This window comes from Brassica rapa, chromosome A02 (assembly GCF_000309985.2).
Source record: "Brassica rapa cultivar Chiifu-401-42 chromosome A02, CAAS_Brap_v3.01, whole genome shotgun sequence".
NCBI lineage: Eukaryota > Viridiplantae > Streptophyta > Magnoliopsida > Brassicales > Brassicaceae > Brassica > Brassica rapa.
Window position 1 is genome coordinate 21,156,479 of NC_024796.2, and position 144,179 is coordinate 21,300,657.

Consider the following 144,179-nt stretch of genomic DNA (forward strand, 5'->3'; position numbering starts at 1 on the left):
TAAAAGGTAACTCCCGTCGTGTTTCATTAATTAAATGAATCCACCAACTAAAGCCAGGATTAAAAGGTGGTGGGGTCCTCCATCAGATTGCGAATTTCGAAATGTCAAACGAAATAAGAAACCTAACCGGCGCCATAATTTTCAGTTAGGAGAGAGTTACAACTTCATGGGAAAATTAAGACATTTCACCTAAAAAACTACCCTTATAGCATTAACTGCCTTTCTGTGTAAAAAAAAACATAAAACTGCCCTGCAGTGTTAATAACTCTTATTTTGGAGGGGGGAGAAGTATGAGTCGGATGACAGAAATCATGAAAATAGGAAAAAGTGCGTCATACTCTAAATAGAAAGATTGACTTCATGGATGAATTATCTCGACACTACTTAAGACTTAATATAACTTAGAAACTATAAATTATTTCATATTTGACAATAACGATATAAACACATAAATTTTTTTATATCACTATTGCCAAATATCAAATAATTTAATATTTCAAAGTTATAATAAGTTGTTAGTAGTGTTGAAAATTATTAATTTAAGATGTATAAATTAATATACAAATATACAAATATATTGATGTATTAAAATTTATAAATTAGTTTTAAAGGCTTATAAATTTTAAAACAATGTATAAATGATAATAAATAATTTAATAACATTTAATGACTTTTAGTGATAAAACTCCTCAACTAAAGATGAATCGTAAAAAAAAACCTCAACTAAAAATCTAGTGAAATAAACCCTCAACTTATAAACCGTTAACATATGTTACCCTCCGTCACGGTTTTTTAGACGGAGGGTAACTTATGTTAACGGAACTAAAGTTGAGGGTTTATTTCACAGGATTTTTAGTTGAGAGTTTTTTTTACGATTCATCTTTAGTTGAGGGGTTTAATTAGTAAAAACCCTATATAATGTTATGTTAAAAATGTGAAAATTTAAGTTACTATTTTTTAGATAATATTATAAATTTTGAATTTTTTTTTTAATGGTAAGACTCCTTAATTATGTTTACTTAATATAAAAACTCTTAAATTAAAGATTTAGCCGTTAGGACCTGTTAAGATTTAATTCATTAAATAAAACTAGAATTCTTGTCCGCGCTACGCGCGGATTGTACCTTATAAACTTAATTTTACATCTTTATTATTATTATTTTTGAAACTCATTTTACATCTTTATATATTTGAATATTTTATACCATTTTACTTTTCAAAAAATTAAAATGTCTAAGGTAATGTGTAACATATGGTGATCGATTTGAGTTTTCGTTGTGATTTTTTTGAACTGATAAATTTCACTTTGTTTTTTATTTTACATTTATGTAAATTCTCAGCTGTTATTTTTTTGATCTGGTGTTAATTATAAATATATTGAATATTTTAAAATAGGAGAAATAGTATATAATAGTGTTTGGTAAATGTTTCATCCAAAAAATTGTATATCCATCAAATATAAAATATTTAAATTTTTGTTTTAATCCAAATTTTTAATGCTCTTATACTTTGAAAAATAAACTGTTTTAAATTAATAGTTTGATTTGTTTTTTTTAATTTATTCATATCACCATACTACTGAAAACAAATATATAAGTTTACTTTTATTATATATTTTAAGTTATCTCTTCGCTAAGATTTTACTATTTATTTTATAACATTTTTGGAATAAATTATTTGTATATTATACATTATTTGATTTTTAAAAACTATTTGTTTCATCATTGTTTTGTGCCAATTTGAATAAATGATTCATTAAACTTTTTTAATTATATAAGATTTATGAGGACTATTGATTTTTCTTTAAACTGTAGAGAAAGGATTCATGAGGACTATTGATTTTTCTTTAAACTGTAGAGAAAGGATAGAGAAAAGGTATGGGAAGGTGAGGAAAAATATTGGCTGAATAAATGTGGATCATATTTAATCTCTTGAAAATTTGTTGTTTAAAGAAAATAGATTTCGTTGTAATATGATTAGAGAACGGATTTCGACTAAGGTTAGATTTTATTTAAGCTTGTTAAATGTGTAATTTTGATTGGATACAAATATTTTTGCTGATGTGGCATAGCTTAGGAGTCTTTAAATTAGTTTCTTTTATATAGTAGAGATTAGTTTGAGATTTTTTTCATTAAATACTTAGTTTATTCGGTTGAAAGTTATATATAGGTTTCTATACTTAATTATATATATTTGTGTATCTCCTCCTTCGTCAAAAGAAGGTGAGCCGCCTCCATTAATTTATTTATCTCTCACTCTGTACCTTCTTCTTACGTTCTCATTCTTCCTCTTCTATTATCATTCTCTTCTTTTCCATTGCTTCATTCCTTCATGCTTTCTATGACCGTGTGTGAAGAGAAGAGGCATTCTCTTTATCTTCCTGTTCTTTACCAATCAATCACCACCGTATCCATCATAGCTGATGTCCATGGAGCCATCGTTGCTCTTGTTGCTGTTTTCAGTAAATAATCTCATTATCCTTAATTAATGAAATGTACATGTGAGGGTTTATATACAGACTCGACTAAAGGCATAAACCAAGCCTTAACCAGAGATGAGATGACTTATATACCGGTTTATACTATACCAATATGTACAGAGTGACTCAGTTACACTATATACAATAATAGTCCCCCTCAAGATGGGACGAAGATATTAAGAAGACCCATCTTGACAAACAAACGCTGAAAGGGAGCAGGGTATAGTGGTTTGGTAAACGGATCAACAAGTTGGAGGTCTGTCCTGACATAAAGAAGCTTGAAAAGACCTGCAACCAGTTTTTCTCGCACACTATAGCAGTCAATTTCAACATTCTTTGTACGTTCATGGAAAACAGTGTTGTGAGCGATATGAATAGCGGCAGTGTTATCACAGAACAGCAAAGTCGGTTTGCTCAAAGTGAAGCACATCTCTTTGAGAAAGTTCGAGACCCATAACAGATCATCAGTGACAACTGAAAGGCTGCGATATTCAGCCTCAGCTGAACTCTTAGAGACGACCTGTTGTTTCTTTGATTTCCAAGCAACCAAAGAAGTACCAAGGAAGATACAAAACCCAGATGTTGAACGGCGAGTGTCCTGACATGCACCCCAATCTGAATCTGCAAAAGCTTGAATTTGCATCTCGGCCTTGGATGAATAGAACAGTCCTTGTCCAACGGTACCTTTGATATAATGAAGAACCTTAAGAACGCCACGCAAATGACTCTCTCGAGGTGCAGATGAGAATTGACTAAGCTTATTGACGGCAAAGGTGATGTCTGGTCTTGTGATCTGAAGATACATCAGGCGACCAATGAGACGTCTATAAGCTTCAGCATCAACTAGTTCACCACCAGTTTCTTTGGATAACTTTATAGAAGGATCCATAGGTATACTGGATGGTTTACAGCCAAGTAAGCCAGTTTCATCAAGCAAATCTAACGCATACTTGCGTTGACAGAGATGAATACCCGCAGAAGAACGAGCGATCTCGAGACCAAGGAAGTACTTCATAGGACCAAGGTCACGGAGTTTGAATGAAGCCTTCAGTTGCGCTTTTAAGAGGTCCACTTCAGAATCTGTATTGCTGATGATGATAATATCATCAACATATACGATGACACACAAGAACAGAGAGTCATTAATCTTGAGAAAACATGTGTGATCAGAGTATGTCTGAGTGAAGCCCAAGCGAGTCAATGTAGTGGAGAATTTTAAGAACCATTGACGTGAAGCTTGTTTGAGACCATAGAGAGATTTCTGAAGTTTACAGACTGCATTAGGAGGCAGACTGTCCCCCTTTTGCTCAGCGTATCCTGGAGGAAGCTTCATGTATATCTCCTCATCCAAATCACCATTAAGAAACACGTTCGAAATATCAAGTTGATGAAGAGAAAAACCATGAATAGCCGACAGAGCCAGAAGGAGTTTAACCGTGTTAAGTTTGACCACGGGTGAAAACGTTTCATGATAATCGATTCCTTCTTGCTGAGTGTAGCCTTTAGCTACAAGGCGGGCTTTGTAACGCTCAACACTTCCATCTGCGTTAAACTTGACTTTAAACACCCACTTACAGCCAATAGGAGTCTTGTCTGCAGGTAGAGTACATATCGTCCATGTCTCTGTTCCTTCCAAAGCATCAATTTCCGTGTCCATTGGATCATCCCAAACCAGGAGTTTCTTTGCTTCAGCATAGGTTTTGGGTTCTTTGACTTTATCAATGGCAACAAGGAAAGAGAGATGAAGTGATGAAAGTTTGCCATAAGATAGAACAGAAGAGATTTCATGAATGGTTGAGGATCCTATTGAGTTACAATAGTAATCCTGAAGATAAGCTGGCTTCTTTGATTTCCTGTGTGATGGTTGAACGAAAGGTTCAGCATCATCCATGAGAGGATTTGCAGGAGGCAAATTCTCTGTAGAAGATGATGGAGAAGAAGTCTCAACATCATCAGAAGGTTTGGATATCACAGGAGAAGCAGGAACATCAGGAAAGAAGTTATGAATATCATGAGAAGGATTTGATGTAATGAAAGGGAATAAATCCTCATGAAAAACGACATGGCGAGAGATGGAAATAGAATTGTTTTCAAGATCAAGAAGTTTATAGCCTTTAAAACACGAAGGGTAGCCAAGAAAGGCACAAGCACGAGAACGAGGATTGAATTTATGTCTGCCATTGGGTGATGTTGAAGCGTAACAGAGACAACCAAATGATTTAAGAAGTTGATAGTCAGGAGGTTTCTTTGTTAGGACTTCAAAAGGTGTTTTGTTATCAAGAATAGGGGCAGGAATACGATTGATAAGGTGAACTGCGGTTAGAATGCAGTCACCCCTGTATGGAAGAGTGATATGAGATTGAAAAAGAAGTGAGCGAGCCACATTGAGAATGTGTTGGTGTTTGCGTTCTACGACAGAGTTCTGTTGGGGGGTTTCAGGACAAGAGTGGAAAGGAATGATGCCTTTTGATTTGTAAAAGGATGTGAAGTTGAGTTCTGGTGCATTGTCGGATCTAACCCCCTTAACCTTCCTATTAAACTGAGTTTCTACCATAGTAACAAAGTTAGGAATGACACTAAGGACATCTGATTTGATTTTCATATGGTATACCCAAGTGGCTCGGGAAGCATCATCAACTATGGTTAGAAAATATTTGAAACCATCATGGGTGGGAGTGGAAAAAGGACCCATGTGTCTATATGAATGAGATCGAAAGGTTCAGAACTGATGTTGTTTTTAGAAATGAATGCGAGATGTTTTTGTTTTGACAAATGACATATATGACAATGATCGAGATTTTTATTTGATGTTTTGGAATGAGGTAAAACAGACTGCATAGAGGTGAGTTTAGACAATGATGGATGACCTAACCTCTTATGCCAAATATCAAGACTAACAACAGACGCAATGATAGACTTAGAATTGTAAACGATGTTACCTGGGTATGAAACTGTCTCGATGTCGAGGAAGTAAAGATTTGCAATAGCTCTACCCATCCCAATCATTAATCCCTGTGTATGAGCCTGAATGCCACAAGAAGTTTCATCAAACCAAACACGACAATGTAACTGTTTAGTTAGACAACTAACACTAAGGAGATTGAACTTAAACTGGGGAATATAAAGGACATCGTGTAAAATAAGGTCTCTACCCAAGTGAATATCCCCTAAACCGACAATGTTAACCAGAACTCCATTAGGGAGAGTAACATTTGTGTGGGGTAAGGTTTTAAAGTTTTGAAAAGAAGAGAGTTGATGAGAAATATGGTTGCTCGCTCCTGAATCAATCACCCAAGCATTGATAGCATTGATGTTGCTATTCAATGTGCAGACATAAGGTTTATTGGTTCCAGTAAATGAACAGAAGATCGAGGGAAGAGATTTACCGGAAATGGGACAAGTGTTTGATGAAGAAGGAATGGAAACTGAAACAGAGTGAACTTCTGGAATGGGTTTTTCTGCTGGACTTTGGAGTTTGCTGCTGAGGAAGGATACCAGTTGCTGTATCTGCTCAGGAGAAAGATCAGTTGCAGACGCTTCAGTGATTGCTGCATTCGCAGATATAGGAGCAGATCCAGCTTTATCATTCCTCTGATTGGGCTTGAAACTGGTAGGATAGCCATACTTCTTGTAACACTTATCAATCACATGACCCACGCGATGACAATGAGTACAGTAAGGACGATCCTTGCGAATATAGCCACCAGAATGACCATTACCAGCGGATTGATGACCACTCTGAGTGCTGCTTGAGTAAGTACCACCAGACTGATTGTCAATCTGATGTTGAGAGATCTGAAATGCAGCAGCAGTGAGCTCTGTTGAAGTAGAGTGAGCATCTCTTTGGCTGTCTTCTTGATCTAGGATATTGTAAACCTCAGAGAGAGAAGGAAGACTCTTCTTCATGAGAATGCGACTGCAAATGTTCTCATAACTCTCATTGAGTCCCATAAGGAAATCAATGACGCGATTTGTTTCCTTCTCAGCCAAGAGTTCTTCAACAGATGTACCAGGCGGTTGAACATTGATGAGCTCTTCCCAAAGTGCCTGAGTCTTAGTGTGATACGAGGATAGATCGAGACTGCCTTGACAAAGGGAATGAATCTGATGACGCAGCTTGTAGAGACGAGGAAGGTTGGATTTGTGAAATCGAGTGTGAAGATCCTTCCAAATGTCAGAATCATGCTTGATGTAAAGAATACTCGTATAGATCTTCTTAGAAACGCTATTCAACAACCAAGACTTGATCATACTGTTACATCGGCACCAGATTTTGAAATACTGATCTTCCTCAGGCGGTTTCACGATAGATCCATCCAAGAAACCTAGCTTATTCTTCGCTTCTAAGCTAGTAGTCATAGCAACAAGCCAAATTCCATAGTTATCTCCATCTAATGGTTCCGATACCAAAACTAGTCTTGGATGATCCGAGTTATGGAGATAAAACGGAGAGTGAACGTTATCAGGACTGTTTGATACCTCGAAGCGATCAGATGAATGACTGGAACCAGATCGACGAGCTCCGAGTGAAGCTCCTCCACTAGTGACATGATTCGGCGAATCGTTGAGATTTGGAGTTCGATTAGCCTGAGAAGTGTCACCATGAAGAGGAGGAGACGTAGGAGAACCTGAATCTGGTGATTGAGGAGGGACGGAACGATACTTTGACTTGCAACCGCGTTTTCCCATTGATAATCGATCCACGGAGTAATCGCACAGGAAAACTGATAATCGGAGCAACGAAGATGATGATGAATGATGAGATGATAGGCGGAAGAGATAGAATGATGAGAGGCGGAAGCGATAAGATGATGAATGCGATGATCCGAGAAAACGAAGATGAATTTTCTCGAGAATGTGTTTTCTCGGGAAAGTTTGTTAGAAGAAAGAGATATTTTGCTCTGATACCATTTCAGTAAATAATCTCATTCTCCTTAATTAATGAAATGTACATGTGAGGGTTTATATACAGACTCGACTAAAGGCATAAACCAAGCCTTAACCAAAGATGAGATGACTTATATACCGGTTTATACTATACCAATATGTACAGAGTGACTCAGTTACACTATATACAATAATAGCTGTTGTGTAGCGGAGTTGAGCTGAGACGTGGAGTAGAGACGAGTGACGGAGCTACCGCATCTCATCACCACCGACGCCGTCTCACCATCACTGATCCACATGACCATAAGTTGTGGCCCACCAGTGGTGCATCCCATGTCACCGGAGACATTGCCGTGTTGTCGGAGATTGCGTCGTTTGGTTAACCAAGGAGAAGCGTGAGATCTAGGGTAAGATTTACCTCTTTCTTGCGTTCCAAGGTTCCTCTCTTCCTTTTGATTAATCGCCTGTGAACTTACATTATGTTTATCCGTTATATATTAATTAAGAAACATTATAATATTATTTTGTAAACACGTGTCACCATAGATTGAAATTCAGAAATATTATACAAAAGAATATTCTCACACTTTCCTAAAATAAAAGCTACATAATTACCTAATATGAATAACGTATATATGACATTAATAATTATGAATAATATATATTTGATAACAATTTTTGTATCTTAGTTTTTTTGTTTAATTTTATGTTATTAAAATATATTAAACAATCACATTAACTATATAATAAAAAAAAATTAATTTAATATTTTTTTACATATTATATTTTGAATTTTTAAAATGACTATAAATTACTAAAAATTAAAAACGTTAAATGTTTCATACTAAAATTTTGTGATCAATGATTTCTTTTTTTTTGTAATAACAAGATACAAATGATCATAAATCGTATGAATATAAAATCTCATATTATAAATTAATATAGTTTAGAATTAAACTATATAACATATAAAATACATAAATATGTTAAATTTATAAATTTGTATTGAAAAAGTATTGAAATCTTAGTATTTTAATTTTGAAATTTTCATTGAAAAAATCGCACATTAGAAATTTTGTGTTTATCATATGAGTATGAATTCTCAATAATAAATATTTATAATCAAATATATGATGTATATATCGTCCATATCATTGAAACTTAGTTATATACTGTATTAAATAAATAAAATAATTATATTAATTTATTTACCAAAAAATATCGTAAATAAAAAAGATGTATTGTTTTGATTTATGTGCTTAATCAAATTTAATTATATATATATAATACCTAAATGAACACAAATAAATAATAATAGATAAAAATTATTTTTATATATAACTTTCATTCCGCACAATTGTGCAGGTCTTAATCTAGTGTTTATTATTATGCATGCACATTTTTATTATGTTCCTCACGTGTTGATGCTGAGAAGCCGAGACCGGTTGTTTTATTCTCTAATCCCTTTCCGGTTCCCGTAGCAAAGGTGAGAGTCTATTCAGTAAAACCTGTATCAGTGTAGAATTTTTTCTATGTTAGTTTAGATTTCGCATCATGATCCGTTTGTTTGAGTCTTGATTGTTAGCTAGTTCATTCTTTGTAAACTGAAACTAGGGGTCTAGAAAATTCACCTATTGATTGAGTTGTGTGATGTTAAGAGATGCTATACATTATATATATGTATACATAGTTATGAGTAGAGACCATGTGCGAGGGCGGGGGTTCAGAGATGTCTGACCTAGCGATGCTACTATAGAGTGTGGGGGCTCAAAGACATATGGGCTATCGATGCATATTATGTGGGGCGTGGTGCAGAGACGTTTGCATTCGATGCAGCTTTGGAGGCCAGAGGTACAGAGACAGACTGTACTAGCGATGCCATGTATATATATCCGTATGAGGAGATGTAGGATATGTGGTTTAGCTATGCACTATCAGCTCACTGGTTGTTCTGTGTGATGCTTTATGAGTCTTGTTTGTTCATGTTAGAACTAAACTTCCATAGTAGGAGTTCTATTCACTCAAGTCAGTGGTTTGCGTGTTTAGCATCTCATACCTCACTGAAAGACACCTTTGTTACTCACCCCTCTTATTTCCTTGCAGGTGAGCATGACGAGTAGTTGGATATCTGGACGGTTTAGTGTCTTGGGATCATCGTATTTTATTTCGATTTTTATTGATGTTTACATGACTTTTCGATTCAATGTATTTGATTTTAAATGATAAACTCGTTTTATTTTGGATTTATTTTTTTAAAAGGGTTGATATTTTATTAGGTTTCAAATAACTGGTTTAATTCGATATTTTAGTGGTAGTAATACATCGTTCTCGAGAGAGGAGGAGACTGGTGTTACAATTTGGTATCAAAGCGTGGTTCCGTCTAGGCTCTGACCCGGGACGGCGATTTATGGGATTCGGATTACAATGATTTTCAATGTTTCGCGATTGGGAGTTAAAAAAAATGATACCCTTATGTCCAGTATCTTTGATAGTGTCTCTAACTCTTTTATTTTTGTAGGAGAAGACCATGTTTCAATTTGTTTCCATTGTTTGATTTATCTTGTGTTCTTCTTTCTTTCGTAGTCGTTGAAGTTCTTTGCGGGTACTTTTTAGAATTCAGGACGAATTCCAGTTAAGTGGGGAAGAATTGTAATGACAGTGACTCGGCTTTTCTTTAAACCGGTATTGGTTTAATATAAATTATAATTAATTATCTATAAAACCAAGCCGAGTTATGTTTATTTTTATTATTAATCATGTATATAGGTTTCTATACCTAATTATATATATATATATATATGTGTATCTCCTCGTTCGTCAAAAGAACGATAGCCGCCTCCATTAATTTATTTATCTCTCACGCCATACCTTCTTACGTTCTCATTCTTCCTCCTCTATTATCATTATCTTGTTTTCCATTTCTTCATTCCTTCATGCTTTCTATGACCGTGTGTGAAGGGAAGAGGCATTCTCTTCATCTTCTATGTTCATTACCAACCGATCACCACCGTATCCATCGTAGCTGATGTCCATGGAGCCATCGTTGCTCTTGCTGCTGTTGTGTAGGTTATTGGTTGTGTAGCTTATTGGTTGGTTGTATGGATTTTGTTTCATGTGATTTGGTTTCATGTTTTTTGGTCATGCTCAACAACGATCTTGACATTACTATTATAATCGGAATTGTAGAGTGAAAGTGTGAATCGGGAGAAAGAAGGAAGTATGAACAATGTACGTAATGACAACACAGATCCGAGTTTTATTAAAGAACCAATTGTTGTCATCATGGACAAACAAAAATCAACCATATCAGATTTAGTGAAGCATGATGGGAGACGCCAGACAAAGAAAGATGTTGTTATGGCACTGTGCTAGGCAAATAATGATTGAGAAATGAAGCTTGTTGCATCACATCAATCTCCTTTTCATGGAAACAACACAGCCAAACTGATCATTCTAACCAAGAAGATTGGTCATGGATATGATCCATTTGCCACCGTTGAGAAGCAGAAGGTTAAGGTGCTTGTTGATTATTTGAAAAAGACCCATAAGTAATTTTCTCACACATGCATATTTGTCCAAACTGATTGTCAAGTTTTTCTGATCGAGTTTTGCTGACCGAGTTTTGCTTTTTGCAGGGATTATAAACTAGCCTTTGTTAAAAAAAGACCTCCAGGAAGTGAGAGTTTGTGGTATGCCATCCTCCAAACTCCCACGAAATGGCTCGTCCACTCCGTAAGTCCCGTAAACACTACCCTTCGGAAGAATGCGGGAAGACTTCCCAAAGACTTTGGGAAGACTTACATAAGACTTCCAATGCAGTCTTCCCGTAGTCTTATGGAAGTCTTTCCAATTTCTTTTGAAGAATCTGTCTGACTTGTTATGTTTTCAATGCAACATGTTGATTTGTTTAATCAATTTACTGAGGCTTCGGTTTTCCAAAAATCCAAAGCATTTTATGATCGATAGGCTTTTCTTTCTTGATCATCATTTTGGACAGATGTGGGTCAACAAGTATGGGGAATTTAAGAGCTCAGAGCCTGGTTACAACGGTTTAGGAAGAAGGCTCCCTGCCGGGTCGTATAATCTTTATGCATGCCTAGCTCCAAAATATGTACGAACTACAATGATGCTTTTTCCGCTTTTGTAGTTTGTACAAGAACCTTTATGCTTTTGTCTGCTTTTATAACCTTGAAGTACGTTAAAAGGGTAGAGAATATGATTGACCTTTTTGTAACCTATCCTCGTACCAAACTAGCCTTGTACAACTGGTTTGGTAGGATAAACTTTTTTTTTCTAATGTCTGAGACTAATTCATAAATCATAACATAGTAGATAATTCATAACACAATAGATCATTCATAACACATAGAGAAGTCATAACACAATAGATAATTCATAAGACAATATAGAAGTCATAAGACAATAGATAATTCATAACACAATAGAGAAGTCATAACACAATATATATAGATAGGTGGAAGACTTCCTAGAGAAGTAGACTTTCACAAGACGTACAGGAGACTCCAGAAGACTCACAAAGAAGAAGACTTAGAAGACGTATAGAAGACCTCCAGAAGACTTACTGAAGACTTACAAAGAGAAGTCGACTTGCAGAAGACTTAGAAGACGTATAGAAGACCTTTGGAAGACTTACAGAAGACCTACAGAAGTCTTACTGAAGACTTACATATCAGGTTGGTTGCAGTTTGGACGTGTTTGACCAGGCTGTCTGCAGTTTGAGCAGCTATAATCCGTGTGTAGCTTCCGCGGTTTGTGTCCTCTCATCCTGGACAGCTCCAACCAAGATTGCCATCTTGACTTCTTTTGTCGCCCCGGACCATGCTTTTCTTCTGGAGGCATTTGTGTGGCTCAACTACTCCAACAGAAGGATATATATTCTCTGGGTACCCTGCATACAAATATGCCGTCGAGTATAGCAGGCACACAAGTGTGGCGATATTCAAATTAGCAAATGATCCAGGTGCTATAGCATGTGAGCAAGATATTTTCTCGATTCCATAGACACCACAAGCACACTTGACATGTTCCAAATCAACAACACAGTCATGTCTGCCACTTGTTACAAAGAATCGACATCCATCAATTGGTTGGACACTCATCGTATCTGCTATCTCTATCTGCTATCTCTGAACGGATCGCCAATAAGTATTCAACTCCCCGACTATGTTCAGTTGTGAGATTCATATCATCTTCTCGCCTTTTCCAATACCATCTTCCCAGCTTCTCCTTTATGAACTCCAAAAGGAATGTTATGGGAAATCCTCTTGCTGGCTTCAGTGCGGAGTTAATAGATTCAGATATATTTTTCAGATTGTACATTTCTCCATGACAATAAACCCGTGACCATAGTCTCATGCCTGCTTCCTCTAAATATGTTGCAAGCTCCGGGTTAGCACTTTGAATCTCGTCCATGTACTGGTCAAAGTTGTAATCTGTATGAGCATAAGCAGCGCTTTTAACCAAGCGTTTTTAACCAAGTACAAGAGATGTTTTCCTTTATACTTTTGGACAATGTTCTGTTGTAGGTGATAATAGCATATAGCTAAGGTTGCCTAAGGAAACATTTTATCACATGCACTTTTAATGGATGTGTGCCGGTCGGAAACTATAACCAAAGCATGCTGATCAGAGACACATCTTCTCAATTTTTTGAAAAACCATTCCTAAGAATGATCATTTTCACCATATACAATTCAAAAGCCAATGGAAATATCTAAAAATTACCATCTTGTGCAACTGCAACTAATATAACACCTCCATACTTCCTGCTTAGGTGAGTCTCATCCACCATGATGACCCTTCTCTAATACTGAAAACCAGCAATAGAAGCTCCAAATGATAGAAATAGATACGTAAATCTATCCTTATCATCAAGTTCTATACTAGTGACAGAACCCGGATTTGCCAACTTGATTTGCTCCAAATATGAAGGCAGCCTTTCATACCTATGTTCTGTTGTTCCTCTTACAAATTCTTGTGCATATAACAATTCTATGTATGAAGTGGTGTAATCTAGCTTCATACCAAACATGTTCTTCGTTGCATCTTGGATATGCTTCAGATTTAACCCATCAATGATTCCAATGCGATCTATGAAAAGCTTACCAACATACTTCGGAGTACAATGTTTCTGTTGTGCCAGTCGGTCAAATCCAAAACATGTATGAGTTTTCAGATACTTGGTTACCCAAAATGTGTTTTTTTTCATGTTTCACACTCGCTCTAACCTTCCATCCACACCTTGTAACACGACATCTTGCCACAAGTAGAGTTTTAGTAGCCTTGTATATTTTGAAGGAGAATTTCTGCTTCACAGCTGACAACCGCAGCTCTGAAACCAGTGCATCTCTATTTACAAAAATCTGGTTGACATATATATTGTCAAAAGATGTCCCATTTGAGCTTCCTCCTTCACTAGCATATGTCTCTTTGAAACCCTCAAAATAAATATCATCTGCCTCTTCCTCATCCTCATCCTCATCCTCATCCTCATCTTTAACTTTTCCACACACATTGTAATATGCAAACTCATCATCTACTTCAGCAGCATCGAAGAAATTTGCATCCTCCTCCCCTTCATTTTTAACTTCATTAATATCTTCATAATCTTCTTCTTCCTCTTCATATGAAACTTCATCAACATCTTCACCATCTTGGTTTCCATCAATGTTGGCATCACCAACAATCCTCGTCCTGCCTCGGCTTGATACACAAAGACGTACAACATGCGTTTTACTTATTATCTCGATCAAGTTCTGAACTTGTCTATCACTTGTAACATGAATATAAGGACTATTATGAGCCATCTATTGCATCATTTCGTCTGGTAACAAGTAAGTTAAATTCATAACCACTCTGTTCATGTCAAGGTTGTAAGCTTCTTGAGCCATTTCAACAAGTTCGGCATGTGTAGAACCATCACTCAAAAAGAACATTTTCGCTCCCTTGATATTATCTACCACAAAATCTCAAGAATTATCTATGAACAACCATTCTAAATAGACTACAGGTAACTGACAAATCATATGCAAAAACATCAGATTAAAACACATTAGCAAACATAAAACATCAGACAAATAAAAAAAAACAATCGCAGAAGACTTTCTTCTGAAAGTCTTCCCATGGAAGACTTCTTAAGAACAATATTAAACATAAATATTTGTAACCTCATAATTACTACCAATTAAGTTATGAATTCCACTCGGAAGTCACAATATTGATTAATTAACAAGAAATATTAAAAATTCATTTTAAGTTAGGGAAAATTGAAGTTTAATAAATATTTACGTAGAAGACTGCTTAAGAAGTCTTCCATTTAGGTCATTTTTGCAATTGCAAATTTACGAAAGAAAACTTCTAAATAATCTACTTTACAAAAGACATCTTGAGAAGTCTTCCTTTGAAAATATTGGCTTGCTTTTGAATTTGAAATTTTTTTCGAAAATGTCAAGGATGACTTCCAAGGAAGTCTTCTCGGATAAACATGTTAGTTTTGCAATTGACCGAAGTTTGTCAGAAATTTGACTTTTTATATAAGTCTTCTCAAAGTCTTCCCGAAGTCTTCTCAGTGTTGCACAAAGTCTACTGAGTTACTTTTGCAATTGACTATATTTGACTTTTTCCAGAGAAGACTTCAAAAGTATCTCAGTGTCAGAAGTCTTCAAAAGAAGTCTTCTCTCCCAGCCAAAGGTTTGACCAAAACGCGGATTAAAATTTGAGAAAACTTCTAAAGAACGTTCAGAAGTAGCTCACGCAGACTTCTTTCGACAGCGAGAAGACTTCGAGAAGACGTTCAAAAGACTTCTTTAAAAGTTTCTCCAAGAAGACTTCGAGAAATCTTCTATAAAAAGTCAATTTCTGACGAACTTCGGTCAATTGCAAAACTAACCTGTGTATCCGAGAAGACTTCTCGAGAAGTCTTCTCTAGAATTTTCAAAAAAAAATTGTTAACAAAGGAAAGTTAGAAGACTTCTAGGGAATACTTCTAGGGAAAGTCTTCTTTTTTGAAAAATACACAAAAGGTAAATTGTAAAACTCACCTAAGCATTGACAAGTCTTCTTGACAAAGAAGACTTCTAGATGATCTGAAAAAAATAACGATTTCATACCTTCAACCCGTGAGATGACTTACTTGGTTTCTCCAATCACCCAAACTTCACCACAATAGCTACCAACTCGTTAATAACCAAGATTCATGATCTTCAATGTCTCTATGAACCTTGCACAATTTGGAATCAAAATCTTCAGTTTCTTGGACAAATTTGGAGAGATAGAGAAAGAGATGTGATTTGTGTGCATAAAAAATGAGACCGAATGAGAAAAGTTTAAAACTTTAGTGCATTAACACTTTCAAAATGGTTATTCATGGTGGTTGGTGTATTGATGACAATGACAATATTGTAAATATTTGGAGAAGATGATAATAATGTAAGACATTTTCAAAAAAAAAAATGGTAATGACATTTTTGTGAATAAATCGAACTTCTAGGATGAATAGGGAAAGAAAAAGTTTCAAAAAAATATAGGTCATTTTTGTGTTTGACTACAAATTTTTGGTCATTTTTGAAGAAAACCCTTTAATCTTTACAATAAGAGTATTGAAAAAATGACATGACATTTAGCTAGTTGAATGTATTAACATGTTAAAACCAAAATAAATGGGTCTCACAAAATTAGGTGTCTATTTTGTATTGAATGTTTGAGAATTTTAATTTTCTTATTTCACCCTAATTTTTTTAACATAAATTATTTATAATAAATTAATTTCTTATTTTAAGATTTTTAGATCAAAATTCATAAATTTTTGTACTCTATAAATAGACATTTGTTTCATTTGATTTGGATATAGTTTTTTTTTTTATCAAAATAATTTTCCAAAAATCATACCAGTTAACTTTTACTTAAACTTTTAAACATTTAAAATTCTTATTTAAAATTCTTTTAAAAAGTACTTAATTTTTAGTGATTTAAATTTATTTAATTGTGAGTTGAGACTATTGTACTAATTAAGTTATTTGTTTTTTATTTGTTTTTTTTCTGCGTTGCATCATTTATTTAAAGTTTCTTAATTTTGTAGCAATATTAGTTTTGTATCATATAAAAATAGTTAAGAATATAAATACGAAATTAAAAAAATATTTAAAGCTATGTAATGTTTTTTATAAATTTAATCATAATCGAAAATATTATTTTAAGTTATTTTTAAATTGTATTTATTTTTCTAAAATACAAAATATTCAAATATTTTAAAATTTTAAGTTTAAGATATTAAATTTTAAATATATTTTAATATGTTGTTGTTAACAATAAAAAGAAGATAAAAATATGTAATAAAATAGTGGGGTAGAGTGTTGAATTTTAATAAATAAAACCAATCTAGGTAAAAAAAAATTAGATAGTTGTTGAATTATTATACGGAAAAAATAGATGAAGTGGAATATGAAAAGTGTAATTTAGGGTGTTGAAAAATTCTGACAATTGTACATGGTTTTTATATACTATCATGTACAATGATTCAACATTCATTTCATTATCAATATCCTCGTTTTCTCTTATTAACATTTCACACCATCTTCTTTTTCTTTCACCTCGTTTATTCAACTTCTATATCACGTTAACCCTTTACAATGGTTTGTTTAAGAATTTCAACACCCTACCCCATTATTTTTAACTTACATATTTATTTTTTTACAACATAATCATTATATATTAATAATTTAATTGTAATTAACTTGAAAACTAAAATAACATATAAGGATTATTATTGGGATTTATTTAACAAAAAAAATTTCTTTTTGTCATCAACTAAACAGATTCATACTGATTCCGTAAACCAAACTGGGAGCTCCACATCCATGTGAACGACGAAAGACGAACTGACATTGCGTGCTAGACTGTATGCCTTTGAATTTTGCGTCAGTGATAAATGAATGATCTCCGAGCTGAGGAAACTTTTTTCAGGATCTTGTGATCTTCTAAATAACTTGTAAAAGCTGGTTATTCTTATAGTTCTGAAACCATCTTCACCAATTGAGAACAATCTTTTACAAAAAAAAATTTAAAATATTAAAATAGTTGATTATAATGAAAAATAAAACATAAAACGAGTGTAGTCTCTATTTACAGATTAAAAAATCTTAATTTTTGATATAATTTTGATATTTTTTATAAAAAATTATTATATAATAAATTCTTTCGAATTATTGGATTAAAATTAAAACCAAATGAAATATATGCCTAGTAATGTAATTTTTTTTGTACAATCATGAAATGACACTATGGCAGTGCTGGGCCACAAAAATTGTTTTTCAACCGTTGAAACCTTACTACGGTTATTGAATCCACGTAGAAATGATACAATATTTCAATATTTTCATTCAAGGATTTTTAAAAGTTGAAATTCACTTTCAATATCGTATACCACGGGTCCACGGTCTATGCAGGAGCTGCACTGCACCGGTGACCTGTCAGAGGGACCCAAGTGGTTTGAATATCACGCCAACTTTGACCAAAGACTAACGGTGTCCACACGACGTCAGTTCCGTTTATTCATCCCAATTCTTAACCGTAACAGAACCATATTTGTAGTAAAACAAATCGAAGACGAACCGGGCCGGATGTAATTAACGGCGTTTCGTCGTGGTCTACACGTTTGACTTGAGCGAGGAAGAGAGAGAGATAAAGAGAAAAAGAGAGAGCGTTGACCTGTGAGAGTCTCTACTATAATACATATCGCCTTCACATATTCAAATCTCATCACGCCCAAAGTTGAAAGTTTACTTATACGAATCCCTTGTAAGAAAGAAACCTGTGGTAATGGCTACGGCGGGTCTCTACCGGAGATCTCTTCCTTCTCCTCCGGCCATTGACTTTTCTTCTGCCGAAGGCAAGGTACGGTCGTACGGATCAAGTTTTTCATCCATGGATTCCAATGAAAAATTAGGTCTTCTAGGTTTATGAGCAGTGAGATGTTACTGTTTGTTCAGAAGTAGTCGCCTTGTTGGTTTTATACTTTTATTACAGAGGGATATAGTCTTTGTTCTTGCTATATGTGTTGCTTTAGTTACTAAAAACATATGTTCTGTGCAGAAAATATTCAGTGAAGCGCTGCAGAAAGGCACAATGGAAGGATTTTTCAGGTTGATTTCTTATTTCCAGACGCAGTCCGAACCTGCGTATTGTGGCTTGGCTAGCCTTTCAGTTGTCTTGAACGCTCTTTCTATTGATCCTGGACGTAAATGGAAAGGTATACTATTTTTAGTATCATAAGATAAGAGAAGCAAATACGTCCTAGTCTACATGGGAGTTTTTTGAGGTTTGTTTCTTCCAATAGGGCCTTGGAGGTGGTTTGATGAATCGATGCTGGACTGCTGCGAGCCACTGGAAGTGGTCAAGGCCAAGGGCATTTCCTTTGGAAAAGTTGTCTGTTTGGCTCATTGTACTGGAGCCAAAGTGGAAGCTTTCCGCACAAATCAGACCACCATTGCCGATTTCCGCAACTTCGTTATCAAATGCTCTTCTTCTGAGAATTGCCATTTGATCTCATCATATGACAGAGGAGTATTTAAGCAGGTAACTTCTGAAGCATAGCTTGTGAAACGTTGGTTTCTTTAGCGATCCTGCCGTGTTGATCAGGATTGTAACAAACTCTTATTGCAGACTGGCTCTGGTCACTTTTCACCTATTGGTGGCTATAACGCTGAAAGAGACATGGCTTTGATTCTTGACGTTGCCCGTTTCAAGTATCCTCCTCATTGGGTTCCTCTTAAACTTCTTTGGGAAGCCATGGACAGCATTGATCAGTCAACAGGGAAACGCAGAGGGTAACATACTCATTTTTCATCTTTTTTCTATTCTACTGTATCATGAAGTAACTGTTTATAAGGTCTGATGGTGTTCTCTGTTGTTCTGTTCTCAGGTTCATGCTCATATCTAGACCCCATAGAGAACCCGGATTGCTTTATACTCTGGTATGTTTGGTTGCAATATAGATTCTCTAGATGTTTGCTAATATTCATTGTTGCATTTTATTTTAAAGCAATTTATCAGTCACCGCCATTACTGGTTTGATGTAAATGTGAATTTGATTCGCCTTTCTCGAAACCTTTGGAAAACAGCTCTTACAAATGTATTGAATGAAATTCAGATCCTTGTTACATTTCATTGGTAATAGAAAAAACTTGTCTATACAACAGTGCTGTAAGGATGAAAGCTGGATCAACATAGCCAAGTATCTGAAGGAAGATGTTCCTCGTCTTGTAAGCTCACAACATGTAGATAGTGTGGAAAAAATCATATCAGTTGTATTCAAGTCACTTCCGTCAAATTTCAACACATTCATCAGATGGGTGGCTGAGATCAGAATAACAGAGGATGCAAAAGAAAATCTCAGCGCAGAGGAGAAATCGAGGCTCAACTTAAAGGCATACATTCCTTTTCCTTGTTTTGGCTTATCTGTTCTGTTCCTTTGGACAATCTTTGACTCTTACATGTCTGGTCTCTTGTTAATCTACTGCAGCAAGTGGTGCTGAAAGAAGTGCATGAAACTGAACTGTTCAAACACATCAGTAAGTTCTTATCATCAGTTGGTTACGAAGACAGTATGACATTTGCTGCAGCAAAGGCTTGTTGCCAAGGAGCTGAAATCTTATCCGGATGCTCATCAATAGAGTTCTGTTGTCGGGAGGTGAAATGTGTCAACGGTATGTCATATGCTGGTACTTATAGTAAGTTGACTGTTTACATTTTGTTCAATATTGCTAAAACGATTTTACTACATGAAGGTGCTGTCGAGGTGGAAGGCACGGTGGTGACTGGAGTTGTTGTGCGTGACGGGAGTGAACAAAATGTTGATCTATTGGTGCCATCGACCCAAACTGACTGTGAGTATGGTCCGGAAGCAACTTATCCAGCAGGAAACGATTTGTTTACTGTACTTCTGCTGGCCTTACCTCCACAGACATGGTCAGGGATCAAAGACCAAGCTCTTATGAATGAAATGAAGCAGCTCATTTCTATGGCTTTCCTCCCAACTATGCTTCAAGAAGAGGTAATTTTTTTATACTAGTTCTATTTAGAGTCACTGTTCTATCTCTTGTGGAAAAGGGTTAAGGTCTCTTTACTTGTTAGGCAGAAGCCTTTTGGGGAAGAGACAATAACTAAACCTAAGCTGAGCCTGAGAGTTTAGATCTTACAAAGTAACATGGTGATTGGTTAATTATCAATATGTGAACCAGATGAAGTAACATGGTGTTATTACAGGTGTTGCATCTTCGACGCCAACTTCAGCTGCTAAAACGATGCCAAGAGAACAAGGAGGAGGAGGATCTCGCTGCTCCTGCCTACTGATTCGTCTGCCCAAATTCACAAATCTTAATCGTCTCTCTTGCCCATGTGAATCCCAGTTACTCAAATTTAAAACCCTTATTGTTATAGTATCTTTATTATGTGTATGATTCAAACTCTACTTGCCTTTTTTTTTTACAACGGAAAACTATTTTATTATTCAAACTTAAGATGATCTGGGTAACCATATTTCAAACTCTACTTACCATGAGAGAGATTTGTAGCATATATATGCGTCCTCTCTTTACTATTAAGCTTTTTTTTTTTAACTATTAAGTTATTAAACCTTTTGCATCATAAATTCTACGGCTGATTATAAATTACTTTCTTACACACACACATTTGGGTTGTTCCTTTCTAAAAAGCTTAACCATTTACCCAAAAATATTCAACATTTTTTTTTTTGCTGAGAATAGTGTTGTGCTCTAGTTGGAGAGAGTGAAGGATTAGTGAAGCCAATTTCATGAGAAAATAATCTATGTCTTGCGTGTTGAGATTCAAGAGTTGAGTAAAAATACAACAAGGAAGAGGAAGACCTCGCTGTTCATCTCTCTTAATCCAATCTTAATTACCAATAAAATGCTAAATTACTCAATATAATTAATGTTTTTATACATGATCAATTAATGAAATTTAAAAAAATCTATTAAATTTTAATAGTTATGAACTAAACTAGTATTTACATTTGCAATATTAACGAAATATAAAGTTTATAAGGACTAAAATGATAGATATTAAAGTTAACAATATTATTTAGAAGACAAATAATTTTGAGGAAGTCAAAAATATGAAACCTCAAATATAAGGTTTTGTACACTGAAAATATTTGAGGTTTCACTGTACAAAACATTATAATTTGATGTTTTGAGGTTGCTCTTGGAGAACATATCTATATTATTAAAACTGAAGTACCTTTCGGTACTGTTTGAAAGCATAAATAACAATATAAATGAGATTTTTTTGGAAACATGGATAGCATTATTTTTACTACTTATTTTTATTTACACATTTAGCCATTTTATTTACAATAAATTAAGTACTTCCTTTTTGTATTTCTTTTTATTTACATATTATGCACTGCATTTAAAATAAATTTAAATTAATTAATTACAATTCCAAAGCTTATCTAACCAAATCGATATTCATATATTGACCATTATTAATATTGTTCAAATATTAACTAAATAGTATGTTGTTAAATATAAAAATATTGAGAGTTCATTTTCAAGAAAACAAAATATCATAAAATTAATAATTATTCATAGAAAACTAATGCAAAAAATTAAAAAATTTAGTATGTTAATTCATTTTAAAATAAATTGACAAAAAAACAACAGGTTAATATATGAATAGTACAATTACATCAAACTACATCAAGCTATAAATTTTTTAATATAATATTATGTACAAATAAAAAAATTATTATAAAACATCTATATTAATCATAAAATAATATATTCTACTCTATATGTAAATTACAAAACATAAAAAATATACATGAGATTATTTTTTATAAAACCAGCAGACTTATGAATTTACGTTGGACAAAAGTTAAATCAAATATATGCGCGGAGGCATGAGTAAAGTTCCAGTATATTCTATTACAACATAAGTACAAAATAATACTTGCCTAATTTTAAGTGATTTCTTACATATTTTCATTCCTTTTTAAACTAATTATAACCACTTCATTTCTTGTCTTTTCTAATTAATTCAACTTTGTTTATTACATAATTACAAAACATAACTATTATATCTTTTAAATTCCTTTTTTCACTTTTCCAAACTACTTCATTAATTGCATTTACAGTAATAATTCGATATAATTGATTTTATGTATTAACCATAATAGTTTCAGAGGTTTGAACGAAGTTACTCCATTTCGTGATGAGAATTCAAACCGGGTAACAAAATATTTTTTATTTGTTTACATAATTAGTTAGACAAGGATATTCAGAATACATATCGGTTTTTTGGATATTATTTTTTTGATTTTGAAACTAAACCTTGTTCGGATATAATAAAAATTTCTTGACGGGGTTCAAATCGGATTCATACAGGTCCATGCAGGTTCATAAGAACCTAATATTAGACAAATAACCCATATGCTTAAAAAGTTACAAACAATTTGTAAAAAAAAATAAAAACTAACACCCGCACAGATCAAGCTCTAGTTTTCATTATTACCAGTCCAGAGATTGAATCCTCGGTAAAACCCCGAGGCTGTTGCAAAGGTTTCTCAAGACAGGAACCACTAACTAGATTTGTAATGACCTTGGTTTCTTAACTTTGATTATTATTGTTAATAAACCAAAGCTCAACCACTAGCCTCTCTAACCCTTAATGTGTATCGCTATGTACATATATTCATCTTGTTCCACAAAACACAGCCACCTTATATTTGATCAAAATCGTGCGAAAGAGTTAAGCTGCAAACGGCTTACACCATCTTTGTAACACTCCGATCCGCCCACGGCTAATGGGCCACCCACGCCCGCTCTCTCGGCCCGTGGGCCCCATCCCGTCTGACGGTCGGTCCGTTAATTTTCCAAAGGCTCGAAATCATTGTTTACTGACCCTGCAATCACCACCCGACCTTTTCCCATGCTTTGGCCTCACTCGCACGCTATCGCGAATCACTTCCCGATAGGTCACCCATCCTTCCATTACTCCAGCTCAAGCACGCTTAACTCTAGAGTTCTTTCAGGATGTGTTCCGGAAAAGGTAAGTCAACTTTGGTGACATAGGTAGTCAAATCAATTCTCTTAAGCCTTTCTATATATCACAACTCGGGATGTTACAATTCACCCCCTCTCAAAGAACGCAACATCCTCGTTGCGCCCCCCGACAGGTCTCAAGACGCCTCTCAGGTCGGAACTGAGATGGCTAACCAGCTCTGATACCACTTGTAACACTCCGACCCGCCCACGGCTAATGGGCCACCCACGCCTAATGGGCCACCCACGCCCGCTCTCTCGGGCCGTGGGCCCCATCCTGGAAGAGTGTTGTTAAAGGGTGAGGACTTGGGTTCGAGTCTCACCAACAACCTAATTATGGAGTCAGAGAAGACTCATAATGGAGGGGTTGGGGTCAGTGCGCTGCAGCGCTGTAAACCTAGGTTCCTAGTGAGAGGATGGGTTGTCACAATCTTCCTCTCTATCACATCCTCATGTCTCGCTTTTGTCCCTCTCTCTCTCTTTTTCACGTTTTTGTTAGAGTCCATGTCAAGGAGGAGAGTTGTCTTGCGCCATCATAACCACTCTTTTCTCTATGTTTCAGCGAAAGTCGATCTTCAATCAAAGTTGTATGTAAATCTTATTTGTATTTTCCCAAGGTAATCTCTGCAGAACGCATCAAGATCATCTGGGGAAAATTAGGAATTGCTAATCAAATCAATGAATCGTGACACATGAATTTATGGGTGAATTCTCCTTCCACATATAGATCCTCTCCAATAAGCGGTTTACCAATTGGAGCTCTATACTAAACGTCATATGTGTTTTACTGGAGTTCATTGTGCAGTCCACATCTTCGACCGACGACCAGTCTGGAAGTAAGGCAAGTTTGGCCAGCCAAATGGAAACCGATTGGAGTAATATCAGTGGTTTAAATTCGAGGAGACTAAGGAATTTAATTTGACCTTTCAGATTGATGCGTTAACGGTTAGTGTGAGAGTCATGTTTTTGTTCCCGAGTGTTTGTGAATCTGTCAGTTTTCTTGGTCTGTATCCTTTTGGAGTAAAAAATATTTGGAGGTTCTCTTGGTTTTAAAAAGCGTTAGCTTCCCTCGCCATGCGCAAGGTGAGGTCTACCGATGTCCTTTTGCCTCAGCGCCTCATATGGTGGCAGCATGCATATATTGCTAGAGCTTTTATAAGTTGTCTCTAAGAGCATCTCCAAAAGCAACTTTATTTTTAAGGTTGGAAGAATTTTAAATTTGAGGTTTGGAGGTGTTTTTCCCTAGTGGTAAAACCTTAAGTCTAACCTTAAAAGAATTTTATATTTGCATTTTTGTCCTTGATATTAATCAAAACTGATTAAAGTTATCAAAACTTTTATATAAAATATAAAATATGTTAAAGTAATATTAGTGAAAATATTGATTAATAAAAAATTATGTTATAATAAACAATAACTGAAAAAAATTAATTAAGTCATTAACTACAAATAAAATACTAAATTACTCAATATAATTATTCATAACTGATATATAAACTAGTATTTACATCTGCAATATTAACGAAATATAAAATTTATAAGGACTAAAATGATAGATATTAAAGTTAACAATATTTGTTTTGTCGATGGTTAATTATGTTATTACAAATTATGAGAAATATTACAAGACGATTCTACAGCCGGTAATTCTACCTGCTTTATGAGGATTTACGTCTGGCTGCATCATCGTGAGCCGTCCTATGAGATCCATGTCTGACTGTACTCCTTGTGTCATGCCGAAGATCTCATGTATGTTTTTTCTCCATAAATCTGTATAATTTGTCTTTGTTGGGATTCAAAACCCAGACCTCCTGGTGTAGAAGTATTAATGAACCTTTAGTCAAACCACTAGACTAAGGAGGCTTCCGTTAACAATATTATTTAGAAGACAAATAATTTTGAGGACTTTAATAATATAAAACTTCAGATATAAGGTTTTGAGGTTTCCCTGTACAAAACCTTATAATTTGAGGTTTTGAGGTTGCCCTTGGAAAACATAAAACCTTATATTTGAAGTTTTAAAGTTGCTCTTGGAGATGCTTTAAGCGATTAGCTGAGCATTATTGATTTTAGTCAAACCAAATTGGTTCTTACACAATTAGGCTATTAAACCGAGTACCGGTACTATAACTGAATATTATCCATTTTTTCTTAAATAAAAACTACAGAATTACCTAATATGATTAACACATATATAACAATTAATGATTATGAACAATAAAGATTTGATAACAAGTTTTATATCCTCCCTCATTTTTTGTCTAATTTTATATTATTAAAAGAAATTAAACAATCACATTAACTATATAATAAGAAAATAAATATTTTCTTATATGTTACACTTTGAATTTTTGAAACGACTACAAACTACTAAAAGTGTTAAAATTCTACATTGAAAATTTTGTGATTAGTGGTTAAATTGTTTTGTTATAACAAGATATGATAATATAATCGTACGAATATGAAATTTTATTTAATAGATATTCACATTAAATATATATATATATATATTTAATATCTTTCAAATTAAATTATATACTATATAAAAATACATAAATATGTTAATTTTGAAATTTTCATTGAAAAAGTATTGAGACCTTAATATTTTAATTTTGAAATTTGCATTGAAAAATTTTCACATTGAAAATTTTGAGATTAATGGTTTAATTTTTTTGTTGCAGAAAATATCTAAATGTTAACAAAATCATATAAGTAAAAAATCACAATAATAAATATTTATATTAACATCTACAATATATCTATGTCAATACAATTAAAATTCAGTTATATACTATATAAAATAAATAAAATGATTGTTTTGATTTAGTTTCCAAAACAATTATTGCAAATAAACAAGAGCTAATGTTTTGATTATGTGCTTACTTTAATTTAATTACATACATAATACATAAATGAATACAAAATAAATAATAACATGTAAAACTCATTTGGATGTATAATGTTCATCTCGCGTAAGACGCGGATTTTAACTAGTGTTATAATATATCTGAATCAAACCCAAAAACTCAAAACCAAATCCAAAATATCCAAATGAAACTAAATATCATGTTTCTGAAAAATGAAATCCAATTGAATTCGAACAAACCCTATTATTATTTTTTTAATGAATGCTATATTTTATTCATCAAAAAAAAGCTTTTCTTACATCATGTGTAGTCCTTTCTCTATACAACCACTACTCCCAACTATGAAAATTGACTACATTAAAACTCAACTTTAAACTCTAGTCTCAAACCAAAATTGAAGAGCCCCTTCCTTCTTTGCATTCTCAAAATACTTAGCTTGTTTCTAATACCTTTATCCACAAGCTTCTTCATCATCTCAATTGACATTGGCTTCTCCCCATGTTTGATCTTGTTTCTTTCTCTCCATAATGCATAGATTGCAGCTTGGAAAGAGTACCTTACACCAGTGGCGGACCCAGACTCTGTTTTAACATGGGTCAAAATTTTAAATGGGCTTTATTCTGAGAAAAAAAAAAGAAATCTTTTTGTGTCAGGTAGGCATTGAAGCCTGGTTTAGGGGGTCAGATGAACAAATTTAACCACCAGAGCTACAGAATTCTAATGTATTACATGTAAAAGTTCCGCTTTTTATAATTTAAGGAGTGTCAGCTGACCCACCATTAATGCATGTGGGTCTGCCTCTGCCTTACACAGAATATACGCTTCTTCTCCATAGATCTTCCTGAAAGTACCGGTACTATAACTGACCATGTATTAGAATGAGAGTTTCCCAGGATCCCAAGCGTGAGATGCTTCCACAGCTGTAAAGAAAAGGAACATTCAAAGAATAAATGATTCCTTGTCTCTGCTGCACTTTTACACAACACACACGTTGTATCAACACCCAAACTCCATTTGGCAACCCGATCCATAGTAGCCAGCCTATCCCACATTGCCAACCAAGTTATAAATGCAAATTTTGGTGTCGCCATAGAAAACCAAGTACCCTGAGCCCAAGAGCAGTGAGCATGGTTTTCCCGAAGTAGTAACCAAGTCTTAAGTGTTGAGAACTCAGATTTAAAGCCCCTAACAAACCATATTAGAAACGTGAACATCCCTACCTAGTTTGATGGAAGAGGAAAATAATAGTAATTTTGAATATTAATTTTAGGGACAATTTGAAAAATATACTATTTATGATTTATAATTTGAAATATACATCTCTATTTTTATTTTTTGAAAACTACACTTTCTAACATGTGATAACACAGTTTTATCCTAATTTTTAATTCAAACTAAAAATTAAGAAATAATTTAAGTTTGAGATATATATGTTTAAGTAAATACATATTAATATTTTAAAACAATTTGATACGTTTTCCAAAATATGTTAAAGATCTTTTTTTTACCTTTTCAGTTTTCACAAAACAGAAAATTCATCTAGCAGATTACAATCAAATTTATATTCCTCAATCACACAATTTTGTTAGCATTTTCTGTTAGAACAATATTTGTAATTTCATTTTGATATATTTGATATTGGATACGAGTTGTGTGCAGTGTCTGATTTGGAACTCCTTTTCTACGTAATTCATCTAGATTTGTTTTTGAAGAATTTTCTACCATGATCTTTACTTTTTGTTTTTATTTGTTATACCCAGATTTATGTTTTAAGAACCTCATAAATTTTGAAGAATTTTCTAAAATTGAAATTTTATTGTTTTTCTTTGCTATTCGTCTCATCCTTTATATGGTGGTTGTCCTTCACTTAGTCTAAACTTTAGAATCTGATGAAATGTAAAGCAAACATTTGATTCTTTTTTTATATATCTGTTTGTTTAAGTAATTTCGTTACACATGAAATATGCAGATCATCATCAGAGGTATCAACAAACAAGAATCAATCAAGGAAATTTGTGGAATCCTCCAGAATATCCTCAGCTTATCTTGTGACCTCGCTGTACTCTCTTTTATCTTTATTCCTCGTACCGAAAACGGCACAACCGATGCACTAGCCAAGAGTGCTCTGCTAAACTGACTCACCTTGTAGACTTTTAAATTTCTAATTAATGCATTTGCCGTTCAAAAGAAAAAAAAATATGCAGTTCAAAACAAAGTACTAGAAAATAAAGGGAGAAGGAGATCTAATAATTTGAAATCAAAGAAAATAATACTAGACATGCAACAATGCAAAAATGGAGCTGTATTTCAAAAAATGTTTTAAGAAAAAGCTCTATGCTTTGAGTAAAAATGGAAAACACAAAATTGAATGGCGTTGGCGTCTTCTATCATTATAGTATGCTAATATTTTATTGGTCATTCGTTGTTGTTGATTTTTTTTTCTAAAATAATGTTTTCAATTGCATAGTTTAAAAGTTATATTTTTTTCATCTAAATATTATTTTTTTTAAAAGACATAAGCCCAATTACAACATAAAACAAAAGGCCCAAACAAGGGTTACATGCAAATATCCAAACATAAACCTAAAGCCTAAAGGCAACAGAAAGGCCCAAATTCCACCTGAGCCCAAAAATGGTCCACACCATAACGCATGACACAGGTGTCACGCCGGATGACACGTGTTGAAACCTCAACAGTGAGATCTGACACGCGTCACGAAATCCTTCACCACCACCGCACAAGTTAACCATGCCGGAAACTGAACGGCGCTACACCCGACCTCGCCGGAACCAGACGCTTACCCAATTGTATCGCCTCATCACCTTTGCTTCTTTACCGGAGATCGATTGTTCAAACGGAAAATCGAGAACATCTCCATAAACGAAGCCACCACTCAAACAAATAGAAATCCCTCAGTCACCCTTCATCCACCATCATCACTTAATTAGATCATCGGAGAGAATCAATCGATTAATATCGAGATCTCATCCTTTACATGAAGCCATCAAACGAAAATCAACCAAGCCACCACTCCGGAAACCCAAGTAACCTAGAACAGAACCGCCATCGAAACAGATCGTACGACGCGGGAAAGAACCGGCTAGAAAGATGCTAAGAGAGTCACCTTTTCCCGGAAACAGAACTGGTGAAACCTGCTTAAGGAGCAAAGCCTTCCCAGAGGCAAAAGCTCAAAGAAAGGGAATCGAAACCATCGATAGAGCCCCGGCGAAAGCTTCGTCTCATCTCAGAGAGGAAAGAGAGAAGTCGCTAGTTTAAAAGTTATTTATGTTTTCATTAAACTTATCAATAGAGATATAATCATAAACATTAACTTTATCTTTAATTGAGGGTTACATTTAATTACGTATTGGATTTTTATTGTTTAAAAATATTATTTTTAAATATAATATAATGATTTGGGTGTGTATCATATCTAAAGCACTATCTATTTTTCGGGTTATATTTGATTTATGTTTTTGTTGCGAGCCTGATAGACGAGAGTGATTTTATTCAGAAAAGGGGTCACATTTTACAGGTAAACCTCAACAAAACCAGTCGCATTTTCGTACATTACTATTATTATCATTACTCCTATGTAGCTTCCTTTTACAGTAGAGGCTCACTGTTAAACGCAGCCATTTAAGCACTCAAGCATCAGCCTTCCTTGGCCTTCCGTAGCTCGCTGGGCCACTACTGTGGGTCAAAGTGGTCTCTATTGTGTTGAACTTAACCCTTCTTGCTTCTTCAAGTGAGATTTGGTACCCATTGGCTATGACCTCTAATGGTAAACCTCTCATGACTGAGGTACGTCCAGCAAGAGTGTTGATCTGGGCGTTTGCGTTTGTCTTGAATTCTATCCACCTGAACTGATCGCTTGTTGCGCGTTTCACAACGGAGAATCCTTGTGGAATGGAAAGTAGCTGCCCTTGAGAGACTTGTCCATCGAACACTCTGTCACCGTTGTCGTTAACCACCTGTATTTGGGCTTCCCCGTCTGTCACGTAGAGAACCGCGTTTGCATTTGCATTCCACTGTGGAAGAACCATTGCATTCTACACCCACAACACGTTTGGATAGTCATGTTTAAATGTAGAAATGGAGAAGCGATAATTGTGATAGCCAAATTAATTAAACCGAATAACCAAAAATAAACCGAACCAAACTTTCAATGTCAATCCCTTTTAAACATATGCAAGCATTGATTTTAAATAGATAATATCTTTCGTTGTACTCACTTGACGGATTGATCCACGGAGGGCTGAGAGGCGAAGTACGCGAAGGATGGGTAGATCATAACTGTTAAGAATGCTGATGTAACCAAGCTGTGGCTTATACACATCCGCGTTAGATGGGTCATCGAGGTTATCCGTGCACCTTGCGCTGCATATGGTCTCTTCTAGACCGTTAGCTTCTGTCTCCTGTGGTCTCTGACTTTTCAATGGCGGCCTAATAACACCGAAGGGGCCTTGGACACGGACAATGTTTCCCCGGTTGTCTTGCTGGTTCTGAAGTTGTTGCGCTGTCCTAACATCGATCTTGAACGCTTGAGCAAGAACCTCTGGAGAGAAGCCATTAAGGATGTTGTTTTGTGGCTGTTGCCCTCGTCCGTGTAGCCATGATTGGCCTTGTGGGTTTTTTCCTGCTAAGTAAAATGGCTACAAAACACAAACAAAAAAAGAACACTTTATAATAAAATTTTAATAATTTATTTTGAGGTTTTGGGGTATATATATACCCTTGGGTTGCGGTCAAGCTGGTTCTGGTGGCTAGCTAAATCCATGACGGCAACGATGACAAGAGGTTGGTTTCCATTGTTGTAGAACCATTGAGCTACACCGGGATGTGTAGCAATGGTGTCGCCGCTCCTTATGTGCTCTACTTTCTGGTGCATATCACGGAAACCTTGACCTTGACCCTGTTGGCCCTGGGATTGACCCTGTTGGCCCTTGCCTTGACCCTGACCCTGACCCTGACCTTGCCCCGGACCCTGCTGTCCTTGGCCTTGACCTTCTCCGAAGGGGCTGCCACTGCCTGGTTGGAATACTGATGAGTCCTGGAAAGTCTCAGCGCATCCAGGGACCACTCTCCCCATAAGGCCTTGTCCTATAATGTAACAAACCCAAAAATAAAGTTTCAAACCCAAAAATAAAGTTACATGTATACAGGTCTAATAAAAATTGAAGTATATGTTTGATGTAATAAAGTTCTACTCCAAAGAAAGAATCAACAATATATATATATATATATGTATGTTATTTGATCAAAATTTGAAGCCCAATCTAAACCAATGAAACATGTATAAAACGCAAAAACTTCTAAAAAGCTTTTGTAGCTCTTACAAGTCTATAACACTTTCTAAGAGGAATGAACCTTATCTTGAGTTTGAATGTCGATGTTAACACAGTCTTCAATTATAAAAGTTACCAAAAACCAAAACTATTTGGTAAAAACTAGAAAAGTACAAGAAAACACATACCTTTAGCAACGAAAGAGAGCTTCGCGGTATTTAAGAAAGAGGGCAAGTATAGACCCTGAGACTCGATTATGTAACGTACGAAGGAGACACCAGAGCAGCGTAGCTGAGGAGCGTGGTGGTCCCACACTTCGATGCGACCAGCCTCGGCCTTAAGTACGTGTGACGGCTCCAGCGCATTGAGCTGGTCTAGTTGGCACTCGTTTGGAAACTGTTGAGCTGTAGAGCCATGGAGAAAGATCAAAACTGTTATCGAAAAATAGAGAAGAGACGAGAGTCGAGCCATTTTCTCTTTACTTATTCGCTGTAGTTCTTCTGGTTTTACACTTGTTTTTGGTATAGCTATTTATAGGGAAAATATTGTTCTTATAGATGATTAAAAAGTTTATAGGATAAATTGAATGAGATAAGAACCAGGTATATAGAGTCGACTATGTACAATCTAGACATCGTTTAAATTGCTATCTTTATGTCTTCATCTGTAAAATTTAGTTTGGCTTTACATTTTAAACAAAAGCATTTTGATGAATAGGGTTGACACATTTCAGTTTGCATGGCTTATTGAACTGCATGTCTCTTACACATCAGCTTTGAGATAGGCACATATAATAGGACAAAATATATATTTATTGTTTGTAGTAATTTGTTTGTCAAGATATAATAATAATTTTCTATTATATGTCACATTTGATCTATAACAAATCAACATACATCACTATAGTAATCCCCTATATATTAATTGAGGATCTTTTAAAAAATTATAACCTGAATTTTGTAAGAATTAAAAAAAGCCCCAATCCTATGTGGCAGTTAAATAGAGCTTAAAATTGCTTACGTGGCGTGTTTTTAAGAAGTATCGTTGGAGCATAGTCTAAAAATAATTGTCCTAGCAAAATACAAGTTTTAATTATACGGACAGTCATGTATTTTATGGTTAAAATCATAATGTTAAAAACAAAAGAGCGAACGACGCCGGTTCAGTTGAAGTCGTAGTCTATGGAGCTTTGGTCGTAGAAATAGGTGCTGCTGTTGTTCTGCTTATGTTCGCCATTGTTGTGGGTTATGCTTTGGTCGTAGAAATAGGTCCTGCTGTGTGTCTGTTCGCCAACCGCCATTGTTGTGTGTCTGTTCGCAATTTAGTTCGAGTCGTAGTCTATGGAGCTTATGGTTAAAATCTGTTCGCCAAGTCTGTGTCTCTGTTATTTCCGATGGAGCTTATGTAAAGTGTCGTATGGTTAAAATATGTTCGCAATTTAGTATGTGTCTTATAGTTATTAGTAGTCCTTTTAAAGTTGTGAAAACAATTCATATTATGAGAAAAACAGTTCAATGCTTTCACTATTTACATATACAAGAAATGTATATGCGGGCTTTACGTGTTTGATATAAATATGTTTATGTCAATATAACTTCTTTAAAGTATTTTCATAGTGCTGGCATGGTCGCCCGTTCAGTTCAAGTCGTATTCGATGGAATCTTTTTGTGCTGTTGTTCTGCTTCTCTACTAACTCAACATGTCTGTTCGTCATTGCTGTTTGTATGTTTTTTTCGAAGGAGCTTTTTTTAAAATGAAGTTTATCCCGCGCAAAGTGTATCTATATACGGTATTTATGTGTTTCATGTCGATATGGCAAATTTAAAGTATGCTTATACATTGCATCGGGTCCAAATCTGATACCCTTAATCAGACCGGGTTATAATATTAAAGTTCTCAGGACCATTGATAACAAAACTAATACAGACGGTTGAAGCAATATATAATTATGATTTATTATTTAACGGTTGAAGCTTTGGTCGTATTTGAATGGGTTTATTAAATATACAATATATTTTCCTTGCTCATCAATTCAGCATCCAAAGTTTGTATCCTAATTAATGTCAAGTTAGATAAGGAAGATTGATGAATGTTGTGATGTTAATATGAGAAATCAAAAGTACAACTTTCCGTATGAGAGGTAGAAAATCTTAAGGGGATTATTGTGCCTTCGTAAGCAAGCGTGTATCTTAAAAATAAGTTAAATCTAATCTATTAAAACAGAAGTATATTATAGAAATAACCCTGAGTTTTTCACTATATTTACCAACCCATGCCACTGAGTTAATTTTTCCTTTTTAAAATAACCTAAATCAGAATAAAATCAAGCCGTCGAGCCACTATGTTTTGATCTATTAAATACAAACTTATATTGTACACATAAATTTCGTGGAAGCTAATAACTACTTTCCATATATTCACTTTTCGAAATTACTCCTAAATATGCTTACACTTTTCTAACGTGAATCAATATAAGGAATATGCTCAGTAAAATTTTCAACATTGCAATATTTTAACCTCAAATTACGGTACAAATAAAATATTACCATATCATTAGTTAAATTTCAAAATATCTAAACAAGATTTTAGGAATGTTGCAAAAAATATCGCAGATATACCCTACCTATAATCTTTCCATATCTAACTATTAAATTCAAAAATAAGAGTTAACCGTTTTTTTCAAAAAAAATAAAAATGAGAGTTAACCTACATCGTTTCACCATGTCAATATATACAGTATAACTTCTTTAAATTAATAATCTATAAATTAATATACACTAAAAATCTCTATAAAATAATATAATGTTATAGTCACAAATTGAATTTTTGGTTCAATTAGTATATCGATAAATTAATATCTCTATAAATTAACAAAAAAATTATAGTTTTGGTATAGTCCCAACATTATTAATTTATAGAGATTTTACTGTATAGCTATTCCAGTTACGTACTTCCCATTCATAATCTGAAATCGCAAAATAATGTCGCTTACTAAAAATTTACACCTCTTAACGATGTTAAACCCTACAAGACTTGATGGGAGTACACATGAAGTTACTTCATTCGTGAAATCAGAACACCGGTTGGGAGAGAGTCTCTTGAGTGCATTCTTGAAATCAGAACACCGGTTATGGGGAGAGTCTCTTTTGAAAGAAATATCCTAATATTCCTCAACATAAATTTTTTAAAAAATCTTAAAATATATAGATAGTTATATAAATCTCTCTATTAAGTGGGTTTACATATTATTTAAGCCTAAACTATTTAATATTTTTTTCAATCATTTATCATTCTCAAATTACAAGCCAAAATAAGTAATCCTCTTAAAACCTAATTTATTAGTGTAGATGATTATTTTAAATATTAAAAAAAATAAAATAAAATTTCTACATACTAATTATGTAGTGATAATAATTTAAAATTTAACTATACATGAAAGTACCAAATTTATTAATATAGAAATTATTGATACAAATAATATTCCAAATGTAATATATTCTCTGATCCAAAACTCCATCTTAAAACTAATATAATCCCCTATATATTATTTGAGAAGCATTACAACATTTTTTTGTAGCCACATGTCATCACTAGAATGATTCTTAGAATCCTTAGAGAAATATGTTAGTCCATCTAAATATATAATAAATTTTTTATTAAACTAACCATAAATACATTATTAATGTGCTTCATTATTTCCATAAATAAAATTACGGAATTACCTAATATGGCTAAAGTATATATGATAATTAATGACTTTGAATAATAACGATTTGATAAAAATAAGTGTATGTTATATTATATTTGTTTAATTTTAAACTATTAAAATAAATTAAACAATCATAGTAACCATTTAATAAAAATTAAAAAAATTCTTTATATGTTGTATTTTGAATTTTTAAAAAAGAATATAAATTAGTACAACCATTAAAAGTTTCACATTCAAATTTTGTGATCTATGCTTTAAACTTTTTGTTATGACATGATACAAATAATTAAAAAATCATATAAGTTGAAAGTGTCATTTAATAAGTATTAAAAATAATATATATATAAAAATATATATGTATATGCATATTAAATTATATGTCATATAAGAAAATAAATTAATATCTTAATTTTGAAATTTACTTTTAACAAAAAAAAATTTGAAAAAATATTGACAAATTAATTTTTAAAAATATTATAAATTACATAAACTATTAATCCCACAGTGAAAATTTTGTTATCAGTAATTTAAATTTTTTGCTATAATAGATACAAATGATAAAAAAAAAACATGAGCAAAAAGCATCATTTAATAAATATTAATATTAAAATATACTATATATATGTTACTATCATTTAAATTTAATTATATACCATATCAAATAAAAAAAAATATTCTTTTGGATTAATAAAATTTATTTATATGTTCGCACCAACTTAATTATATAGGTAATAATTACTGACTTTTTAATTATTCAATATATATTTATTGTTTCATAATAGGTTAGAAACATATAATATATAAAATAATATATATATATATAATGTTCATCCCGCGCAAGGCGCGGGTCTTAACCTAGTTAGGCTTGAAAGAACTGATCGAACTTGGTTAAGATGACAATTTTACTAATGTTAGTAGCTAGTTGTCTACAAACAAATTTTCTGTTTATAATGTTAGACAAGAATATATACAATATAAGAAAATTTGTGCTATGCAATATGTTTTTATAACTAGATCGCAGTATAGCGATAATACTCGAACTGGAGAAATGCGCAAGTCCGTAAGACTTTGATCAATGGTTATGGATATGCAAATGATCAAAAATGGTAATCATTATAAGAATACAGTCTCGAGAGAGAAGACGTGGCAGCACGAAACAGCTCAGATACACGTGAAAGACATGCGGACGCGACGAACGTGCCGTGTTCTCATCATGTTTCGCCCGTGACGGTTGTACGGGTGCATGCAGAGGCAGAGCGAGAAAATTTTTCTACCGAGATCGGAACGAAAAAACAAAAAAAATAATTTATAAACTACAAAAAATTACAAATATACTCTAGGCACACTCCCTTTTTGTTGAATGTAAGAATTAATTCAAACAAAAAAAACGTTCGTACAATGACTCATTCTTGGTTTAGAGTGCTCTGTGTTTTTAATGTTTTCAAGAAAAAAACATAGAAACAATGAATAAAAACTGACCTCTATCTTTATCTCTAAAATCTTCTCAAACTAAATCATACGACTATAGCATTTTCACTCTACGCACACTCATAGCTTGAAATTTGTTTATGACTGTTTTATCAGCTAAAAAAATATAGAAAACCAACCTAAACTTTAAATAGAAATAATTACTCCCTCCGTTTCTAAAAGATCGATGTTATAGTTTTTCACGCTTATTAAAAAAACATCTAAAATTATATTTTTCAATACATTGTTTTTCTTAATTAACTATTCCCAATAACTTTTAATCAATGAAATTTTATTAAACACAATTATATTTTTTGAAAAGTACAATTTTTTATTAATTAATGTCTTGCAAATGTAAAAAATATATTTTTTTGAAACAAATTTTTTTTCTAAAAAATGGATCTATAAAGAACAGAAGGAGTATAGAGCACCAGTTGAGAGTTCGCCATCGTCTTGTGTTCCCGATGAAGAGGAACAAATTTTCTTTTCTTTTTTTTAAGTTTACTTATTTTATAATGTTTCTATATTGTAAATTAGTTGGACCTAATACAATTTGGGCTTAAACTAACATATTACTAAAGTTTAAAATAACAAGAAGTGTTTAGGGATTTTATATTTTTGCGTAAGTATAGAAAAATGAAGTTAAAACTAATAAAAATCCAAAGTTTCTATGATAAAAAGTATAATTATTTTAGTTGTATTATTAAATTTTATCTTCGGTATTTAGAAATTAATTATAAGGGATCAAAATTATTTTTTTAGTGGGGTTAATACAAATTCTGCTTAAAACAAAACAATTTTTTTTTTAAGTAGAGCTGTAGAGGGGTCAACTGATCCCTATTCTTATGCTGCCTCCGCTCCTGGGTGCATGCTACAAATAGTGCATGCTGGTTCAGTCCCTTTGGAAGTTCATTCCATATTTTTTAAAGTAAAATATAATATGTTAAATCAACCTTCGTACAGAAAATTAGAAAACAACCAACCACCGAACCGCCGATGAAACAGGGAAAACTAGGTTACAGAGAGAACCAAAACAAGCCAAAACAAATAACAATCTAGAGCAGAAAAAGAATAAAGAACATGGGTAAGAAGACAAAGGAGGCAGAGCATCCACCTCCGTTGAAGACCGGCGGCAGCAAATCGGATTGTCCACCACATCACTAAGGTGGAGTGTCCAAGCCAGTCGAAAGATTCTTCCATGGTATATCGTCAGAGCATAGCCACTACAGAGTCGTCACCGTGGCCACAGAACACTGGAATCGCAAGATAGCCAACACCCAAACCCTAATCCACCGTCGATTGCGAAAGGCAAAACCATCTCACAGGTCCGAGCCTCCACATGCACCTCGTTCTACACTCCGTTCAAGAGGGAAGCAACACCGAACAAGAATCGAAACCGAGAGAATCGCTCATTAGTCAGATCCGCCACAAAAAACCTCCTCTCAACATATCAGAAACAAACCGTAGAGATCCGAGTAGCTGACTTACAGTTTCCGGCTGCTCCAGCGTCCTCTAGTAGAGCCACCACCTTCAACAGACGAATCACCAGAATCCTCGAGGCACTCGTAGGGATCCTCAGAAGCAAAAGAAAACACCATCAAACGTCACAGAATATCGTTATTCCGTCAGTAAACTCAGTTGCCGAGCAAAGGGGGTGGGTGGGAAACCTTCACACGGTCTGACGAGGTCGTCGGCCGGAAAAGCCCCACCCGACATATATCTGAAAGTGAAGTTTGAGAGAGAAAAAAGATAGGTGCATATGCCACAGCCGCTCAAAAGCAATCTCTTGTGGATTTAGTTTTCACATACGAATTTGTAACTTATACCACAAAATATTATTTCATTATTAGTTAATCTTAATTTTGATCTAGTACAAGCATTTAACCTAAAAAGAAACACTAAAACTAAATAAGTGCATAGTCATGCGAGTACTTATTGATATATAATAATAAAACTATACGTACTTATTCAGATGATCTAACATAATTTTAAGTTATAATTAAATTTGCATGAATTTTTAAAATTTTAAATATCTTTATTAAGTTAATATGTATAAAAGGAGATTTTTCTTTAATAAGTAAAAACTTTAAAAAAATTAGCAATATTGAGACTATTATATTTTATAAATTTATATTAATTAAATTCATATATTTTATGTAATATTAAAATAATTGGTTTCACATTTTATTGATTACATTATGAATTCTATTTTCATTTAATTATTATTAGATATTTTGTTTATAAGAAAAATGTACCACATAATGTAAATGTGTGTTTATATGTAATAGGATAATATAATATTAATTTAGTTGAAGTGTTAGAAATATTAGAGATAGTTCCCTTGTGAATAAAATATATAATGAAAAGCTTTATTTTATATTTACATAAACCTTCTATCAACGAATTGTTCATTTATTATTTTCATGAAATTATATATCACAAAAGATTTTATTTTTTTCGTTTATCATATAGAAAAGTATCATATTATCAGATAAACTCAACACTAATAAAACTCATTAATTTATCATATTTATTAATTTATCGAGTATTAGTTTAATTATAATTTTTACTGTATATGGTTTAGATATTTAGACTAGTTTAATACAAAAAGCTGCTGAATAAAATATTTGCAGTCACTAAAAACATTATCCAAGGTACCCAAAATTTTATGAATAATCATGCCAAGAAGTATTACAAAATTTTAAGTGAGAGGAACTTCTAAATGTTTCTGTGTGTTTTTTACCTTTTCTTTTCAAGTGTTGATGGTGAGGTTTCAAGTGCAAGATATGTCTACATTAGGTTTCTTTTTTATTTCAAAATTAGATATGTGTTTAGAATTATAACATCTAAATTGAATAGAAAATACATGTTCTTGTGAGAAATTATCTGGGGTAAACCAAATGAGAGAAGTGTTGATTTATTTTTGTCATCGACATACCTACTCAACTAAGACTCTGCAAACCACCTTGGTAACTCTGCGTCTATGTGAACGAGGAAAGACGGTTATTTCCGAGTACGGCATGCCAGGCTGTCCGCCCTTTGTGTTCTACGTTCAAGGAACATGTATATTATATGACTTTGTAATATATTATTTTAAATTGGTGAAGATGGTTTTAGAACCAGAAGAATAGCATGCTTTTGCAATACATTTCGAAGACATAAAACACCGAAGGAGAGCTTTAGTGACCTGGAGATCATTCATGTTCCTTGAATAAAGAATAGAAAGGGCGGACAGTCTTCCATACAGTGCCATAAATGAGTCATCCTACGTCGTTCATATGGATACATAGTTACCAGTTTGGTTTACAGAGTTTTAATCGAGTATGTTTAAATTAATGAAAAAATTGTATTTTTAGTTAAACATTTAATTTTGGATATAAGAATTTGTATTGATATAATTAATCATTCTGTATGTATTCCTTCAAATTAGCGATATTCATTTTATTTGTTTGGTTTTTCACCTTAGATGTATAAGTATATTCTCAAAAAAATTAATAATTTGATATAATTTGATTTACAAAAATATAACTAGAAAAAAATAAAGTGATGATGGTTTGAAGTTGTATAAAGAAACATAATCAATAAAATTTGAAAGCTCATTTAAAAAATAATTCTAATATTTTGTAAACTCCAAGTAATTTTTACATTCTATTTTTTAAAAATAAACTGAAAATTATTTAAGTAATCTTAATGTAAGATTCAGAGTGGTTTGGGTATCATTATTATGGATATATTAGGTTGTACAAATACAAATAAAATATAATAACAAAAAAAAAGTGACAATGGTTTGAAGTTGTATAAAGAAACATAACCGATAAAATTTGAAAGCTCATTCAAAAAAAATAATTAAAATATTTTGTAGATTCTAAGTAATTTCTAGATTATATTTTTTTTAACTAAAAATAATTTAAAAGCATATTATTATGAATATGTATTCTTCATTCAAGGAATATGAATGATCTGCAGGTCACTAATGTCTTCGAAATTCACTGCAAAAGCATTTTATTCTTCTGGTTTTAAAATCATCTTCACCAACTTAAAATAATATGTTACAAAGTCATATAAAACTGTTGAAGATTCTTCATAGTTTCCATTGCCCATGTGAAAGCTTCTAATTCCGAATGTAAAGATGAAAGGCCAGCCCTTGTTTTTCATACTCCCATGAGCCCCTCAAAACCCTCCAAAATATTATACAAACCTTGTCCCGAAAAAGTGTCATTCTCCTTCTATGAGCCGTCCGTAAAGCACCATCTCCCTAATATATGAGGTGAAGTTGTATCCTACAACCTATTTGGTTGTGGATCTTGTTGTGATACCTTTGTTTGGGACTTAGTTCCAAGATGTTGATTTTTTTCTGTCAAGTGTTAAGGTATATATCCCTTGGATACACATTGTTATGATTTTTCAAAAGTGTTAAGGTATATATCCCTTGGATACACATTATTTATAGTAGTGTTATATACATATAAATTACATAACGATTGAAAAATATGTATTATTAAAAAAATATGTGAGATTAACCAATTGTTACAATTTAGTTCTTTTGTATAAGTTTCATATGTGCATGAGGTTTCAAAAAAATTATTGTTGTTATATTTATCTATCTAACTTTTAACTGGCCAACACATTAGTTTATTTTTACTATTTGATTCCTAAAACAACATAGATTAAATTATACACAATTTTTATTAAATATATTTACAAACCTAAGAAAATAATCAAATTAAACTTAAATAACAAAATTAATTAACTTTTTAGTCTATGGAATAAAAATATTATGGTTGAATCGGAGAATTAAATGTTATCTAATATATCTAAATAATAACCACAGATGAAATATTATATAGTAAAATAATATGTCTATCTAAATTAACCAAATGGTATTTAAAATAAATAAGCCATATAAATTATAAAATAATTTAAAATCAAAGTTAAATATTAACAAATTATTATAATTTTTTTGCTTTGTAAATATTTATATCGTTGTAATGAATATCAAACGAGTATAAATTTGTCTATTATATTTAAATAAATAATTGATAGTTAAACTGCAGGCATAGAGGTAGCCTATAATATATTTGAGGCATGGTACATTTCTTCTATCTTTGCATCTTTATTTTTATAAAATCTGTCGGTCCTGCTACTATCACTTTCATCTTATGATTTTTTTTTCTAACTTTCATATTATCATTTTCCACCGAGATCCACTCCATGCCCTATTAAAATAATCTGGTAAAGAAAAAGGAGAAAATAACAATTATCCTTTTATCTTAATAAATATGGCAGCAGCAGCTTAACAGATATCAAGATGCTCATAAACCTACACACATATATATATATGTATATACATATATGAGCTGATACATAAGGAGTGGTACATGTTAAGACTAAAGCCAGATGTATAAGTGGAGAACCCAATATATCTTTATCTTTGTTTTTTTCCCTTCCCATTCAAACTTAACTTGCAGATTTCTTAGTATTTTTTATATTTCTCGCCTATATATTACCCTTTTGTCTCCTTCTCCTTCTCTCTCTCAACTATATTCAAAACCAACTTTTAATTTCTCTTACAAGAAGAAGACATGACAGATGAATCTCTCATCAATCCTCCTCCTGTTAAGAAGAAAAGAAATCTGCCTGAAAATCCTGGTAACTATTTTAGTTTATACTTAATGCTAAGCTTGATCATCACCTATAAAGAAAACCCTATATAGAATCCTTTTTTAACTCACCCCCCCCCCCCTTATATATTAATTACTTTCCTTGTGTATCTTTGATTATTGGATATTTGGATAGCTTAAAAGGTTTTTCTAAATTTAATTTGAACACTTTTTGTGATCTATAGAGTTCTTCTCTTATTTGGAAACTGTATTTGGTTTCGATGAGAATATATTTAAAGCAAAAGAAAAAAGAACATTAAATTTGACTAACATGATCCAATACAAAATATTTTTTTTCTTGTTTCCGATTTGACCTAATGGAACAAAAAAATCTTAATAATCTACATAGATCCAGAAGCTGAAGTCATAGCTTTGTCTCCTAAGACCTTGATGGCTACGAACCGTTCCTATGCGAGGTATGTGGCAACGGTTTCCAAAGAGACCAAAACTTACAGCTACATACAGCTTCATCGTAGAGGACACAATCTTCCGTCGAAGCTAAAGCAGAGGACAAGCAAAGAAGTGAGGAAGCGTGTCTATGTTTGCCCGGAGCAGACTTGTGTCCACCATCACTCCTCTAGAGCTCTGGGAGATCTCACCGGAATCAAAAAGCATTTCTGCAGGAAACATAGCGAGAAGAAGTGGAAGTGCGAGAAATGTGCCAAGAGATACGCTGTTCTTTCAGATTACAAAGCTCATTCTAAGACATGTGGTACTAGAGAGTACCGTTGCGACTGTGGGACCATTTTCTCCAGATAAGTTCAAAGCTTTACAAAGATAGCTTTAGAGTCCGTGGCCAACGTACAGACATTGGGTGGGGCACTTGCTCACCAAAAACCTTTTAAGTTAGTGTAAATTTGTCAAGATTTTTATTAAGACTCCTGTTAAAATTCAAAATTGTAAAGATATTTAGTAGTGTCTTATAGTTTTGCCACAGATAAGAATAATTTCTTGCTCCGCCACTGTTTATAATGTCTACATCTTCTTCTTTGTCAATATATATGGGTTGATTCAGTTTTTAAGTTAGTTTTGTCACTTTCTATGCGTTTTTGTTTGTCTTGTTGAAGTGGGTAAAGTTTATTGCATGGGAAATGTTTTACTGTGTGATGACTTTGACAAAAAGGGTACAAAATAACATTTCATCTTTTTTTATAATAACTCAATTTGCGTCAGTATTTTATAACACATTATACTTTATTTGACGAAATTTGATAACTAGATTTGAAATTTTTCTTCTCCACATACAAAAAATGGTAATCAATAATTTATAATCTGTACAAACTGCATTTGAGTATTTTATAAATTAAAACTGTAATATATATATATGGCTTTCTATATCTATATATATTATCAGCGTCAAAAGAAATGTTGATCAAGAAGTTAATTTTGGCTGAAACAGGCGAAACAGTTTCATCACTCATAGAGCTTTCTGCGACGCCTTAGCGGAAGAAACCGCCAAAATAAACGCAGCTTCTCACCTCAACGGTTTAGCCGCCACCGCCAGAACCGCAGGAACTATTCTCAACGATCAATATCTTATGCGAACCTAATATAAAAAAACACAAAATACATATCCGAAATTAATGATTCTACCATTTTATGTCATTGGATCTATTTTAAATGAGTAGAAGATAAAAATCTGCAAAACAAATATAAAATAGTAAAAAAGATATGAGACAAAAAGATGAGAAATTGATCTAAAATTTTGTTGTTTTCAAGTTCAAAGAGACTAGGAGTTTCCTGCACCGTGTGCAGCTATAATAATTTTAATACAATATTAATTTATTTTAAACAAAATTAGTTTACATGTAGGCATTATTTTATTTTACTTTTATATTTTGTAGTCTTGTTTCTTTTATTTTTCATAAATATTTTGATTTGATTTAATTTAAATATGTCTCTGATTACTTAGTCTTAAATATATTTTAATTTAAATGTAAAAATTCTAAGAAATTTTGAATTTTCGTTTTAGTTAAAATCTGTTAAAATGGTAAAAAGTAATATGATAATTAACCTATTCAATTAATAATTTTAAATAAAATTTAATCCTTTAACTATCAACAAAGTATTATTTGATTAGTATTGCTTTAGTTTTTTATTTGTTAATGTACACTTAGAGTAATTTTGATTATATATTTATACATAATATGATACATAATTTTATGTAAAAAGAGTTGTAATTATATTTAGTTTTTTTTTTACTTTGATATATATTATTTATGGTGATATATGAGTATTAGTTATTAACTTATATTTACAAAGTGTTTCCAAAAATAAATATTTATATAGATAGTTTAATTAATAATGATAAAAGTATTGCCAAAAATAAGTGTTTATAAAAAAATAATTGTACATCTCATAATTACGTTGATTTCATGTCATATTTTGTAAACGATATGTTATTTTTTTTATTAAGAATGAATGTGGCGACGAGACATGTACAAATTACTTTGAAAATAATGTTTAGGGGAATGGAGAGAGGTTAAATATTTTTAGAATGGGAAATATTACATTTTGTTGCAACCATTTGAGAATAAGAAAGAGAAGATGTAAATTTTCTTTATATAAGGAGACAAAAAATTCAATTGGATTAAATATTCTTGATTCGAAATTCTAACATAAAGTGCACAAGAAAACTTCCCAATAAGTCTTCTAAACCATAAATTTACTATTTGTCCGAGAAGATTTCCTAAGAAGTCTTTTAATGCATTATATGTTAGAAGACTTCATTAATCATAAGATAACATTATAAAGTGTTTAATATATACAAAACAAAATACATATATGTCAAATCATATGTAGTTACTCTTTTATGCAAGAAGAGTGATCTTACTTGTAATATCTCTCGAGCTTCATTGGGTACCACGATTGCGGCACCGCTTCTCTGAATGATGTCTCAAGTCGGAAGACACCTGGATGGCTGGATTCATGACTTTGATGATCTAGTAAGGATCTTTTCAGTTGATTCTGATTTAACCTGCTTGGAAGTCTTAGTGTTTTCAAACACTTTTCAGAGGACAAGGTCACCAAGCTAAAGTGTTCTATTGTTCAAATGACTTTCGGCGAGATTATGTATCCAAAGAAGATCTTGCTTGTCACTCCTCTATTTCATCCAAAGTGTCCATCATCATTTTCTTGTTAAGGGCAATAATTAAGGCATCTTTGATCGACGAAGACTAGGAACATTGACCTCGGCCGAAATCATTGCTTCCACACCGTATGTTAATGAAAACAACATCTTTCCTTTTGCACCTATTGGTGTAGTTCTGTGTGACCAGAGAACACTTTCTAACTCAAAGTGTGGTCGTCGGTTTGATCCCACAAACGGTGTCAATTGTTTAATTTGAATTCATTGTGTTTGAGATGAAAGTACAAATTCGATGATGTTTATTTGAAAGACGTTTATTGAGAGATTAAAGATATATTACAAGATAAAAGATAGCAAAATCGTACAAGAGTAAGAACTCGACAAGAACAGTACTGCTATGAAAACCTATGACTTCTATGTGATTGTGAATGTCTCTTTTTATTTATACTCGACTTCTTCTTTTTTCTCTATAAGTCGGCTTATCCTCTTTGACCACCTCTCCTTTAAATGGCTAAATTCGATCTAGTTAACGCGCTTATCAAGTAATCCATTTCAAACCATTGATGGTCCAATAAACCGGAACCCAAGCTTCTGTGTATGTAGTGATGTGTAGCTTGGACCGGTCTAAGTTAGGTTAACCCAATTTTATAAGAACCAGTATAAAATAAAGCGTGATTTTTAGTCAGATTTGTAGTTTGCCGCCTAAAACACAAAGGACAATAATAATATAAATATGGGTGCTGTAACTGATAAAATATTGTCCAAACTCTTAACCAGCTAAAACGTTATTAGATCTCAAAATCTTGAATAAATATGTTTTGTGTTTACATATGCATTTGATTTACCCCAATATTTTTTTTTTATCAAACAGGCACCGTTCGTGGGCCTTACGCACTCTTGGACCGGCTTGTTAAGTTCTTTTTGTGTTATCTTTATTACAACTCTTCTTTGTCCATGTTTAACCTTTTAAACAAAAAAAAAACATGTTTAACCTAGAGCTTACTCAAGATAAACTACAACAAGAAAAACTAAATTTTAGATAGTCAAGATAGATTATTCTTTAACTCTTCTCTGTCAAACATGTAGAACTGTAGAGTCTACTAAAGATAAATTATAACAAATACCAAAGTATTTTGGTAAAATAGATAGTCGAATAAACGATAACTAGGTGTCTTGCCTGAATATACGGGCTTAATCGCTTTACAAATATTTATTAGTTTATTTTTTATTAATTCAAAAACCATCATAATAACTTATTATTTATATTTTCAAAAAATTAAATCTAACATATATATGACAAAAATCTAATTAAGTATATATTTTAATTAAAATTTATCAAGGATAACATTGACTTTAACTACTTAATTTATTATAATTGTTTTATATTTTATTTTTAAATTTTATAATTGAAAAATATGTTTTAACATAACAACACAATATATAAGAATTATCTTTTTTTTTAAAAGTTAATATTATTAATAAAAATTTGTTTTTGATTATATAATTAATAATATATAAAATTCATTAAGGGTAGTATAGATATTAACCGCTCTAACTTTCAACGTGAGAGCTCCATTGCTAAAAGTTATTTCGCAAATAATAGTATAGATGGGTCCAAAGTCATCTTTTGATCTTATTCTTTTCGGGAAATACCTTTTGTCCCGATGTGACTGGAAATACAAGAAAACCTATTTTTTATGCTATATCTTCGGTTGGTTCAATAAGTTTTTTTTTTTTACGTCAAATGGTCATTCTATTACTCAAGCTTGAGGTGGTCTGGGTAACCAGACCGGATTAGAACAACCAATAAAAAATAACTCCCTATGTTAACTAAGTTTAATGGTTGGTTCAATAAGTTTAATGGTGGTTAACTAGTTATTATTATATACTTCTTCAAACCTTTGTTCCATATATACTATTCATAGTTTTCTGATTCTAGCCATCCCATATATATTAATAAAGGAACATTAAAAAAATTATAACCTTAAGTTTGTAATAACTACAGAAAAATTTTACTGAGTTGTCACTTAATTAAGATGCCAATTTACTTTATGTGACAACTTTACAATCAATTGAAAAAAATATTGGTCCAAAATCAAGTATGGATTCACTAGGGGCATTATATAAATAAACTCTACTTATAAGAACCATATATTATAACATGAGCATAAAAAGATTGTATACTGGATATGGTTTATGTTTAATTAACTAAACACGAGCAGAAGAAGATTGTATACTCGACATGGATTATTATTATTGTTATCTAAATTATACTTAGAAGAACCGTATGTAATAACACGCTCTTTCTTCCATTTTTTTAGACTTTTGAAGATTACAAGAAAAAAATTTAAAGTAGACTTTTTGTGTAAGGGACAAGCATATGTTAAGAACTATATAGAAAATTTTTAAAGTAGAATTAAGTCTAAACATATGCAATATACAAACATTTGTATATGATCACGTTGTGAGAAGTTGTTTGTTTATGTAACACGGACGTTGTGGCAATATTGTTTATTGCATAATGTTTGTTTATTGCATATGTTTAGACTTAATTATCTACTAAAGTTGCAACAAAACTATTGGAAGCCATGATATATAGGGGATAAACTTCTGTATATTTTGTTTTCGAGGTGGTCCGGTTTTTGTATTGTTGATGTTGGTTTGATGTGGAAATTGTTTTTTAATTGAACCGAGCGAAATTGAAACAAAAATGTGGTAGGGATAAAATAAATTAATGAAAGTATCAAGTTGGAATATTTCCTTACTCTTGCGTTTGTTATATTTTCCTTATTAAAAAGAAACAATTAAAGATTATTAACTTAAAACTCTTATGATTAAATATCAATATAATTGCCTTGATATACAATATCGGTAATATGAAATTAAGGAAAATCTCTATTTAAAATGCAAAAACTTTGTCACCAAGGCAAGAATTGATAATATTTATTTGGGAATTAAGTAAAAAATATAATAAGTGCAATTCGTAGTAGTTAATAGGGGATATAAACGATCTTAACCTAATATCAAAATCTTTGTGAACAATTTGTATCACTACTACGATTTAGTATATTGCTAATCTTTTTTCTTTTCATCTTATGAATTTATAATAACTAATTTATTTAACAATTATTTTTAGTAGTTAAATATAATAGAAAACATTCTATTTAAAAATAAGAGTAGTATTTAATAAATTTTATTTTTAATCATACAAAATTAAGTTGACAAAATGTTATAAAACATAAATGTAGTTTAAGTTTGTTTGGTATAAAATTAAATAAACCAAAAAACCGACAGTATATAAACCGAATCAAACCAAGATAAATATGATTTTAATATGGTATCTAATTTTTGAAAACTAAAATATTGAACAACCAAACCGAGACCAAATCAAAATTTAATAAAACAAAAACTGACAATATATAAACTGAACCAAACTAAAACAGATATGATTTTAATATGGAATCTGATTTTTATAAACTAAAATATTCAAAAAACTGAACCGAGACAAGATCAAAATCTAGTTTGAACAATCCTACTCTGAATATATTATTTTTATGCATGTCTTTCTACGTAGAGCGTGGATCTCATCCTAGTTAATAAAATTACGTTTGAGGTAAATAATCCTTTTTAGATAGAGTTGAATTGTTGAGTTAGAGTACTCAGTGGTATATTCTTTTATTGAACTCAGTGGTATATTAACTAGTTTATTATTAAAATTGTGAATTTGACAGTGCTACATTATTGCTAGTCGTGTTAAGAAAAGATAATAAAAGCAAGAAAAAATCACTGTTTGGAGAGGGGATAATAGTGGGACTGAGAACGACATCGTGGATATGTCTCTCGTTGAACTTACAGACAAAGAACTGCTCGCCTCTCATGACAAAGAAGAAAGACAAAACCATCTTCTCCACATATCACACCAGTTTCTTGATTTTTTTTTTTTGCTTCTAAAAATATCATCTCAATCATATAACGGAGACAAATATTTCAATCATGTAATATAAATTAAATATATTATCCTATATACCACCATTTTTTTTTTAAAGAAACAACTCTTACAAGTTTAAGCTGCTGTCTTACTTTTAAAGAAAAGATGGTGTCTTATATGTAATTTAGGACTTTATTTTAAACATTGAAAGACATATTTTGAAATTTTTCTCTTCGTATTGTCTAAATGCTTATTGAAACAATTATTGTACTCCTGAAGTAAGCTAAAAGGTGATATTTCTTATAGTTTATATGACACTTGTTTTTTAATGATTTGTTTTCCAAAGATGTAACAAATGAAGTTTCTCTTTCGGGGAAAATTGCCCCGCTTTTATAATCCTCAGATAAATTTAATTTAATCTAAGTTGCATAATCTTTTTTACCAATTTACCAATGAAGCATAATTATTCAAAGAACAAGATAAATAAAAAATGGAAAATAATCATTGTCCTCTCAACTCAAAAGTTGCTTTGAGTTTGAATTATTTTTATATAGTCTGGACAACTAATATTTTTAGTATCATAATTTAAAAAGCAATCACAAAATTTAGATAAATAGTATCTAGAAAAAAATTAGTATGAGTATGTCAAAATAGACGCATGGGCGGTATTGCATGGTACAATGTATTTGAAACAAGGATCGGAAATGGACATTTTCAGATTTCATCTGACATGTTTTCATTACATATTTGATATTAGAAGTGCATATTCAGTATAGGAATGTACAAACTTGTTGAACACATCTAGCCTACATTTTTGTTTTCGCGAATAATTTATATATATTGCATCTCCCAGTGCTTTTAAAATGCCCGACCATGCTTAATAAGTACAGCAACGAAATTGTTATTTTTTAGTATCAAGTTTCTGATTCGCAGAAAACTTGTAAATTGCAGTTGATTTAAGAAACAAAAAGAAGATAAAACAAAATAAAAACAAGAAAGACACACGGTGTGAGGAGTTCTCTTTCTTTTTTGCTTTATGTTGATTCAATTTCACCGGTTTGGCTTGTCAGACCTGTAGGAGTCTCTAGTTAATTTTTGTTTGATGTTGTAAAAAAAAAAAAAAAAACAAAACAAAACAAGAAAGAACAATGCGACCACTAGATTTGCTGAAGGTGCGACCACTAGATCTTCTGAAGTAAACAAAAGAATTATCTTACAAAAAGGTAAATAGATAAGGATTAAATTAAAGAGAAAAATATATAAAACGAGATATGTTTTTAAGAATCTATTCCTTATAAATTCGTTAGAGAATCTTCTTGGAAAGAAACGAGCTATGTTACGTGGAAACGAAAGCATTTACCCGGAAAAAAAACCGTCTGTAAGCATAGAAATCACTTTAAAAAAAATAAGAAGATGGTACGTATTAGAAGCATATAATAATTAATTTTAACATTTTATAACCAATTGTAGTTGTGAATTTTGCGTTTTGAGTTGTTTTTCAAATTTTTTGTATTGTTATAGGGTTAGAGTTGTGATGATGAACTGTGTATGCATTATTGTTCTCCACTTATGAAGTACTAAACTGTGTTAATAATGTGATTGATATAGTTCGTGTTATTGTTTGTTGTGTCACTGAGACTTATTGTTTGTTTATCTTTTTTAATTTGTTTTTCGTATTATTGAGAGTACATAAATTATATTAAAGTTGTTGAAAATACCTTTTGTTTCTGGATATTTTTTCTCCAATTTAGTTGTGCAAGTTTTGTGTATTAAGTAATAAGTTTTATTATCCTTATTATGTTTCTTATATGTTTTTATTTTATTTTTAAACTTGTTGCTCTTACCAGACTTCAATGCATAAAGATATAGTATTAGTTTTAATATTTGTATATTTATTCTCTGTATTTCATTACTATTAAATTTTATATTTTATATTTATTTGTGACATTGTATGTTTTTTTTTAAAACGGAAGCATGATTCCAAAAATCGTAAGCTATCTTTAAATAGAATATTTTAGAAGAATTCTGAAAGCGAGATTCTGTAAGCTTTTACAAGGTTCTGATTCTGATTCCGGTTCCAACGAGGAAAGCGAACATCCGATGAAGCTTCCGTGCAACCTAGGAAGGGAGTCAAAATTATTTCTTTATGCCAAATTAATTTTTTTTCTCAGCCGAGGTTGTACTAAATTATGACCAATTTTTCTGTACCTTCCTGTGTGCCGCAAAGCCCTTCGTTTTCTGATTGTAGTCCTTCCTGTGGCTGGCACTCCTTGCCCGCGCAGGAGGATTCCTAGTTTCTTTCATCCTACATATAGATTCTCTGAGTACTTTTTTTGGTCCTCGAAGTTTGTATCTCCCCGGGAAGTTACAAGTTTCAGTTATGTCATGTTAGTCCAGTCACGACAAGCAGCTCCGTTGATGCTGGCCAGTCAAATCTAGTGGTGATTCTTTTTGTTGATCGCGACGAAATCCGTTTGCACGTGGTCCAGCAGTGCTTTTCATGTTACCAGGAGGACCTTCAAATGGTTGAATTTTGTATGGAACTAGAGTTTTCGTGTGTTTCTAGGCGGGTACATTTTTCTTTATGGTCTTGTTGGTGTGCTCCTTATTGTGGTGTTTGGTTGGCAGGGGAGTTTTTATTTCCAGTATCATAGTTGTTTCAGTTCTGGTTTGGAGAGTTGGGCCGGTTGTGCATCTACAACCAAATTTGAAATCGTGGATCTTTTAACGGTGTGGATAGCTGCTTAGTGAAATATAGTTATTTCGACGACAACATTTCTAATATTTCTTCAACTATTGCCATATTTCTGTTCTTTGCTATGCAAGACTTGAGTAGTGTTTGGGTTCTAGTCATATTTCTGTTCTCTTTTTCCAATATCCAATTTGTCTGCACCTTATTTTTGCCTTCATGTTGACATTCATGGTGTAATTCTGTGAGACCCCTCACCTCTTATCTAGAGAACAGTGTGTCACCAAAAATATTTCATAACACAATAGCCCATATACACAACTCCACTCACCATAAACCAAATAAAAATCTGAATAAAAAGCTCAGTAGCACCAATCCATCCAAATATCATGTACTCGTCTGTCTCACCTCAAATGGTAAAGAAAGAAATATGACTAGAAGATATGAGATGTTAAACCCGAAGTACATGCATAACACTCCGAATAAATATAATTTAATTCTAACATATGACAAACACGACACTTTTAGTACCCAAAAAACAAACAAGATCCCTAGTTACAGGGTCGCACACCCCCAAATAGAGGTCTCCTCCTATAAGAGGATTCTTGTATGGGACTAGTGCCCATACACACCGCCCGGAGACGCTTATCAATATCAACAGGTCGACTCAAGCTGCCTCGTAACAAACCACAACACATACACTCTAGCTATAGAAGTATGTCTCTCTGTATCCGACTAACATTCTCATAACTCTTAATAAACAACTACTATTATTCACTAGTTTTAAATGAAACAATAAAAATTGAACCATCTAAACTTATATATTCGGTTTAAGTAAAAAACCTAAATAAATATCAATCAGACTCCAAACAGACACCAGATCGACTAAATTCACAGAGACGAAATATATTAGAACTAAACTATATTTATTCAAAGTCCTAGGCCGCATACATGAAATAACGAGAATAGTCATCACCTTAGCCGAGCTCGGAGATAAAGAAATCAACCAAGAACCAAAACAGGTTGACTTGTGAAACAAGGAAACGTCTTAGTATAATTATGCCTTCCGTCTTGGTTTAAGAAAATGGCACATCCGGACCAATCGGAGCATAAAACATTATTACACAAAAGAAATAGGTGATTAGATTATGGTGTATACTTTATAGAAACTTACATAAGAATCAAGTACATAGGTATACAATCCTAACCTTGGATGGGGATCACAATGGAGTTGACTATCGGTGATGACGGCTACTTGAACAATGGCAACATGGATCTCCGGAGACATGGGATGTACCTCCGGTGACTCTCGGCTCATGGCGGCGCGAATCAGTGGTTGACGGTGGTTGCTGATGATGAGACGGTGGCGCCGGCTTATGGTCACGTTTTCTCTCCGTCTCGTAACGTAGCCAACCAGCACCAATATCACAAGGCTTTGATATGGTGATTACATCTGTGTTCTTCGGTGGAGATTGATTCATAGAGATGGAAAGCCATGAACGATAGCGAAGAGATACGGTGGCTAGACTCGGCACTGATCAACCCAACGGTGGTGATGCGTCAACAATGGCGGAGCTCCTCTTAAACCAACTCCGGTTAACAAAAACCGGGACGTTACAAATTCCTCTGTCATGTTCCGTTTAGAATTTGGGAATTGGTCTTTATGGCCTTAGTTGCAGCAACGGTGAAGACAGTCACTTGGATTTTCTTGTCGTGGTTACTTCCTTCTAGTTTTGGAATTTTATTTTCTATACAAATGTCATCAATAGGAAGAGTTTCGTTCTTCTATTCAGAAAATGTGTTTTTGTTTTGGCACTTCTCTGCTGTCGTGGACCTTTTACCATATGTCTGTTGATTATTCCTGCTTGTTCAAGATTTGTTTTACGCTGGTTTTTATTCCCCTGGCTCGGTTTCCGGAATATACAGTAATTTCGCCGACATCGTTTCCTTCTTTTCACTTTATAAATCTTTAATCATTCCCTATATATTAATTTTGGAACATTACAACGTATTTTTGTATTCACATGTTATCAAGAAAATAATTCTTAAAATTCCAAAAAAAAATAAGTTAGTTCATATAAATATATATTTTACTTTTTATTAAACTAAATATCAAACTGATTAGTAGTGTACAAAATAATATTATTTCTTTACTTAGATAAAAGCTACAAAATTACCTAATATGATTAACATATATATGATAATTAATAATTATGAATAATACATATTTGATAACAATTTTTCTATCCGCTCTATTTTGTGTTTAATTTTATATTATTAAAAAATTAAACAATCACATTAAACATATAATAAAAATTAGATTTTTTCTTATACATTATATTTTGAATTTTGTAAAGCGACTATAAATTACTAAAAATGGTAAAATTCTCACATTGAAAATTTTGTGATCAATAGTTTAACTTTTTTGTTCAAACAAGATACAAATTATCATAAATTTGTATGAATCTGAAGTCTCATTAATAGAATTCATATTATTAATATTAATATCATTTAAATTAAATTATATACTATATAAAAATATAAAAAAATGTTAATTCGAAAATTTGTAGTGAAAAATTATTGAGATCTTAATATTTTAATTTTGAAATTTGTATTGAAAAATATCACATTAAAAATTTGTGATTAACGATTTCAATTTTTGTTACAGCAAATATACAAATTTTAATAAAACCATATGAGTAGGAAGTGCCAATAATAAATATTTATATTAAATATATGCTATATATATGTCAATATCATTAAAGTTTAATTATATACCATATAAAGTAAATAAAACGATTGCTTCAATTTATTTACCAAAAACTGATTGTAAATTAACAAAAAGTGTTGGTTTTGATTTATGTGTGTACTCTAATGTATATACTTTTATGTATACAAATTATTTTTTAAGTAGGTGGTTTCTAATATTTTATTTTATTCTGACAATCCAATAAATACACTTTTTCAAATCGAAGTGATTTTTAATATTGCAAGCACTATATATAGTTTAGTCTTTATTTTTATTCCTAAAAATTTTTGTATGAAATATCATGACAAGTTTCAATTACCTCATTTTGAGTTTGTTCGAAGAATGGGAGATTTGATCATTCGTCTAATAATTGTTTCTTCTTAATATCCTTTCTAGCTATTATAATTGTAAGAATAAGAGATCTGAAATATTTATTATAAGTTTTGGTTTATCATTTAATAAATCAACCAGTTCCTAGTTTATACATAGGTTACATATATTAGAATGCTAAAGTATTATATTTTTTTTTAATTATACTCTTACGTAACTAAACCTCAAAAGCGTAGTTTAATGAAATAAGTAATTTGTTTTGTTGTTCTATAATTAGATTATATTTAGACCGAACTGGTGAATATATACTAGACAAACATTTATATTTCGAGCCTGCACTCATATTCTATAACAATTTAATATATTAGATTTGAACACTAACCTGTGAATAGAGTCTGCCGGTGATTTTTTCCAAAATTTTGATTCTTAGATATGTATCTCGAGTGAAACTAATTTTTACAGATGTCCATCTTTTTAAATTGACACTTATGTAATTCACCAAATTTATAGAATACGTTAAAAAAAACTAAACTCATACCAATGAAACATAATTGAGAACGAAAGCATAGTTATATAAAGATAGAAAATAAAATCACTTATGGATAGTCAATAGTGAATAAATCAAGAGCATAAAACTTATTTCCCTTTTTTTGTTTTATAATCAATGTTTCCTATCTGGTTTTTGTGATTTGTGTCAGCCGCAAAACTTAATTTTTTTTTGTGTATATGAAATCTTAAAAATATTTAAAATGAGCTGTAATATATTAACTAATAAACAATAATGATACATTTAAAAGACCAACATTTGTATTTGTTATTTTATAATTTAAAGATTGTAGTGTTTCAAAATGATAGTATAAAAAATCTAGTATGGGTAGTATAATTCTAGATAAATAAAAAAGATTGTACTAAATTATTATGAATCCACAAATTGTGTTGCGATTCCTTTTTATTATTTTATGGAATCCCATTAGATTTATCAAAAAATCACAATCGTCTTCATATTATCGACCTCTACGGCAAAGATCCGAACTATAAAATCTTTTTTTTTTTTGTTAAATGGGGTTGGTAATCCAATGTGAACTATGAACTTAGATATTAGTGGAATCACATAAGAAAACATATTTTAAGGTGATGATTGTTTGTTTGGTTTCTAGATTTTAGATTTTGGTTTTTGGTTTTTAGTTTTTGGTTTTTGGTTTTTAGATTTTGGTTTTTGATTTTGCAGTAGATTTTAGTTTCTTGAAAAACATGAATGGTGATTTTAGATTTTAGATTTTAGTTTTTGGTTTTTAGTTTTTACTTATAAAATAATGAAATGAAAATATTATCAGTAGTAAAATATTTATTCCAAAAAACGGTAAAAGAAAATATAATTTATTTTTAAACATAAACATAAAAATTTAGTTCTATGTTTAAACATAATTTATATATACTTTGTTTTATAATTTACAATATTTTATTAATTATTTTTGTTTGAAGTTGAAAAGCTATTTTATTTACTTCTTTTGATTTACAGGTATGAAAATTTTGTTCTTATATATAAATTTAATTTCTGGTAAATCTAATATTTTCAAAAATTTGAATGGTGATTTGTACTTTACTTTCATTTTTTTAAAATTTTGACTATAATTATGTCATTATTATTTTATTTAGAGTTAAAGTTGATTAAATAAAAATAATAATTGATAAAAATATATTGCTTACTCGGAAAATAATAAATAATGCAAAATATTACAACATAAAATAGTTAATTTTTATTTTCAAAAAAACTAAACAAAATTTAAATATATTTTAACACTATTATAAGTATATAAATTTATGTAATTTGAATATTAATAGCTAAAGTTCTCAAATAAAAATTTAATTTATAGTGCAATAAATATATAGTACGTACCGCTTTATAACAACTTCAGTTATATTTTATACAATTGTCTAAGGTAAAATATTAGTTAAAACATTATTAAATAATTTACCTAAACAAAGCTTCAAAATTTGATAAAATAAATATATTTTTCTTAATTAGAGTTTAGATGTCAGATAAATTATTTTTATTCAACTACAAAGTTAGAATAACTAATGTTTAAGCCGTTCAATTCATATAGAGATTGTTTTGTTATATTAATGTATTAATTTTAACAAAAAAAAAAAAAGAAAAAAAAAAGTAAATTCACGTGCATTGGTGAAAAACCAAGGAAACATGGATTCTTGTTTTTGTTAAGAAGGGGTAGTTATTTTCAAAATCTGGTTTCCCTACAATTTAGGGAATCTATTTCTTAAGAAACTTGATTGGTAAAAAAATAGTTTTTAGAGAAATAAAAACCAAAAACTGTTTCAAAAACCACAAACAATCAACCTCTAAAAGAGTATTACGATTTTGATATGCGTTGTGCACATAAGTTTTTGAAATATTAAATTTTATATTTGAAATAATGACATAATACAAATGTTTATAAGTTATCAAATTGTATTAAATTTTATATTTGAAATAATGACATAATACAAATGTTTATAAGTTATCAAAGTGGACTATACTCAACTGAATATTTTTACATATTGTGTAAATCTTGTATTTTAAATGTTAATGAAAATTAAAGAAGTTTTACTATGTATATATACAATGATGTTTTATATCATTATGCAGTCTTTCTGTAAGAATATGGCCATTTGTCAAATGTTTATATATTTAAAAAATTATATTAGTCAATAGTTTTATGTTGTAAATAAATTGTTTGTTGATTTTTTAGTTTAATTTGTTCAAATATAAGATAATGATTCAAATCACAAACTAAAAACAATGTTAATTTGGGCTTCGTTTTTTAATACTGTTCACATTTGAAAGATTGATACGTATGATTAGAGTGAAAGACTTGTGTGGGTATATATAAGTTTTAGGGTATCTCTTCCTTTAAAAGAATCGCCGAAAATGTCTAAAATTTTATTTAGATGCACTGTATTTACGTTTCGGAAATATATATATTTTAGATGCGGATATTATTGATCTTAAAAATATTTATCAAATCATTAGTTTGTTTCTAACATTACAAATCATTAGTTGTGTGGTTAGGTTTAATATATAAACGTTCTTTCTTTTCCGTAGCAGTAAACTTTTAAAGTCAGCTTAATAATTTATGCGATGTAGACTTATGTGATTCTCTTGTGATAATGTGTTAAAAACTCGGAGGATATGAATGGTGACTAAAGAACGACGCGAAATTTCTTAATATTTTTAAAAGAATCACCATTCACAATGAATATTTTTTTCTTCTCATTTTTTACCATTCATTTTTTTGTAGAGAAATAAAGAATAAGGCTATTATTTGTTAAATATGAGATGAAACAATCATTCATTTTCATTCCTGCAATTTTATTTCTCTATGTTTCTTTCATATTTGTTCCTCTTGTTTCCAGAATAATCACCAGTCAGACCCAGAATTTGCTTCATCAACATCACTATTTATTCCATTGAACGTCCGCTTATCTCCGTTCACTGTAAATCCGAAAGAAAACACTCGGTTATCTTTTTACAGAAAAAAACACTTGGTTATCTGTTTATATAACAAAATTATATATAATCAACTAATATCCCTAAAATGGAATAAACAAGCATATGCATACTTACTGCTTAGATCATCTCCAATGCAAAACTCTATTTTTATCTTTAAAAATAGTAAAATAGAATATAAAGTAAACATATTATAATTGTACTCCATTTGCTATTCTATAATAAAATAATAAACAAATAAAAAATAGATTATTATATTTTTTATTTTTATTGAGTAAATCTATTTTTAATTCTTTATTGAATGAAAAATGAAATACGGTTGAAATTTTTATTTATTTTATACTCTATTTTAAATTGAAAAATACAGTGAAATTGAAAATGTCCTTGGTATCAACTATTATCCCACTCCATATTTAAATAATTATAAGATTAAAGGTTCGCGAATTAAAATTCTGTAAGGACTTCAGTATAGTTATCTTTCGATTTTTCAAAAACACATGTACGACGATTTATACATTTCTGTGAAAATGTCATTCAAGATAATGATAACATACTTAATTAATAGACGCGGAGGTACCATTCGTAGAGTTATAGCGGAGTCTGTATATTTTGCTGACACACAAAATAAACTAATTTAATTGATGGAAGTAAAACTAAATGCCAAAATGTTACAATTCATGTCGCTCACTATCATCAGAGTAATTGATTTGACGGGTTACTTATTAAGACGTTCTAACTTATGTGGACTCCATAATTGTCATCATTATTACATCATTGTGTTGTAAGAAAAAATATATGTTTGCTTTTTTGTGAACAAAAATTCTATTATATGTTTGCTCCTCTATCTTTTTCCATTATATGCTTTCGGGTCAAGAGAAAGTTGCTCTACTTCTCAAAAAGTTTTGTACTTCTCAAAAAGTTTTGATAGACTTGTTTAAGCATTTAAATGATGTTAACTTACATGCATGCATGCAGACTAATTTTGATGCTGCGTGTTGTCAACGAAAATCTTTCGACGGTAACTATAATTAAAGTCTTCTGTAAATAATCGATAAACCATTTATATTATCTACAGATAATTTTTCTACGATCTCGTTGATCAATTGGAGTGTTTCATATGAACGTTGAAGTCGAGTAAGTGCCTGTATCCTCCGTCCAAAATCGTAATCTCTTGTTAATTAAATTATTGGTATTAATACTTTTATATAAATGTGGCTGAGTAAAGGGCGTCAATTATTACAATGATCTACATGTAATTTGTTTTTCTTTCCGACACTTTTGTGACACACTTTTTAAGCTGTAAATGACTCAATGGCTGCTTCCTCTCTTTTACTCTGGTCGGACTTGGTCTTATTTTCTGAATATCTATCAACCAATTTCAGTAGTACAAGTAAAAAATGTTAATTGATATTAGCCAGAAATGCTTTAACTGTATAACTAGATTTCCACCCGCACAACCGTGCGGATATATATTTTCACATATGTATATATAGATATTTGTTTTACATAATTATTATATATTTTTAATGTTATTCACATATTTAAATGTTTGTATAATTATGCCAAATATAATAATTTTATAGTTTTCATGCAGTAAATTAAAATCAACACATATATATGTTGCTTATTATATATTTGTCCTATTGAATTTGCGTTTGATTACTAAACTAATTTTTTAATGCATGAAACAACATATATGAAAACAATTTTGTATCTAATTTATTATAATCATGATCTGTAATTCAAATCGCTAGATTTTTTTAGTAATTTTTAATGTTTATTAATTTTATATAATAAATTACTGTACATTAAAAAGTTTAAGATAAGATAGATTTTTATATATGTATTATATAGCTTACTAATATTAACCCGTTCTACCAACATATTATATTTTTAGCGTAAATATTTTTTATTTATGAAAATAAAAAATGTTAACTTATCAATTTAAAATAATTTTATCATATTTTGTTCAATATAATGTTTTTATTTTAAAATCATAGATATTATTATAAAATTAATAAAATATGATATAATTTTATTCTTTTAGTAACATTTCATCACTAATTACAAAATTAGTTGAAAATATTTATATTCAATTTATGACAATTAAGATCTTATTATAATCTTTTTCAAGAGATATGTTAGAGTTTTAAATTTTTTTAAAAAATTAAAAGATATATATATATATTATGATTAAAGTAGTTAAAAATATTATATATATTAGCATTAGTGATATACATTTAATAGAAAATTTAAATGATAGTCCAAATAAAAATATCACTCATACAATAATTATGATTTTTATTTTATTAGAAAACAAATTTGAAAAAATTAAAATAGAAATAAATATTTATTTCTAACAAAATCTTTAAAAATTATTAGTAAATGTATTTTTGTAATTAATTAATTTCATTTTATTTAAATTTTCTTTTATAAACCAAAACTATATTCAATTTTAATTTCTAATTATATATTATGATAATTTAAATTAAAACTAACTATTTTTCGAAAGTAAATTTAAAAAGATTCTAAAAAGATTTTAAAAAGATTTTGTTAGAACATTTTAAATATATTCATTTGTATTTCAAATAAAAAGATAAAGATATTAAAAGATATAATAATGAACTTATGTAAAATATGATATTTTCTAGGAATGGTCCCAACTAAAAAAATCTCACATGAAAAGAAGTCATGACTTCTGTTTTAATATATTAGATAATGGAAGTAATAAAGTTTTCACCAACGGTTTTTTTTCTCTGTTTGTTACTTACATCCTAATACAATATATCTAAAATTAATAGTGATTCCCTATATATTAAAGGAGAAGCATTTTTAAAACTTACCTTGAAAGTTTATTAGCAAGGAATGTGACGTGGTGACATGGCTTCACGAGAATATTTTATTTAGTAAAACGCTTAGGTGTCACGCAGAGAATGTTTCTCACCAAAACTGTGAATTTAATGCGTTCACACTAACATTCCTTTAAAAAAACTTCATACCATATATACTTTTCTTAATGAACATTTTTACGTGATAAACCTTCAGCTTCAAGTTTGATTACTTGATTTATCAATCCTCTCAATATAATCATAGCATCAATAAAGATTCCTTATTCCTCTATATATTTCTGTTAAAAACGGTAACCCATCTGATATATCGCCTCGACAAATCCGTAGAGACGACAAAGCGATGAAACTTTAGTACATGCTAAGTGTTAATGAAAGAACTCTTTTCTCCATACCTGCTTTCATGCATTTAGAAGATTACTCACATTCTTGAGAACCGCCTCTCATTGCTGAAAGAGGACGTTGAAAATATATTTCTAGATAAATATGTCATACTCGGTTTTCTTATTGCTCGATGAGGTGATCTCTGTTTTGAGGAGACTGAATCACTGTAAATTGTCTCGGCTTAGTGTATTAGTCTTCTCGAGCAAGCAATATAAGCATGTGAGTGTCACCACCTTCGCCGCCATGAGAGGTCTGCATTAGACGACCTTGAAGATGAGAAGAAACTTACGGGAACAAAGCACAAGCAAGTCTCTTGTGTTGGTCGCATCTGGAACAACCTTTACAATTTAGAGGGTCAAATAACCTTCAATTTCTTTTATTATGCAACTATGTTTTCTGAATTTAAAAGAGCTATAAATTTTTCATTTCACACATTTATTGTTTTGCTTATAATATGTTATTGATCCACATTTTTTCGATTTTATTTGTTAAACCTCTAAGTCCATAAGGCGAAATATAAAAAAAAAATATTTTCCAAAACTTCTTCTTAAACTTGCAAATACCGTCAATTAAATTTTAATATTAGTGAACTCATTATATCGTCCTTGAGAACAATCATACATTTATTCTATCTAACTATCATTTAAAGTATACCTTATGTTATACATAATCATAATATATAATTTTTATATCAATAGACATCTTATCCCGTACAAAGCGCGGGTTACTATCTAGTTTTCTTAATACAATGGAGGATGTATACATTGTATCATTTTCATGGTATGTAGTAAACAAATTCTTTACCCCATAAGACTATTTCTGTAACATAATTTTTTGTACGCGCAAGTCTCTTGAAGATTCTATACAAGATTAAAAAAAAATCAGTTCAATAACAATTTCGTTGGGTTGAAGTCCACCTAACTTTTTTTTTTGAACAACTGATTATATTAAAAACTAAAATCCCGATGGGCGATTACATAACTCGACGGTAAGGTAAAATACGAGAATAAGCAAAACATGACAAAGGATATAGATGACTGAGAAGAGAAGAGACCTATAGAGAAGCTTCACTTGTAATACTCGAGCCTGCATTCGAAAGAACGCGATGAAGTCAAATTCAAGAGCAGCTGAAAGATGTCTCTGGAGATGACTGGATCTCCCGATGTTGCAGTGAGGTGCGGAGATGCTGCCGGAATAGGACTACACACAGAGTCGTCGACGGTACAGCCTCTAAAAGATAGCAGTTGACAGGGTCGGGATATGCTGAGTTTAGGTCACGTTGCAGTGGGATGTGGAGGGGAGGCGACGGAGACAAGAGTCTGACTCGAGATATAGACGATAGCGAATTCATGCGTGGAACTAGCCGACAACTCGTTGCTAATGCTTCTGCAGACGATGAGATCCTGGTTCTGACAAGCAAGGGTCTCAACACGCCAGTGAAGACTCGATGAGTAGAGGTACGGCCTGAGCAAGAAATCTGAGAACATCCGTTAAAGATAACAACAGCTCCGGTTTGAAGGTCGCATAGTTGACTTTGTGAAGAACCGTCGATGTTTGAGATGGCGTAATGTGATGGAAACGCAGCAGTGATAAAGTTAGTAAATCTGGTGAATCCACACTCTTACACAATAGTTCCAGCGACGAGGAGATTTGGAGGGCCATAGATCCGGGTATGTGAAGAACCGTCGATGCTTGAGACGGTGTAGTGTGATGGAGACGCAACGGTGAGAATGTAAGGAGCAAATCTGGTGAAACCGCACTCTTGCATAATAGATCCGGCGGTCACTAGGAGGAGGAGGAGATTTAAATGATATAGCTTAGTTCCATAGAAACGAGAAGTGGTGATGGCAGTAGCGTTGAAGGATATGCGACAACAGTGGGGATGGAGGGGAACAAGTGATTCGACGGGATTAGAGAACAGCCGGGGACCGGACGCAAAAGAATCACCGGAGATAGTGGAAACCACCTCAGACGGGAGAGTGAAGTACTTCACGACTGTAATGGGGAAGATGGAGGTAGCTTGTGACGTGGGAGGGAAACAGTAGCCAACAGATGCAAGAGGCCTGAGCTCTCTGTGATAATCTGACCAGTAGATAGATCTGAGGCTAGGGGAGGCGACAGGAGGACAGGATGAGGCAGCTCGTTGGTGCCGGAAGGAAGGTCTTGTAGGAGAGCAACGAAGATGCAGACTCTTCGAACTATGCAGTGGCTGAGCACCAGAATGAGTCTCAGTTAGCAGATCCGGGTCAGCGGGAGAGAGGCCGAAGTCAGAGATGGATAAAACGCGACCAGAAGCCGTGTCACCACTCGCCGGAGGCCGCTTCCATGGCTCCAACTGCAGCTCGAGCAGCCACAAAACAAAAGCGAAAAGCATAACAGAAGGAGGTAGACGGGACATAGCTGAACACGAGAGAGAAAGAAGGCGATGCCGGTGAGCAGGGGCTCCACCGGCGAGGAAGGAGAATGAAGATGTGGCGCCTCGATTTTAGTGCCTGGGAGTGACTGAAATTAGGGTGACCTCATTTATCAAAGTCCACAAAACTATCTATGATAATTATATATATATACCATTGATTTTTGTAGTTACACTTCTGTGTATACATTATAATAGAATTGCAATCTTCTCATTTAAGTCAACCTTTTTGATAGAATTAAATTCCATATTCCAATAGTAATTAATCGGACATGTAGATTGAATGAGATGTGCAGAAAATTAAAAGAGATTAGAGGAACATTATGTAACACCCATATTTTCCAAAATAACTTAAATAAATAAAAAGTCTGGAATCTATATACTCTACTTCTCAAAAGTCAACTCCAAAGCCATAAATCCAATAAATAGCCATAAATCCAAATAATATAATAAAAATATCGGTAAAAGCATAAAACCGCAAGTCTGAAAAAGAAAAGAAATAAAACTCCCAAAGCACCAGTCCGATAGCAATAACTCATGCTCGTCAGTCTCATCTGAAAGGGGAAGGAATAGGAGGGGTGAGTAACATGGGAGTTATTCCGTGAGGTATGGGATGCTAAACACGCAAACCACTGACTTGAGTAAATAGAACTCCCACTATGGAAGTTTAGCTCTAACATGAACACACACGACGCCTAGCGCATCACACAAACCAAACAATGCGATGATAGCATATAGCTAGTCCATACACCCCGCATCTCCTCATATGGATATATAATACGTAGCGTCGCTAGTACAGTATGTCTCTGTACCCCCGCCCTCTCAAGTAGCGTCCATGGTACAAAAGTCTCTGCACCGCACGCCCGCACCAGTAGCATCGCAAGTCCAGACGTCTCTGAACCCCTGCCCACACAATCAAAGTAGCGTCGCTAGCCCAGACATCTATGAGCCCCCGTCCGCGCACATAGTCCCTACTAATAACTATGTATACATATATATATATATATATCGCATCTCTTAACATCACACAATCCAATCAAAGGTTGAATCCTCTAGATCCCTAGTTCCAGTTTACAATGAATGAACTAACTAACAATCAAGACTCAATTCAAACAGACGGATCATGATTCGAAATCTAAACTACGATAGAGAGAATTCTACACTGGTACGTGATTTACGGAATAGACCCTCACCTTTGCCACGGGTTCTGAAGAAACCTGAGGAAACACCGAATTGACCTTGACGGCTCCAACAAGCAACTCCGAAACTCTCTGAAATTAGATCAATATAATATTCTGGCAGAACTGAACCATAGAGAAAACATATGAATAACTCAAGAACTGAGCGTTAACTTTTCGATCCCTCCGATCATAATGTCGTCCTATATGTCCTCTATCCATAGACACCAAGTTTACTCCCATCGGACACTATTTTCTCAACTAAAGTAGCTTCATCTCCAGGCTGGTCGTAAACACAACTGCACCAACACCTCTCACGAAAACAAGAACAACTCTCAGAAAATAACTCTGAATAACGATCCTGTCACACCCGGTTTTCTCAAAATAATATAATTGCGAAAAATAACAAAATAATAAATACTGAAATAATAATAATCTTCATATCATAATATAAAAGTCAATACGATACCATAAGGCCTAAAAGCCCAACATCGATAACATCCGAAATATAAAATACGACATAAACCGAAAGTCTGAAATAGGAAATAACATAAACGATAAAAGTCCAAAGGCCCGATAAAGATAAAAGCGGTAAAAGCGATAGAAGCCCAAAAGCCCAATAGCACCGGTCCGATAATCACTCCTGCTCGTCGGTCTCACCTGAAAGGGGGAAGAGTGAGGGGTGAGCGATAGGTGAATCGCCCAATGAGGTATGGGGGATGCTACCCCGAAGTCCATTGACCCAGACATAACACTTTGAATAAATATAATTTAATTCTAATACATGTCAAACACGGCACCTAAAGTACCCAAGCAACAAACAATGATCCTAGCGAGGCGCGCTCTCGCCGCCCACTAACAGGCCAAAACATAACACTTCCGAGAGAGTGCTCGGTGTCACCGCCCTCAGACGATTTATCGACCACACCAGACTACGGTCCAGCCGGTCGACTGACTGGCCGTAGCCTCTCATACAATCCGGCATACAGAAGTCCGTCTCTGTATCCGGCAAAACAATTCTAACTAAGAATTTACATTAAGCGAAGCAATCAATGTTGAATCCTCTAACACCCTAATTCCGGTTTAAGCAAAGAACCTAATAACTAAACAAGCAATGACAGACTCGATTTCAAGCAGACGGAACATATTAGAAATAAGTTATACTTATTCGAAGTCCTAAGCCGTGTAAGAGGAGTTCGGGAATAGCCCCTCACCTTAGCAATAAGGAAATGTGGTATCTATGAACTCCAGCTGCTCAAATAGACTCTAAATCTGAAATCAGGGCGAAATTCTAAGTCAGAACGGCTTTCGAACGGTTTAAAACGGGTTTAGTCAAGATTTACGGAAACGTCAACACGCTGGTCAAAGGTCAACCTGGTCAACTTTGACCCAAGCCGGTTAACCCTTGACCAGATTGGAATTGATTTAAACCAACCGGTTGAACTCAACCGAAATCGATTCCAATTGGACCATCCGGTTTACCTTAACCAACAATTGATTAATTAATTAATTAATCTATCTAACCGGTTTATCCTAACCGAAATCCAATTGATTTTAACCGGCGGTTTAACCTAGCCAACCCTAAATCAATTTAAACCAATCAAACCACCGGTTGACCGAGTGACCGAGATGACTCACCGGGTCGACTGGGCCGAGTTGGCGAGTCGCCGGCGAATCACCGGCACTAGTCCCGGCGGCAACGGCGGAGGGTGGCGGCGGCTTACCGGAAAATCAGCGGTGGCGACGGCGGCGAGGCGGCGACGCGGCGGAGGGTGGCGGCGGCTTACCGGAAAATCAGCGGCGGCGACGCGGCGGCAGCTTCTCGGCGGCGGACGGACGGCGGCCGATCACGGCGGCTCCGGCGAACGGCGGTCGGAGACGGCGGCGAGTGGCCGGAATGCGCGGTGGCTCCGGCGGCCGGCGACGGCGCGTGCGTTTCACGCCCGCGCAGAGGCGAAACTTCGGGAGGCTCTAGCGGCTTCGTCCGGGCTCCGATTGCGGTGTGGTTGGTGTCTACGGCTTCGTCTCGACGAGAGGAACACGATGGTGGTCTTGCATGCACGAGATGATCAATGGTTAGGAAGTTATGGGCGATTTACTAAACGGAAACGAAACTGAAACTTAAGGCATGCGGTTTTCGGCAGTTACCTAGGGTGTTGATCGGGGGTGACGAGCTGAACGTGATCACGGCACACGGTTGCTCCGGCGACGAGCTCCGGCGACCCACTCACTGCAAAATGATCACACTTCTTCTTCTTAGTTCACTCTCTCTCTAACTCTTCTTTATTTTCTGAAGTTTCTGAGAAAACAAGGTGGAGGTGATGGTTATTTAAGGCAAAATACCTTGGGCTTTTTGGAGTGAATTTGGGCCTCGCTGAATGTCAGATGGGCCTGGGTTTGGGTCATGACAACTCTCCCCCACTAATAAAGAATTCGACCCCGAATTCGAGTCACCAAACTCTCCAATGACACCCCGAAACAGCTCTGGATAATCAATCCTCATTTGGGGCTCGGATTCCCAGGTATCCTCCTGAATCCCGTCTCTCTTCCAACGAACCTTGACCAACATGGTCATCATTCCACGATCTGCTTTCACTTGGCGATCCAATATCTCTACTGGCTGGCACAACCCACATAAACCTTTGCCAAGGTCTCTAGGTGGCTGCTGCAAAATGAGCTCCGGCTCTCTCACTACTTTCCTCAACACGGAAACATGAAACACATCATGGAAATCTGATAACTCTCCTGATAAATCCAATCGGTAAGCAACTGCTCCGATCCGCTCCAATATAGGATATGGTCCCATATATCTCGGTTTAAGCTTCTTTAGCTTCCGAGTCTTAGATCCTCCCTGAAATGTCCTCATTTTCAGGTATACCAGGTCGCCAACCTGAAACTCCAAGTTTTTTCGCCGCTTATCTGCATAACTCTTTTGACGGTCATGGGCTTCCTTAAGCCGCATCTTGAGCATCTCAACCTGCTCGACTGTCTCTTGAACCATGGCTGGTTCTATCTCACGTCGCTCTCCCACTTCCGTCCAACAAAGTGGTGTGCGACAAGGTCTACCATATAGAGCCTCATATGGTGCCATCCCAATACTCGAATGATAGCTGTTGTTGTAGGCAAACTCGGCTAGAGGTAGATACTTCACCCAACTACCTTCCCAATCTAAAACACAAGCTCTGAGCATATCCTCCAAAGTCTGAATAGTCCTCTCTGACTGACCATCTGTCTGAAACTTTGCCGTACTCAGACGTGATAAGCCGTACTCATATGAAACTTTGTCCCAAGCGCCTTCTGGAAGGCTCTCCAAAACTCAGACGTGAACTTTGTATCCCGATCCGATACAATGCTGACCGGAACTCCATGCAATCTCACAATCTCGCTGATGTAAGTCTGTGCTAGCTGATCAGCTCTGTCTGTCTTCTTAACCGCTAGAAAATGGGCTGACTTCGTAAGTCTATCAACGACTACCCATATGGCATTCTTCCCTCCTGACGTAGTCGGCAAACCCGTCACAAAATCCATAGTTACCATGTCCCATTTCCACTCCGGTAATGGTAGGTTTTGCAATAACCCGCTAGGAACCTGATGCTCGGCCTTAACCATCTGACACGTCTGACATTGCGATACAAATGAAGCAACATCTCTCTTCATACCAGGCCAATGGTAATATCGCTTCAGATCCCTGTACATCTTGGTATTTCCTGGATGAATGGAGAAACTCGAGTGGTGTGCTTGCCGTAAGATCTCCTTTCTTAACAGCTCATCATTGGGCACACAAACCCGGTTTCGGCACATGAACATCCCGCTGGAGGCTGTATGATAACCAATACTCTCCATCTCGATCTGCTTACGCAAAGCCTTATCACCATCCTGAGATTTGCGTATCCTCCATAGTAAGTCTGCCCGCTCTACAGCCTCAGCGCCAACTGACTCTCCTTCTACAGTAATTGCACATAATCTGAGACTAGCAAGTGTCCCAGTGAGCTCCTGGACCTCTTTGGTTCCCGATACATCGCTTCTGCGCCTACTCAAGGCATCCGCCACATGATTGGCTTTTCCCGGATGATATGTGATCTCCAAGTTGTAGTCTGCTAACAACTCCATCCATCTACGCTGCCTCAAATTCAAGTCCGCCTGCGTAAATACGTACTTCAGACTCTGGTGGTCCGTGAAAATCTTCACCTTCTCTCCATACAAGTATGACCTCCAGATCTTTAATGCGAATACAACTGCTGCCAACTCCAAATCATGCGTAGGATAATTGGCCTCGTGAGGCCTCAATTGTCGTGATGCATAGGCAATGACCTGACCCTCCTGCATCAGTACACATCCCAATCCGGTGCCTGACGCATCAGTGTAAACATCATATGGTATTCCTGGTCTCGGGAGTATCAAAACTGGCGCATGGGTCAGCTGCCGCTTCAACTCAGTGAAACTTCCCGAACATTCCTCTGTCCAATCAAACTTGGCGTCTTTTCCTGTTAGCCGTGTCATTGGCTTTGCAATGCTAGCAAAACTGTTGACATACTTTCTGTAGTATCCTGCCAAACCGAGAAAACTGCGGATCTCCGTCGCACTCTTAGGTGTCGGCCACTCTGAAATGGCGGTAATCTTCTCCTGATCTACGGAAACTCCTGCTTCTGAAACCACGTGACCCAAAAATCCAATCTTCCTCTGCCAAAAGCTACACTTACTCAGCTTGGCAAACAACTGATGTTCCCGAAGCTTACCCAACACAATCCGCAAATGCTCAGCATGCTCTTCTTTACTTCGAGAATAAACCAAGATGTCGTCGATGAAAACGATCACAAACTTATCCAATTGCTCTCGAAACACATCATTCATGAGTTTCATGAATGCTGCCGGTGCATTCGTCAACCCAAATGGCATTACCACAAACTCGTAATGTCCATAACGGGTACGGAATGCCATCTTCCGCACATCTCCCTCAGCTATCGCAATCTGGTGGTATCCCGATGCCAAGTCAATCTTAGAGAACCATGAAGCTCCCTGCAACTGGTCCAACAACTCGTCGATACGCGGGAGCGGGTAATTATTCTTGATGGTCACTTTGTTCAAACCTCTGTAATCGATACAAAGTCTGTTCACAAACAACACTGGTGCTCCCCACGGTGACGTACTCAGCCTGATAAACCCCTTATCAGATAGCTCCTCCAACTGCTTCTTTAACTATGCCATCTCAGTTGGTGCGAGACGGTATGGAGCTCGTGAAACTGGTGCTGCTCCTGGCTCTACTTCTATCGTAAGTACGTCCGCTCTAGCTGGTGGTGGCCCTTTTAAAGCCTCAAAGACATCCTCGTACTCGGCGACCACTGGTATATCATGCAGATCCTGCTGACCGTCCTCCTTAACCATCGAAATGGTTGCCAAAAATCCCTCTGCTCCACTCTCCAATAATTCTTCGGCACGCAACATGGAGACGATAGGAATTTCCCAGTGTGTCTGAATGCCCTCGCAAATGATCTTTCCTTCTTCTCTAGGGATATTAACTCTTGCCTTCGGACAATCCAAGACTACTCGATGTCGCGACAACCAATCCATCTCAAGTATAACATCGTAGGAGCTCATCTCCATCTCTGTCAAATCTTCGAGCAACTCGACTCCTCCAAGTAGAACTGGTACATCGTGATGAATGCCAACTGCTCCCAACTTCTCCGTGCCAGCAGTCTGAATCTGCTTAGCCTTCGGTTCGAAGACACCCCGAAAAGACCAAGACTGGACTAAGCGCGGACTCACAAAACTATGAGAGGCTCCCGTGTCGAATAAGGTATAAGCTGACTCTCCTCCAACCGAAACCGATCCTACACGAGATTTTTACTGCATAGACATCTCTCCCTGGCTTACATGCTCGAACTCGCACTTCTTCCTGTCCATAGCTTCCTTCGAAAAGTATTTCCTATCGAACTCTCGAATGAAGTCAGCGAAGGTAAGCCTCTCTGGCCCAAAATGACTCAATCGTATTCCCTCCCACCATATAAGAGCATCTCCACGAAGGTACTGCATAGTCAATCTGAGCGACAACTCTGGTGGACACTCAATAATCTCCAGCTTCCGCTGCAAGGCTAACTTCCAATCATGTGCAGCTACATCATCCACTGTCCCGCTAAAATGCTCCATATCCATGTTTCTCATCTGACATGTCAGCCTGTAGAACCTCTCATCATAAACCGGGTAAACATGAGGTCGCGGTGGTGGTGGCGGTAGATCCTGAAAACCATGAGCAAACTGCTGAGCTGGACCCTGCTGCAGTGGAACCTGAGGAAGGGGAACCTGCTGAACGGGATCCTGATGATCATGCTGAGCGGGAATCTGCTGATCCTGCTGAACCTGAACTGGTGGAACTTGCTGAACCCGAATCTGTGGACCCTGCTGCACCTGAACCTGAGGACCCTGTTGAACGGCAGCCATTTGACGAGCAACCTCCTGAGCAGCTACTCGGGCAGCCTCTTGAGCGGCCTGCCTGGCTGCCTCCTGGGCAATCTGCTGAAGTGCCTCTTGAGCGGCCTGTCTAGCGGCATCCTGAACCATCTGTCTCAATGCATCCTGATCAACTGGTGGAGCCGCGGGTGGCGGAACTGCGGGCTGCTCATGCTCATCTACATCGTCTCTAACAGCTCTGGCGGTCTGGGCACGGGTGGTTCTTCTCCTTGGCGGCATCTGAAAGGAAAGCGAAATGTTAACTTACGCTCAACTTTTGATACCAACATTTAAGGAGAAGTGATATCGAACGGAAAGGTGCTATTTATTTTCGTTTACAAAATTTCCAAATCCCCGAAAATATTTTGAAATCGTCTAAAACCGTTAAAACCGAGTAAAACCGAATAAAAACAGGTCTCCAAAATCGCCATCCCGGGTCGGAGCCGGGACGGAACCCCGCTCTGATACCAAAAATTGTCACACCCGGTTTTCTCAAAAAAATATAATTGCGAAAAATAACAAAATAATAAATACTGAAATAATAATAATCTTCATATCATAATATAAAAGTCAATACGATACCATAAGGCCTAAAAGCCCAACATCGATAACATCCGAAATATAAAATACGACATAAACCGAAAGTCTGAAATAGGAAATAACATAAACGATAAAAGTCCAAAGGCCCGATAAAGATAAAAGCGGTAAAAGCGATAGAAGCCCAAAAGCCCAATAGCACCGGTCCGATAATCACTCCTGCTCGTCGGTCTCACCTGAAAGGGGGAAGAGTGAGGGGTAAGCGATAGGTGAATCGCCCAATGAGGTATGGGGGATGCTACCCCGAAGTCCATTGACCCGGACATAACACTCCGAATAAATATAATTTAATTCTAATACATGTCAAACACGGCACCTAAAGTACCCAAGCAACAAACAATGATCCTAGCGAGGCGCGCTCTCGCCGCCCACTAACAGGCCAAAACATAACACTTCCGAGAGAGTGCTCGGTGTCACCGCCCTCAGACGATTTATCGACCACACCAGACTACGGTCCAGCCGGTCGACTGACTGGCCGTAGCCTCTCATACAATCCGGCATACAGAAGTCCGTCTCTGTATCCGGCAAAACAATTCTAACTAAGAATTTACATTAAGCGAAGCAATCAATGTTGAATCCTCTAACACCCTAATTCCGGTTTAAGCAAAGAACCTAATAACTAAACAAGCAATGACAGACTCGATTTCAAGCAGACGGAACATATTAGAAATAAGTTATACTTATTCGAAGTCCTAAGCCGTGTAAGAGGAGTTTGGGAATAGCCCCTCACCTTAGCAATAGGGAAATGTGGTATCTATGAACTCCAGCTGCTCAAATAGACTCTAAATCTGAAATCAGGGCGAAATTCTAAGTCAGAACGGCTTTCGAACGGTTTAAAACGGGTTTAGTCAAGATTTACGGAAACGTCAACACGCTGGTCAAAGGTCAACCTGGTCAACTTTGACCCAAGCCGGTTAACCCTTGACCAGATTGGAATTGATTTAAACCAACCGGTTGAACTCAACCGAAATCGATTCCAATTGGACCATCCGGTTTACCTTAACCAACAATTGATTAATTAATTAATTAATCTATCTAACCGGTTTATCCTAACCGAAATCCAATTGATTTTAACCGGCGGTTTAACCTAGCCAACCCTAAATCAATTTAAACCAATCAAACCACCGGTTGACCGAGTGACCGAGATGACTCACCGGGTCGACTGGGCCGAGTTGGCGAGTCGCCGGCGAATCACCGGCACTAGTCCCGGCGGCAACGGCGGAGGGTGGCAGCGGCTTACCGGAAAATCAGCGGCGGCGACGGCGGCGAGGTGGCGACGCGGCGGCAGCTTCTCGGCGGCGGACGGACGGCGGCCGATCACGGCGGCTCCGGCGAACGGCGGTCGGAGACGGCGGCGAGTGGCCGGAATGCGCGGTGGCTCCGGCGGCCGGCGACGGCGAGTGCGTTTCACGCCCGCGCAGAGGCGAAACTTCGGGAGGCTCTAGCGGCTTCGTCCGGGCTCCGATTGCGGTGTGGTTGGTGTCTACGGCTTCGTCTCGACGAGAGGAACACGATGGTGGTCTTGCATGCACGAGATAATCAATGGTTAGGAAGTTATGGGCGATTTACTAAACGGAAACGAAACTGAAACTTAAGGCATGCGGTTTCCGGCAGTTACCTAGGGTGTTGATCGGGGGTGACGAGCTGAACGTGATCACGGCACACGGTTGCTCCGGCGACGAGCTCCGGCGACCCACTCACTGCAAAATGATCACACTTCTTCTTCTTAGTTCACTCTCTCTCTAACTCTTCTTTATTTTCTGAAGTTTCTGAGAAAACAAGGTGGAGGTGATGGTTATTTAAGGCAAAATACCTTGGACTTTTTGGAGTAAATTTGGGCCTCACTGAATGTCAGATGGGCCTGGGTTTGGGTCATGACAGATCCGCTTGCAGGAGATGATAGATAAGAGAATTAAATACTTACTGAAAAATTTCCAGAATGATATATTTTGTTTCTGTCGACCGTTTCTCACTTACATCGAGACTGGCCGGAACTGTCTCTGCAACTCAACAGCTTTATTCTTTGCCAAGAAGAAACGTCAATAACTTTCTAACCGTACGTCGATTTGACGATCGGATAGATGATTTGAAAAGCTGGAATCGAGACGTTTCAAGTGACATCTCGCCCGTTCCCTGGTTCTTTCTGTATCAACGGTAAAACGCTGATGAAGTTGACTGTTCACGGATCCGATCTGTAGATATCAGTCCCAAAGAAACAACGTGTAGATAAACTCAAATGACGATCTGCTCTCTGATACACATAGATCTATGAGTGTAGAACATAAACTCAAAAGTTTACTTCGAAATACTCATATTTGATCGATCGTTCTTCTGTTCCTCCAAAACGTGTCTGCTGAGCTCTAATCTCTCTTTTTGGATAGTGGGATGACTTCTCTTTCATGGTAGTTATTTGTGGCTGTTCCGGTGATTTTCCGACAGGGTTTTTGCCATCCTTAAAAGTCTCTGTCAGAGGTCACCACGAAATCCAATCTTAAATAAAAGAATTTAAGATTTTCTGCAATGTAATTAAGTTTTATTGGGCTAAATTTTTCTGGGCCGAAATTTGGATCGTTACACATTATCCAAATGTGGCTCACGAGAAGGTCAATTTCTACGCCCCCACTTGTTTCGACGTCTTGTCTCCATCATCTTTCGTCTCTTTGTTTGGTATAAATCTGTTCATATAATTTCAATTCTTATTTTATATTTTAGGTTCAGTTTTACAATAATACGACTTCTCTTTTTAGTCGCACCATTATTGTTTCTGAAAATAAATATTTTTACTTTCATGTTTTTGAATATATATATTAACATTTCACATATGAAAACGAAAAAAATGTCGTTTGGTACTGAAGAGTGAGAATGACCTGACTTTTTCACATATTAAAATTCACAAAATAATTGGCGTCCACAAAACAATAAAATAATAATTACTAAAGTAGAGGAAAATATGCTGACAAAAAAAAGTGGAGGAAATTATGGCAAAATCAAAATGTAGCCAGCGCCGTTGCACTGTATAGTCTGTATTATTCATTTTCAAATAAATATATACACAAATGTAAAATGGAATTTTATAACAAAAACTATGTGGTCGAGATCCACATAATGTAATTGTAAAACTATGTACATAAAATTATATATACTCGTTCTTATATATGTGTGAGCTGCTTATGTAAACCAACCAATTATTTATTATAGTTATTATTTTATATAAAGGTATCCGTGATAGTAGAATATAAATAAATAGATCTGAATCATGTAATAGTAATAAATAACCCTTATTTTTTAAAATGACATTCACAAGTACTCCCGTAATAATTGGCACTAGATTTTGATTCGTGCAACCGCACGGGTGTTTGTTTTCACTTTTTTATAAATAAATTATTATTTTAGAACATAAGTGGTATATATTTTTAATGTTAATCATATACTTAATATTTATATAACTATTTCAAATACAATAATTTTATAATTTACATGTTATAATTAATTAATTGTTTAAACCTTATGTATTTGCCACTTTTTATTATATATTTATCTTATTGTATTTGCATTTAGTTATTAAGAAAATTAATATATTCATGAGAAAATATATTTAAAAAATATTTTGTATTTAATTTAGGATAAATTCTGACCCGTATTTCAAAACTGGATTTCTTTTTACCAATATTTTTATGCTTATTCATTTTAGATAATTTATTATTGTATATATAAAAGTGTAAGATATGTTAATTTTTAGACATGTATTATATAATTTGTTAATTTCAAGCCGTTCTATCATCATATTATATTTTAAATAAATAGTTTATATTTATGAAAATAAAATTTATAAATTTATCAATTGAATATAATTTATCATATTTATTATAGTATAATAATTATATTTTAACATGATCATGACTATAAAAGTAGATAAAATATGATATAATTTATTTATTTTCATTTCTAAACGATAACTTAAAATATATTAAGTTGTCGTTTAAATATTTTTACACAGATTTATTAGAATTTTTAAAATATAATATATAAATATATATTATATTTAAAATGAAAATATATTATGATTAAAGTAGTTACAAAGATTTTATATTATTAACTTTATAGAAATACATGTTAATTTTTATACATGTATTATATAGTTTGATAATTTTAACCCATCTTACCAACATATTAGATTTTATTTTTGAACATAAATATTTTATAATTACGAAAATAAAATATATAAATATATAAATTTAATACAATTTTATTATATTTAGCTCAATATAATAATTTTATTTAGCTCAATATAATAATTTTATTTTAATATGATTGATTATGATTATATAATAAATAAAATATTATAGATTTTTTTATTTTTCATTTTATATAACTGAATATATTAATGTATAATAATACTTTAAACTAATTTCAAAATTAGTGAAAATATTTAAATATAATTTCGAAAATGAAGATCTTGTAAAAATCTTTTCAAACAGATTTGTTAGACTTTTAAAATAAATATATTTATATTTAAAATGAAAAGATATCAAAAGATATTATGATTAAAATATTTTAAAAATTCTATTTATTATTACTCTGAATTAAAATGTAGTATGAATTTCTATGAATAGGTCTATTAGGTCCATTTTTTAAAAAAATCACACATGAATCAAAATTGTGACTTCTGTTTTAATATATAAGATATTTTCGTATTTGTCATCTGCCATCTAGTTATCTTTTTGCTTCAGTTATTTACTTAAAATGGCTGGGGAACAATTGTTTAGCCTGATTTTGCATATCCATCGACATAAACCCCGAAAGATGGAGATCGACCTAAGAGCGACTTCGAGAGAAAATACCCGGCCCACTAATATTCGTCAAAAGAAAACGGGCTCAATATCGAAGGAAGAATCGAGCTAGACTTAGTCAAGAAGATTCTCTGTGATCTTTGATACGGTTAGACGACTGAGGACTACATAAAGGAGAAAGAGAGCAAGAGAAGGGCCACTCGAAACCCTAGACACAAACATCACCTCAATAAATTTGTCTTAGTTCTTAGTCATTGTAAGCCCTTTTCATTATAAACATTGTATTTGATCAATCTCTATTTTTGTTAATCGTTGTGTTTTGAGGATATCGTTACCCACGTTATTTTGTTCTTTAATCTTTTACCAAATACCTAGTGTGAGTTTTATGATCTACAATGGTATATCCACATTTCTAAAGTTTTAAAAGGAAAAAAATAAATATATTATAATTTAGAAATTATTTTTATTGAATTTAAAATTTACAAGATGAAGAAAAAAGGTAAGAGTTTATATCTTTTATCTCTCAACCACAACTTTTCTCATGGCAGTATACCACCAATGGTCCAACAAATATGATGGCATATAAATATTTTAATAAACCTTGGAAGTATCTATATCGATGCAGACACACACGACTGTATATATACACACATGTATTACTACTTCACTGTATCATTTTTTCTCTCTCTAAATATTCGAATCTTGAACTTTTTCATTTTCACTATTCGATGTTAACTGTGTCTCCTCTCATCGTTAACACAACCTCAAGAGAAAACTATATGGCGGCGGATTTCTCAGATTTTACGACGGAACGCTTGCCGGACTTCACGATGGTCGGAGAAGGAAGTCTTGATCTTCTTGGAGGAATCGATTACTACGACGACTTTTTCATTGGGTTCGATGGAGATGATGCTTTACCCGATTTGGAGATTGATTGCGATATTCTCGGGGAATATTCCGGCAGTGGGAGAGATGATGAACAAGAAATGGAGGGAAACAGTTCGACAGCGTCGGAGACGTCAGAGAGAGACGGTGGTGTGGTTAAGCTTGATGGTGGTGATAGTACTCACAAAATGGTGCGTAGAGGAAAACGTAAAGGGAAGAAAAATAAAGATTGTTTATCAGTTGACAATGAAATTAAGAAAAAACCCAAGGTATGTTTATATACATTTTCCTAACAAATAACTTTTTCATTGACAAAATACTAGCTATTTTTAATTTCCTTTCTTAAATAACAAGTATTAATCTCTGTTGAGTAGATTCAATGCAACTTGGGTATTTGAGTTTTTTTTTTTAATATTTGTGGTTTCAAATAATTGTTCATCTATTTTATTTTCATAATTAATCAGAAATATATATATATATATATATATATATATATATATATATAATTATATATATATGAATTATCTATATTTTTTGCTACTGATAAAATCTATGTTATGAACCAGTTTTCTTTTGTAGTAACAAATTCATAATCTTAAACTTTATCTAATTTTATAAATATTAACAGAAATCGACCATCTAGTTTTTCGTTAATAAATAACTAATTCATGGTTTTTAAGTATATTTAAATTATGCCAGTTTACAAAAAAAAAGAAGTATATTTAAATTCATGATTTTAAATATATGAAACCGTTCAATCTTCATCAATAAATCCATATTTATAAAAATTAAACTTTGTGATAATTTATATGTTTAATATCAACCGTCGTTAATTATAGTAAATTTTAATAATAACTAATAAGTTTTCACATATGGACCATCTAGTTTGTCGTTAATAAATTAATACTTTCTTCTTAGGTATATGAAATAGTTGGTATATGAAATAGTTTAATCTCTAGCAGCAAAATTATAATCTTATATTGAATATGTATATATGTCCGATATTCTACTGATTTGGCTGGCCTAGACCCGTTGACAAACAAAAATGCAGCCTAGACCAATTAGTCATCTAATTTATCAATATTAAATAAAATTATAATTTTAACAATATAGTTAATCAAAATAATATGTAAATTATTGCTAAAATCAGGTGGACTGGACGCCGGAGTTACACCGGAATTTCGTACAAGCTGTGGAGCAACTAGGGATAGACAAAGCAGTGCCATCTCGGATTTTAGAAATTATGAACGTTAAATCTCTCACTCGTCACAACGTTGCAAGCCATCTCCAGGTATTGTACTGCTCAAAAAGCCACTAGATTATATCCTACATCAATTAATCTATAGGCTAGAGCTATGTTCTTAGGAATATACCTAACCAATCAAAGATCTATCTCATTGTAAAAAAGAAGAGAAGATCTAAGTTATTCAGTATTAAAGCGATCTAAATAAACATCAACTAATATGAGAATAATTGTGTGTTTTCTCTTATAATAATAACAGAAATATAGGTCACATCGGAAACATTTACTAGCGCGTGAAGCAGAAGCTGCGAGCTGGAATCTCAGGCGGCATGCTACGGTGGCAGTTGCCGGATTAGGAGGGAAAAAACCGTGGATGGCTCCTGCCTTGGGCTATACACCAAACGTGACACAGATGCATCACGGCCACTTCAGGCCTTTACACGTGTGGGGTCATCCTACATGGCCTAAACACAAGCATAACCATCCATCTTCGTCTACTCATCGGACATATCAAATTCCGGCTGTTGCAGCACCTCCGTCATCTTGGCCAGGTCAGCCGCCATATTGGCACCAACAAGCACTATATCCACAGGTAAATTCATATGTAAATTTGACAGATTGGTTGCACGGTTAAAATGTAAAATAATAATTATTAAAAGGGTTTATTTGTAGGGATATGGTATGGCTACACCGAATCATTCGATGTATAATAATAAATCAGAAACGAGCATTGGTGTTCCCACAAGACAATTAAGCCCCACCACTAATCCGCCTATCGACATTCATCCCGTGAGTGCACCTTTATTTCTTTTGAATTTTCTTTGATTCCGAAATAAGTAATAATCCGAAAAGTTTTTGAGAACTTTGTTTAACTTGATAAGGTTTTTGTTTGTTTGTAAAAGGGCTTTTTAACTTGATAAGGTTATCTCATTAATTAGTGTTTATCTCCCTTTGAATTTTGTTTTTTTTTTGTCGGTGCAGTCTAATGAGAGTATAGACGCAGCTATAGGAGACGTCATCACAAAGCCGTGGCTACCTCTTCCTCTAGGACTGAAACCGCCCTCAGTTGACGGCGTCATGACCGAATTACAACGTCAAGGCGTTCCTAATGTTCCTCCTCTTCCTTGAGAGAGCAAAATTCGCCGAAATCACAATTGTTGAATTCGCCTTTTTGGGTATCTTTCTAAGTATTTTTGCAAGGAATACAATATAATTCCTTGTTGCTTGATCATATGTGTTCAATATGAGTTCATCTATCGAAGTTAAAGCAAGTCTGTTTTTATCTAATTGCATCGTCTTGTTAGTCAATCAACTTAATCCTACCTATTATATAAAAGAACAACAAAATTAATTTAAACTAGTTGATGTTCCGCACCTTGTGTGCGGATTAATATATTTAACTATTTTTAATTCTAATTTTTATTTTATAAAATAATAATAATTCAACTAGATAAAAAATTAAATTATTATAAAATATAAATTTTAATATTCATATTGATAATCAATGTAAAATTATGCTCTTGTGTTTCATATTTTTATTTATAAGATGTAGATTTTAGATCAAAATCTTTTCTATAGTAATAATTAAATTATGATTTTTTTATTGAAATTAACATATATTGTATTTTGAGTGAAAAGAAATCATGTGGTACCGAAATGATGATAAAAATCACAAATATAAAAAGATTAACAAAATAAATATAGTTTAGAAGTGTTCAGTCTGGTAAAACCGAACTATTTAAAACCAATCCAAACCGAAATAGAGAAAATAATTTGGATTTAGTTCTACTGAATAAACCAAATGGATGTTATTTTAAGAAAGTGCAGTATACGAGAATATGGTTCAATATATTAAGCAATCAAACCGAATAAACCAATGAAAACGATTAATTCAGATATATAGTATAATCTCTTTAAATTAATAATAATAAACATGAAAGTTAAAATAATTATAATCATAATTCAAAGTAGAAATTTCGAAATATTTAAATATTTAAATTAATAAATTGATGATTTAATCTAAAACTAATAAAAACATGACAAATAAGTAAAATTACCTAAAATCATGAAGAATATGACAAATCAGCAAAATCACTTTATAAATAATAGTATAGATATGTGGACAATTCGGAATTGTTTATGTTTTTTTTACTTTTGCTATCATGGTTCATTTAAGTTACATACACTTCGGAGTTCCTATTTAAACCAATTGTTAATAAATAAACTGATTTATCTTTTTTATTATTTAATATAATTTTCATTCGATGTTGAACATTGTCTTAATATAGAAGACAATCCATCAATTAGTCATATTTGCTGCAACGCACCATTATGATCGGACGTAAAGATGGTTAATGAGGCATGAAAAAAAGGTTGTTTGCTGGATTGTCTTTCGTCGAGCAAAAATACAGTCGTATTCCATTTCTTTTTAAGTTCGTATTCCATTTGTTTGTTTGTTTTTCTGAAACACTTTTTAAAATTAATGCACCAACCGAAATCGAACCCGGATCTGTACCGTGGCAGGGTACTATTCTACCACTAGACAACTGGTGCTTTACGTATTCTATTTGTTTGAAAAAATGCTATTTTTATGTATAAAAAGTGTTATCTTTTGGAAAAATAATTGAAAATAAATTGATTGTCTTACAAGTATATATATATATGTGAAACTATGAACATACATAATTACGACTGGCAATCTTAATGTGCAAACCACGATGAACACATACTAATCCTATGTGGGAAGATGCATATTTTGACCTTAACAATTTTCGATTGTGCTAACTACCATTCCAAATAATTTGTTAGTGCCAAATACGACTTAAAATTGATTAAAATTTAAATTTTCTATCCGAACTTGCTTCTATAACTCAAAATCTTAAAATTGTTAGTCAACCGTTGCTTTGTTGTTTACCTAAACAAAACCATGTCATTTTGTATTTGAAAAAATCAAAATAAATTGTTCTCTTTGGGGATTCAAAACTGAATAAAGGCAATCCCTACGACAAACACACAAACCACTCGTCCAAGTTATATTTCTGTAAAAATGATATAACATGTATATTATATACGTATAAAGAGACTTCATCACGACTTCATCCTCTATCTCTCTCTCAACTCGATTGCCTCAAAATGTCTCATTTTCAAAAGTCTCTGGTGTAGAGGGACGAGGTTGATCAGACACAGTGTTCTCGCGAGGACTGAGGATAAGATAAGGATCTCTTCTTCTTCTCTCGAAGAACCATTTCAACCACTCAAAAATTAGTCGGAGATTGAGGTTTGAGTTTCCTCGATATCATCTTTTACAAAATTCAATTTTGCCAAGTATCCATTTCCTGTTATAAATCAAAATTGTGTCATTATCATGTGTTTGGTGATCCACATGATTTTATGGACTCTTCAGGATCATGCGACCCTATATGTTTGGTGGATGAACCTAGCTTAAGATACTTTGAAGCGAATTACCAGCCAAAGACATATATAGAAAAATGCACACTTTTGTACGTATATAACTTACGACATGCACTACAAGAAAACGTAAGTTTAACGAGGAGAATTAACGAGGAAAAACAATCCTCGTAAAAGTACGTTGATTTTGCGAGGAAAGTACGTGGAAAAAGAGAAGCATCGTTATTTCGTCGTAAGGTAACGACAAAACATTTTCGTCGTAAAGACGATGTAAATTGACGTGGCTTTTATGAGGAAACACTATTTCCTCGTAAACACTATTTCCTCGTAAACACCACGTAAATTTCGCGAGTTCTTTACGACGAAATATTTTACGTGTACTTAACGAGGAAATTTTGAATCCACCAACTTGGTAAGTGGCTCACGTTTTTTTTTGGCCATCCAATTAATTTTCGTCGTAATTTCATAGGAAAATTACAACTACCAGATTCGAAATTTCCTATAAATATAGATGTTTGAACATCATTTTAAACACACCAACAACAAAAAACGTGAAAGAAAAAAAAATGGCTGGCTCTGGGACTATTTACGAGTTGCGGAATTGGATGTATATACATAGAGATGCTAACGGGAGAGTGACGAAAGAATACCTTGCGGGGCTGGAGACATTTATGCATCAAGCAGATTCAACACCGCTCTCCCAAGAAAGTGGTAAGATGTTCTGTCCTTGTCGGAAATGCAACAATTCAAAATTGGCAAACCGTGAAAATGTTTAGAAGCATTTAATAAATAGAGGTTTCACGCCAAATTACTATATATGGTTTCAACATGGGGAAGGTTTTAATTATGACCAGAATGAAGCTAGTAGTAGTAATAGCAATTTTCAGGAAGAACCGGTTAATCATCATTTGCATAATGAACATAGTTACCATCAGGAGGAGATGGTAGATTATGATAGGGTTCATGATATGGTAGCTGATGCATTCGTAGCTCATGATGAAGATGAAGAACCTAATATAGATGCAAAAAAGTTTTACGGAATGTTAAACGCGGCGAATCAACCACTTTACAGTGGTTGTAGAGAAGGTCTCTCTAAATTGTCGTTGGCTGCTAGAATGATGAATATTAAAACTGATCACAATCTACCTGAAAGTTGCATGAACGAATGGACGGACTTGTTTAAAGAGTATATATTTATAGAAAATATAAGCTCGCTAATTCCTCGTAACACGTGTACTCGTTAATTCCACGTAAAGTAACTCGTCGTAAAAACGTCGTTAACCAAAACGCGGGCCTTTGTAATTCGTCGCTATTTCCTCGTATATGAAAACGCGGGCCTCTGTAATTCCTCGTAACTTTACGAGGAAATGACGAGGACAAGTAATCTTATATATATCCCCGAGCGCTCTGTTGTGGTCACGAAATCCATGGTTCAACCAGAGTCTCACCAAACCGTCCAAAACGGCCATCTAGGAGGTACCAGCGACCGAAGTTCAGTCCAAGGCATATATCTCCACAACCAGAATGAATTTCAACATGAAACCAATTTTATTGGATTCTACACTCAAGAAGGAGTCCAGCCCAATTGGAATCGAGCCAAAATATTCGCGGAGAAAGAAGTTATAAATTTTACAAGTCAGAGGTTTTCCAGCCTGTCCATCTGCGAGTACCCGATTTTAGAAGGAGATTCCAGCCCAAGGAAGGAGCGGCCTGAAGCAAAGCCCATCATAAGAGTCAAGAGTAGTTTATCATCTTTCCAGAAAGCCCAAGATCATGAGAAATGGTCACGGAATTATGAAGTTATGATCCAATCTCCAAAACCGGTCAAACCAGTTCTACACTTGCCTTAATTGGAAGCTAACCGGTTCAATCAGCTTCAAACCAGAAATTGGCGACCAGGAGATCATTTCAACCAATCAGGAGATACTCTAGGAGTCCAGGAGGAGTTCTGCAAGTTCATACCATGCACCAGCAACCATTGGATCAGGAGGATCCCCATTTACTCAAACCTGCCTTATTTGGAGCAAACCGACATTAATGACCAACAGCTCTTTTCTTTTCAGATCAGGCACGAGATCAGAACCTATCAAGCACCCAGGAAGGTCCCAAGGAAGCTCTCTTATCCATTAAAACCGTCCAGGTTCAAGAAGAATCAAGTTTCTCACTTGGAGCCAAAATCCCATAAAAGGCTCCAACGGCTAGTTTCCGATTTTGTTACTTTGCTTGATTTGTTTCCTTTTCTATTTGTTTTAGAACGTTAGGACCTTTGTCTCTGAGCCTTATATAAGCTCCTAGACGTCCATTGTAAAGAGCACCCTTAATCACCAAGTTAATAGAAAGTTTATTCAGTTTTATCAAAGTTGTTCTTTGTATAAAATATCGGTCTTTAGGATTCAAAGAGAGATTCTTTGTTGTCTTATTGATTTCGTGAGTCTAGTTTGTTTGTGCAAATCAAACAATCTCAGTACACAGATTGAGAGAGTCAATCACTTCGATCCATCATTCCATCAGATTGAGAGATTCAATCAAACCTTCCTCCGCAAATCCACTTCAAGCCATCATTTGATCAAGCTGAGAGTGATACACATCCAGCAGCCTGATTCCGCCATATCTATCCCTTTCTTTTGTTTATTGTTCTTGTTTTATTCATATCATAAACCTCATATCATTTAATTCCCTTTGTTTCAGGTTATCAAGTCATAATCTGGCCATATCGACCAATCGGCCACATCTCTGGTCGATCCGATTTAAGCTTGGTTCCACCATTTTTATCAATTCGTGGGTTACCCCCCCCCCCCCCCCCCCCGTGCCTATAACATTTTGGTATCAGAGCTCAAGCTCCTGAATCAGGTCACTCTATCCTTGCATCATTCATATTTGTTTGCATTTGTTTTTCATCATAAACCGAAAATCCATAAAAACTGTTTCTTTGTTTCAAGTTTTGTTTCTGCATTTGTTTTGTGTTCTTGCTGTTCATCATAATTTAAAGCCACGACAAAGAAAAGAAAAAGTTTTGTTTGATTCATTTAAAAATCGAAAATCCCAAAAGAAAGTGTTTGCATTCATTAGTTTCCATAAAAGAAAATCCCATAAAATTTTCTGTTTTGAATTTGATTCCTTTTCATTTGCATTCATAAATTAAAAAGCCAAAAGAAATCATCCTAGTTATTGTTTCATACCATTTCTACTTGTCCATTTCGTGATTGCATCAGAAAAGAAAAAGAAAATATTTTTTTAAGCTTTAGTTTATATTATTTGCATATTTAATTGTTGCATTTCATCCAAAGAAAATTCAAAAAAAAATTCAGCATTAGTTTGTTTCCATATTTTATTTCCATTTATTGTTCATAAGCATCCCATACTGATTTATTTCGTGCTTGCATCAAGAAAATCAAAAGAAAAATAATTTTGCATAAATAATTTCATTTTGGTTCACATTGGTATATTTTTTTCGGTTTAGTTTAAATAGATTTCATTTTGTTTACCTATTTTGGTTTGACCAAAACTTCCCATATCTTCACTTGCTCTTTGAGATTGTTTTCAGGAAGCAATGACAGAGGAAGAACACGGCCAACCCATGAAGAAAAGACTAAGCCAACACTTAGCAGCTGTACAAGAGCTCAATGATAAGATTGCTCAGTTGGGAAAAAGAAACAAGCCACAAGGCAGACGACCACCACATGGAGAAACAAGATTTGGAGATGCACCAGAGGCTGGCTATGTTGAGCCCAAGCCACCGGATCCTTCATGGATCACCCCACACCAAACTTCTTATACTCATGAATACTTAAGTCATTCTTATCATGATTATAAATGTGCTAATAATGTTAAGATTTATTCTTTTTCAGGAAGTAGCTGGCCAGATGACTATCTATCATGGGAAAGAACTATGGATGAATGGTTTTTATACCATGTAGTGCCAAGGAAAGAAAGGCTTAGCCATGCCATCAAACAACTCTCCGAAAAAGCATACTCATGGTGGAAAAGAGTAGATCGTGCACACGGTAAAAGTCCAGAAGAGGTTGTCACCAATTGGGAAGATCTTAAAGATGTTATGATCAGGAAGTATGTGACTACACTTCCCACGCAAGAAACCAGAAGAAAATACCCAAGGAGATTTTCAAATAGTGTGTCCAAAGAGGCAAAGAAAGTGGTGCCACAACAAGGCCATAGAAGCTTGATCTATCAAGACCAGATTCGGCCAAGCCAGATGCCCACGGTTTTATATGATAAATACCAACCTTATGAGGTCCCAAAGGCCATGGAGAAGAAGAACCTTGTCAGCCAAGTTTTGGCCAGACACAAAGAAAAATCAGACAAACCGATTTTTCAAGAGAAGGCCAAGGTAAGTCCTATACTTGATAAATTTGTTTATAAATCATCTCCCACTGGTATGAGTCACTTGTCTTTGTCCAAGGATGTTAAGACAGGTCCTGAGGTCCAGAAAGACACGATCACCCAATCCTTGTTGATATCAAAAGTTGTCCATGATTTAAGTCCAAGAGACAAGGAGATTTTAAACCCAAATAAAGAAGAGCCATCCAGCCAAGGTAAGTCTTCTAACTCTGAGGATTTGAAATATCAGACATGTTATAGATGTCATAAGAAAGGACACTATGCTATAGTTTGTCCTACTAAGAAAGCATTGATAGAAACATCACTAGAAGAGAAAACAGAATTATCTATCAAAAGTGATAGTTTTATTCAATCTGATTTATTGGTTCCAAGTTCTTGTGTAATGCACTTGTCTTTGTCAAAGGGTGATGTAACAGGAACTAAGGAGCATGAATTCAAAGGAGAGGAGCAACTAGGCGCCACACCTGTGATGGACCAGAAGATGGTTCAAGACACAATGCAGTCCATATTGCTTAAAGAAGCAAAACCGGTCATAAAAGTATCCCACCAAGGTAAGTGTCTAACACCACCTTTGGATACTAGTACTGACGTGTGTGTTCTTGGTACAGGAAGAACAAATGAAAGCTATAATATTATTGAAGTTCCAGAGAAAGAACCAGACCATAAGCTCAGCCATGAACCCATTCACAAGTGGAAACCGAAATCTGAACAATCCATTGTTCAAGTTCCAAAGCCTATGGTAAGATTCATTTCAGATCAGCATGTTCTTAATATTTCCATGACAGATATAATGCACTTGCTTTTTGTCCAGAATGTTGAGGATTTTTCAGGTTACAAAGAAGAAAGCTTTAAAGGAATCCCACCAGATATACTTTTGATGCTAAGAGAATCAACTCCAAAGATGATCAGAAACGTGGCCACCAAAAATTTGAAGGACCATCCACTCCAGAAGATAAGAAATGACCATGTCCAGCGCAGAGGCGTGATTCATTCCTATTTTCTCAAAGGAGAACCACCTGATACACAATCCATTCCCAAACCAAAACAATCCCAAGGTAAGGCTCTAGAATCTCAAAAGAGAATGAAAGCTGACTTGCTCTATCTTGGTGCAGGTTACATAGTTTCGAGGTCGAAACCTTGTCAAGAGGGAGGGGATGTTGTGGTCACGAAATCCATGGTTCAACCAGAGTCTCACCAAACCGTCCAAACCGGCCATCTAGGAGGTACCAGCGACCGAAGTTCAGTCCAAGGCATATATCTCCACAACTAGAATGAATTTCAACATGAAACCAATTTTATTGGATTCTACACTCAAGAAAGAGTCCAGCCCAATTGGAATCGAGCCAAAATATTCGCGGAGAAAGAAGTTATGAATTTTACAAGTCAGAGGTTTTCCAGCCTGTCCATCTGCGAGTACCCGATTTTAGAAGGAGATTCCAGCCCAAGGAAGGAGCGGCCTGAAGCAAAGCCCATCATAAGAGTCAAGAGTAGTTTATCATCTTTCCAGAAAGCCCAAGATCATGAGAAATGGCCACGGAATTATGAAGTTATGATCCAATCTCCAAAACCGGTCAAACCAGTTCTACACTTGCCTCAATTGGAAGCTAACCGGTTCAATCAGCTTCAAACCAGACATTGGCGACCAGGAGATCATTTCAACCAATCAGGAGATACTCTAGGAGTCCAGGAGGAGTTCTGCAAGTTCATACCATGCACCAGCAACCATTGGATCAGGAAGATCCCCATTTACTCAAACCTGCCTTATTTGGAGCAAACCGACATTAATGTCCAACAGCTCTTTTCTTTTCAGATCAGGCACGAGATCAGAACCTATCAAGCACCCAGGAAGGTCCCAAGGAAGCTCTCTTATCCATTAAAACCGTCCAGGTTCAAGAAGAATCAAGTTTCTCACTTGGAGCCAAAATCCCATAAAAGGCTCCAACGGCTAGTTTCCGATTTTGTTACTTTGCTTGATTTGTTTCCTTTTCTATTTGTTTTAGAACGTTAGGACCTTTGTCTCTGAGCCTTATATAAGCTCCTAGACGTCCATTGTAAAGAGCACCCTTAATCACCAAGTTAATAGAAAGTTTATTCAGTTTTATCAAAGTTGTTCTTTGTATAAAATATCGGTCTTTAGGATTCAAAGAGAGATTCTTTGTTGTCTTATTGATTTCGTGAGTCTAGTTTGTTTGTGCAAATCAAACAATCTCAGTACACAGATTGAGACAGTCAATCACTTCGATCCATCATTCCATCAGATTGAGAGATTCAATCAAACCTTCCTCCGCAAATCCACTTCAAGCCATCATTTGATCAAGCTGAGAGTGATACACATCCAGCAGCCTGATTCCGCCATATCTATCCCTTTCTTTTGTTTATTGTTCTTGTTTTATTCATATCATAAACCTCATATCATTTAATTCCCTTTGTTTCAGGTTATCAAGTCATAATCCGGCCATATCGACCAATCGGCCACATCTCTGGTCGATCCGATTTAAGCTTGGTTCCACCATTTTTATCAATTCGTGGGTTACCCCCCCTGTGCCTATAACATGCTCTTTCTTTCCTCTCCACTTCCTCTCCACTTCCTCCCTATTTCGTAGCAATGGTAAGTCTCTCTAATTCCTCTCTAGTTTTATTAGTTTAGGATAGATTAGGTGGTTAGTATATGGAATTTAGATAGGTTTACGGATCTTATATTATTTAGTGTTGATTAGGTGGATAATGTTGGGAAGTATACTGTTCACGAAAATTTAAAAAATTAAATTTTTTTCTCAGGTTCGAAAAGGTAGACTTACTGCCCATTACAGAGAGATGTTCGGTGAGCCGGGTAGTCGTTTAGACCCGTCGTCTTCTTCAGCTCCCGGTTCTTCGGGTCAGGAGACTGTCCCCGAGACTCAGTACACTGAGAGAGTCTTTGGATCTCCTTCTTCTAGTGCACCATCGGTTCCTCATGTGCCTCCCCCGATGGCTCCTCCTCCTGTGCCTCCTCCGATGGCACCTCGATGCCCGCCGAGATTCATCCCGATTTGATGGTGCCTCCGAGTGCTCCTTACTCGCAGTACACCGTAGAGGACATTCTCCGTCTGCCAGGCAGAGAAGGTTTACCAGTCATCGACCCCGACCGACCGGACAAAACTTTGTGGTATGTTTCATTATTTTTTATTCTTTTTAAATTCTTTTTTAACTTTAAAAATTAATTTGTATTTTAACTTTGTATTTTCCAGGTTTGGGATTGACGGATGTCTTGCATCGGACGTAACCGACACGATGAAAGGTTATTTCTCCATGCCACATCCGAACTGGAGTAAGACGCCTCACTACGTCAGAAAGACGTGGTTCAAAATTTACGCTGTAAGTTTCTATTAATTAATTATATATCTTTTAATTTTTTCATGATTTATATATATATTTCTTTCTGAAAAACTAATTATAAATTATTTTTTCCAACAGCAAAAATATAATTGGGCTTTGGGGATCACTGAGAGGGTGAGGAAGAAGTTTATCACGAAGGCGAAAGTTCGCTTGTTGGACACGGTCTCCAACTGGAAGGGTGACTGGATCGTTAAGGGGTATGAGCGTGGCAAACCCGCTGAGCTCACCACGGATGTCTGGGATGGCCTCATCCGATATTGGCGTCTTCCTGATTCCATTAGAGTTGCCCAGTCTTGCTCTAACTCCCGTAACACAGTCGATGAGCACGGGAACGGGCCGATGCTTCACACTACGGACCAAAAACCCCACGCCGGTGTCCGTTTGGAAATGGTAATTAAATAGTTAATTAAATTAAATTTTTAATATATTTTATATATATTCTAACAACTTTCTTAAATGTTTTTTAGGCCAAAGAGACGGGAGTTCTCCCGTCTCTTATGCAACTTTACGAGAGGACCCACAAGAACAAGGCGGGCCGATTTATTGATGGCAAGTCCGAGCAAATCTACAACGATTTGGCTGCTCGGGTTGAAGAACGCCAGACCCAGCTGACCCAGCAGTCCACCGATGGATTACCCGTCACCTTATCCACACCTGAAGTGAATAAGCTTTACGAGGAGGTAAATTTTCTGAAATTTTAATTTTTTTAATTATTCATTTAATTTAACTTTAAATTTTTACTAACAAAATTTACTTTTTGTTTTTAAGGTTGTCCCAAAAAAAAAGGAACGGACGTTGGGGATTGGTTCCATCAACGATGTTCCGAGAGCGACATCGTCTTATGGTCAGCGACGGGATGATGAAGTCTCTCAGCTGCGTAGGGAGTCCGATCAGCTGCGTAGAGAGTCTGCTGAGCTGTGTCATGAGTTGAGCTCGACGCGATCTCGTATGGGTGGACTCGAGGGCTTCTTGGACGTTGTAGCGGCCACAAATCCGGAATGGGAGACCTTGTTGAGGACCATGCGACAACGAAATCCTATCCCAGGCGAGTCACCAACCGACGACTCACATGCCGAGTCGGATGTAACGGCGAGGAGTGATGAATTCTACCGGGCGATTAACGACCCTTAGTTCTTTTTAATTTCGGTTCTTGTATTATGAATTCAAAACTTATTTATATATAAAATATTTTGGTTTTGATTTTTTTAGAATTTTAATTTTATTAATAATTTAAATAATTTAAATTATTTTTTTAATTATAATTTTTTATATTTCTGTAAAATAACGAAACGAAGTACATTCGTAGCTAATTTTGCGACTTCTTTACGTGCAAGCTTAACGAGGTTTTTACGAGGAAATATTTACAAGGAAATAACGTGGAAAATTCACGTTGTCTTTACGAGGAAAGCTATCAAGGTATTTACGTTTACTTTACGAGTGTTTACTTTCGAGTTATTTACGTGGCTTTAACGAGGAATGGCTTTCGAGGTATTTACGAGGAAATTTAGCGACGTCCTTACGTGGAAGCTTTACGTGGTCTTTACGACGAAATATTCTTCTTCGCTTTTACGACGAAATTATTTCCTCGCTACGTTACGACGAATTAACGAGGATATATGCGTTACGACAAACGTATTACGACGAAACGGATTTCCTCGCTAATTCCTCGTAACACTGCTTTTACGACGAAGTCACGAGGAAAACTGCCCTCGTAAAACTTGTGTTTCTTGTAGTGATGATATATCATTATTACAGCAATAAGCAACTTCTCGTTTTTGTTATCGACATGCGACTCAATTAGATTTTTGCAGTCTTAGGTTTGCTAGAACTAGGGAACTCACCCACATCTCTTGTGGCCAACGCTATTACCTTCTTGTACCCGCTTATACGCATATTCATAATAAGACATCTTTTGCTGTCTTTTTGTTTTTATTGATTTACTATTTTTGTATGTTTACGTTACCTGATTGCTTAACGTGTGGCTTAGCAGAAATCCAATACCTCTAAAAAGATTAAGATTTCTTAGGGTGTGACTGGTGACCAAGAGAATGAAGAGGAACAATATGTTCCTTAATATTCCTTAAACATTTTACCATTCATGAGGAATAAGTTTTCCTTTTCATTCCTCTTCATTCATTTATTTGTAGAGAATTATAGAATAAATCAATTCCTCATCAATTTTGATAAGGAACAATCATTCTTTATCATTCCTAAAAAATTATTCCTATTCATTCATTTTCTATCCGTTCCTATTGTTCCTATGATGGTTACCAATCACACCCTTAGTTTTCCTGATTTACGGAAATCTACGGTTTGAATTTTGGTTCTCAATAAACTTGCAGGACTACTTTGACGATGGTTTCATGTCACAATCTAATTGTTAGGATAAAACGGTTATAGAGGTACTCTTTTATGTTTTATTCTTATGTAAATGTCATTCTTTTTTTTTATAGTTCAATAAATATGAAATTTCATTAAAACCAAAAAAAAACTCAAAACTAAATCAAATACATCATTTTGATCCGTTCAACAAATTGTCACTGAAAGTCAGAGACCTCTAATCTCCAAAATCCCATATTCCGTTTTGGAACGAATAAACCATCACGAACTCTTAAAATGGTATGTGTTTCAAAATTAGTTACGTGTACATTTCTAGATGACATGTATACTTCATCTGTTTCAATATAGATGATGTTTTAGGTAATTGTTTTTGTTTCATAATAGATGATGTTAACTTTAACTTTATCAAAAATTGTGTAATCAATTGTATTTTTATTATTTTTGTTTATAATTAAATAAATTACTTTTAAATTATATTTCAATGATTTTTTGTTTAGAAAAGATAATTTTTTTAATATGTGTGCAAAGAACCAAAACTTCATCTATTATGAAACGGAGGGAGTATAACTAAACTGCGTGGATGTGTGTCTAGCATATTATACTGGGATCCAAATAATTTAAGAAAAAAAGTCTTGAATAAAATTGATTCTTGAACTGATAAAACAGGAATTTAATGAAATCTACTAAAAATAAATAAAAGATCAAACCATATATGATGCCTTTAAATAACAAAATTTTGAATGGCAAGCATCAGGACAGTCAAGAATTTGTTTTGTAGATGGTGCGTGGAAAGAGAATGACAAATTCACGGGGCAGGGATGGTTCTGCAGAGTAGTAGGATCAGAAGAGAAGATGATGGGGGCGATGAATCTCCGAAGAAGCTTATCAGCTCTACATGCTGAATGTGAAGCTTTGATATGGGCTATGGAGTGCATGAAGACCCTTGATTTTTCAGACGTAGTTTTTGCAACAGACTGTTCTCAATTGGTGAAGATGGTGTCCTCACCAGACGAATGGCCAGCTTTTGCTACACACATGGAGGAGTTTCGACGCAGTAAGTGTTTCTTTCCTTCCTTCAAGATTCGACATATACCAAGAGCAACTAATCTAGTGGCGGACAAGCTTGCACGAGGTGCTCGGAGTTCCCCTTCAGCTGTGTTTTATGTTGATTCTACCCCACCGGTTTGGTTTTCCGAGCCGGAAGGTTTCTTATCATAGTTTAGTTATTGTTGTCAAAAAAAAAAAAAAAAAAATAACAAAACGGAATCTTAGAGCAAATATGATATGTGATATAATGACATTTTAATTTGATAGTGAAATGGATCCTTAAAATACTTGCCATTTAATTTAAAAAAATTAAAAAGATATTTCAGCATAACTACTTAACAATTTTAACTTCAGTGGCTTGATTTAACTTTTAAATAAATTTTATTTTAGTTATTTTGATCTTTAGAACTATTTTTGTTATGAAAACTTTTTGTGGTATTCTAAAATATTTTCTAAAAGTAAAGCTAAGAGCATGATTAATGGAGGGTTCTTACCAGAATATAAAAAATCTATCTCTTAACTTTTAACTAAGGCTTTGAATGGTAAAAGCAGTTCAAGCGGAACAGATCAAGCAGATCAAGCAGGACAAGTGCAGATCAAGCGGATCATGCATGAGAGAACCAAATCAAATAATTTATTATAACTTATGAATGACAAAATCAGTTCAAAACTATAGATCATATATTAAAACAATAAAAATGACACTTAGATATCTAAATAAATATTTTAGATGTTATAGGATCGGTCGAAATGCATGTAAATGTTTTGTAGGATACTTATACTTTTTTATTTTCTTATTTATAAAAATTAAAAAATTATATGACAAAAAAATAATAAGTAGAGAATGATAATTTTGTATTGTTAAAGTTGTAAATAAAATAAAATAAAAATATTGTATTCATAAAACTAGATAAATATATTTTTAAAGTTATGTGTTGTAACAAAGTTATTTATTGACCAAACAAAAAAAAAGCAGATCAACACTTAGTGTTCAAATGGAGGAGTGGGACAAGTGCAGTTCTCCTGCGCATGCAGTTCTCCCGCACTGCATTCACCATTCACTCTTTTCTGTTTACAAAAGCAGTTCAAGCGGGAGATCTGCATGCAGTTCAATATTTTTGTCTTTTTGTGAAAAAAACAGGACAGATCTCACCCACCAACATTTGGTGGCGTTGATCTGCTTTTTTTTTGTTTGGTCTATAAATAACTTTGTTACAACACATAACTTTAAAAATATATTTATCTAGTTTTATGAATATAATATTTTTATTTTATTTTATTTACAACTTTAACAATACAAAATTATCATTCTCTACTTATTATTTTTTGTCATATAATTTTCAACTTTTTTAAATAAGAAAATAAAAGAAGTATAAGTATCTTATAAAACATTTACATGCATTTCAGTCGATCCTATAATATCTAAGATATTTGTTTAGATATCTAGGTGTCATTTTTATTGTTTTAATATATGATCTATAGTTTTGAACTGTTTTTTTCATTCATAAGTTATAATAAATTATTTGACCGGTTTGATCTGGTTCTCTCCTGCATGATCCGCTTGATCTGCACTTGTTCCGTTTGATATGTACTTGTTCTGCTTGATCTACACTTATCCTGCTTGATGTGCTTCATCTATCCCGCTTGAACTCTTGAACTGCTTTCATCTTTTGAAGTCTAAAAAACCTAAAAACCAGCTATAAATAATAATGTTAAATGCGTTTTCAAATGTAAAAAAGTTCTTATACACATTTTCAGTTAATAAATATTACTACTATAAAATACCAGGAGAGCGTGGAGATCACGGAATTTAATGAGGGAGCGTGAGCTAAAACAATCAATTAAATACGCAAACTCACGCCGCATTAACGGGACGTTAAAGGCTAAAAGCCGGCACAAACATAAACCTCACTGTCTGTTTTTGGGCGGTGCTTTTCAGTCAAACCCTCGTTGACCCATCTCTCTCCCAAAATAAACTATTTTTCTTTATAAATTTACCCGACATCACTTCTGGTTTTCATTACCAATGGCTCCTCCAAAACAATTGAACGCAAGTAACGCCGCCATATGTGAAGGTAGCGGCAGTGGATGCAAAACAATGTTGAAGGAAGTGCGTTTTAGAGGTGTGAGGAAGCGGCCGTGGGGGAGATATGCGGCGGAGATCCGTGACCCGGGAAAGAAAACCCGGGTTTGGCTCGGGACATTTGATACGGCGGAGGAAGCCGCTAGAGCTTACGACACCGCCGCTAGAGAGTTTCGCGGCTCCAAAGCAAAAACTAATTTCCCTCTTCCCGGTGAGTCTCCGACGAGCGACGGTTCCATCGACGGGTCGGGGATGACAACGCGCCGGATAGAGATGGTGGGGAGATTCCCGTTTGCATGCAACCGGCAGAATAATGTCTCCAGCGGGTTACCACCGAATGTTGCCGGTTTTTTCTTCGATCCGTCAAGGGCTACTGCATTAAGGGTTGAGCTTTCTCAAGTCTATCCGGTTCAGTTTGATCCGGTTAATATCGAGCTGAGTATTGGTATTCCAGAGACAGTAAAGGTCAAACCGAGAACTGAACTAAACTTGGATCTTAACCTAGCTCCACCTTTGGACGTTTAGATTTGTTCTTCTTTCTCTTATTTTGTTTTTTTTGCTGCAGGAAAAAGAAACGTTCGAAATTTTCTTCTGGTATTTTTTTGTAGAGGAGAAAATATTTTTAGATTAATTTTTCTTAGAATTTTTTTATTGTAGTTTCTCTATGATCTTAGTTTCTCTATGCTTCCTTCTAATTATATGTGGATGTAAATTATAATCAAATTGTTATCTATTTTCTCCCTTTCATTGTTCTTGTCAAATTTTGAAATTAAATGGTGGTTGCCTGGTTGGTCCATCAAATGGCAGATGATATTACTCCATTAAGTGGCTGTGGAAAATGAAATCAAAGAAATATCGAACGTTTACATTGTCTGTCAACGTCAAACAAATTAATATATGGGAGGTGTACAAAAAACATCGTCATCACAATACTACACAAAGCAGTTGCCTTTTCATTAATGTTCTTCTCGTTATATTAAATTTTTGTTACACGAAGGGTTTCTGAATATTATTAGCTCGCTGTGTGGAAAATGCATTATTAAACTCCCTGTCAATCAATAGAAATGCCGAACTTTAAGATCCTTAAGTCAGGAACATTTGAAAATCATGAATTTTGAAATGTTAAAAGATGTAAGATAGAGGGATGGCATCATCTGTCCAATCTTCGAGTTTCGTGAAGACTGGGATGATGACATAAGTGTCAGGTGGGAAGCACGTGTGTCTTAGCCGTCCAACAAGGCGACTCTTCTTATTTTTGTTTGTTCCGACTTAATCTAGGAAGTAGTAATCTAAAAATTGCTTCATATTTTTGGGTATTTTAGGTTAATTCTAAACGTTGAAAAAAACAGGGTTAATTCTAAACAAAACTTTATTCGCGGAACACAATTTTTTTGTTTTTTTAACTTACATATTTGTTTAAGAAAAACATTATATTCATCGGCGAAAAAAGCAATCTCGTGAACACTAGCGTTCGCCCTCTTCGATCGTCGTCGGTTGCATCTCTTCCCTCTCTGCTTTTTAATTTTGCTCTCCTACTCTTCTTTGTTGTCGGCGTCAATATGTTGAGCATCGACGAGACGTCTTCGGTTGTAAGGTAAAGGAGTAGGCTTTAAAGTCTCTAGAGCTTGTCAGATCTCGTTTTCCTTTTTGTAGATCTTGTCTTCGGTTGTTTTGAGGGCGGCGCGTGAGGTTTGGAATTAGGTTCTACTCTGAATAAAATATTTAATTTTATCCACAGTCCAGATTTTTATTCCGAGATTCTGCTCATACCTTTGGTTACGACTGAAGACTTCATGGAGGTCTTCTGGATAAAACTAAATATTTAAGTTTTAATTTTCAATTGCAAAAGTAACATAAGACGACTTTCAGTGACAGTGAAAAGACTTTCACCGATTGTTGAGACGACTTTCATGGAAATCTTATGTAGAGAAGACTTACATGTAAGTCTTCTAAGAAAAACAAATTTTTGACATAATTCTGTCAATTCCAAAACTAACATTTTTTTTATCCAAGAAGACTGCTTCTCTCGTATTTTTTAGATTTTCTTAAATCAAAAGTAAGTCAATATTTACAAAAGAAGACTTCCACAAAAGTCTGCTGTAGAATAGACTTCTCAGGAAGTTTTCCTTTGTAATTTGTAAATACAAAAATGACCTACTTGGGATACTTCCTAGAAGCTTCTGCCGGAAGACTTCAAGTCTTCTACGTCAGTGTGTAATAAACTTTCATTTCTCTAAAATTAAAAAAAAAACTTTTTAATATTTCTTGTTAGTTCATGTATATTAGTCCATATTGGGGCTCTTGAATGAAATTTACAACTTAATTGGTAATAATTATGAGGTTGCCAACATTCATATTTATTAATGTCTCTAGCTAATCCGAGAATGTTTATTAAGAAATCTTCTACGTTAGTTTTTGTAAACTCGTATTTTTAAGAGTGTTAAGTAACTTTAAGTTTAAGATAATTTTTAAAAAATTTCAAAAGTGTTAAGTAATTTCAAGAATATCAAATTCATGTAGTTTAATGTGTCTTCTTAGATCGTAAAATATTCTTTTTAAATTTCATAAGATTTAAAATTTTAGTTTTCACTTAAAATTTAATTTTTCCGCTTAAATTTTCCGTTTATATTTTCAATTCCCGCTTAAAATTTAAGTCTTCCGAGAAGTCTTCTGTGAAGACTTTTTGAAAGACTTCCCATAAGACTTCTATTGAAAGTTTTATATGTCCTTCTCTTATGTAATGTTTGATTTTTTTTTGTGAATTTAACTATGTTTTTTTTAACTCTTCTCGCTTAGTTTAGTAAATTTGACTAAAAGTTCTTGTTATTGTGTTTTGCTATTGAAGTTGTATACCAAATTCTTTTCATTAACATCTCTTCAAATTTAACTATGTCAAGTACTTTTGACAAGATAATATGGTAGATATGAACATATTTACCAAATTCTTTTCATTAACATCTCTTCAAATTTACAAAAAGAATCCACAACTAAAACAATACACACAAATCACAAAACAAACCATTAACAAAACTATTATACTTAAAGTTATAGATCATTCCTCCACATAGGTAAGTTTGGACTCCACTTGACATACACATCGTAAACTTTGATAGTCCTCTTGTTTCAGGTTTTTGAAGAGTTCGTGGAAAACATTCAGGAAGTCTTCTAGCTCATTATATGTTAGAATACTTCTGAGAAAACTTTTCTGGAACTCTTCCAAAGTCTGACTCAGATCTGAAAATATGCATATCCCAAAGCATTCAAATGGTTTCAAAATAAAGAAATTTTTCAAAAAAAGGATAAAAGTTTTAAGCAACAAAAGAAGTTTTCAAAAGGTAAGAGCTTTAAGCACCAAGAGGTCACCAAATAAAGAAAATCATATTTATAAATTACTTTTAAAGGACTGGAAAATGACAACCATGTAATAAAAAACAACAAAACAAGATAAATCAGTGAGAAAGATATGAGATAAAAACGAAAAAATGATATAAAATTTGGTGTTTTCAAGTTCAAAAAGATTACATAAAGGTTTCTAAGAATATATAAATTTTCTTTACATAGGGAGACAAAATTCAATAAGATTAAATATTTTCGATTCATAAAACTTTTAGAGAAGTCTTCTAACCTAAAAAGTCTTCTAGACCCTAAATTTACTAATTCCCAGAAGACTTCCACATAAATCTTCTAGTGCATTATTTATTGGAGACTTAATTAAACCCTAAACTCAAAATAACTAACTAAGTAGAAACAAATACTTCGTTGAAATTATCAACTTTTAAAGTGTTTAATATACACAAAACTAAACACATTGGTCAAATTTAATGTTTTCAAAAAAAAAGTTAAGCTTCCAAAATCTAACCCTAAAAATACAAACAATATTACAACATATGTTACCAATCCATAAACCAAAGAATATTATGACACACTACATCTCACTCATCTATGATGAAAATAATTCAATTTTATTAGATGTTAATTTATATTATTTACTAATGTTTATAATTACATGATTTCAATTTTTAACCCATCAAAATATTTTTTATAAAATTTTTAAATTATTTTTAAGATCTAACTCTTGAGAAGACTTACCAGAGTTATATTCGTAAAATTACATTCTATTTTTTTTTTGCTTGGCCATAATAAGCTGGTTGTAATTCCATTAAGTGTTTAAGTTACTTTTGCATTTGATTGTTAGGATATACTTTTGCATTTAAAATCAAGTTTTTAATCATTTTTCGAATTCCGATTAGAAAATAAGTTCTTTTTCCTGGATTTGATCATGAATATTGGTTACATGGCCGGCTCGCATGAAACAAAAGTACTCTACGGTTTTCTTTCACTTTTCTTCCTAACCAAGTTTTGCATTCATCAGGAAAGAATGATATCTTTTGTATATATAATAAGAACATGCAGTATGAAAGCATCATTAGTTATAATATTTTGATTTTGATGTTTTCTGATTCAAATACTAAAATTTAGAAAACTGGGAAACATATTTTATTCAAGTGTTCCAACATATATGTTGTTTATAGATATAGTCTAGTTTTATAAAAAGACTTAATTCAAAACTGAATGAACATTACACCAAGACTAAATTCAATATATAATTTGGCAGTCACATTCTCTATACGAAACCTTGAACCAAAATCAATTAGAAACAAATAAAACTGAATACCCATACACATTTTTGTTGGACCTTCCAAAACAAATTAGCCACTCAGCATCTCTAAAACTTAAACCCTGCATAAAAAGCACCAAAGCACATGGTATATTAGTAAACGTTTAATTTTGAATATATACTTTAACTAATTTCAAATTTTCAGAAGATGTTTACGTCTTTAACCAAACAAATCCTAATACCGACAACCCCTCGGATTTTTTTGCCATTTAAAATAAAAAGTAATGTTTGTACACTTACGTGGAACAGTCCATGCTAGAGGAGATAGGGAAGCTGAGATGTGTGTTGCAAAGAGGAGGAAGCTCTTGGATCTTATCAGCCAACATCGGAGGCGTATAACCTCTCGTCATCATCTCAACACAATTACACAGAAGTCTCGGATTCTCTTTTTTGTGCTTGGCAATTATGTTAAGTTTTGCGATATGGACACAACATTTCTTACCGGGTTTGTAATAATTGCCCGTGAGAAATTCAAGACAGTAAGAGAAATAATCATATGTGTATGCACAAAACGGTACGTACGAGTGAACTCGAATCATTAGCCTTGTATGATCGGAGACCACGAGAAGTAGTGAAAGTACGACTAATGTTGTCGTGTGTCTATTCATTTCTAGACTTTGAATTGATGTAAATGAGACACTGTTAGATTAGTTTATTATATAATTAAGAAGCAATATATGTATAGTGTTTAGTATTAGTCACATTTATTTCATGAACTTTTGGTTTTGCTGATGGTTAGATCATCGTTGACGTATATGCCATTGAAAACAATACAAATCGAATGAACCTATATATAGAGGGAACGATAATTACTTGTATTATATTCGTACTCTTTTAGCTCTAGAATATACCAGTACGTTTAGCATTTTTGGGACAAAGTTTATAATTCAAATTGTGTGAAAATACTAAAGTTGGTTTAATGGTAAAATAAATATACTCCTTCCAAACGCATATAAATTTACATACAAATAGCATTATATCAAATTTTTGTTCAAAAAATAGCATATATTAGACAAAAAAAATAGCATTAATTAAAATGTAAAAAAAAAACATACTCCCTCCATTTCATATTAAGTGTCGTTGTAGAGAATTTTTTTTGTTACAAAATAAGTGTCGTTTTCGACTTTCAATGCAAAATTTTATTAATTTTATTCAACAATTTATTTTTCAATTGGTTGAATTATGGTTAGGTGTATAGGTAGTTGTGTTTTTATATAGGAAATATACAAAATTAATTGTTTCTTTAATTTGTATGCACAAACCCAAAACGACAATTAAAATGAAACATATGGAGCATTTATATATTTAAGTTTATAATTTAGTGATTAGAATTTAGAGTTTAATAATTAAGAGGCGGAATTGTGGTTACTGGTTTTAAGATGTAGGGTAATTTAATGTTTTAGTGATTAATAAATGATATTTTGGGTTGTCAAAAAATGGTATTTTGGAGATTTTTATTCTTTTAATGCTATTTTGTGAGAAAAGATAAAAAAAAAATGCTATTTATGAGATTTGTCCAAAATTTTACTTGATTTGTTAATATGAATTGATTAAGTAATATATTAGAAATGTTAAATGAGTCATATATTAATATATGTTTAAGTGGACTTTTCAAATCATTATTCAAAAAACTTTTTTTTTGTGTAGAGAGTGTAATATAAAGTCTGTATTGCCTCTGATTAAATGTATTTCATTCCCTGCCAGAAGAACAAATAATGGTTTCTTAAGTAATCCAAATCGTTTAAACACACAGAAATGTATAACATGAATGTATGTACACATCTATAATATATGAAGAAATGTACATACATGTATGTACTACACAAAGATCAAACTCTATCATGAGTCTGTATACATGTTCTATATAATCACAGAGCTGCGCCTTTTATAAAGACAACAACTTTAAATCTCTATTACAATTTTTTTTTTTCAAAAAAAACTCAGCAGACTCTTCTTTGATACAACAAGACTCGAACTTGTTCTCTGTTTTTGTCCATTCCGGGCAAAATAAGCAAAAATCATTCAGACACATTATGCTATCAGCTTCTGGAATGTTTTGCTTTCTGTCTGGTGAATTCCTGGAGCTGCCGATCGTGTTCTTCCAGCATCTGATCCACTTTTCTTGGTTGAGCCAGCAATGGACCCGACATGTACATTTTGTTATCCCCAGCATCATACTGTATGTAAAAACAACACAAACAGAAAGAGATGTAAAAGACAGTTTCTTGTCTGCAAAAGTAAAGGAAGAAAAGAATCTGTGAGAATAACTTACCCAAGATGGGTCATTTGGGATTTTGATTTGCCTCTTACTATTATCCATAGTGTCAGCTCTGTTGAATGCTCTCAAATTCCTCCTTTGCTGATCCATGATTGTTTGATCTGAGGAGCCAGTTGTGTCTACACGCGAACCACCGCTTTGTCCTGCTAAGTTAGCCCTGCTTGAAGGGGCAGCTGCATTGTCCTTCATGTAAGTAAACCGGCTGTGATTCCGGTTCTTCATCATGGGACCCGAGTGAGAGACTCTCCCACTCGTTGGATTGTTGCTGGTCATCATGTCCTTTGTAATCTGCATTTGCCTCGCCGAATGACCAGGAACACATGTTCTTAGATAAGGGTTCTGTATTGGACCAACAAGTATCTTTTTTTTGTTAATATTCTGATGGATCAGAGGCAACAACACCAAACCATAGCAGATCAAACCAATACTCTGTTACCTCCATAGCCGCTGTGAGTGATGGATTAGCTCTTAGGGGCGGGATAAGTTTTCTTTCATGTGATTGTCTCGTCTGAGAGTCTTGTCTTTGGTTCTTCTCTTGCCTCTTAGCATCGTCGCGGAGTTTAGCATCAATCTCTTTGCTTGGAGGATATTTCGGTAGAGAAGATGGATCACAAGCAAACGGCTCTGTGTTAAAGTACTGCTCCACAACAACAACTATGTTGTGTTATCATCAAATCACAATATACTTTACTTGAATGATCACAAAAGTACATAAAAGTTAAAAGCAGCACCTCGCTCTCAAGGGCTTTAGCTGCAGAGCCTCTCCGGTCAGGATCTATAGAGAGTAAAGCCTCCAGAAGCGAGAGTACATTAGTAGGCAAGTCCTTAAACATCTCAGCTACACGACGTCCGTAAGGAAGCGCGGGTCTAAAGGCAGCTGAAGGTGGTAGCTTCAGCTTCCTCCAGTAATCTTCTGTTGGTGAACCACACAGCTTGAATATTTTATGCAGTTGCTCCACCTACAAACAGCTTATGAGAAGATGAGTTGCAGATGGATTCAAGATTGTTTTATGTTACCTCGGTTTTGCCAGGCAAGATGGGTTTCCCAGAATAAAGTTCGCCTAAGATACAGCCAGCGCTCCACAAATCAACACCAACACCATAATGGCAAGCTCCAAGAAGAAGCTCAGGTGGTCGATACCATAGAGTCACAACACGGCTGGTCAAGGGAACAGTGTTGTGCGGGTCGAAAAACGTTGCTAACCCGAAGTCAGCTATCTTCAAGATCCCATTACTGTCGATAAGTAGGTTTGATCCCTTTATATCGCGGTGCAGAACACCGCGACTGTGACAATGATGAAGCCCGCTTAGAAGTTGTTTCATGTAACATTTAACCTGAGGCTGAGAGAACTTGATACCGGGAATGGAAGCAAGTCCAACGAGATCATGGTCCATATACTCGAAAACCAAGTAAAGAGAAGAAGAAGCAGAGGCAGTGATCAAGCCTTGTAACTTGAGTACATTAGGATGATCAAGCCTCCTCATTACAATGATCTCTCTAGCCATAAACTTAACACTCTCTAAATCGCTGAGATCAAACCGGACTCTTTTAAGCGCGACAATCTTGTTATCCAAGAGATCACGCGCCTTGTAGACACTGCTGTACGTGCCTTGTCCAATCTACAAAGAAGAAACATTGAAACAAAGTTCACCATCCGAAAGAAAGAGCCAAATTGTATACTTACTTTCTCGAGTTTCTCAAAGGTGCTAGCACGACGGGGAGTCCAACCCACAAGGGCTTCACCAGCCACCGAGACTAGCCAAGCAGGCCATCCTGCAGCCACCTCGGGTTCTTCTTTAGCAACAACAGTACTAGGCTCTCTCTTTAGTTCCGTATCTTCATCTTCATCCGTGTCACCAATCTCTGCAATCTCCGGAGACAACCTAGTTGAACTGAACTTGGATCTGTCTTGTTGCTCTTCTTTACTCTGGCTCGAATCATCAATCCTGGAAGAAGAACGCTTCTCCGATGACTCTTTCCTTTGATGATGATGGTTTCTCTTTGGAGACTTCTTCTTTGAGATTATGCAACCCATGAGATGAGCACTGTAGATACCCTAATTCATCCTTACCAAACTCAACTCCATTTTCCCGGCGAGACCCAACTCACCATCCAATCGAAACCCAGGAACCCAAATTCGAATTCAGACTAAAGTGAAGATGAAACGGTGTGAAAGAGAGAGAGAGAGAAGGAGGAGGAGGAGATGTGTACGCAAGATTGGATTTTTATTTTTCTTCTTTTTTGTTGAGATTGGTATCATTTGACCAAAGAAGACGCAGAGATGTGTATAAACTATGTATACATACATACATACATACATATATACATGTATTATTGATGTGTATTATTTTATTTATTTATATGCGAACAGCTAACACCGTCTTCGTCAACGGAAGGTGGGACTTTCTCTCTCACTTATTTTCTTCCCTAAATTGTAATTTACACTTTTTTCTTTTGTGAATTTCAGGATATGCATCATTGATTTTTACTAACTTTTTTTAGAGGTGAACACGGATCAAATATACAAATTTTTGGAGTTATTCATAATCTGATTCATTTTGTACAAATGATCAGTTATCCGATTTGATTTGATCTTTAGATATCCGGATATTCAGTATTCTAAATATCTAGAAAATTTTAGATTTTTAATTAGATATCCGTTTTAATTCGTACAAATAAAATACATATTAAAAATCAGATAAAAAGTTATTTAGTTTTAAAAAATTCTAATAACTAATATAACAAATTTAATAAATAAAAGTATTGTAAAATTTATATAAAATATAATATTTATAGGGCAATTGTCAATAATAGCACCTTTTGAAGTTTATGTCTCAAAAATAGCACTAGAAGGAGAAAGTCACAAAAATGACATTCATTAAAGGGTAAAATATCTCTAATATCCTTGGTTTAAAATTAAATAAATAAACAAAAAATAAAAATAAAAATAAAAATAAAATAAAAAAAATAAAAAAATGAAAAAAAGAAAATTTTTTTATAGTTTCAGATTATATGTTTTCAGATTCGAAATTTTTATAATTTTTTTTTTGAAATTTTTTTTTTTCAAATTTTTTATTTTATTTTTTTTTTCAAATTTTCTTTTTATAATTTAAAAATACTTTTTGAAACTGTTTTTAAAATTTTTATTTTTTATTTTAGTATTTATTTTTTATAAAATTTTAAACCCTAATTCCAAAACCCCACCCCTTAACTCTAAACCCTAAGGTTTGGATTAATTAACCCAAGGGGTATAAGTGTATATTACCTCTTTAATGAAACCTATTTTTGTGACTTTTAGCCTTGAGTGCTACTCTGGGAACAAAAACTTGATTTGGTGCTATTCTAGTCTTTTTCTCATATTTATATATGTGTATATATATATATGCATATAACGAATCGGATTGGATATTTGTTCTTAAAAATACTAGTATTTGTGATTTGTTTCGTTTCTTACGAATATAACGAATCAAATAAATTTTTTTGGATATTTTGCCAAGCCCTATTTTTTCTATAGTTTATTGCTTTCCAAATTTGTACTCATTTTTGTTTCCTCTTTTACTAAATGACAATATGTGGATTCATGTTCTTAAAAAGAAAAAAAAAATATTTCTTATTTAACTTAATTTTATTTGACAGCAAAAGACCATCCTATTACTAAAACAAGAGATTATTTGAGTAACCAGACCGGAATAATAGTTCCCTATGGAAACACCAAGCAATTCTACCTAAATAATCTATAATTGCATTAAGGGATCAAGGAATGTTTAGATCTAGAAGTGAAGAAGTCTTCTTTGTAATACATCTATCTCTTTCAACTTTGTGGAAAGGTTTGGCCATGCATGAGGTTCTTTAATAATTACTATCAAATCCTTGCAATCTGCTCGGAAAACTTAGCAGGTATAGTGATAAAGCATACCTTCCATTGACCAACAAGTGTTTGTAGTCCCGAATGCAGCGATGATTATCTCCTTCGATGATTTCTTGTGCGCATAAGTAGGATTTGTCCGGATGTATCTTTCCAACCTCTTCCACATCCACTAAATTGTGATGTCGGGTTCGAACAACCATCCACCAGACATATGTTCTGTAAGAATATGGCTTAAGAATAACTATTATCTGGTGTTTGTTCCTCTATAGAAGCTGGTGCATTTGCCTCGAACCAGGCTTGGCATTCTCCTCTGCATGTCTGATAAAGTCTTGTGTCTTTATTAATTCCTTTGATTAACTTTATCATTCCTATTTTTTTAGAGATACCAAAATATCTATGGATAAGAATATCTATCAAGATCGGAGTCTTTGATACTATTTTCGCCAATCAAGTCGGAGTCTTCAATACTATTTTCGCTTGAAAAATAGTCCATATTAGTGTAAGCACTGGAGACAAGAAAAATATATGGATGTAAAGGTGACAATGATTGTCACATCGCATATCGCGACAAGTCAGATTTTTTGTTGCAGCTACATGTCCTAATACCAACTACCATATAAGATAGTGAATCTTCTGAGGAATATGTATTTACCAAATGAAGGCTTAAATATTTGTAAACAAAAATAATATGATTATTAGAATGCATAAAGAACATCAAATTTATGTATTTTGACATATTTTGTCTATTATTAAAAACATAATTTTAATGATTTATCATATTCTTCATGATTTTAGAATATTATATTATGTTGAATCAATAGTTTTCACAAATAAATTTACTGAATTAGTTGATGGTTTTTATTTTTTCTATAATTTTATGATTAATACTCTAGATAGTCAAATTAAATATCACATGAACGTTAGTTCTGAAATCTCTGGTAAGCCACGCACTTCACCTCTAATCTTTCAGAATAAGTCAGCAGGCACATCAGGATAATTCAACAATGGAGTGTCCTTTGAGTATTGAAACTCAACCCTGTCAGAAATCCTAAGATTTGGCTTCTTGGGAGGAGGAAGTATTGATCCCTCTGCGAGCACACATTTTGCGGCATAAATTATCCTCTCCATGATGAGATCGTTTGCTGCATTGGCAGTGTCTTCCTCATTATGAGAAGGAGTAGTTGAAGGCTGAGCAGGTTCTTCGGTGGTTTTCTCTACATCCTACTTGGAAGACTTGTATGCGTTCTCCGGCAGACTTGTCGACATTCTCCTTGGCAGATTTCGCATCTTTTCTTTGCTGACTTATCTGTTTTACCTTTTTTGCATACTTGGCTTTCTTGTTCTTTGTTGACTTGGAGGACTCGGCAGTGGGGAAATGGATTGTTGGGGATTATGACGCCATTCCATCAAGGATATGCATTTGGTTCATAACGTTGAGATCCATCTCTTCTCCAAGTTGATCAGCGTAAAAGAATGTTCTTTATGACTTTACCCAGTCAGCTGAACGAGTTTACACAGTTCTGTAAAGAAATGAGTACAAGGCGAATTAATAGAGGATTGACAGAAAATGGAAAATCATTAGAAGAGATGTCACAGAAAATACGAAGATACAACTTCAACTATCTACCAGTTTTAGGATTCCACAACACTGGATAATCGATTGGTGGTTCCTCAAAAGCTACTCGGTTCATATTGATGTAGAAATAGTGACGCAACTGGTTGAGAGTCTTTGAGGGATGACAGGTCAGGATATTAAGCTTGTATTCATCTTAGTATAAATATACCCATTTTGATTCAGTTGGACTTGAACCATCTCTTCAAAAAATCTGACATTCACTGATATGTCAAACTTAGCGGCCAAAACCATCAGTGATACAATGATCCTGATTGATCCAGTCATCAGTTGAGATAGAGCAATGCCTTTTCTACTGCAGTAAGCTATGATGAGTCGAGGAATTAGGAACCATAGCTTGGATTCCTTTGGAAACCAACACTACACACAAGTTCATCCTAGAGTAGGAGTTCACGGCCGTTGATCGGATCTTGGAATAACAAATGTGAAACCAAGAGAGATGGTAGGTAACTCTAAAATCTCTGTCACATTCGTAAAATTCAACCATGTCGACTCGATGTCTATCCAATTCTGCCCTCGGAAAAACTGATGCACAAATCTCGGCATCAGTATAGGCATGCGGATAGATAAAAAGTCCATTTCAACTACGAAAAATTGGGTGCTGCTCGAAATATCGGATTCCCTCTCTGTTGCTTTCTAGGTTGGAACCGATAATAGGAACCTCTTCCATGCGATCATCTTTTGCCTCTTGACCGTCCCCATCATCTCTGAATGTTTCCTAATCATGACAAACTAACTAAAGCTGATTAAAGTCTAATCCGTTAGTGTCTCTTAACACGCTTTGATGAATCCTAGCCACGTCGTTAACAAGACTGGACATGTCGCAGACATACGGATCCATACAATTGGGGAAGAAACTCTCTCCTTTCCTTTTCTCAGACATCTACAAATTGATGACATCTTTTCCGAAGAACAGTTGAAGAACATGAGACAAACCGGAGAAATTAAGCCAACTTGAAGTAAAAAATCGGAAAATATATAGTAAAGAGTGATGAAAAAGAGGAGATTTTAAGAGAAAACTAACCTTGTATCATGAAGAGAAGTGAAGAAATGAAAGTGAGATCCCTTATTCATAATGTCAATGCACGACAACCGAAGAAACATCATCATTAGGTCTAAGAGACGAGTTTATGATTTCAATAGTAAGGATAATTTAATCCAAGGTTAAAATGGTTTATTGTTAACCAGACTAAAGTCTACTAAAATTACCGAGATGAAAGTCCACCATCATTTTCAAAAACAGGTGCATAGTTATTTACTTTTAGAACATATTTTTACAAATTCATTGACATCAACTTCGTATATCATAATAAATTGGAGAACTTATTATCAGAGATGGATTACGTTCTCCGGAGAAACCCATCAAGTTAACTAAACTCGGATCAATTGCTCAAAGAGCGATCAAAGGTTACACCGACTTAGAAGCGAAAAGAATGTATTCGAGTATAAAATGTGAGAACTGGAAATCAGAAGTAGACAATCACAAACACACGCTTTTAGGCAAAAGATTAAGATCTTCATATTTTACGTTGTTCTTACCTAGTTGATCATCTTTCCATAGAAATTCGTCTTTTCTCTTATAATCCATCTTTCATCAGTCAATAAACTCTTTTAAATAGCTCATCATCAAATTCGTTGATACATCGTATATGTGCTAAATTCAGATTAAACAATGTGTAATGTTTATATTTAATCCATGAGGTCACTTGTGCACAATTTTATTTATTTTATGCCAATGCCATTTTATTTTATTTTTAAATAAATGTAAATTGTTTTGGTAAACCGGGAGGCTGGATTCAAATTGAAAAACGGTTGAACCGACTTCATATAGTCCTGGTCAGAGAAGCCGCCTGCGAAACAGAACAGCTTCGGTTTCTAGATTATCTCCGATGGAGAAGCTGCGGAAAGTAGTGAAGGAGATCGCCTACACGAGAGACCACACAAACTCCCCTGCACTTCACCGCTCACTAGTTCCCTTTCTCACCTTCGCTTCTTCCCTCTACGGAGTCGCCCTCCATATCCGCCGCTCTCTTTACCGCTCCTCCTTCTTCCATCAACACCGGTGAGTTTCCACCAATCAAAAATGAGTATTTTTTCACATCTTCTGAAATTAATTTACTTGTGCTTGGTGAAAGATTGCCGGTTCCGGTGATCAGCGTAGGGAATCTGAGCTGGGGAGGTAATGGGAAGACGCCAATGGTTGAGTACATCACGCAGCTGCTCCTCTCTTCTGGCATCTCTCCGCTTATTCTCACTCGTGGTTACGCTGGTGGTGATGAAGCCAAAATGCTTGAAAGACATCTCCAAGGTGGACCCACAAAGATCGGTGTTGGACCAAACAGGGCTGCCACTGCTGCCTCGTGTTTTGAAAAGTACGGCTGTGCAAACCCATCTAGCATTAGGACATTCTTTGATCGTACCTTACTCCATGAGACAGCCAAAGTCGAGACCTTTTCTCAAGAAATTGGGGCTGTCGTTCTAGATGATGGGATGCAGGTACGTTCTACAAGTTACAGTATTAGAGTTTGTCTCGTGACTTAGCTCTATTGTTGTGGTTATAGCATTGGAGTTTGTGTCGTGACCTCGAGATTGTGATGCTTAACGGGCTGAATCCGTGGGGGAATGGTAACTTAGTTCCCCTTGGACCTTTACGGGAGCCTCTTCCAGCGCTTGACCGGGCTGATATAGCTGTAGTACACCACGTGGACTTGGTAACGTTTCCTTTCTTTATGATGATGACGACTATTTAAGGTTAATGGCTTTGTTGGATCATACAGATACCTGAACAAAGCCTCAGAGATATTGAGAAGACGATTCATGGATTCAAAAACTCCATCCCTATCTTCTACTCCAAGATGGTGCCCAAATACTTGTTCGATGTTAAAAATGATAGGTCACATGTAGCTTTAGAAGCATTGCACGATGCAACTGTGCTATGCGTTTCCGCTATTGGATCCGCTGACGCATTTGTCGAGAACATTGAGATGGTAAGTTGTTTAGTTACTGTTATGTATGTAACAAAGATTCAATTTTGTATATGCTAACTAATGGGCTTGACAGGTTGGAGCACGTTTTGTTGATAGACTTGATTTCAGTGATCATTATTTATTTGAAGCACAGGTACAATGCTATTAAGCTGCCAAAAAGTGGATTATACCATTATCTCAATCAAATTGGCAGTAATCAAGATCATATTGATAAGCGCAGGATGTTGAAACTATGAGGAGGAGAGCAAAGGGACTAGAGAACAGATCTGATTCCAAGCCTATTATTGTGGTGACCGAAAAGGTGAAGTTTCTGTTTATTGTTGTTACTTGGTCGACGTTATTAAGTTTCAAGTCCACACAGACATGAATCCTATTTCATTTTGCTTTTTGCTAGGATTATAACAGGGACCCGGAGATTCTCAAAAGTCTGGACTCATACACAGTCTTGGTTCTGTGTTCTAAGTTGGAAATAACTCCTTGTAGAGACACTAATGTGGATGACTTTAAATCTACACTTTGTAAAACTCTGGCGGTTAAGTTTCGTGTTTCTAATTAGAATTCTGGCGGTTAAGTTTCCGTCGTGTTTTGAAAATAAGATATTCAAGAAAGTGTTTCCAATGTGTTTCAACTTTTCCAAAAGATTCAGGTTCGGAAACGTTTCCAAAACAGGAAATGGACTGAATGCAGTTTTCATGCAACCTAGGTAAACTGAAAGAAATTTGTGAACATTGGTTATTTTTTTCTTTAATATGTATTTGCAATAACTTTTTTTTTAAAAATTATTGTTTTGTTATTTTGTGGAACTGTGTTGTAACTTAAACTGGTCTAGTTTAAAAATGATATTTTAAAATAATTTATCAAATGTTATTTTGTAGTATTTTTTGTATTTGTTTGTTTCACTTTCCTACTGTGTATGTTGAACGTTCAGTAATGCAATCTACTACTACGTATGCTCGGACGTAACAGAGAAAAAAAACACACTTCATTTCTTTGAAATTTCTCTTTGTTATAATTTTATTCTATCGAGAAATTTGAGTAAAGGCAAATAACTGTAGAAAGAAAATAATACTAATATAAAATAATAAATATGCAAGAAAGAGTTTATTATAATTTCGTCAAAAAAAAGTTTATTATAAAGAGTGGAAATAGAAAGCGAGGTGCAGGTTACAAATGATAGAAATATAGAAGTGAAAAAGTAGCAATTACTTTCCAAATGTGACAACAATGGGGTTCACTTTTGTTTACGAACTCAACAATTGAGGCTCCTCTCCTCTTGTTCATACTGCTGCGCCACTTCTATAACATGACTTTTGTAACACTCGTCTTTGTTGCCGTATTTTTCTTCGATATTATGGATCAGTCTTCCAAAGTCATCTTCTTCAGTCTCTCAATATATTCTAGTAAAGTTCAAAAAATAATATATTACTTATATTATGGTCGGAAAAACGCGGTAAATACGCCTCGACATAGTCGGAATCACACTCTACTCATTTCATAGAAATTTCTCTCTTCTCTTATTCTTCAATATATACATTATGCATATGGATTAATCCTCCTCCAAGAATTATGCTTCTTCAAGCTGGTGTTTAGATGAATTAGTCGAGATCTTGAAATGCAAAGAAGCTTCAGAGCAGAATGTAATGACGATTTTCTACGACATTGATCCGTCCAGTGTACGAAAGCAGAAGGGAGATTTTGGGAGCGCTTTCAAGAAAACTTGTGTAGGCAAAACTGAAGAAGTGAAGCAGAGATGGGCCAGAGCTTTGACTCATGTCGCAAACATTAAAGGCGAACATTCTCTAAATTGGTAGGTAGATTTGGTACCTTTATTATCTTTCTCAAATATTTGTTTATATGTAAAGTTAGACCCACCAACGCAAATATTTGTTTGTTTTTGTTAATTAGGGCTAGTGAAGCAGAGATGATCCAAAAGATTGCTACTGATGTTTCAAGGAAACTTAATGTTACACCATCACGGGACTTTGACGGGATGGTGGGAATGGACGCTCACTTGAGAAAAATGAGCATTTTGACACGCCTAGAGTGCGATGAAGTGATCATGACTGGAATTTGGGGTCCTGCGGGAATTGGTAAGACTACCATTGCTAGAGCTTTATTCAACCGACTATCTGTCAGTTTTCAATTTAAATGCTTTATGGGGAACCTCAAGGGTAGTTATAGGAGCATAATGGGTGTAGATGACTATGATTCCAAACTGGCTTTACAAAGCAAACTTCTGTCCGACATTTTGAACCAAAAGAGCATGAGGGCACAACATTTAGGTGCTATAAAAGAATGGCTTCAGAATAAAAGAGTGCTTATCGTTCTTGATGATGTTGATGATCAAGAGCAATTAGAGGTTTTGGCTAAAAGTTCTTCTTGGTTCGGTCCTGGAAGTCGAATCATTGTTACCACAAAAGACAAAAAGATTTTAAAGGCACATAGGATCAATGATATCTACCATGTAGATTTTCCATCTGAAGAAGAAGCTCTTGAGATCTTATATCTCTCTGCTTTCAAGAAGAGTCCTCCACCTGATGGTCTTGAAGAGCTTTCGAAAAGGGTAGTAAAGTTTTGCGGTAATCTTCCGTTAGGCCTTCGTGTTGTGGGCTCATCTTTGTATGGGGAGAGCGTGGACGAATGGAGGCTTCAAATACATGGGCTAGAAACTAGTCTTAATAGAAAAGTGGAAGATGTCTTACGAGTCGGATATGACAAATTATTGGAAAAACACCAGTCTCTCTTTCTACATATTGCATGCATCTTCAACGATTGCTATGTCGATAATGTGGCGAGAATGCTCGCCGATAGTAATTTGGATGTCGAAAATGGATTGAAGACCCTCGCCAGTAAATCTCTTGTGCACATATCTACTGATGGGTGGATAACGATGCACTGCCTACTACAAAAATTGGGTAGGCAGATAGTTCTTAAGCAGTCCAGCGAACCCGGAAAACGTCAGTTTTTAGTAGAAGTCCAAGATATCCGTGATGTATTGGAAAATGAAACGGTCAGTTCTTTAGTATAACATTTTACTAGAGATTTATTTGCCTCTCTTTTGTGTGATTATTATTTTAACAATCTTACTCTTGCAACATTTTTGGTAGGGTACTGGATCTGTTATAGGAATATCATTTGACATGTACAAGCTGAGCGAGTTATCTATAAGTGGGAGAGCTTTTGAAGGAATGCGCAATCTCAAATACTTAAGATTTAACGAAGCAAATGTTAGCTTGTTAGATGACATGGAGTATTTACCCCGCTTAAGGCTATTAGATTGGGATTCATACCCGGGAAGACGTCTTCCTCCAAGATTTCGACCAGAATATCTCATTGAACTCAGAATGCAAAACAGCGAGCTCGAAGAGCTGTGGGAAGGAATCCAGGTTGGTTATTTGATATTTTTGCAAGTATGTATGGCTTTTTATAATTGTTTTTTTTTTACATGTAGCACCTTCCGAATCTCAAGAACATAGATCTTAGCGATTCCTATAAGTTGAAAGAAATCCCAAATCTCTCGAAAGCCACTGGCCTGGAGACATTGAGACTTACATGTTGTGAGAGCTTGGTGGAGATTCCATCTTCTATTTTGAATCTACACAAGCTGAAGAGTTTGGAGGCTTTAGGGTGTATTAACCTACAAGTTGTTCCTACGGACATGGACTTAGCATCTCTCGAGAACGTAGACATGAGTGGGTGCTCACGGTTGAGGACCTTGCCAAACATTTCCAAGAACGTCAAGACTCTTCAAGTACTATGCTCGAAGATTGTCGATTTTCCTGCATCCGTTACTGGATACTGGTCTACTCTCGAGTGTCTTGACATAGGCAGCAGCAGCCTCAAGAGACTAACGCACGTGCCGCTAGGCCTTACTTCGCTAAACGTAAGCACCAGTGATATAAAGACGATTCCAGATTGCGTCAGAGCTCTCCCTCATCTAGATTTTCTCATTGTGGCGAACTGCTCAAAACTCGTGTCGATTTCTGGCCTTTCCCCTTCGCTTAGGTACCTAGTTGCAGACGACTGTGTATCACTCACGAGAGTATGCTTGTCGATCAAGGGACTCACGCTTTACAACTGTTTCAATCTGGATGGAGAAACAAGAAAAGGAGTCATACAACATGACGTTGATTGGTACGCATGCTTACCAGGCAAAGAAGTCCCTGAGGTATTCACTCACAAGGCTACGGGGAACACCGTGACTATCCCTCTGACGGCTCCTGGTGGCGTGCAGCGGGCGTACTCTGCTTCTTCGAGATTCAAGGCTTGCCTTGTGCTTTAGCCAATTGTGTACTTCTCCAAACTCTATATAACCTGTCGTCTAAGAAGCAAAGGAGACACCGAAATCGACAGCATTCGCCGGTGGCAATGGCGTCCAAATTGGCCTCCTCAAAATCTGTCGGAACATCTGTTTATACTTTGCGATGACTTGTTGGATGAACAAGACGGATGTCTTGGAGAAATGGATGTGACTATGGAGGAAATGATGTTTGAATTCAGCTGCTGTGACGACTTGTTTGATGAACATGACGGATGTCTTGGAGAAGTGGATGTGACTATGGAGGAAATGCTGTTTGAATTCAGCTGCAGGGGTAACGGTGACAAGATTCTAGGATGTGGTGTACAGATTTTGGGAGAAGAAAGAGAGCGTAGTAGTGAATGCAACATAAGAGATGGAGGTGGAGACAATGAACAAGGAGCTCTTGAGGTATCACAAGTTGAAAACATCAAAAACACTAAACGTGTAGGTCACTTGATGGGGTCATCGAAGAAGAGATTGCTACTTCGCCGTCCAAAACTATCGAAGAAGAAACCAAAGCAACGATCCTTATAATCACCAGTCTGGGAAAAAGGAAAATGAAATGAACAAAGCAGAGCGGGCTTGCATCAATGCAGCTAATGTATCATTTACATCTATCAGTTACAAGTGGATCAAATGCTGGAATGGACCATATGGACATCAAAAATTCTGAAATAGATAGATCCTTGATATTTTCATATTTATTTTGAATTAATTTTAAATAGAAAAATGGGTAAAAAGTCCTCAAAACCTAATAACTTCTATTTATTTACTAACCCAACTACTATTTATCCAAACCCATTTACCCGACCTAAGCTAGGCATGGGCATTCAGGTACCTGCTCGGATTCGGGTCGGGTCTTTCGGGTTTCGGTTCTTTCGGTTTTTCAATCTAGAGACTCAATCGGGTATATATAAATTTTGGGTCAGGTTCGAGTCGGGTCCACTCAGGTTCAGGTGGGTTCGGTTCTAAATTTTAAGAACCGAAAAATAACCAAATACTCAATGTACTTGAACTTATTGTGGTTACATTTACCCGAAGTAACTGTTCGGTTCCAAATATTAACCGATATCCCCTAGACTATATTTGCGAAGTGATTTTGCTACATGTCATCTCTACAATCATTTTTACAAAAAAATGATGACATGGCTAACAATATTGATGACATGGCTTATAGTTAATATGACATGGACAATCACATTTATTACTGACATATATTTTTGGTAAACTTTATAAAATATAGCAATAACTAATACATTACATTTAATGTTGATTTATATTTTTGGTAAACTTCTTAAAATATGATAATAATTCATAAATCATCACTAAAATAAATATATTGAAATATGCATTATAAATTTCGAAATACATTATTTAATTGTATTTTCATAATTATACAATTTTTATTATAAATATTTTCAAAATTTTCTACATCTTTTTTAAAAAATTAATAAATTGTTAATCGTAATTTCATTAGTTTTTTTAGATATTAACAAATTTTATAAATATTGTTTAGTTATAATTTTTAATCTCCTAGACTATATTTGCGAAGTAATTTTGCCACATGTTCTCTCTACAATCATTTTTACAAAAAAAATGATGACATGACTAACAAGATTGATGACATGGTTTATAGTTAATATGACATGGACAATCACATTTATTACTGACATATATTTTTGGTAAACTTTATAGAATATGACAATAACTAATACATTACATTTAATGTTGATTTATAATTTTGGTAAACTTTTTAAAATATGATATAATTCATAAATCATCACTAAAATAAATATATTGAAATATACATTATAAATTTCGAAATACATTATTTAATTGTATTTTTATAATTAAACAATTTTTATTACTAATATTTTCAAAATTTTCTACATCTTTTTTTAAAAAATTAACAAATTGTTAATCGTAATTTCATTAGTTTCTTTTAAATATCTACAAATTTTATAAATATTGTTTAGTTATAATTTTTAATAACTATATAATTTTTATATGATTTTTTAGTAATTTTATACAAGTTGATTTAATACATTTAACCAAAATAAATATATAAAAATTTATCTAAGATTCGAATTTTAAATATATTACGTATATATTATTAAATATAATTTAAAATAAATAATTTTTTTTTTAATTTTATTCTTAAATCAATTTTATATTAAACATTAGTAAAAAATAATAAAATATATAATATTAATAAATTTTATTTTAAAAATAATTTAATTTTTAAAAAAATTATCACTGCACATGGTGCATGAAAACACCTAGTAACCAATAAAAAGTACTTGAAACGAATACTTGAACATAAGAATTTCATTTCAAAAAGGGGCAAACCATCGACTAACATCAACAGTAAAAGAACAATCCACTAACAACAAAAAACTAGTTCTCAAAATCACGTCCTCCATTGCTCTCATAGTTAAATCACTTTAATTCAATCTTGTTGTGTTGCTTGGATATCACGATCTGAAATAATTTATAAACGAAACATGTATAGCAAGTTACAAAAAAAAAACATAGATAGCAAACATAGATAACAAGTTATAAAAATACATAGATAATCAAACATGTCACCACTTCATACTCTTCACATGCTTTGAACTGTTTGCAGGTTTGAAGATGTTTATGCAGTTGGATGTGCCAAATTTAGGCAGACAAGCAAAAGTCTTCTTGCAATACTGACATATAAATTTGTTTTGGTTGTCTTCGGTTCTTGTGTAGTGCTCCCAAATAGCTGTCCGTGAGCTACGTATCATCTAACAAAGAACATTAACTTGAATCAGAAACATGAAATTAGACATCATATAAAAGCTAAAGAACTAGCGACTGATAGAAAACTGAAATTAGGGTTTCAGATTGCAAACCTTGGGATCGACTTCTTGAGTTCTTGTTGTGAGTAGAGAAAGAAGTGAATCAAATGGTTTTTCATTTATAGAGAAACTAGGGTTTTGGTTTGGATTGTAGAATTCGAGAGTCGGCAAAGGACCGAAGGTGAAGAGACCAAAGAACAAAGGTTTTACAGCTTTTAGGTTTTGGAAATCTCTACTAATAAAAGGGAGCTTTTGAGGCTCCATAGGGCGTCCACATCAGCGGAAAACATTTCTCCCGAAAGATGACACGTGGCATAAAATATAGTTTTACATTTTAATATTAATTATTTTCGAAAATTGTAAAAAATATGTAAACATACAGCATTAAAAAATGGAAAAACTACATTAAACATATGTAAGATTACTATTTTTCACTTAAAAAAAAGACGGCTTATCTCCATAATGTAACATTACCGTTTTATAATAAAAAAACAAAAAATATTATATATAATTTCGAAAATAATAAATATCTGTAAAACATACAACATAAAAATGGAAATACTACATTAAACATAAATATGTTTGACTATTTGTCCAAGTTCATCTATTAAACATTGCCGTTTTACATTAAAAATAGAAAAATACGTAAAGATTTAAACATCTATCTTAAAATATAAAATATAGACATTAACTAAATATAAAGTATAAAAGAGAGAAATACTCAATATATAAAAAAATAAATAATAATTAAATATTATAAATATATAAATATACGAATTATATATACAATAATAAGTAAATGCACAATTTTTTAAAAATGGAAAGAGTATATTAAATATTAAACATCTATCTTAAAATGTAATATAGATATTAAGTAAATAGAAAATATAAGAAAAAGAAATACACAACTTAAAAACAATGGAAAAGGTATATTAAGATTTAAACATCTATCTTAAAATGTAAAATATAGATATTACGCAAATAGAAAGTATAAGAAAAGGAAATACACAATTTCAAAAAATGGAAAAAGTACATTAGTATTTAAACATCTATCTTAAAATGTAAATCAATCTTAAAATATAAAATTATTAGTAAATAGAAAGTATAAGAAATAAAAATACACAATATAAAGAAAAATAAATAATAAGTAAATATAAAATATAATCTCGAAAGATGACACATGGCATTAAAATATAGTTTTACATTTTAATATTACTTATTTTTCGAAAATTATAAAAAATATGTAAACATACAGCATAAAAAAAATGTAAAAACTACATTAAACATATGTAAGATTACTATTTTTCACTTAAAAAAAAGACAGCTTATCTCCATAATGTAACATTACCGTTTTATAAAAAAAAATAAAAACATTATATATAATTTTGAAAATAATAAATATATGTAAAACATACAACATAAAAATAGAAATACTACATTAAACATATGTAAGATTACCATTTTACATTTTTACTTCAAGAAAATAATATGTAAACATACAACATAAAAAATGAAAAAAACTACATTAAACATATGTAAGATTACCATTTTTCACTAAAAAAAAGACGGCTTATCTCCATAATGTAACATTACTATTTTGTAAAAAAACAATTATATATAATTTCGAAAATAATAAATAATATGTAAACATACAACATAAAAAATGGAAATACTGCATAAACATATGTAAAATTACCATTTTACATTTAAAAATAACAATAATATGTAAACATACAACATAAAAAAATGGAAAAACTACATTAAACATATGTAAGATTACCATTGTTCACTAAAAAAACGGGTTATCTTCATAATGTAACATTACCATTTTATTAAAAAAAAGAAAAAAAAACATAAATATAACTATTTGACTATTTGTCCAAGTTCTTCTATTAAACATTGCCGTTTTACATTAAAAATGGAAAAATACGTAAAGATTTAAGCATCTATCTTAAAATATAAAATATAGACATTAACTAAATATAAAGTATAAGAAAGAGAAATACTCAATATATAGAAAAATAAATAATAAGTAAATATTATAAATATATAAATATACGAATTATATATACAATAATAAGTAAATGCACAATTTTTAAAAAATGGAAAGAGTACATTAAATATTAAACATCTATCTTAAAATGCAAAATATAAATATTAAGTAAATAGAAAGTATAAGAAAAGGAAATACACAATTTAAAAAAATGGAAAAAATACATTAGTATTTAAACATCTATCTTAAAATGTAAATCAATCTTGAAATATAAAATTATTAGTAAATAGAAAGTATAAGAAATAGAAATACACAATATAAAGAAAAATAAATAATAAGTAAATATATAATATAAGTGAATACCAAATTTAAAAAATGGGAAATTACATTAAGAGTTAAAAATATATATTAAAATTTAAAATATAGATATTACGTAAATAGAAAGTATAACAAATGGAAATATACAATTTAAAAAAATGGAAAACATACATAAGATTTAAACATCTATCTTAAAATGTAAAATAAAGATATTAAGTAAATTAAAAGTACAAGAAATGGAAATACATATACATGAAAATAAATAATAAGTAAATAATGAATTATATATGTAATATATAAATATATGAATTATATCTTAAAATGTAAAATATATAATATAAGTAAATACACAATTTAAAAAATGGAAAAAGTACATTAATATTTAAATATCTATTTAAAAATATAAAATATAGATATTACGTAAATAAAAATATAAGAAATGGAAATAAACATTTTAAATAATGGAAAAAGTACATTAAGATTTAAGCATCTATCTTAAAATGTACTTCTATCTTAAAATGGTAGTAAATTATATAAAAATGGAATTACCACATTAAACAAAAATTTTTTTTTATAGTTTTACATCAAGAAAGTCCCTATAAAACTCATTATTCCATCCACATCAACCTCACACTATTAAGGAAAATTTCAAAGCACTCGAGCAAAAAAATGGTTTCACTATCAACTCTTGCCGTTCCAGAAACCTTTAATGACTTTGAATGAGAGTTTTTTATAACAACAAACTTTTTGTTAGGTGGATTCATTGTTGGGAAACCCGCAACTTCCAAAACCAAACTTATTCATGAGAATTGAATTGCTTTTCATAGACTCAAAGGTATTCTTACAAATTTAAATTAATCTAATGTATAATTTTATTGTTAATATTCATACTAACTCTTTCATGATCAAACCATTTCAGTTAATAACCATTCAAGCGTTTATCCCGAAACACTTCATTCCTCGCCGAATCAGGTATTGGTTCATGTTGGTTTAGTATTGTTTTTGGTTTACTAACCGGTTTAGGATGGTCCTATTGTAAATATAATTTAAGTTGGTTTAGCATATATTATGTTTAAAATAACTTAAATTAAATAATAATAATATTATGCTTAAAATATAATTTTAGAGAGTTTTCAAATATAGTTTACAGAACATTATAGGTGATGAATTTAATTTATTAAATTCATTTATTACTTAAAACTAAGTTTTTTAAAAAACATACTGAGTTATAAATATCAATGATGGATTGGTGAGTATAACATGAAGATAAAAATATAAATATCTGATTTTCAAGGTAAGAAATTCAGCTTTTATTCATATGCTCAATATATAATATCTTAAATTATGTTTTAAAAAATACACATAATTTATATATATAGATTAATCTTCCAAACTTAAACTATTATATAATATATGAATAATGTTTTTAAATAAAAATAATTTCTGATTTAAAATAAAAATAAAAACAACAAATGTTTATGGGATTTTTGCAAAATTGACCTACAACTTAAAGTCAAACACAAAACTAACCTCCTTTTTTTTTGAAAATTGGTTTTGCCCTATTCACCCCACAAGTTCATATAATTTACGAAAATGCCATCAATTTTTTTTTTTTTTCGAAAATGGCATCTTTACTCTCTCACCCTCATCATCTTCAAGTAATTACAAGATTGCCATTGTCATCAATACCACAACCACCATGAACAACCAATTTGAAGCTCTTAATGCTCCTAAAATCGATTTACCCTTCTTTTTTTTCCATTCTTGTGAACTAAACACAACATATCTCTCACTTTCTCTCCACAATGAGCTAAAAAAACCCAAGATTTTGATTCTAAAATTTTTATGGTTCATAGAGTCATAGAAGCTAACGATTATGGGTGGGTGACTTCCGTTTGTGATTCTGTGTGCTTGGAGAAGCCTTATGTATGCTAAGGAACTTATCTCACCAATTTAAGGTATGACATCGAGTTTTTTTCCAGATCTGTTCGTCAGACGACTTACTTGGGAAGTCATCTGGCTGTAGACGACTTACCTTTCAGTCGTCTGGCTGTAGACGACTTACCTGGAAGTCGTCTGGTCAACGCAGATGTTATTTTTGCAATTGACTTTGAAATCTGTAACCTGAGACGACTGAAAGTTAAGTCGTCTACTATTGTTTGGTTTCAAAAAAAATTCCAAAGAACCTAGACGACTTACATTTCAGTCGTCATAGGTTAGTTTTGTATTTGACTGGATAATTTCAGAAATTTGACTTCCCCAGACGACTTACATTTCAGTCGTCTGGCGAAAATTAAAATAATAATATTTTTTTTAAAGTAAACGACTTACAATTAAGTAGTCATAGGTTAGTTTTGCAATTGAAAAAAAAAACTTCAAGATTTAATTATACACAGGCGACTTATAATTCAGTCGTCCACCAGACGACTTAATTGTAAGTCGTCCAGGATTTTTTTCCGAGATTCTGGTCAAACCTCGTAAATTCTGGACGACTTACATTTCAGTCGTCTCGTGGACGACTGAATTATAAGTCGTCTGTACATAATTAAATCTTGAAGTTTTTTTTTTCAATTGCAAAACTAACCTATGACGACTTAACTGTAAGTCGTCTACTTTTAAAAAAATATTATTATTTTAATTTTCACTAGACGACTGAAATGTAAGTCGTCCAAAAAGTCAAACTTCTGAAATAATCCAGTCAAATGCAAAACTAACCTCTGACGACTGAAATGTAAGTCGTCTAGCTTTTTTGGAGTTTTTTTTTAACCAAACAATAGTAGACGACTTAACTTTCAGTCGTCCGAAATAACAGATTTCAAAGTCAATTGCAAAAATAACCTCTGCGTTGACCAGACGACATATAGTTTAGTCGTCTAGACAACTTATATTGAAGTCGTCCGCGTCTTCTCCACTAGTTTTTAAGTCTTCTACGTTAGTTTTTGAATAACTTGTATTTTTAAGAGTGATAAGTAACTTCAAGATATGTAAAACTCATATTTACAAAATATGTTCTCTCCCTTAGTTTTACTAAATTTGACTAAGTTTTTCAATGCAAACTTATAAAAAATATGATATGCTTTGACTAGTTACTATTGTTTGTTTCCATCTCTTACCAACATTCTTGTTTATTAAGATGAGAAAAAGGCCATTGGAGTTTATTATTGCATATGAGAGATCCAAAGATAAGAAAAAGGCTACTGAAGTCTATTATTTCATTGATTTGTAAATGTGTAAACACATTGTTAGCACATTTAATACATCTTGGAAAACATTATTACTGATTTTACAAAAAATTCACAACTAAAAGAGTATACATGCAATTCATAAAACAGACCACAAACAAAACTATTATAGATCATTCATCTACAAAGACAAGCTTGGATTCCACTTGAGTAGACAAGACCAGACAACTTTTAAGAAGTCCAGACGACTTCTAAGAAGTCCAGACGACTTCCAGGATGTTCAGACGACTTTGCCAGAAGACTTTTAGGAAGTTCGGACGACTTCCAGACGACTTTATAGGAAGTCCAGACGACTTTTAGGAAGTCCAGACGATTTCCAGACGACTTCCAGATGACTTCCAGACGACTAACAAGTAAGTCGTCCCAGAAGTCTTCCAGATCTGAAAAACCTGCATATTAAATCCAGATCTGAAAAACCTGCATATTCAAAAACGTTCGAATTGCTTAAAAACAGAAAAAATGAGTGGACGATTAGATAAATCTACCTTTACAAAACACACAAAAATACATATATAAAAATAATAGATCTACCTTTAAATTAGTGGAAGATGAGTACCAAATAATTAAAAACCTGCAAAAAAAAAAGATTATTAACAAAGACATGAGACAAAATTGAAAAATTCATATAAAGTTTGGTGTTTTCAAGTCAAAGAGATTAGAGTGGGTTTGGAGAGTTTTAGTTTGGGAAAAAAGTAAGAACTTTATACAACATGAAGTTACCAAATGAAGAAAAATCAGACATAAGAACTTACCAAAACGCTCAGAAAAATCCAGACGACTTCCTAGAAGTCCAGACGACTTCCTGGAAGTCCAGACGACTTCCTGGAAGTCCAGACGACTTCCTGGAAGTCCAGACGACTTCCTGGAAGTCCAGACGACTTCCTGGAAGTCCAGACGACTTTGTCAGAAGACTTCCAAGAAGTCCAGACGACTTCCAGACGACTAACAGGTAAGTCGTCCCAGAAGTCTTCCAGATCTGAAAAACCTGCACATCAAATCCAGATCTGAAAAACCTGCATATTCAAAAACGTTCAAATGACTTAAAAATAGAGAAAATGAGTGGAAGATTAGATAAATCTACATTTATAGAACACACAAAAATACATATCTAAAATTAATAGATCTACCTCTAAATTAGTGGAAGATGAGTACCATTTGATTAAAAACCTGCAAAAGAGATAGATTAGTAAGAAATACATGACACAAAACTGAAAAATTCATATAAAGTTTGGTGTTTTCAAGTCAAAGAGATTAGAGAGAGGTTGGAGAGTTTTAGAATGATGAACATTACATTTTTGTTGCAGCCATTTGAGAGGAGGAGAGAGAATGTGTAAATTTTTCTTTATATAGGGAGACAAAAAATCCAATTAGATTAAATATTTTTGACTCAGACGACTTCTTGGACGACTTACATTTCAGTCGTCTGGTGAAGAAATTAAAACAGACGACTTACATGTAAGTCGTCCAGAAGAGTTTAATATTTTTAGCGGGAAATTAAATATTTTTAGCGGGAAACTAAAATAGAAGACTTTCCAGACGACTGAAATATACGTCGTCCGGGTAAATTATTCAACAGACGACTGAAATATAAGTCGTCCACACCCTAAACATAACCCCTAAACTTAATTATCTAATTAAACACTTCATAAAATCAAATCAAACTTGAAAAGTGTTTACTATACACAGAAATAAACACATATAGGTGAAAACTAATTTTTGAAAAAAACATTTTAGTTTTCCAAAATCTAACCCTAACAATACATACAATACTACAACATATGTTTGACAAACTCCTAAACCAAAATATTTCATGATTCACTACTTCCACTCATATATCTTCAAAACAAATTAATTTTATCATATCTTAATTTATATCAGTTAAAACTGTTTATAATTACTTAATTTTTATTTTTTACGCATCAAAATATTTTTTACAAGATTTATAAATTATTTTTAAAATAAACTGGTACCAGACGACTTATACTTCAGTCGTCCAGACGACTTCCAACATCTCAGACGACTCAGACGATTTACTGGGGCTATATTCGTAAAAATGGCTTCTGTTTTTTTGTTTGGTCACAAGGGGCTGAGCTGTAATTTCACTAGGCTTTTAGGTTAGTTTTGCATTTGATTCAATTTTGGGTATAGGTTTGGAATTAAAATCAAGTTGTGGGTTAGTTTTGGCAAAAACCCCAATGTTTATTTTCAAATAATGGATGTAATTTACATTATACTATCATTTAACAAGTATTAGATACGTTTTGATATATCATTATTTTCTATTTCCAGAAAACAATAAATTGTTAAACATCAATATCATCTAGGTTAAGTATACGAACAACAAAAATTCAAACATCACAAAAAATATTTACATAACCATTATAATATAATAATTTAATCAAAAATACAATTAAAAAAATATTAAAAAAAAAAGTTATATACTTAATATTTGAAAATAAAAGATATTTTTGCTAAAATTGTACTTACCTGGCCAAGGAGATCGACCATCTTTTTACAGATCGATCGAATGTTGAGCATGTGATCGATCCAAAAATACTCTGCAGTTTAATAAAATCTCTAAAACATTTATTCCAACACTCAAAAGATAGTTTTGCTAAATATGATAACTAGATAGCCAATAAAATTACAAAAAAATATTTAAATAGTAAAAAAAATGTTAATTTAACGTGTTAAAATTTAAAAATAAATTTTAATTATGACATGCATTTTAACATTTATATAAATATAAATCATAGCCTAAATATAAATAATTTAACAACTTAAATTAGAAAAAGAATAAAAATCCCGGGCGTAGCCCGGGTTAATCCCTAGTCTTACTCTATTAAAAGGAGAATATGGTGCAAGGAAAGCTATGCCACATAGGATTAAAAAATCATCCAATAAAAACTTTCTATTTTGCCATGTCACATTTGCTTCAGTCAAATATAAGAAAATGGTTATTTGTCTGGGCTCATAATATTTCGTCATGGCCCGTTTAAACTCCACATCTTCCATACGCCATACCTAATCTTAGACGCAAGCAGAGATGGACTCCAGCTCTTCCACTTCCTTGCATATTCGAATTTAACACCCAGTCACTCCCGATCATCATTCAATTTTGTTCTTTACTCTTTTCATCCGAAGAAATGTTATCGTTCCGACTGCTTCTGTTTGTCACCTTATATAAAACCCTTACCACCAATCTTTCCCTGCGCAAAATTTTTTTTGTTCTCATCTAAATCATCTTATTGACTCATATTAAATAATAAACTTTCAGTTTCATTTTGATTTGTGTTTATCAAACGAAGGATTTTGTTTTCTCTTTCTTCAAAGAACTTTTGATGAACACTACGGATTGGTTTCGATTGCTTATATACCGTTGGATCAACACAAATCACATGGAGAAAAAGGTGAAGAGAAAGCAATCTTAATCGTGATTTCATAATAGAGAACAATAGGGAAGCTCAAACAAGAAATCTGGAGAGACTGTGACTAAGAAAGACCTTCTTGAGGTATTTCATACTCCGAAATTTTTTCTAAAACAGACTGTTATGTATTTCTACTACTCATAGGGAGATTCTCAAACTTTTTTCCAATTTGTGACTTTGTGGCCTTTTATTTGAACAACGGCTACTGATTTTGACCCCACTGATCTTACCTTCTTCCCAAACCCAAGCCTCTGCTGGTTTTGGGTTAGGACAAGCTGAACATACCTTATCTGATGCCAAAGTCTGCAGAGAACTAAAACTTGATTGGCCTAAATGATGTTTCTGAGATGGTGCTACTCTTAGTTTGCTACAGATAAAAACAATCTCAATTCTATTACAAAAACTCTTTGATTCTGAATACTGGAACATTATAATTCACTGAGTTCTCAATGAATCTCCAGCGATTTGATGAGGCAAGCCAATGCTATTTATGAGGGAGTAAAGCAAAGAGATCATTGATGCGTTTAGTTTTGTTTGCAACCCTCGTGATGTTTTGTTTATTTAATCATTTTTTCAAGATAGTTAAGTGTTTTTTTCTTTCTTTTACAGACAAACCGTAGATGGTCGAAGGAAGTTTCAAGGCAAATACAAGATTAAGGTCAAAACATCTAGAGATGGCTTTGTTCAGTATATGTTTCAAATTTTGATTTTTCTTACTTTAGTCTCTCCTCTATGCAGTTCTTTTTTGAGAAACTCTCCCATATGCAGTTGTTGCTTATCTTTACTTAAGTTTACTAAAAAAAATGTAAGGCAATAATGCTATTTATTTTAGTTAAATTTTATTTAATTTTTACCAGTAAAATCTAATCTGTTAAACCATTTTTATCTTAAAATTACACTTTCTACGATAATATGATATAATCTAGATATTTGTGTAACATTATTACATACAGGCGACGTCTTCTTCGTTGCCGATGGAAGTTACAACTTTTCTTAATGATGATGCGTAACCGCGACCAGCTGCACTTCCCCTCCCATTTAGGCAACATTAAGAGCGGATGAGAGCTTATGAGTTTATACAGGGTTTTGCTCGACCATAAGGTTATCATACTCAAGCTTCTATATTTTCATCTGTTGTAGATTTACTCAAAACCTCCCTAATTTACAGCTCTCCAATCACGTTTTATATTTGCAGTCTACCCTGATCCATGAACCCGTCACACTCCATAGATTAAAAACTTTCAAATACCTCACTTTCAAACACCTCTTTAAGAAGGGGATTCTATTAGCTTTGCAAATTTGGTGTTAACATACCCATTTTGTGGAGGTCACAGAGACGATTGCTAGCACTCCGACATAGAAGTTTAAGTTTTGTGGTGACACAAAACAAAATACACTTCGATATTATACAGTAATAAACAACTACAGTACTTGGATAACTATACAGTGACTATAATTAAATTAATATATCAACATATCATCTATACATATTTTGTTTTCATACTGTTAAAAAATATTCTAAATTATAAAACTATAGCTAAACCATATTAATATTAGCAAAACTGGTGCGTAGCACCGGCAAATCCTCCTAACAATAATAATGAGATAAACACATAGGAACACGGGACACCATTCAAAGCTTCGGGTAATAGTTGGTACTCAATTGGATACCGGTTATTAACCGACCCGACCCGACCCGAAACCCGAACCAAGGTGAAGACAAAACCCAATCGGGTATTTTGACAGAACCAAATACATTCGAATCCGATATTTTCGGATCAGATCCGGGTCAGGTCCAGTTAATGTGCCCAGCCCTAACTCAAGCCAGTTCGGATCCCTAAATCCCCAAATATCTCCTTCTTCTCAAACATTATTCTTACGCTCTTTTTTATCATTTTTTATCACTACTATGGAATAATCCGCGCTACGCGCAGAACTATATTAATTTTCAAATATTAATTATCTAACTAATTTTGTTGTTTTATATCAGAGGGCAATTGTCAATAATAGCACATTTTGAAGTTTATGCCTCAAAAATAGCACTAGAAGGAGAAAGTCACAAAAATGACATTCATTAAAGGGTAAAATATCCCTAATACCCTTGGTTTAAAATTAAATAAACAAACAAAAATAAATAAAAATAATAAAATAAAAATAAAAATAAAAAGAAATTTTTTTATAGTTTCAGATTCGAAATTTTTATAATTTTTTTTTTGAAATTTTTTTTTTTGAAATTTTTTTTTATTTTTTTTTTCAAATTTTCTTTTTATAATTTAAAAATACTTTTTGAAACTGTTTTTAAAATTTTTATTTTTTATTTTAGTATTTATTTTTTATAAAATTTTAAACCCTAATTCCAAAACCCCACCTCTTAACTCTAAACCCTAAGGTTTGGATTAATTAACCCAATGGGTATAAGTGTATATTTACCTTTTTAATGAAACCTATTTTTGTGACTTTGAACCTTGAGTGCTACTTTGGGAACAAAAACTTGGTTTGGTGCTATCCTAGTCTTTTTCTCTATATCAAATGGTAATACTAAGATATATTTTAATATAATATTTACTTATTATTTATTTTATTTAGGAAAAATTTGAAAAAATACATTTATATGAGATTTTAATTTGAAAACCACCATTCTTTATGATGTTTGAAAACTACACTTTTGTATATGTAAAAATTGACTAAATGATCCAATTTGAATATATTAATTAAACTTAATAATTTCAAAAAAATAAGATAAATCAAAATCTTAATAATATATATATCTACACACCACTGCATATCTTACAATTTTATCGAAAACAAAAGAAAACCAGCTTCTCATGGGTTAGTATCTTCTCTCTAACAAAGCATTGTCTCTTTGTTTCATAATTTCTTCTTCTTTTCATTCATAAGTTTTTTTTTATTTCTTAATCCATTAAGTGTAACTCAATTTCTTAAATTCTCATTTTCTCTTCTTGCACAAATCATATCTTTCTGTTTAAAATTCAGAGAAACGTTTTTTTTTAAATCAGAGAAATAAATTTACGAAATTTATATATATGTGTGTGTGTAAGAAATGACGTGATTACTTTTGTATATGGGGTATTAGGGTTGTTGTGCAACTTGGTTTGTATAAGGTTAAAAAAAATTAAAGCTTATACAGATAAACGTCTTAATAAAGGTACCAACACATCATAATTTGTTTCTTTCATAAAATAACACATTCATCTCAAACGTAGATTTATCTTAAATATAAATAATTATACTATTATTATTACTTTCGGATTTAATTTTATTTATTAAAATATATAAGTGGATAAAAATGTCTTTTCACATCTAATAAGATGTAGTTTTCAAAAAAATAAAATAAAAGGTGTAATTTTCAAATTTCAAACTGCAAATAGAGTATTTTTCAAATTATCCCTTTTATTTAACATTTTTCAGATAGGTAGTTAATATACATTTTTCTATTTCTTATATTATATATTTTATATTATTTATTTCTTATATATTGTATATTTACATATACTAATATTTATTTCAGAAAAAATGTTTAATTAAGTTTTTTTTCTACTTTAAAGTATCTATCTGATTATTAATTAAGATAGTATATTAACTATCTATCTCAAAATTACACTACATTAAAAATCTAGCATAATTTTCAGATAGATAGTTAATATATTTTTCTATTTCTTATATTATATTTTTTATCATTTATTTCTTATATATTGTGTATTTACTTATACTAATATCAAGCTAGATGTTTAATGTAATTTTCTTATTTCTTATATTGTATATTTACTTTTTGTTTGGTTTTTGTATTATATTATATATTTATTTATTTTAATATTTTTGATTTTATATTAAATAAAAATATTACAATCAATTTTTAAGGTAATATTTGTATTTCTTCTACTGCATATTTACATATTATTTTTTCTTATATTGCATATTTACGTATTCTAATATTACGATAGATGTTTATTGTAATATTTATATTTCTAATACTGTATATTTACTGATTATTTATTTATTATAAATTTTTCAGATAAATGTTTAATTTAGTTTTTCTATTTCTTATATTGTATATATACTTATTGTTTATTTTTTCTTATATTTTATATTTACTTATTCTAATTTTTTGGCTTTTACATCAAATGATAATATTACGATAATATGTAGTATTTGTATATTTCATTATTCTAATTTCATTAATGTATATTTAATTATTATTTATTTTTATATTATATATTTACTTATAAAAATATTTAAAAATAATACAAATGTAAAAGTATACATTTTTTATAAAGATGTTTAATGTAGTTTTTCATTTTCTTATATTGTATATTTACTTAATATTTCTTGTTCTTTTTGAGAAAAGGCTTTATTATTTATTGTTTCTTATATGGAAAATTGCCACAAATACCATATTCATAGTACCATTTTTCATGTTTACACTAATCACTTTTACCATCACTTTTAATGAATGGTAAAAGACACTTATACTCCTAGGGTTAACTAATCTAAACTTAGAGTTTAGAGTTGAGGGATGGGATAAGGTTTTTGAAATGTGAAATTTAGGATTAAAAAAAATATATAAATAAATATTTAAAAGAAAGAAATAGTTTCAAACATAATTTTCGATTTTCAGAAATTTTTTTTGAAAAAAATAAAAAAAAATTCGAATTTGAAAATGTATAATTCAAAAACATAAAACAAATTATTATGTTTTTTAAATAATGATTTATTATATATATAGATATGAATGGGGATGTAAGAATGTATTTTTGAAAATGGGATATAAGAGTTTTATATTAAGATTCTTATATAATATTTTTACTTATTTTAATATTACGCTAGATGCTTAATGTAACATTTATATTTACTTACTATTTATTATACTATATATTTTTCATATCGATGTGTGATTTAGTTTTTCCATTTCTTATATTGTATATTTAATTATTGTTTATTTTTTCTTGTTGTTATATTGATTTTCAAATGTTAATTATCTAACTATTCTTATTTTGTATTTTTTTTTTCTTCCAATTTTCTTGCTTTTATATCAAATTATAAAATTATAATAGATTTTTAATGCATTATTGACTTATAATTTATTTTATTATATATTTTGCAGATAGATTTTTAATGTACTTTTTCTATTTCTTATATTATATATTTATTTTTCTATGTTGTATATTTAATCATTCTAATATTACGCTAGATGTTTAATATAATATTTATATTTTTATACTGTATATTTATTTATTGCTTATTTTTTCTTATATTATATATTTACTTATTCTATTTTTCTTGTTTTAATATGAAATGATGATAATAAGCTAGATTTTTATATGAAATGATGATAATAAGCTAAGAAAAAACCAACTCTATTCATCTATTTATGAGTTGGTTTATATTATATATTTACTTATTCTAATTTGGTTTTTATATAATATAAAATTATATTTTTGAGTTGTTTTCCATCATCATTTCATATAAAAATCTGAGATAATGATGATAATAATTATGAGTTGTTTTCCATCATCATTTCATTTATGAGTTACTTATTCTAATTTGGAAAACAATTTTCAAATTCATATAAATGGCTAAGAAAAAACTAACTCTATTCATCTATTTATTTATTATCTTTTTTGAAAAATCAGATTTTTATATTTATGTTGACGGTGTATGGAAAACACTTAGTTTTTAATATGAAAAACACATAATTAATTATAAAATGATAAAGCCTTATAAATTTAACAATTTCATAAAAACTTAGCTAGGAATGCCCGTTCTTTTCATAGATCTTTTTGTTTTATTGGCTGTTCTATTCATGTGGTTAACCAGACCACCTCAAGTTTGAGTAATAAAATAGCCGTTTGTTGACTAAAAAAAACAATTTCATATAAACTAATGCAATGTTTACAATGAAAAGATAATTCTTTCACATTCTTTTAGATTCCTATTATTGATAGATTAATTTATACCAACTCTATTTTGATTAATGTAGTATTTACATTTTTATATTGTATATTACTTTTTAATGTTGTATTTTCACTTTTAAAATTGTGTACTTACTTATTATTACTTTTTAGATTCCTATTATTGATAGATTAATTTATACCAACTCTATTTTGATTAATGTAGTATTTACATTTTTTATATTGTACATTACTTTTTAATGTTGTATTTTCACTTTTTAAATTGTGTACTTACTTATTATTACTTTTTTTATATTTACATATTTAAATGTATTTAATTTTTAATTTTTAAGATAGATGTCTAATGTATTATTTCCATTTTTTATTTTTTTTATTTATATTTTAAGATAGATGTTTAATGCGTCATGTACCTTTTCCAATTTTATATTATGTATTTACTATAATATTATTTTGATATATTATATATTTACTTAATATCTATATTTTACATTTAAAATATATGTTTAAGGCTTAATGTACTTTTTCTATTTTTTAGATTGTGTATTCACATTTTAATATAAATGTTTAATGCTTAATGTACTTTTTCTATTTTTTTATCTTATGTAATTACTTATTAATTTTTATTTTCGTATATATGATATATTTTTAAATTGTGTATTTACTTATTATTGTATATATAATTCGTATATTATATATTTACATATTTAAATGTATATATACTTATATTTTCTTATGACTTAATGTATATATGGTAATCATGTGTAATATGGTAATATTATTTAATGTAATAAGATAATAATAGTAGTCATGCCACATGGCTTTTTTTCGAAAATGATTTTTAAAACGATGTAGACGCTCCCTGGAGCCTCGATTAATCCCTTTTTGTATATTACTTTTTAATATTGTATTTTCACTTTTTAAATTGTGTACTTACTTATTATTACTTTTTATATATTTACATATTTAAATGTATTTAATTTTTACTTTTTATGATAGATGTCTAATGTATTATTTCCATTTTTTATTTTTTTTTTACATTTTAAGATAGATGTTTAATGCTTCATGTACCTTTTCCAATTTTATATTATGAATTTACTATATTATTATTTTCATATATTATATATTTACTTAATATCTATATTTTACATTTAAAATATATGTTTAAGGCTTAATGTACTTTTTCTATTTTTTAGATTGTGTATTTACATTTTAATATAAATGTTTAATGCTTAATGTACTTTTTCTATTTTTTTTTATCTTATGTATTTACTTTATTAATTTTTATTTTCGTATATTATATATTTTTAAATTGTGTATTTACTTGTTATTGTATATATAATTTGTATATTATATATTTACATATTTAGATGTATATATACTCATATTTTCCTATGATTTTATGTATATATGGTAATCATGTGTAATATGACAATATGATTTAATGTAATAAGGTAATAATAGTAGTCATGCCATTTAACTTCTTTTCGAAGAGAATTTCTAAAACGATGTGGACGCTCTCTGGAGCCTCGATTAGTCCCTTTTATTAGTATAGATTTTATTTCTATACGTTCCTTTCCTATTCGTTCTTCGTGTTCCCGAAAAGGTCACCAGTCGGAGCCTTATTAATTTTTATTTTCGTATATTATATATTTTTAAATTGTGTATTTACTTATTCTTGTATATATAATTCGTATATTATATATTTACATATTTAAATGTATATATACTTATATTTTCCTATGATTTAATGTATATATGGTAATCATGTGTAATATGGCAATATGATTTAATGTAATAAGGTAATAATAATAGTCATGCCACGTAGCTTCTTTTCGAAGAGTATTTCTAAAACGATGTGGACGCTCTCTGGAGCCTCGATTAGTCCCTTTTGTTAGTATAGATTTCTCAAAAGTCTAATTGAAATTGAAATTTAAGTGTCCATTCATATAATCCATCATATATTTCTCAGTTTTCATCTACTTCATCCTGATTCACAACCTTAAGAACCCAGATTTTAGATTTTTCATTTTCATCAAAATTTCTCCATCCCATAATCCAAATCGAAATCGAAAAAATTCTTCAACCCTTACGGAATTTCGTTCTTATCCCAAATAGATCGATTCCTCATCATTCTCAATCCATTTTCCCAGATATAAAATTGAAACTCGTCTTCAATGTACAAAATTTCCGACAATGAAGAAGACAGAGTATTACTAGTACAACTATAACTAGTATAACTAGAAAGTGTATAACTAGTACAACTACAACAAATATAACTAGTATAACTAGTATAATTAGAGTGTGTATAACTAGAACAACTTCGCAATTAATATGGTTATATTAAGTTTTTGTTTTTAGCGTGTGAATGATGTTATAGAAGAGGATGATGTAGAATTTGGTATAATCTCCCGCTGTATGAATTTGTCAAAATATGTTAAAATTTTATTTTATGATATTTATTTAGATAATTATTTGTTTACCAACTGTACGAGTTGTACTAGTTGTACCATTTACGAAAGAAAAATATCTTCATCTTTTTTACTCTCGAAGCCAAAGAAGGCAACTTTTGAACCGGAAAAGATTGCAGTAGAAGAGGATGGGAAGAGTATACTCCAAAAAACGATAAAAAGCCAACATGAGTTCAAAAGGATACATAACCATTCATGTTTGGTGTTTGAACTACGATAGTAATAGTCCAACTGGTTTAATTGTAGCAACACGTTGAGTTGATTGGCTAGTACATCAAGCATATCAGCATATTGCTTGCTCGGTGAGTTGTGTTGTTTTAGCATTGAGTGGTAGGCTTCCGCCTCAAAGTCTTTTTCTTCACATGGAAATAAAAATAAGATAAGATTAGACAAATTGTAAACATATACAAAAATAACCTGATGCAACTTGTAAACACATATACAAAAATAACCTGATGTATTTTTGAAATGAAAAGATGGCATATCAATGTTTTTGTTGTATTTTCATATATGATTTCAAATAGATTTTTATTCTTATATTTTTTAAATTAACAAGGTCCACTCAGTATATCATAATACTTTTGATTAAAAAGATATTTGCATAAACAAATAATGAAAAGTGATAATGATATGTATGAATGGTACAACTAGTACAACTACTCGATGTTAGTGTTCAACCACAATGTTTAAAACATGATACACATTTAAAACGTTATGAACATTTAAAGTAATACTAAATAAATAACAAGTAGTTGTACCAGTTTTCTAGTTATACCAACGATACATAGTTGTACTAGTTTTTCAGTTGTATCAGTTTGTGCATAGTTGTACTTTGGTACTTTGGTAGTGAAATAAAAAAAAATATTAGTTGTACCACATAATTAATACAATTACCTTATTTGTATTACTTATTTATGTTTATATGACATTGCCGGTTACAATAAAATCTTCAATTTCGTAAATATACATTTCATATATACTTTCCAAAAATCATGTGGACAAATAAGTTAACAAACCTTAAAAGTATAAGATAGATCAAGTAAACTTATGGAATTGTATAATATTTTTTTTTCCAAAACTTCAAAAAAATTAAGAGACTTTTTGAGTACAAACCAATTGGGATATGTGATTGTTTTTGGGAAATTTTCGCAAATACCACATTCATAGTATCACTTTTCATATTTACACTAACCACTTTTACTTTCACTTTTAATAAAGGGTATAAAATATTTATACCCCTAGGAGTTATTAATCTAGACTTAGGTTTAGAGTTGAGAGGTGGGTCGGGTAGGGTTTTTAGAATCACTTAGGATTCTAATAAATATATAAATAAATACTTAATTTTTTTAATAATATTAAATTTACATGTTATATTAAATTAATTATAAACTAATATAATAAAATTGTGAAAATACATTTGAAAATTAAGAGAGTTTTTATATATATTATGTTGCTATCTGAGAACAATATTTTTATTATAAAGTTAAAAATTAAAATATAAAACAATTTATAATTAAATATTAGACAAACAAAAATATTTATATAAAGATATTTCTAAGCTATTTCTAATATATGAGTGTTGTAAATTTGTTAACATAATAATAAGTACATAGTTTGCTGAACGTTTTTTGACATATGTAAATAATTTGATGTTTGATTTAACTATTTAAAATCATAAATAGTAATTTAACTTGTGACTGAGTTCAAAACAATTTTTCTTGCTTTTACTTTAAACATGTTTAAGTTTAATCCGTGAAACACTATAGCTTCAGTTGACCACTAAAACAATAAAAAAAATGAACAAAATAAAAAATAAAATTTCATTTGAGAAATTGCAAAAAAAAAAATTGTTCAATTTGTTCCTTATCAAAATTGCATAGGGAAAATAATGTTTCTTATAAATTCATTCCTCCATGGGGAATTTAGAAGGAAAAAAATGGAATCTATTTTTCAATAATTTGATTAAAATTTCGACATAATTGGTATAAATTTTGAGGAACAAAGAATTCACCATAATTTTTTTTCCTTCAACATGTTCACTAATTAGAGTTTTATTATGCTGATTTTAGTATTAATAAAACATAAAATAATAAGTATTCTTAAGATGATTATGTCCGTATGTGCGGGCAAACACCTAGTTATTTAGTAAAACTGACGCTTCTAATAAATTATTCTCATTACAATGATTTATAGATCTAAACTTAAATATGGCACGGTGCGCATAAGAATTCTCTTTACATTCTAAGATTTAGTACACCTATAAACAACTAATTAAATGATTACACAAATTTAAACATAAAACTAGATTCCGGGTATATTTTTTGTTTTAATTTAATAGAATAGAAGTTTCATCTAATTATCTTAACTCCAATTATTTTAATTATTTATAATATATTTTGTATTATTTATTTATTTATTCAAATGGTGTATTTTCTTTTATAAAAAATATTGTAATTATTTTTTCGTTTGAAAACATATATATTTGTTGCCATGAATGAGAAAAAACATATATTGGGTTTGTTCAGATATTTAATGGGCTCTGTTTTAAATTTTATATATCCAATGACCAGGAAAACGTAACTGTTTAGCTTAGAAAATAAATCGTGGTTTCTAATGGATACAGTTATACAAAAATTGTTTTTTTTTTAATGTAAGTCCAGTGGCAAAAAAGTAATATTCCAGGTAGTTGTAGGGGCAAAAGATAAGGATGATCCTGAATTAATAATATTGATATATATTAAATTATAAATTATAAAAAAAAACATTCCTTAATAATTATTTTTGTCGACACAAAACAATCCCGCAGTCCCGCGTTTTTCAAAGCAAATCAGAAGCTAGTAATTCATTTTAACACCGATAATACAGCCAACTTAACTGATTATTAATCATCTTGAAATAATAGTAACCACTTAATTTTATGAGATCTTGACTTATTTTAATTTGACGATCCGTCGATGACAGCACGCTTTAACGGTGCTTGCTCCTGGTTTCGCTGCTGTACAACCTGTCATGCAACAACATAACAACCACAAGGTCCACAACTCTGTCATGTTTGTACGTAATCAAACCGAAACCAACTGTATTATGGAATATCTACCAAAGATTGCAATGTTAATTCTTTGTTACAAAGAAATCAAGATCACTAACAAACTGAATTTTTTTTTTATATAGTGTTACTATATTTACTTACCAGTCATAAACCGTGGGAGAATTAGGATGAGAAGGTTTATCAAAGACATTAGCACCAATCTCCCTTGTGGTCACATTACTTGCTGGATGAAATACACTTCTCCACACATCCACTTTCCGGCCAGATCCTGGTGTGGCCGGGGTAGTCGGACTCGCTGGTAGAGACGCTGATCCGCCCACCATTGTTGCTTCTAAGAATCATTGTATATGTAAGTGTATTGTTCAAGCTAGTTAAACCGGTAGTATTGTTTACCAAGAGAATTAGAGAACAACATAATATGATACTCAAATTTTTAAATGTTTCAGTTTACCTTTCGTATTGTTCAGGCTAGTCAAACCGGTGGAGATTCGCCTGAGATGGCCACGGCCACGGGCTTCAGGTTGAGGACCAGCCACGACGTCGTCCCAGAGGTTTTCAAGTACACCCATTTTTTATTTTGCTTAGAGAGATCATCTGTTCACGTCCCTCCTTTAAATACATAACACGATCTGGTTTTGGTGTTATTTGAATTGGTCCGGCCAAAGAGATTGGGTTCATCCCTTTGGTTTATTGAAATGTATAAATACGAGAAGTAAACCATAACAATGTGTGTTTTATTGATAGTTTTCCTCCAAGAATTGAACCGAGATAACCGGTGATACAAACTGAAACAAATCAGTTAGTTATCCACCGGTTTAACTGACCAGTCTTAACAACTTTGGACACGTGACAATCAAATCAAATTGCAAATTCGCGAGCTGGTCTCTTGCAAAAATTTGTCCGTTTCTTTTGGAGATAAGTGAGACTGAAGCTTTCAATGTCAAAAATAGTTTTTTGTTTCGACTTCTTTATACATATAATCTTTGCGTACACAACAATTAAAGCCTGCCGTTATTTTTATTATAACAAAATATTTTTTTTATTGCATACACATTCCTCTATGCCCTCAACTTAAATTAGGAAGTTCTCACGCTTCTAAAAACATGTCTCCAGCACGAGACGGCGAAAACAAACGTGAAATGTTAGTCCTAAACTGAGCAAAATAGAGTTTTACAGAACCAAGGCGGCACGGCCAATTCTGAAATTTAGGTAGTCATAGACAATTTAGGACAATAAAATAGAAAAATTCAACAATTTAGAGGTATATATTTTCTCTTAAATCTGGAACCAAAACCAACAGAACTAACCACACTTGAAGTTTCTTTACTTGAGTGTGAAGTAAAAATGTATCAACAGTCAAAGTGAAGTAAACATGTATCAACAGTCGAAGATTATTATCTCTTATTCATGACTCCTTAATCTATTAAGTAAGATTTAGACTTAAGTCTTTGACGATCACATGATATTCTTCACAGATCAATCTCAAACCTAGGAAAGCGACTGTAAAAATCTGAAACTGTCAAAGTTCTGAAACAGAAAACTTCAAACACAAAGAGGAACACTTTTGACTAGTGTATATCTATATATATATATATATATTGATGATCTTAGAACCCCTTTAGATCATCATCATCGTCTTTCCAATTTTCCTTAGCTTTTTTCGACAAATCTTCCACGCCCTTGTCAACATCATGCCGTTCCCTATCCGCCTCCTCACCGGACCCAACCACTGCCTCTGTGACCTTCTGAGCTGTGCTCTTAGCCGTCTCCCACGCATCTTTCACTGTCTCCATAGTCTTTTCCCCAACATCTTGGGCCTTTTCCTTAAACCCCTGAGCCAAATCCTCTGATTTCTCCTTTGAATCCTCTGCATATTCCTTGGCTCTATCTTTTGTCTCTTCCGCTTTATCTTTCGTCTTCTCTTTCACATCATAAGCTTTGTCCTTGGCCTTCTCTTTCGTCTCGTAAGCTTTATCAGCTGCTCTACTCGCTCCTTCATTCACTTTATCCTTAGTCTCTTCCGCATAACCTCTCGTCTTCTCTTTCACATCATAAGCTTTGTCCTTAGTCTTGTCTTTCATATCATAAGCTTTGTCCTTAGCTTGCTCTTTGCAAGCCTCTAAATCTTCGCCAGATTCTTCTCTCCATTTCCTTGAATCATTTGCCAAATCAGCCCTTGAGTCTCTTGCTTTCTCTACTGGATCGTTTCTTCCCTGTAAAAACAGAACAATCACTTCTTTCAAGTTTCAAGTTTCAAGTTTCACCTTGTGTTAATAAGGAGCACTCAAAGATATGTCTGATAAACGAAGGGGGAATAAAATCATAACTACTGATTAGCCGTTAAAGTATCGTCAACTTGATTTCTTGCAAGTAAAGCCTTATTCAAAAAATAAAACCTTCATTCCTTGTGACACAAGTTAACCTAATTGTTTGTGTAAACCATATATTTAAAATAACACTGATACTCTTACACTTTTTAAAAAATTTCCTTAAATTCCCAATATATATTTACATACAAAATTTATAGAAAATTACATATCACACAACTTAAGATATAGAAAAATTCTGTGAAAAAAAATCGTATAGAAAATGGGAATCATTAACTAGTCACCGATGATGCATCGATTTGTTTTATATGTGTATATGTAATAATTACCTTAGAATGGTTATTGACCGATGAAGCAAAAATGACACGAGAGTGTTTCCGACCAATCACCACCGCAGGAGTTCTGGGAGGAGCTCGGCTCTCAGGGAAAGCTCTAAAGAGACCGCAAGAAGCTGTGCTCGACAGTTGCATAGCCGCCATATTCATCAATCAGAGAAACAATTTTCTTCTCAATTTAGCTTTTTGAAAATATTTTTGTTTTGTCTGAAATTTTTGAAGTGTCGTCGTTCTCATCTTTCGCATATGTCTACATTGCAAATTTATAGGGCCAGTAAACACAGCTGGCGGCACGTATTTGACACATGTCACTAAAATAACAAGTGTCAAATTGTTTTGCGTTTTCTCTTGCGCTCTATCCTTTGACCGACCTTTTCTTTCTTTTATTTTTCTCTTTTTTTACCAGTAATGAAGTTTGTTCCGTAGCAAAACAGGTAACAGATATGAAGTCCCCCTATATTACATACTTATCCTAGAAGTCTTTTCTAAACGATTTACTTCCGCAAAAAAACTTCCTATGTACATGAAAAAACTTATTCTCACATGGACAAGTTAAGGTGCAGATGTCTATCACATGAGTGGTAACTGAGGCATCAAATCACATCACACCTTATTATTGGCTTGATAGTACTAGTTTAATTGTCTTGGGGTTTCTCTATTCCAACAGACTTAAGGGTATCAGACAATACGTTGGCATCCTCTTCAAAAATTGCTGGTTTAGACTTTAGTTTGTACATCTGACATCTCAATTCTCAAGGATGGCGGTCGTAAGGCTATTGCTTCATATTCTAATAGTGAATGAGTGTCTTCAATGGAAGAATAATTATGGAATAATTGTCTTTCACCTCTTTGTGGTGAAATTAGGGTTGCATTTCCATAGCATCCAAAACAAAAAATTCTTCAATAATAGTAATTATTATTGTAGTTGCTTTACTGCTTCCATCCAAATAATCTTCTCTGTAGTCCCCTTGGTTCGTAACATGAGGAATTTTTTTATTATTTTAAATAACAACTTATTCCTCATTTTCCATGTACTTCATGCTTAACCATTTTAGAATGATTAGAAATTAAATGGCCTAATTGAAAATGAAATTGCATAGATTTTTAAATCCTGCAAAACCGAAAATATAAAGTCAATCAGGGCTAAACTTTTTTGGCTCCGACCAATGATCAAGAATAAAAAAAAAAGATTTTTTTTTCATAAAAAAAAGAGTCACCATTCACAAATGATAATTATTTTTTTCTTATCTATACTATTAAAAGGGAAGGAATTCTAAAAAATCTACTTAAACAAGGTTATTGGACATATTCACTAAAAAATTAATACGTCTTATTTTATACTTACATTAATTAATCAAAATTATCAGTATTATTAATAGGGAACAACCCAACTGCCTATCATCATTATATCACCGATATATTTGCATCCACTACAAGAAAACATATTTTTTAGGAGGGCAATATACGTTGTACCTTCGTCGTAAACGGGGTGTTACGATGAAATAACCTCGAAACACGTTTCGTCATAAAACGCCCGTCGTAACCGAAGTTTCGTCGTACATGACTTGTTAACTTTACGACGAAATATATTCCTCGTAAAGCGCAGACCATAGTTTCGTCGTAAACGAGACGTAATAATTCGTGGTAAACTCAACGTAATGGATTCAATGTAAAGCAAACGTAAATATTTTCGTTGTAACGAACACGTAAACATTTCGATGTAAAACCCTCGTAAATATTTCGATGTAAACTCCACGTAAATGTTTCGACGGTAATCAGTCGTAAATATTTACGTCGAGTTTACATCGACGTTTCGTTTTATAATATAGATTTTGAATATTTTTTTAACCTCAAATATATTTAATTTTATAATATAGATTTGAATTTATTTAAAATTCGGAATTTTAAATTATTTTAATTTTAAAACGAAATATGAAAATAAAAAACATATATTAAAAAAGCATTTAAAAGTCATAATATTTAAATTCATAATACAAACCGAAATATTAAAAAAAACTACATATCATCGAAGTAGTCGGTAGGGTTGCTCGGCTGTTGACGGGTTGGATCGGACTCTTGGGGATCTCGTACTGGAAACCCAAGAGCGGCTCGTCTGTCACTCAACATTCTCTGCATAAGCGGATTTCCCACGGCCATCACGTCTAGCAAATCCTCAAGAGAGTCTAAACGAACCTGCTGGCTATCCATTCGAGCTTTCATCTGAGAAGTCTCTTCATCCCGTCTCGAAGTGTATGACGAAGTTGCCCTTGCAACTTTGTTAACAGAGCCTATACCGACTATTCGTCCCTTCTTTCTAGGAGCCAGCTATAAAATTAAAACATATATTAATATAGTTATTAATAATAATGTAAACACAAATTTTTAGTTGTACTACCTCTTC

General features: G+C 32.9%; 15 protein-coding genes, 1 long non-coding RNA gene and 1 pseudogene across 26 annotated transcripts; 8 read left to right on the forward strand and 9 right to left on the reverse strand.

The window, feature by feature from the left end:
- The first annotated feature begins 17,629 nt into the window (after positions 1-17,629).
- Positions 17,630-20,985, forward strand: LOC103848856 (glutathione gamma-glutamylcysteinyltransferase 1). Of its 2 annotated transcripts, none has more exons than XM_033284717.1 (9): positions 17,630-18,277; positions 18,476-18,632; positions 18,720-18,958; positions 19,046-19,209; positions 19,305-19,356; positions 19,582-19,809; positions 19,905-20,103; positions 20,170-20,435; positions 20,648-20,985. In XM_033284717.1, exons 1-9 carry the CDS (start codon positions 18,203-18,205, stop codon positions 20,732-20,734), a joined length of 1,467 nt encoding a protein of 488 aa, XP_033140608.1. In that variant the 5' UTR covers positions 17,630-18,202; the 3' UTR covers positions 20,735-20,985. The 2 variants fall into 2 exon arrangements, with proteins under 2 accessions (XP_033140608.1, XP_033140609.1); XM_033284718.1 differs by having other exon boundaries at positions 17,669-18,277; positions 19,905-20,088.
- Positions 20,986-29,820: 8,835 nt separating this feature from the next.
- On the reverse strand, positions 29,821-32,135 carry LOC103848857 (cruciferin BnC2). The gene is made up of 4 exons (XM_009125683.3): positions 31,793-32,135; positions 31,052-31,419; positions 30,552-30,971; positions 29,821-30,368 (listed from the first exon to the last, which is right to left on the reverse strand). Exons 1-4 carry the CDS (start codon positions 32,073-32,075, stop codon positions 29,964-29,966), a joined length of 1,476 nt encoding a protein of 491 aa, XP_009123931.2. The 5' UTR covers positions 32,076-32,135; the 3' UTR covers positions 29,821-29,963.
- Positions 32,136-36,030: 3,895 nt separating this feature from the next.
- Positions 36,031-52,231, forward strand: LOC103848858 (annotated as a pseudogene).
- On the reverse strand, positions 51,268-55,618 carry LOC103848859. Its single transcript, XR_629267.3, has 2 exons — positions 53,354-55,618; positions 51,268-53,215 (listed from the first exon to the last, which is right to left on the reverse strand). It is a non-coding gene; the product is annotated as an uncharacterized LOC103848859 (long non-coding RNA).
- A 6,241-nt stretch (positions 55,619-61,859) lies between these two features.
- On the reverse strand, positions 61,860-76,135 carry LOC103848863. The gene is made up of 2 exons (XM_033285089.1): positions 74,516-76,135; positions 61,860-65,863 (listed from the first exon to the last, which is right to left on the reverse strand). Exon 2 carries the CDS (start codon positions 64,355-64,357, stop codon positions 63,581-63,583), a length of 777 nt encoding a protein of 258 aa, XP_033140980.1. The 5' UTR covers positions 64,358-65,863; positions 74,516-76,135; the 3' UTR covers positions 61,860-63,580.
- Positions 65,975-68,780, reverse strand: LOC117131925. Of its 4 annotated transcripts, none has more exons than XR_004455381.1 (5): positions 67,894-68,780; positions 67,699-67,780; positions 67,275-67,601; positions 66,765-66,822; positions 65,975-66,210 (listed from the first exon to the last, which is right to left on the reverse strand). XR_004455381.1 is itself a non-coding variant. In XM_033285083.1 (5 exons), exons 1-4 carry the CDS (start codon positions 68,738-68,740, stop codon positions 66,789-66,791), a joined length of 1,227 nt encoding a protein of 408 aa, XP_033140974.1. In that variant the 5' UTR covers positions 68,741-68,780; the 3' UTR covers positions 65,975-66,210; positions 66,765-66,788. The 4 variants fall into 4 exon arrangements, 2 of the variants coding, with proteins under 2 accessions (XP_033140974.1, XP_033140973.1); XM_033285083.1 differs by having other exon boundaries at positions 67,338-67,601; XR_004455380.1 differs by having other exon boundaries at positions 65,977-66,822.
- On the reverse strand, positions 71,344-74,517 carry LOC117131926. Of its 5 annotated transcripts, none has more exons than XM_033285087.1 (4): positions 74,210-74,517; positions 73,832-74,112; positions 73,322-73,379; positions 71,344-72,234 (listed from the first exon to the last, which is right to left on the reverse strand). In XM_033285087.1, the coding sequence occupies exon 4, from the start codon at positions 72,232-72,234 to the stop codon at positions 71,392-71,394; it is 843 nt and encodes a 280-aa protein (XP_033140978.1). In that variant the 5' UTR covers positions 73,322-73,379; positions 73,832-74,112; positions 74,210-74,517; the 3' UTR covers positions 71,344-71,391. The 5 variants fall into 5 exon arrangements, with proteins under 5 accessions (XP_033140978.1, XP_033140975.1, XP_033140979.1 ...); XM_033285084.1 differs by having other exon boundaries at positions 71,344-72,767; XM_033285088.1 differs by having other exon boundaries at positions 73,746-74,112.
- A 1,845-nt stretch (positions 76,136-77,980) lies between the features above and the next one.
- Positions 77,981-80,796, forward strand: LOC103848864 (transcription activator GLK2). Its single transcript, XM_009125686.3, has 5 exons — positions 77,981-78,535; positions 79,417-79,557; positions 79,769-80,101; positions 80,182-80,298; positions 80,491-80,796. The coding sequence occupies exons 1-5, from the start codon at positions 78,110-78,112 to the stop codon at positions 80,635-80,637; spliced, it is 1,164 nt and encodes a 387-aa protein (XP_009123934.1). The 5' UTR covers positions 77,981-78,109; the 3' UTR covers positions 80,638-80,796.
- Positions 80,797-83,571: 2,775 nt separating this feature from the next.
- Positions 83,572-89,374, forward strand: LOC117132127. 2 transcript variants are annotated; one of them, XM_033285725.1, is made up of 2 exons: positions 83,572-83,628; positions 85,606-89,374. In XM_033285725.1, exon 2 carries the CDS (start codon positions 86,468-86,470, stop codon positions 88,541-88,543), a length of 2,076 nt encoding a protein of 691 aa, XP_033141616.1. In that variant the 5' UTR covers positions 83,572-83,628; positions 85,606-86,467; the 3' UTR covers positions 88,544-89,374. The 2 variants fall into 2 exon arrangements, with proteins under 2 accessions (XP_033141616.1, XP_033141617.1); XM_033285726.1 differs by lacking the exon at positions 83,572-83,628 and having other exon boundaries at positions 85,286-88,328; positions 88,386-89,374.
- Positions 89,375-91,863: 2,489 nt separating this feature from the next.
- LOC103848865 (ethylene-responsive transcription factor 9) lies at positions 91,864-99,570 on the forward strand. Its single transcript, XM_033285090.1, has one exon. The coding sequence runs from the start codon at positions 96,062-96,064 to the stop codon at positions 96,641-96,643; it is 582 nt and encodes a 193-aa protein (XP_033140981.1). The 5' UTR covers positions 91,864-96,061; the 3' UTR covers positions 96,644-99,570.
- On the forward strand, positions 93,853-94,206 carry LOC117131992. The gene has a single exon (XM_033285266.1). It carries the CDS (start codon positions 93,853-93,855, stop codon positions 94,204-94,206), a length of 354 nt encoding a protein of 117 aa, XP_033141157.1.
- Positions 99,571-101,032: 1,462 nt separating the features above from the next.
- On the reverse strand, positions 101,033-102,260 carry LOC103848866 (non-specific lipid-transfer protein 13). Its single transcript, XM_033285091.1, has one exon. It carries the CDS (start codon positions 101,402-101,404, stop codon positions 101,033-101,035), a length of 372 nt encoding a protein of 123 aa, XP_033140982.1. The 5' UTR covers positions 101,405-102,260.
- A 324-nt stretch (positions 102,261-102,584) lies between these two features.
- Positions 102,585-105,366, reverse strand: LOC103848867 (probable serine/threonine-protein kinase At1g54610). The gene is made up of 6 exons (XM_009125690.3): positions 104,760-105,366; positions 104,092-104,694; positions 103,806-104,033; positions 103,511-103,711; positions 103,069-103,413; positions 102,585-102,973 (listed from the first exon to the last, which is right to left on the reverse strand). The coding sequence occupies exons 1-6, from the start codon at positions 105,108-105,110 to the stop codon at positions 102,836-102,838; spliced, it is 1,866 nt and encodes a 621-aa protein (XP_009123938.1). The 5' UTR covers positions 105,111-105,366; the 3' UTR covers positions 102,585-102,835.
- Positions 105,367-107,480: 2,114 nt separating this feature from the next.
- Positions 107,481-112,194, forward strand: LOC103848868 (probable tetraacyldisaccharide 4'-kinase, mitochondrial). 2 transcript variants are annotated; one of them, XM_009125692.3, is made up of 7 exons: positions 107,481-110,638; positions 110,712-111,072; positions 111,138-111,287; positions 111,354-111,563; positions 111,637-111,696; positions 111,784-111,864; positions 111,969-112,190. In XM_009125692.3, the coding sequence occupies exons 1-7, from the start codon at positions 110,466-110,468 to the stop codon at positions 112,023-112,025; spliced, it is 1,092 nt and encodes a 363-aa protein (XP_009123940.1). In that variant the 5' UTR covers positions 107,481-110,465; the 3' UTR covers positions 112,026-112,190. The 2 variants fall into 2 exon arrangements, with proteins under 2 accessions (XP_009123940.1, XP_009123939.1); XM_009125691.3 differs by having other exon boundaries at positions 107,491-110,638; positions 111,958-112,194.
- A 468-nt stretch (positions 112,195-112,662) lies between these two features.
- LOC103848882 (disease resistance protein RML1A-like) lies at positions 112,663-117,537 on the forward strand. The gene is made up of 3 exons (XM_033285633.1): positions 112,663-114,573; positions 114,671-114,949; positions 115,015-117,537. Exons 1-3 carry the CDS (start codon positions 113,485-113,487, stop codon positions 115,843-115,845), a joined length of 2,199 nt encoding a protein of 732 aa, XP_033141524.1. The 5' UTR covers positions 112,663-113,484; the 3' UTR covers positions 115,846-117,537.
- A 17,681-nt stretch (positions 117,538-135,218) lies between these two features.
- LOC103848869 (dormancy-associated protein homolog 2) lies at positions 135,219-139,720 on the reverse strand. The gene is made up of 3 exons (XM_009125693.3): positions 139,568-139,720; positions 139,258-139,447; positions 135,219-139,071 (listed from the first exon to the last, which is right to left on the reverse strand). The coding sequence occupies exons 1-3, from the start codon at positions 139,683-139,685 to the stop codon at positions 139,035-139,037; spliced, it is 345 nt and encodes a 114-aa protein (XP_009123941.1). The 5' UTR covers positions 139,686-139,720; the 3' UTR covers positions 135,219-139,034.
- A 775-nt stretch (positions 139,721-140,495) lies between these two features.
- LOC103848870 (uncharacterized protein ECU03_1610) lies at positions 140,496-142,027 on the reverse strand. The gene is made up of 2 exons (XM_009125694.3): positions 141,773-142,027; positions 140,496-141,329 (listed from the first exon to the last, which is right to left on the reverse strand). Exons 1-2 carry the CDS (start codon positions 141,926-141,928, stop codon positions 140,724-140,726), a joined length of 762 nt encoding a protein of 253 aa, XP_009123942.1. The 5' UTR covers positions 141,929-142,027; the 3' UTR covers positions 140,496-140,723.
- Positions 142,028-144,179: the final 2,152 nt, after the last annotated feature.

Bases quoted from the DNA above. Each gene is read 5' to 3' on its own strand.
- LOC103848856 (XM_033284717.1), top strand. From the start codon at position 18,203: ATGGCTACGGCGGGTCTCTACCGGAGATCTCTTCCTTCTCCTCCGGCC. The intron at 19,810-19,904 runs GCATACATTCCT...AATCTACTGCAG, and splicing joins AATCGAGGCTCAACTTAAAG to CAAGTGGTGCTGAAAGAAGT. The intron at 20,104-20,169 runs GTACTTATAGTA...TACTACATGAAG, and splicing joins CAACGGTATGTCATATGCTG to GTGCTGTCGAGGTGGAAGGC.
- LOC103848857 (XM_009125683.3), bottom strand. From the start codon at position 32,075: ATGGCTCGACTCTCGTCTCTTCTCTATTTTTCGATAACAGTTTTGATC. The intron at 30,972-31,051 runs GTATATATATAC...TGTGTTTTGTAG, and splicing joins AGCTTGACCGCAACCCAAGG to CCATTTTACTTAGCAGGAAA. The intron at 30,369-30,551 runs GTGAGTACAACG...TTGTGGGTGTAG, and splicing joins TCCGTGGATCAATCCGTCAA to AATGCAATGGTTCTTCCACA.
- LOC103848863 (XM_033285089.1), bottom strand. From the start codon at position 64,357: ATGTCCCGTCTACCTCCTTCTGTTATGCTTTTCGCTTTTGTTTTGTGG.
- LOC117131925 (XM_033285083.1), bottom strand. From the start codon at position 68,740: ATGCTCAGAGCTTGTGTTTTAGATTGGGAAGGTAGTTGGGTGAAGTAT. The intron at 67,602-67,698 runs GTAACTGCCGAA...CGTGCATGCAAG, and splicing joins ACCCCCGATCAACACCCTAG to ACCACCATCGTGTTCCTCTC. The intron at 66,823-67,337 runs GTAAGCCGCCGC...CCCTGATTTCAG, and splicing joins TCGCCGCCGCTGATTTTCCG to ATTTAGAGTCTATTTGAGCA.
- LOC117131926 (XM_033285087.1), bottom strand. From the start codon at position 72,234: ATGCCGCCAAGGAGAAGAACCACCCGTGCCCAGACCGCCAGAGCTGTT.
- LOC103848864 (XM_009125686.3), top strand. From the start codon at position 78,110: ATGTTAACTGTGTCTCCTCTCATCGTTAACACAACCTCAAGAGAAAAC. The intron at 80,102-80,181 runs GTAAATTCATAT...GTTTATTTGTAG, and splicing joins AACAAGCACTATATCCACAG to GGATATGGTATGGCTACACC. The intron at 80,299-80,490 runs GTGAGTGCACCT...TTGTCGGTGCAG, and splicing joins CGCCTATCGACATTCATCCC to TCTAATGAGAGTATAGACGC.
- LOC117132127 (XM_033285725.1), top strand. From the start codon at position 86,468: ATGACAGAGGAAGAACACGGCCAACCCATGAAGAAAAGACTAAGCCAA.
- LOC117131992 (XM_033285266.1), top strand. From the start codon at position 93,853: ATGAATCTCCGAAGAAGCTTATCAGCTCTACATGCTGAATGTGAAGCT.
- LOC103848865 (XM_033285090.1), top strand. From the start codon at position 96,062: ATGGCTCCTCCAAAACAATTGAACGCAAGTAACGCCGCCATATGTGAA.
- LOC103848866 (XM_033285091.1), bottom strand. From the start codon at position 101,404: ATGAATAGACACACGACAACATTAGTCGTACTTTCACTACTTCTCGTG.
- LOC103848867 (XM_009125690.3), bottom strand. From the start codon at position 105,110: ATGGGTTGCATAATCTCAAAGAAGAAGTCTCCAAAGAGAAACCATCAT. The intron at 103,414-103,510 runs GTAACAGAGTAT...GGTCCAATACAG, and splicing joins CACTCACAGCGGCTATGGAG to AACCCTTATCTAAGAACATG. The intron at 102,974-103,068 runs GTAAGTTATTCT...TTTTACATACAG, and splicing joins TCCCAAATGACCCATCTTGG to TATGATGCTGGGGATAACAA.
- LOC103848868 (XM_009125691.3), top strand. From the start codon at position 110,466: ATGGAGAAGCTGCGGAAAGTAGTGAAGGAGATCGCCTACACGAGAGAC. The intron at 111,073-111,137 runs GTACGTTCTACA...TTGTGGTTATAG, and splicing joins TTCTAGATGATGGGATGCAG to CATTGGAGTTTGTGTCGTGA. The intron at 111,697-111,783 runs GTACAATGCTAT...TGATAAGCGCAG, and splicing joins ATTATTTATTTGAAGCACAG to GATGTTGAAACTATGAGGAG.
- LOC103848882 (XM_033285633.1), top strand. From the start codon at position 113,485: ATGATCCAAAAGATTGCTACTGATGTTTCAAGGAAACTTAATGTTACA. The intron at 114,574-114,670 runs GTCAGTTCTTTA...CATTTTTGGTAG, and splicing joins ATGTATTGGAAAATGAAACG to GGTACTGGATCTGTTATAGG. The intron at 114,950-115,014 runs GTTGGTTATTTG...TTTTACATGTAG, and splicing joins AGCTGTGGGAAGGAATCCAG to CACCTTCCGAATCTCAAGAA.
- LOC103848869 (XM_009125693.3), bottom strand. From the start codon at position 139,685: ATGGGTGTACTTGAAAACCTCTGGGACGACGTCGTGGCTGGTCCTCAA. The intron at 139,448-139,567 runs GTAAACTGAAAC...AATGATTCTTAG, and splicing joins TAGCCTGAACAATACGAAAG to AAGCAACAATGGTGGGCGGA. The intron at 139,072-139,257 runs GTAAGTAAATAT...GTTGCATGACAG, and splicing joins TCTCCCACGGTTTATGACTG to GTTGTACAGCAGCGAAACCA.
- LOC103848870 (XM_009125694.3), bottom strand. From the start codon at position 141,928: ATGAATATGGCGGCTATGCAACTGTCGAGCACAGCTTCTTGCGGTCTC. The intron at 141,330-141,772 runs GTAATTATTACA...CTGTTTTTACAG, and splicing joins CGGTCAATAACCATTCTAAG to GGAAGAAACGATCCAGTAGA.